This window comes from Plectropomus leopardus, chromosome 18, assembly GCF_008729295.1.
Source record: "Plectropomus leopardus isolate mb chromosome 18, YSFRI_Pleo_2.0, whole genome shotgun sequence".
NCBI classification, from domain to species: domain Eukaryota; kingdom Metazoa; phylum Chordata; class Actinopteri; order Perciformes; family Serranidae; genus Plectropomus; species Plectropomus leopardus.
In genome coordinates, this window is record NC_056480.1 from 1,235,267 (window position 1) to 1,379,445 (window position 144,179).

At 38.2% G+C, this 144,179-nt stretch overlaps 8 protein-coding genes across 11 annotated transcripts; 6 read left to right on the forward strand and 2 right to left on the reverse strand.

Annotated features, from left to right (window-relative positions):
* Positions 1 to 8,833: 8,833 nt before the first annotated feature.
* LOC121958129 (chitin synthase chs-2-like) lies at positions 8,834 to 19,662 on the forward strand. Its single transcript, XM_042506999.1, has 22 exons — positions 8,834 to 8,873; positions 9,714 to 9,849; positions 10,418 to 10,606; positions 10,709 to 11,585; positions 11,775 to 11,958; positions 12,146 to 12,241; positions 12,526 to 12,678; positions 12,772 to 12,946; positions 13,079 to 13,180; positions 13,301 to 13,442; positions 13,596 to 13,796; positions 14,472 to 14,587; positions 14,729 to 14,897; positions 15,021 to 15,200; positions 15,316 to 15,594; positions 15,709 to 15,880; positions 16,342 to 16,379; positions 16,496 to 16,560; positions 17,176 to 17,286; positions 17,373 to 17,587; positions 17,706 to 17,799; positions 18,406 to 19,662. The coding sequence occupies exons 1-22, from the start codon at positions 8,848 to 8,850 to the stop codon at positions 18,529 to 18,531; spliced, it is 3,846 nt and encodes a 1,281-aa protein (XP_042362933.1). The 5' UTR covers positions 8,834 to 8,847; the 3' UTR covers positions 18,532 to 19,662.
* Positions 19,663 to 26,993: 7,331 nt separating this feature from the next.
* LOC121958117 (chitin synthase chs-1-like) lies at positions 26,994 to 39,282 on the forward strand. The gene is given in 22 exon segments (XM_042506989.1): positions 26,994 to 27,019; positions 28,063 to 28,195; positions 28,878 to 29,066; positions 29,231 to 30,110; positions 31,063 to 31,246; positions 32,131 to 32,226; positions 32,478 to 32,639; positions 32,765 to 32,939; positions 33,098 to 33,235; positions 33,317 to 33,449; positions 33,926 to 34,126; positions 34,290 to 34,405; positions 35,254 to 35,422; positions 35,898 to 36,077; positions 36,161 to 36,436; positions 36,539 to 36,719; positions 36,938 to 36,972; positions 37,077 to 37,141; positions 37,525 to 37,635; positions 37,754 to 37,968; positions 38,073 to 38,157; positions 39,178 to 39,282. Coding segments are annotated over 22 exon segments (3,855 nt in total).
* A 2,463-nt stretch (positions 39,283 to 41,745) lies between these two features.
* LOC121957820 (C3a anaphylatoxin chemotactic receptor-like) lies at positions 41,746 to 51,815 on the reverse strand. Its single transcript, XM_042506607.1, has 3 exons — positions 51,764 to 51,815; positions 44,610 to 44,793; positions 41,746 to 44,145 (listed from the first exon to the last, which is right to left on the reverse strand). Exons 2-3 carry the CDS (start codon positions 44,784 to 44,786, stop codon positions 43,258 to 43,260), a joined length of 1,065 nt encoding a protein of 354 aa, XP_042362541.1. The 5' UTR covers positions 44,787 to 44,793; positions 51,764 to 51,815; the 3' UTR covers positions 41,746 to 43,257.
* Positions 51,816 to 54,473: 2,658 nt separating this feature from the next.
* Positions 54,474 to 65,180, forward strand: LOC121957964 (myelin-associated glycoprotein-like). 4 transcript variants are annotated; one of them, XM_042506797.1, is made up of 12 exons: positions 54,474 to 54,539; positions 55,308 to 55,361; positions 55,438 to 55,646; positions 55,906 to 56,059; positions 56,826 to 56,983; positions 57,316 to 57,454; positions 58,959 to 59,095; positions 60,095 to 60,233; positions 60,868 to 60,967; positions 61,176 to 61,194; positions 62,448 to 62,525; positions 64,086 to 65,180. In XM_042506797.1, the coding sequence occupies exons 2-12, from the start codon at positions 55,313 to 55,315 to the stop codon at positions 64,188 to 64,190; spliced, it is 1,287 nt and encodes a 428-aa protein (XP_042362731.1). In that variant the 5' UTR covers positions 54,474 to 54,539; positions 55,308 to 55,312; the 3' UTR covers positions 64,191 to 65,180. The 4 variants fall into 4 exon arrangements, with proteins under 4 accessions (XP_042362731.1, XP_042362732.1, XP_042362733.1 ...); XM_042506798.1 differs by having other exon boundaries at positions 62,451 to 62,525; XM_042506799.1 differs by having other exon boundaries at positions 61,185 to 61,194.
* Positions 65,181 to 88,537: 23,357 nt separating this feature from the next.
* Positions 88,538 to 96,172, forward strand: si:ch211-171h4.3 (serine/threonine-protein kinase SBK2). The gene is made up of 5 exons (XM_042507016.1): positions 88,538 to 88,861; positions 93,669 to 93,813; positions 93,896 to 94,098; positions 94,222 to 94,383; positions 95,469 to 96,172. The coding sequence occupies exons 1-5, from the start codon at positions 88,856 to 88,858 to the stop codon at positions 96,093 to 96,095; spliced, it is 1,143 nt and encodes a 380-aa protein (XP_042362950.1). The 5' UTR covers positions 88,538 to 88,855; the 3' UTR covers positions 96,096 to 96,172.
* Positions 96,173 to 111,068: 14,896 nt separating this feature from the next.
* On the reverse strand, positions 111,069 to 117,064 carry necap1 (NECAP endocytosis associated 1). Its single transcript, XM_042506835.1, has 8 exons — positions 116,970 to 117,064; positions 115,430 to 115,533; positions 114,686 to 114,790; positions 114,501 to 114,582; positions 113,582 to 113,690; positions 112,946 to 113,093; positions 112,557 to 112,650; positions 111,069 to 111,936 (listed from the first exon to the last, which is right to left on the reverse strand). The coding sequence occupies exons 1-8, from the start codon at positions 117,062 to 117,064 to the stop codon at positions 111,882 to 111,884; spliced, it is 792 nt and encodes a 263-aa protein (XP_042362769.1). The 3' UTR covers positions 111,069 to 111,881.
* Positions 117,065 to 118,234: 1,170 nt separating this feature from the next.
* LOC121958276 (epsin-2-like) lies at positions 118,235 to 128,950 on the forward strand. The gene is given in 12 exon segments (XM_042507164.1): positions 118,235 to 118,284; positions 118,863 to 118,999; positions 119,106 to 119,171; positions 119,174 to 119,215; positions 120,284 to 120,439; positions 121,504 to 121,632; positions 121,949 to 122,069; positions 122,210 to 122,385; positions 123,381 to 124,707; positions 125,985 to 126,119; positions 126,528 to 126,677; positions 127,211 to 128,950. Coding segments are annotated over 10 exon segments (2,775 nt in total). The 5' UTR covers positions 118,235 to 118,284; positions 118,863 to 118,999; positions 119,106 to 119,144; the 3' UTR covers positions 127,723 to 128,950.
* A 4,851-nt stretch (positions 128,951 to 133,801) lies between these two features.
* si:ch211-232m10.6 (uncharacterized protein LOC572203 homolog) lies at positions 133,802 to 140,528 on the forward strand. The gene is made up of 7 exons (XM_042507129.1): positions 133,802 to 133,997; positions 136,260 to 136,454; positions 137,008 to 137,067; positions 137,245 to 137,403; positions 138,790 to 138,901; positions 139,943 to 140,202; positions 140,380 to 140,528. The coding sequence occupies exons 1-7, from the start codon at positions 133,802 to 133,804 to the stop codon at positions 140,526 to 140,528; spliced, it is 1,131 nt and encodes a 376-aa protein (XP_042363063.1).
* The last annotated feature ends 3,651 nt before the right edge of the window (positions 140,529 to 144,179 follow it).

The window sequence follows — 144,179 nt, forward strand, 5'->3', positions numbered from 1 at the left end:
CTGTTTTAAGTCATGTTGCACTGCAGGTGGAGTGATCCCATCGAAAGATGTTCTCTAGTTTTTCATTTATTTACTCATGAGTTCTGTTGTATTTTTGGCAAATTTTAAAATTCTACCTCTACCGTCAAGATTAAACATTCTGATACTTTTAACAGCCATCGTAACTACACGGTTGACATTTTTTTGAGATCAAATTGCTTTTCTAAGAACAGCAAAACCAAATTCCAACTTATAGAGATGTTTTTATACGAGCCATTTTAGTATTTTATTTATACTGTAATTGAATTCTATGTTATCATGTTGAACTGACTGTATTTTTTTTTCTATCACACTTTGGCACAGTTTCTGATGCTTAGGTCACTGACCAAGCATCAGAAACGGTGAGCGGCATTTGATGAGTTCAGAAAAGGAGCGGGCTGAACCAGCTCCCAGATCTCCCTGCTCAAATTGTGTCACCCGGTGGAATTTTGAGATTGTAGAAGCGGATCAAGAGAGAGACCTGCTCCTGTCTCACTCAAACGATCAAATTGTAAAACTCAGCAGATTAAATGTGAACCAATATTCTGAAAATGCATTACTAATTTCTCGACTAAAATGTCTTCAGAAACTGCAGTGCACTGTTGAGATGTAAAATAAAAATGTGTGAACAGGAAGTTGGCACCAAAGAAAATACAAAAAAAAAAAAAAAACTCAGACAGGAACATTTTTTTGTCTCTCTCTGCATTTTGTTTTTTTCTAAATCAAACTGAGATGGTTCTGTTGCAGTGCACAACCTGTTTTTCTTTGTCAGATATCAAACAGCTGCAGAGAGGGCAGCATTTCTGTGCCAAAAGAGTGTCAGGAGACGTAGTTGTATGTATAAATCACATCATGAGCTACCTGTCCTGCTGCAATCCAGCTGTAAATGTTAATTAAGTTGTCAGTACATAGTTGGACGTGTAGAAGAGTTTGTGCTTTTGCTGCGTTTGTGAGCAACAAGAAGAAAGTGACTTCTGATCAGTCTTGACTGGCGATATTCAGACCACAGATGGACGCAGGTAGAGCCCCGTAGTGTTTCAGTGAGGTCATTATTGTAAACGTCTGTTTTTACGTCGCCTTGGCAACACGCAGGGACCGCACTTCAATGTGTATTTGTATAGACTCATTAAGACATCTGGAATGTGGGTTATGCCAGTCCCAACCCAGAGCAGAGGGAAGAAAAGAAAGACGTATGAGTATGTCCTCAGAGTCATAGGACGGGGAGGTAACAAGGAAAAAGAAGGCAGAAGGTGGTAAATTTTTGTGATGACACATCCAAAAGATTAGCATAATGTCCTGAAGCGAACTGTTTTTTTCTTCATAACAATCTGATATATTTTCCCCTCCTGCAAATTCTGCTTTCATTTCCTTGTACACGGTGCTTTTCTGATCTACCAAAACAAAACCTTCAGGATGGCAGTCATGCCAACCTTGGGACTGTCGCTGTGTGTTGCTGAAAATAAGTCCTACGAATGAAGTTGAAATAAAACTCAAATCTTGTCTTTGATATACATTTTAAATTGGCACCTCAGCTATTTAGTGGCAAACTTCCATTAAGTTTTAGAAGTAACAAGATAATAAAAACAAATCAATAATAATATTTATATAAACCAAAAAAAGAAAAAAAATAAATACAACAAATATTAGAACGTTGCAGGAAAACGTTGCAAGAAAAGTTGTTTATGTTTGTGCCGTTTTATCACTATTAGAAATGCAACTGAAACAAATGTCACTATTTCTATCCTCATTTATATTGAAAGACTTTACAAATTTTTGTTCAGCTACAAAATAAGCTTGAAAAGGTGGAAATCAGAATGAGCAGCTCATTCTTACATAAAAGTTGTAAAAGATGTCCGCCCTGTCAGTGCTTTCAGTGTACGAGCGCAACGACAAAAGCCACTTTCTGCATACGGCTGGACGGCACTGTCCACATGTAATGCACAGACGGTTTCACTTGAGACTGTGGCCAGACGGAACCAGATGTGCATGAAACAATGAAGGACAGCGTCAAGTACTAACACCTCCAGTGACATCGAACATAAAGTGTGCAAGTGCATTATAGGGTGGGCGGGTGGATAGGTGGATGGGTCCCACAAACAAGTGTCTTTTGTGCTTTTTTAACACCGTATCATGTGCCTCTTTTTCTTTTACTTTTGTAAGTTTTTGTGTCTCATTGTCGTCATCTTAGGTCTCTTTGTAGATGATGTAGATCTCTTTGTTGTCACTTTAGGTCCCTTTGTGGTTGTTTTCCCCCTTTTCGTAGTCTTTATGAGTCTTTGTCATCATTTTGCCCAGTTATGTTGGCATTTTGTGTCTAGTCTCTTTGTAGTTGTTCACATCTCTTTGTTGCCATTTTGTGTCCCTGGTGGTTGTTTTCACCCTTTTCTTAGTCTTTGCGAGTCTATTTGCAGCTTTTGTGCATCTCTTTGTTGTTGTTTGGTGTCACTGCACTTTGAATTGCCCTGTATATGAAATGTGCTATACAAATAAAGCTGCCTTGCCTTGCCTTGCCTTGCCTTGCCTTGCCTTGCCACTCTAAAGTCATTTTGCTTGATTTTATTTAGTTTTTTTGTGTCTTTTTTGTCTTCTTTGTGAGTCTCTTTGCAGCTTTTGTGCATCGCTTTGTTGTCGCTTTGTGTCTTTGTTGTCATTTTGAGTTTCTGCAAGTGACATTTTGCACATGCCCGCCTGATGGACTCCTTCAGTAATCCACCTATGCTTAAACTCACGTCTACGTCCTGTGAGCTGGACTCAGGACCCACATTAATGAGCTATTCTGCAGCCCTTTTGTCTCCAAGTTTTTTCTGACGAGGTCTTTGATTGGTCCTTTACCTTTGTGGTTACGTCATCTGGAAATTGACACACCTAATCTTTTTTTTCTATTCACTTTCACGTTATGTAATCTTTTACACCTGTTCCTTTTGTGTTTTACTGTAAATTGACGTGTGATTGAGAAAAGTTTGATGCTGACCTTCCTTATCACTCTCCCCCCAGTTGGTCTCTTGTTACACCCATCAATGGAATTCTCCTTTAAAATATCCTGGTTAGCGTCGATTTCTTCCAGAGGGCAAGTTTTCTGTTTCACTAATGGCAAGTGGTTGGTCAACCATGTTTGTTTGACAAAAAAATGGCATTCAATTCACATAAAACTCAGAAAATGGTTATTGTTAAAGAGAGTCACACACTAGAGAGCACTGTACAACTGATGTTCGTTAGATAAGTAAAGTTTATCTTTGTGAAATTACGTCTGACGGAAAGAAAGTCTGCAGGGCAGGATGCTTTACAGCAACATGTTTTTTCAGAATGATGTCCATGACAGGCAGCAATTTGTAGAGAAAGACATTTGATATGGGTGAAGCAGCTGCAGAGTCCCACATGGCTTCATTCCTCTTACTGATGTTAGATGCAGCTGAGCCGCAGAACACAAGGAAACAAATTCGTTCCTTTTGTTACATAACCCTGCAGCAAGAACAAATAAGGGCTTGCACTTCTTTAGAAAGCTTCTGTGTCAAAGACGATTAGTCCCAATTTCTTCATTATTCCACTGAGTTTGCATTATCCCATCCACTCAGATCTCAAGTATTACAAAATGTTTCATTTTATTTGTAATATTTATGAGCCAGCACACGTCTTTCATATGCTTCTATGCTGGTGATAGCCACAACCTGAAGTTTTATGTTTTCGAGTTGCTCATCCTTCTGTTCCATTCTCGTGAACTCAGTATCTTCAGAACGCCTTTAAGGACTTTTTTTCAAATTTAGAACAAACAAGAACTGATTATATTTTGGTGATCATAGGTCAGCGGTCACGGTCACATCTGTCTCATTCTTGTGAACACGATATCTCAAGAGCACGTTGGAGGAATTTCTTCAAATTTGGCACAAATGTCCACTCACTCTTAACAATGAAGTGCTTTGAATGGTTGTCGTCCCTCAGATTTGGCTAAAACGTTCACTTGGTCTCAAAATTAAACTGATTAGAATTTGGTGGTCATAGGTCTGACGAGGACCATCCTCCAAAAGCAGGAAAAAACTAAGCATCTCTATATGGATACACCTCTTTACAGAGCACATAACCATGGAGAAAATAACCACAAATCTAAATCATCAAATACACCAGCTCCAGAAAACTTGGCAGCCAATCATCATTGCATTTCTTCCAGGTTAACACAAGATACAGTTAACCACATCCCTGATATACACCCACATTTCTTGTTGCTGTTGTTAATTTTTTAATTTTATATTTATCTTGTCTTTGATTATTTGATTATCTTTGATTTTATATTTAAAACCTGTACATTTTTTCTTCTTCTTTGACACATGCCTATTTTTGCACTTTTGTATATTTTATATTTTGTATATATTGATATTTTATATATCTTTTCTGTACACACGGCTGCTGTGACAAGTTAATTTCCCACAAGTGGGATAAATAAACGTGTCTAAGTCTATTTTTTACATAGGTCGAGGACAGGGTCACTGTGACCTGACAAAACATGTTTTTGGCCATATTTCAGGAAGTTATTTGCTAAAATGTACATAACAATGAAGTGCTGACATTTCATTTTGAAGAGAAGATCAAATGTCGACTTCACTGTGACATAATGTTCAGCAAAATCTTGATCGGCGCACAAAGGTGCACAACTGCGTGCCTGCAATTCTAGTCTCCAGATATCTGAGCTGTCTGTCGACAAACAACGTCAGCTGTTTATGTTTTAAAAGAAGCCGAGCATAAAGGAGCAGAGAGACAGAGTGACGTGTCAACAAAACAAGCAAAAACATTCATTTCAGCTTCAGTTACCATGTAAGTCATTGGATCCATAGAGGTGAATGAAGCATTGACAGAGTGAGAAAAGTGAAGTGAAAACAAACAGAAATGATGCCAGAACTGTGATTTATATGAAAGTAGAGGAATGTTAAAACAAACATATGCTGTTTACAGTATATTGCAGACATGTAACAGTATTAAGTTACACCCATGTACAGAGAGCTTAGAAGTATATTTAAGTCCAGGTCATACTTCAAAGTTACAAGTCCTAAGAAATGTACCACTTTGGTTCCTGCCTTGAAAAAAATAAATTTTTTATGGTTAGTGTATGAGTAAAACAGACGTGTGTTAAAAATCATTAACTATACTACTAATGTTTCCATAAACCTTTATTTAGTCACTCGGGCAGAAAGTTAGTTTTAGTTTGAAAGGCAGGAAATATGTAAATTAATAAAACTAGTTTATTTCTGTTATCATTTTCAGTCTTAAGGTTGCAGATTGGAAACTTCTCACGTGTGGCGAGTGTGTCAGAGAGCTACAGTGGCTCATTCTATGATAAGGAAAACAGAATTATTCAGATTTTGGGATGATTATAAACTATTGAACATAGCTGATTGTCTAGTTATGACTATTATATACAGTTTCTGTAAATATATGTCACTATATCCATACACTAGACATTTTTCTTAGCATTTTTCTTTTGCAAGTTTTCTGGAAATTTGTTTAAATGTGCATTAAATCTGAATGGTAACTTGGCCAGTGCATCCCAACATTTTTACATCATGACCCAAAAAATGAAGCAAAGCGTATTACACATCAAACATTGTTTATGTCAATGAGTCGGGAGAAACTGAATAATTTTTTTTTCCTTCTCAAACTCATTTTTCTAATGAAAATGTTAACGTGTTTGTAGTTTACGAAATGCAAATATTAAAGACAGCTTTTTTTTCTTCATTCTTATCTTGTTAGTCGTGTCATGACCTTTCAGATTTATTATTATGGACCCTTGCAAAGGGAAAACAACAAATGCAAACCAGGATATCTTTTTAGACCACTTAAAAAGAAAATACAGAGGAAAGTAGTTTTTACTTTGCAACATCTAACAAGTGCTTAAAAATCTCTCCTGCTGGCTTGACTTTGTCGAAGTGAGACCAAAGACAAAACTAGGCCAAGAGATCATCAGGTCTAATTCAAAGCAGTCGAGGTTGTATCGTGATCAGATATGATCAAATTCCAAAGAATATTGTGTGTAATTTTTATAAATAGAATTCAATCCTCTGTCTGTTTTTAGTTTTTTTAAACTGCTTGATTTGTGTTGTCTGACAGTACTCAGTTCAACAGCTGTCACAAAAAAAAAAAAAAACATCTTGACAGGGGATTTGTTCAGCCAGTAGGTTTGAATGATGAAATCATTGACAGATCAGTGGAAGAATGTGAAACTCATGAACCACAAGGTGTTGTCTTTTTTTCCGAATCAGATAAATTATCTTACAGGATGATGATATTTCCTCTGAAAAGTGACACACAATTACTTTATTTCAAGCAGGAGCTTAACAACTGTTTAAATGTGGAGCTCTGAAGACCTCTGCTCCCGTCGACTGGATTAGTTTTACCGCGGAAAATTGCTGAAGAGTGACATGAATGAGTAAGCAGTGAATGATTTGTTTAGTGATGTGTATGTAAAAGATCCCTGTAGATATAAGATGAATCTCAAAAAGACAAACAACAAAATACCTTTATTAACTTTGTGATCATATATCTGTACACGTAACGATGGGGAATTAGTACTGGTGAGAGCTGAAAGATACATACAGGTTTTTGAGCAACATATGCTGCCATCCAGATTAGGTCTCTTTCAGAGAAGTCCCTGCACATTCCAATAAGAGAAGGAGCCACACTCTGAATGTGGTATTACGTCTGGGTTTCACAGTAACAGGGTGTGGGTACTTAACTGTCGTGCCTGCAGTCCAAACCTGTCTGCCAAACTATTCTGCCAGAGCCACTATTAAGCCAAATTCCCACTTTCAAACAACTTATATTACATAAACATAAACGTCTTACAAATGTGCAAAGTCATGCTCCCTGATGTATGAGGGTGTGAGCTTTGAACTCCATTGAACAACGTTTATATTTTAATTACGACAATTGAGACAACAACAAAATCACAGTGACTTTTTCCACCCATTACTATTATGTTGTGGAAAGTAACAAACGCTGCAGCCTATAGGAGAGGTCAGGCTCTAATTTTAAGAGGGTAATGAACAAAGGATGTTTCTATTGGTGTTCCCAGTTGGGTACGTTCCTTAACTAATGGTAAACGTCCTGATTACTTATGTTGGCGTAAGAAGCACAGGTACACATCCAACCAATTACTAAGCTATTTATATATGTTCAATGTGTGTTACGCAAGAATGCACATTAAGAATAATAATAAGAGGAAAAAGGGAATGTTACCTTAATTAGAACTGAACAGTCACTTCTTATTTGCTGACAATCCAACCTTTCAGTTGCCTCCTCACCCCAAACATCCCCTCCAAACTTAAGTTACATCCTTCGTAGTCCAAACAGCAACCTCTGAAAAATGAGGCCAAAAACTCAAACCTTAAAAGTGAATCAGTCCCCATAGATTCCTTGCCCATTTTTACATAGAAACAAACATGTGTACAAGTAAAACACAAAGATTTTGGTCCCTTTAGAGAAAAACTCTATGGAGGGTAAATTTCTTTATTATTCTCTCAGATTAATTTTATTAAGGCAAAAACATAATTGAGGGCTGACTGCTTTGAGTGACACTATCTGTAAGGCGGTCTATGAACCAGAACCACCACTCACTTCTCAGTAGCTCCACCCTCTTGTCCAAATATGGTTACTTCTGGCTCCAGACATCCAGGATGGCAAGGGCCAAAACGTGACTCCACAAACACAAATGGTTGATGCTACCTTGGCTCTATTTTCCACCTAGTTCGCTCCTATTATTTTTTTATTAGTCTATTATTAGTGGATGGTGACGGTCGTCCCAAATACTTGTTGAAAGCAGCTAAGTTTGTTTTACTCAAGTACTGTACTTAAGTATTGTAACTTTAACGTCACTACATTTGTTTGCTAATTACAGTTACTTTCCAAATTCAGATCAATACAAACAAATTAATCTTAATGCATTTTTATAGCTTTAGATAAGATTTTAACTAGCCAACTATCAGATAAAGTTGAAAAAATAATAATAAAAACTAATATGTTTATTCATGTAGCACCTTTAAAAACAGCGTTTACAAAGTAAAAGCAGAACTGGAGTACTTAGAAAGTAATAAAACAACAGAAAGTGAAACTGTCCTACTGAGCACAAGCGAGACAAAACTAGAGTTTTAAAACAAGTAAAATTAAAACAAGAGGCCCAACAATGCTAGACTCAGGGCACAAAAATGTCAGTATACAGGAAGAAAAATAGAAATACCAAAAATAATAAAAGCAACAAAACAACAAATACAGGAAATAAATTCAATAAAACATGGATAAAATACATAAAAAGATGACATTATTTGAAAGCAAGTCTTTGGGTTCTAAGAAGTGATTTAAAAGAAGTCACTGACTCTGCAAGTATATAACGTTGTTATAGTAAGCTCCATCTTTACCAGTTAAAGTGAATGGGTATAATCCAACAATATATTATAAAGGGCCATTCTTCATAGGGAGTATTTCTACTTTTAACAGAGTATTCCTACATTGTGGCAATGCCACTTTTACTTAAGGTTAAGATCTGAGTGCTTTTCCCAGGCACTGCTTCAAACAAACAACAAACACAGACACACATTCAATAGATTCACGTCAGTTCAGCTTAATTGCCTTTTCTATTGTAGTATTAATTGCTGGTCGCTGAAACTCTTATTTTAACCAACATCATCGTACTGGTACAGTCGATTCTCTCTGCTGGGCTCACCTGCTGCAGCTCCTGGGGGGGCGTGGCCTTAGTGACACTGCAACTGTTCAAGCCAACTTGGGCTTGGTGCTTAAATACCGGTGTTCAACCAGCCACCATCCATTTGCAGAAACAGTCAGGCAGGAAGGATGGCGGAGGACAGGAATGTGCCCAAGTAAGTGCCCACATTAACATCATTTATTCACTTTTATTTTAAAAAATATAAGTTATTTTGTGTATACATATTAAATATATATTTCAGTTGTAGAAGCTAATTTTCAGATTGTTATTTTTTAAATGTAATTAGAAATAATGTTAAATAATGGGATATCATCAAGCCCTTTAAGTTTTGTTGGTCTTTTTGTAGTTGCAGTTATTTTATACCTTCATTTGCCATGTTTATATTTATTGTCGTGTAATGTAAACAAGGTAAATTAGCTATGCACTTATATGTAAAAAGATTTTTTTAGGTCAGGTTATTCCGATTAATCAAGCCATATATACGTATATATGGTGTATATATACGTATATATACATATGAGAAACACATTATTAGGTACTGTGGTTAAAGGCAAATGATGATAACTACTTATTTAACAATTATCAATTATTAGTTCAAGTTGTTAGTTTATATCTAGTTACAACTACTTTATAGAGTGTTATTTAATGATTAATGGTGTGGAAAATAACATTTTTGTGGATTATAAATGATACAGGTCATCTAAAGAGTTTTAAAATTATGTTTTTAATTCAAAATTCCATTGTTAGTCTTTAATTTAACCAACATTTTTTATCTTAACATTATAATGAAATATTTTAAGAATTATTTCTTTTTTCTTTTTTTTCTATCTAACTATTAAATAATTTGTCATTTTTTCTCTAATTTGTGACATCATAACTACTTCAACATTTTTTCCTTTAAGCATACATGTATCATATCATTAAAAATTCTGCCCTCACTAGTTCTCCACCTGCCTTTCTACTTCAGACTTTGACATTTTGGCGTCTTTTTTAGGAGGCCGTGGGATACCTGTCGAGAGGTTCCCATCATAGACGATGAGCAGACGCCATGGAAGATGATCAAACTTCTAAAGATCATCACTCTGTGTATCGTCACTGTGTTCGTGTTTGGATTGGCGCTATGTAGCAAGGTTTGTAGTTATTTACACTTTTTTTGGAATTTGAATTTTGTTATGTTTTTGCAAAGAGAGGAGCATGTAGACAAAAAGAAAACAAAGAAAAAGACCTCTTACAAGTAAATTCTTATACCGTAATAAATGTTGGTCCCTGCCAGAATTGTGAGGATACAGATTAAATTTTGGTATAATTTAATTTAGGATTATATCAAATTAGATGTCTAGGCATTGTCCTTTTAATTAATCAACTGGTTAATTTATTAGTATTACTATTATTATGCTTTATTTATGTATTTTTGTTTATTTGTATTGGGACAAGAACAGAAACACAAACCGATGACTCAAACTGTAGCCTTTATAACCTTAGTTAGACGTACGTGTAAAACTACATAAACTTGAAGTTAAAATACAAAATAAACTCAACCTCAATAGAAACTGTCATTAACAATGCAAAACTCAGAACTCGAAAAGGAAAAAAAACAAAAAAAAAAAGCTCATGACTACAGTACTGACACCTCAGCTGTCCATTTATCTCTGTGTTAACTGACCAATGATTAATTAACATCACTTCATTCTATTCCAGGCTACATTACTCCTCCTCATTACCTTAGCCAACGAAGGTACAAAAACCCTGCCAGATGAAATGAGACCTGTCGCTCTGCTTTGCATCGGCTGCGCTATTATCATTTCCAGCGTCTTCCTGTTTATCAAAAGCTTGTGGAAAGCCTGCTACAAAACATCAAAACTGCCGAAAAAATCAACTATTGCCCTGGTGAGTCAAGAGTCGACATTTCCAAACTTCTTTTCATCTTTGATTGAGCATAAAAAAGGCATCCTGACTCTTGTTCAACGTGTTCTTCTGCATCTCCTTCAGGTTCTGTTCTTTGAGCTCCTGGTGGCAATGGGTGCGGCGATTCTCACCATTGTGGCAATGCCTCACTTGGACATTGTGACCAACGTGACGATACTAAACGGTGTAGCCGTCACTCCTGCGCTCCTACAGGTGATCTGTCAGTGCACCGCCAAAGAAAGAAACCGCTTCCTCGTGCCGTCCATCACTGCCTTCCTCCTGCTTTTGCTTGGTTACGTCCTGTTCCTCTTTCTGTACATCACAAAGGATCCTACTAATACCAAGATGGCCATTTGGGTGGGTCTGGCTGTTGGCGGGTGCTTCCTGGTGTCTCTCAACTGGTGGGAGAGCTACTTCAGACTGATCAGCGAGAACAGCGGCGCCGTCTTCCTCAAGAACCTGTGTAAGGACATGTCAAAGTGCCAGAACATGCTGCACATCCTCTCCAGCCTGCTCAGGATCCTGGTGACCGCAGGTGTGCTCGGAGCCTACGTCCCTTTGGACAAAATGGACTGGGACATTGTGACATCCATCCCAAGTCGTGAGACAAGAATCATAGCCATCACCATTGGGGTCCAGCTGATCTCCTCTGCACTCTGTCACTGGTTCTCTTTGATAGCGTGCAAGATGCATGCCCTGCGACGCTGCTTCATCCTGCCTCTGTACTTGGCCTCTTTAGCTGTCATGGTTCTGTACATTGTCCCCATCATTGTATACTATCAAGACTACAGATTAAGTCTGAACGGGACTTCAATCAACTTCACATACTATTGCAATGAAGTCGTAGACGGAAGAAACCGAAGCTTGGATGGCAGTGTGTTCCCTGAACTGGTTTTGGATGTCACACACACCCTGTGCTCCCTGGACATGTCAAGGATAACTGACATCGGCATACTGACAGGTAATAAACTAGAACCTGGTATTAATTATGATGTATTTTAAAACATATTACACTCAAATATAAGGTTACTGTAAGCCCTTAGAGCTGTGAAGTACTTGCATGGCTATTCTGTTATTTAGTGCTGCAATGTAGAGATTAAGGTACTTTGAATTATCTGAAGTTCATCTTAAATGTTTCTTAATCTTTCAGGCTCAGCAGTGTCCTGGTGGCTTGGTCTTGTGTTGGCCACCCTCCATCTGTGGTACCTCAATGTGTATCGAATCCAGAGGACCCAGGACTTGTTCATTAGAAGGTTGTATGAAGGCGCCTTCATCGAGCAGTCTCTGCTCCTCAACACCCGATTTGACATCCTGACCAGAAACAAAGCAAAGACGTAAGTGTGTGTCGGAGAAGTTCTCCATTTTTGGTCTTCACAAGAATCATCTAAAGAGGCTTTTTTAATTCCTGGATGTGTGTTTACACCTGGATTGAAATTTTAGGCTGATTAGTTAAGTCTGTCAAGTTAAAATGATATCTTCTCCAAACATGTTTCTAAAATTTGCAAATCCTGTCATGTTAAGTTTCAGGGCATTTCAGACAGCAATGATATATCTTTGTGCGACCATGTGGCACGAAACCCACGAAGAGATGATGAACATCATAATCTCAATTTTCAGGTGAGGTTTTGTTGCATTGATTACTGAAGTAGATACTTTTTGGGATCAAATGAAGTTGTGAATAAATTGCCTCCTAGAGATGACATGAATTCAGTTTTTTGATACTTCAAATTCAGCTGAAGAAACACAACCTCTTGTAGGACGAAGGACAAAGATTTTATTTTCCAAGAGTTTGTGTCCTCGTCCCAGAGAGTTTTGATAATGTACTCTAAACAATCACAGCACTTACTTTACTGCAGTCAGTTTCCTCACAGTTCCTCTTTATGTTTCTATGAACACTACAGACTGGACAAGTACAGGCCAAAGAATGGGAAGTTCACTGATTTCACCTTTGAAGCCCATATCTACTTCGATGACGCCTTCCAAGATGTCAGTGGGGGTCGTCAACTCAACCAGTACGCAGAGGACCTTGTGGGAATCCTTGCAGAAGTTTATGGGTAAGATTTGTGTTTATCGATATCTAAAGTTACTGTTCATTTTAGTGGTAAGCGTCAAGCACAAATGGCAATGTTCTCTAATTCTGTGGCCAGCATCTTCACAAACATCGATGAGAAGTTCTTTAGAAAGAAGCAGCAGATCCCTGATCAGAAGGTCATAAGGACACCGTACGGGGGTCGTCTGGTGCTTGAAATGCCTCATGGGAATCTCATCGTGGTTCACTTCAAGGACAAAGATCTCATCCGCCACAAGAAGAGATGGTCTCAGGTAGGAAAATAAAGATTTGTAGTCATTTACAGTACACTTACATGACTAGCAGTTCACATTTTTTCATGCTCAGCAATGCTTGAAGACTTGAAAAAATATTAGTTTTGTTCATTCCCGTCCCTTATCCTTCAGATCATGTACCTTTACTATCTTCTCGGCTACAAACTCATGACCAAGTATTACAATCGCTGGAAAAAGGGAGAGAGCGAGGCTGAGCTGAAAAGAGAGGTCCAGGTGGGTTCAGAGAAACATACCAAACTTCTTTTTTTAATGTTTTTTTTTCTCTTTTATAAGCTTGCATCCAAAGTATTTCTAAAACTTAAAAGTAAATCAAAACTATGCCCACTCCTACAGAGAGAGAAGCACAACACCTACCTCCTGGCTTTAGATGGGGACACAGACTTCCAACCGGCTGCTGTGATGCTGCTCATCGATCGTCTGAAAATGTACCCGCGTGTTGGGGCAGCATGTGGCAGGATTCACCCCACTGGATCAGGTTGGCATACTGTACAATTTGAATATACTATAAGAAAAATGAAAAAAAAAAAAAAGTAAATCAAATACACGTCACAACCAATCCTACCCCCTAATATCCAGTAGAAAAAACATATTTGTGTTTAGCTTTATAATAGCTTTATATCTTCTGCAGGTCCGGCGGTGTGGTTCCAGAAGTTTGAGTACGCGGTCAGCCATTGGCTCCAGAAAACAGCAGAGCACGTAATTGGCTGCGTGCTGTGCAGCCCTGGTTGCTTTAGTCTCTTCAGAGCAGAGGCACTGATGGACGACAATGTAATGAAGAGATACTCGACCAAGGCCATGGAGGCAAGCCACTACATCCAGTACGATCAAGGTAACAAGTTGTTTGAAATGACTTCTCATCTCTCGCTCAGTCACGTTGATATCTTTCACCATACAGACCCCAAAGAATGAGTCCTAATACCTAGAGAACCATAAGCATTTAAGCACCTCCAGTATCCTTGTCTCAAAGTTTTAATGGGTTGTTGGTTAGAAGCCTTTAATAAGGTCTATGGTTAACACAAGCTGAAGACATTTCACATTTTGTTTTATAATATAAAATATGTCTGTAAACTTGAAAGCCTTTATGTGTCTTTAAAAGGGCGGTTGCTAACAAGTGGCCAAAAGACACTACGGAACATCATCACTCCAAACCACGCCAAACACCACTTTTTGACCTCGTGACGGTGACGTCGTGACTGTAGTGTAGTTCGTTTATAGCCTAACATTAGATTTTGACTTCTGGCGATTGCATTTAGGCTTCAAAAATACAAAATGTTAAGATCCTAAGATTATCTTGCTGTGTAAGTATCATAAGTGTTTGATTGCCACACAGCTTATTTTCTGCAGTGATCCAGATTTAAATAGAAAGATCCCATTGGCTTTTTGTCGAGGGAACCAGGGTGATATTAGCATCTGGGTTTGCCTACAGAAAAACCTCATCCCCAGGGCAATCTATCGGCATCCCACTCCTTCTCTCACATATAAATATGTTGTCTGTTCCCTGCAGGGGAGGACCGCTGGCTGTGTACTCTGCTGCTGAAACAGGGATGGAGGGTCGAGTACAATGCGGCGTCCGATGCTTACACCAACGCACCTGAGGACTTCAAAGAACTCTACAACCAGGTGAGTGTTGCAGCTGATCAAAACCTTTCCAATAGTATCATGATGGTCATGAAATATTCTTGTTAGCAAACTGATGAGGATCTCTTTGGGCACAAGTTGAGCCAAAAATCATATCAATAATGCTACCATTTCTTTGTTCAGCGTCGCCGATGGGGACCGTCCACTATGGCCAACGTGGTGGATCTGCTCGGCTCCACCAATATAATTGCCAAGAGAAACCCATCCATGTCCAAACTGTTCATGTTCTATCAGCTCTTCGCCATCACCTCAGCCGTCCTGGCTCCTGCTACCATCTGCCTTTTGATCGCAGGTCGGTGTTTGAGGATGCAACCTTCTTTTTTGGTCACCCACTATGCATATGACTACCTCAAGAACGTTTTTAAATAATTGCAAAAAACTAAAATGTCTTTGTGCCTCTTTTTGTGGCCTCCAGGTAGTTTGACCTTCATCCTTCCCATCCCCTCTGCCGGAGCCCTGGTCCTGGCTGTGATACCTCCCGCCATCTACCTGGGTTTATGCTTCAAACTCAAGTCGGACACTCAGATCAAGATTGCAGCCATCATGAGTGTCATATATGCATTCCTCATGTTGGTGGTGACAATGACCATCATTGGTAAGTTATATTCAATCAGGTATAACTTGTAGACACGTGTGGCCTTATGTACAATACTTTATTTGGATTTCTTCAGAGGCCTCTCTAATTCTAAAACCTTTTTATCTTTCTTCAGGGGCAATGGTGAAGGACAGAACCATCCTGACACCCAGCAGCATCTTTGTCGTTGCCATGGCCATCATTTACATCATCACTGCAGTAATGCATCCTCAGGAAATGCACCTCTTGTTCTACGGCTTACTCTACATCCTATGCGTCCCCAGCGCCTACCTCCTGCTTACCATCTACTCCATGGTCAACATGAACAATGTGTCCTGGGGCACCCGAGAAGCAAAACCTGCCCCTGGAGCTGCCGCACCAGTGCCCACCACCCCGCAATCGAAAACACAGAAAGGTAGAGACCAGGTTAACATTAAAAAAGAGAGTTTATTTTGAAGCCACTGACAGTGTAACACTAGAACTATACAATTCATGCTGACTGAACTGAATCCAATTTTCACCCTTGCAGCCAAAAACTGGTTCCAACGTCTCTTCGAGTCGATGAATTGTTGTAAAAAATCCAACCAGAATTCTGGAGGTAGGCAGGTTGCTGTCAACCAGGAGAACCTGATCCCAGAGCCCACACAGCCTGAACCCCTGCCCCAAAATACTAATGTAGGAATCCCAGAGGAAGAACAGAGGTAAGTCCTCGAGGTGGAGCAGTCACTACATTTACATGTTAGAAAAAGTTACTCAGTTTACTGAGCAGCAGTTTACTCTTCATGTATACACCTGAACCAGATCTGAACTGGCCTAGACGTTCTTTACATGTTTCATAGAGGAAAGGAAGAAAACTAAACAAGAAAAAGGTTTAAAAACACTGGTTTGGCACTTGCTAACTTGTTTGGTGTGTGATAGGTCGACCAGAGGAGGGTCCAATAGCAACTAGCTGAAAGGGGGAATAGCTCCATGTACCATGGAGTTGGGCATGCTTTAGTCAATAAATCAATTCTTACCCGGTGCTTCTATACCGAGACAAGGATGGTTTCCCAAGTAAACTAACAAGTAAACTGTGCATGTAAACGTACCGAGTGATCAAAATGTAAGTGCCAGTATTACAAAGTGTGGGATGATACTGATATTTTCTCTGATTGTGTTTCAGGCAAATGGAGCCAGAGCCTTTCAACCCTCCTGCCCAAAGTAAGTCCAAATAAATATAAATAAAAAAAAAAAGACAGCATTTTTTTTTCTTTTTTGCAAAATCCATCTGAAATGCGATGTTATCTAATACACTTCTATCTTGCTCTTCTCTCCAGCTTGGGTCGCACAACTACAGGGTGTATCCAATGACATGCAGCTGCTGGAGGACTCACTGGACAAGGTGTGTATATATGTCTCATTTTTTTAGGTTGGTGTGATTAACAACCTCTCACAGAATTGCAAAACACTTGAGCGATATTTTCGAGATGAGATGACAGCATTTCCACTGAGTGATGTTATGCGACTTCTCCTCTCGCAATAACATTCTAAGAAACATGGTGATGGATGTTCAAAACATTAGCAGGTTATTTCTATTACAGCCACCACACTAGCCGTCATTATTTCCCATCCAAGGCAATGTAGGCGTGTTATGCGAGTGACAATTGAAAGACAAGCCGGTAGGAGTGGACACGTATGAGGGCATTCTGGGAGGTGATGTCCATGATTTCACAGAGGAATTGTGAATTCAAAACTTCCAGAAGATAACTCAACACCCCTTGTAGCACATGCTGCATCATGCCCAAAGGAGCTGCTTCCTACCAACAAGCACACATAGCATCCTGTGACTTATAAAAGTTGCAAAATATGGCTTTTTCAAATTGCCTGAAATACCACCTCATGCAAGCGTAAAAATGTCTGTGATAAATTGGAGTTTTTTTCAAAACTGACACGTTTCCATTAGTTCTGTGTCTAAGCATGCAAAAATAACTGAGTATTTAATTGTAAATTTGCGCAGGAGGAGGAGGAGTTCTGGATAGAGCTTCAGAAGAAGTACCTGGAGCCTCTGCCGAACGACAAAGAGAAACAGAAAAAGGTTGCCAATGACCTGCGGGAGCTGAGAAACAAGGTAGGTGTGGAGAGCTGAACTATATCTAACAGGAAACTTTTGTGCAAGTAATCTTATATTAATCCCATCTATCTTTTTACACACAGATAAATTTTGCATTCTTCATCATCAATGCCCTATGGCTGGTGGCGACATTTACCCTCCAGCTCTTCGAGGAAAACTTTGCCATCAAGATCCCCAAGGTCGACTTAAACCTTGAGCCAACGGGAGAAAACATTCAAATTGATCCCATTGCCTTCATGTTCATTCTGGGATTTGCAACATCAGTTATTATCCAGTTCCTCACCATGTTCTACCACAGGTGACCACTCACATCAAACTGCTTTGTTTCTTCTCAACACGGCTCAATGATGTTCATATAACAATTATGTTTTTTGTTTTTTTTTTAATATCATCTCTTTTTTGATGTTTCCATCCAGAATCTACACTCTGATCCATTATGTGGCTTTTCTGGACACGGAGCTCAAAGAGCAAAAACCTGAACCAGAGGAGACTTACATCTCTGGCAAAAAGGTATTTACAAGTATTTACGTAGTGTTTTATGTAAATTGTACATTTTGCCACAAAATAAAATAATATAAAATACTGAAACCAATTATAAAAAAACAATTAAAAGGAAAAAACAATAAGAAATAAACTGAAATTATCACACCCTTTCTGGAAACGAAACTGAAAAAGTAATGAAAAATGCAAAGCTATAACTCTGGCTTCTCTGCCTGCAAGTCAACAGTTATTAATGCAATGATATTAGAACTATTGGTAAGTCTTTATTCATTGTATAATGCAAATATACAAAGTAGTAAATGGCACAAAACCTAGGAAGGAAACGTTGTGAGGTTGTGCATGGTAACACATTACTGTAAACAACATTTTTTCACCATGATGCATCTAAACAACACATGCCTCCACAAATGGATTGTGCTTGGGGTTGCCACGTAAGATGATAATAACAGAAAATAAGACTTTATTACCCTGCAAATACTTTCCTTTAATTAATGTGAGACTGAATGTACTGACATGGGTTCAACCGCGCCCTGCTGCTGATGAATTAGTCACCTGCCAGAGGTGTTCCAGGTGTGGTGGCATTTAAGGTGATCCGCTGTCCTTTCTGTCTCCCAGATTGAAGCTGTCTCCAGCGCAGAGTCCAACTTACAGGAGGAGGAGGAGGAGGAGGAATCTGAGTATGAAGACATTGACGACATTGACTTATATGTCAGACAATACAACCAAGGGACCATGGTCTAAACCCGGACTCTGCGCTCAGCACGTTTTAGCACTTTTAAATATCCACTGTATGTGAGATTTTACTCCCCAAAATGTCATTATTATGTACAGTATACTATTTATGTTTACATCTAGTCAAGTGCAACATATTTATAAAGAAAATTGTTCTACTTGTTGATTGAGTTTGTCACAAAGTGGTTTGCAGAAAACAAATGATGTGTGGGGTCAAAAAAAATATATCAGGAACAGAACAAAAACAAAACAGCCTCCAAAAACCATTTGCATGTGTGAGTTTGTGTTGTGTGCAAGTGAAAGCACCGGGCAACATGAAGTGAGTAAATGTAACGTTTTTAATGTTATTATTATGAAGGATCTGAAGTTTTGAAAGTTTTATGTGTTTTCTGCCTCTGTGTTTGATGCAGTGTAATGTGAAGAGGAATGAATGAAGTTTAGACCCAATGTGAAGGAGAGCGACACCGTCTGTGTCCACTGTTACAAAATAATGAAGTGCTTTTGTCAAGAAAAATCATACCTTGAATCATGAAAATCAGGGAAGTCTTAGATCAGGGAATCTTTAACAGAAATGCCAAAGAGATTTAACTGTGTGATATCTTTTTGGAGCATGAAATACTGAGCTGTATGATCAGAACGACACATGGAGAGTAACATTGTCTGCAGTGGTCACCGGTTGTTGGCATTATTAGCATGTGGTCTGTGTGTTGTACACTGTGTTTAAAACATCTTGGATCCAAGATCTTTGCATAATGTAGAAATTGAGATTTTATTTTGTTTTATTTTTTTTGTGGAATTTTATCATAATTGCACTTAATATGATAAGCTTGTCAACCATCACACAGTCCTAAAGCGAAATGAAAAGAAATTCTGTGTATGTGATCTGTATTGCTGTTACTGCTGAAGATTTTTGGGAGCTGCTGGTGATTTAATGTGTATCCAAGGTGGCCAATTGGCCGCCAAAACTGTACCGAGCATTACCAAGTATCAGATTGTAATCTTTGTTTGTATTTATTTTTGAATGAAGTCGAAAAAAAAGTTGAACTAAAGAAAACGTATTTAATTTCATGTGTTAGAGGCTTTTTTAGTTTTAAGTTGCATTTTGTTCCTGTTCTTGAATAAAGCACTTTGTGATGAACATTTTTTGAATGACTCTCGATTTTTTTGTACTGTCTCTGCAACCCTACACTGTTGAAATAAACTATTCATTTTAACTTTAACTTCAGTTTTCTTGTGCTGCATTCAGACACCTTTCTCAAACATTTAAACCTCTGAAACCTGAGAAAAGTGGTTTGATTTAATTTAAAAAAAAACCATGAGAAATAACACAATTAGCATAATGGCAAGTCATGTTACAGAGCTACAGAGCTTCATTCTTTGGGGGACTTTATACAAAAAAATAAATAAATAAAGGTCATCGAAAACAGGTGGAGCTGCATTGCTGTGTGAATTTAGTTTCAACCCACACACCCATCTGTACTTGTCTGAACATGTCTGAAGCTACTAAATGTGAACCTATAATTTCATGCACAATTTAAAAAATGTAAATTATTTGCAAAAAACGGTCATGTAGTGGAAAAGCAGCAAAATATGTTATCTATTTGATTTATTTTTAGCAGTCAAATGTAAGATATAGTAAACTAGAAAGATGTCTAGACAAGAACAGCCCCACTAAAAACAGTAAGACTGCGTTCATAACATTAGTTCATAACAATAGTTAGTTCACATAACATTGTGAACTAACTAACTAACTGAAAATACAGTAGTGTGCATGCCAGGCCAGACGTTGATGGTGTAACTTTGTAATGACAAACCATAGAAGAACACCAAGTGTATGCACATACATGCGTCCTTCTACAGAGCAAGAAAATGATGGCGAACGCATGCACGAGGACTGACAGCTGATCACAACAACGGTGCGACAAATCTTCACTTTGCTGGAGGAGCAAACATTAGAGCTGCATGATTTCAGGTTGTCTTTATGTATAAAATGTGTGTTAATCCTTTGGTGTGTTGTTTTACACACCAATGGATTATTTTTAAAAAGATAAAACATCTCATTTTTAACTTTTGGTATCAGATAAAAAAAGACCTGTTATGCTTTTACTTAGTTCCTGTCATAATATATCGGATGCTTATATCAAATGTAGCTGAAGTTTCAAATAATGAGGTAAACGTCTGACAGTAATCTCTTTTAAAATTTAGACTTCAGATCGCTCTGAATACTTGTACTTTCAAAACAAGCCTACATTTGAGAAACTGGAACTTGAATTGAAAACTTTGTTTTACCTGCACGTGTAAGTAGTCTGCCTGCAATTAAGTGAGGAGGAACCCTGACCTTTAAGATTTGCATATGAGTGACTTCCCGAAATACCAGAAAACAGGTTTTGTGTGTTTGTTAATGTGATAAAAGGTCAAACCATTAATGATCACATGAACTTCAGTCTAAGATTGATCAGCTGATATTTCCTCTCAGGACTAAGGACTTGAAATAAAAACATATCCAATAAAAACAGTACACAGTGAGTTAATTTGGCACCTTAATCATTTGAATGTATCAGATTCACTTTGACTGCAAAAAAAAAAAAACAGCAACTTTTACTCAGTTGGTGTCCAAAACTCCAATAAAGTTTTACTTAAACTTGCAATAACTGATTTTCTTTAGCAACTTCACCTTTAAAGTTGATATGGTGAACTTATGAACAAACAGTTACTTATTTAACCCTTTGAAACCTTGGAAAACTGGCTTATTTCTTTAAAAATAAAACAAAACAAACAAACAAACAAAAAAACATGGGGGGGGTCAATGAGTAACAAAAAAAATAAATAGCACAAAAAATAGTCCTCAAAGTTAGAAATATTATACAGTTTGCCTCTTTTTACCAGGTTTTCTTGTATTTTTGCAATTAATGGGACATGTCTCGCCAAGTTGCCACTTCAGTTTATTTGCATGTTTTAGGAAGAAGGCAAACCAGTTTTGTCAGGTTTCAGAGGTTTAAAGTGTGAAAGGTCTCTGATTGCAGCACAAGAAAACTGAATTTGATCCAGGTCTTAACAGGTTAACCAATCACGTTTTGCATATACGTATGAACATTTTAAAATAAAATCACAGAGGCTCTGTAGTTTGTACTAAGATGGAAAACTTAATTATTCCATTCTGTCATTTCGAAGCCTTGATTTCGGCATTTGGACGAGTGTAACGCTGTAAATGAGCGAGTGGTGGATCTGACACGACGATCTGAAAGATCATGACTCCTCTTGACATTCTCACGCTACGTTCTGGCCTCTTTCCAGTCCGGTTAAAGTGACCTGAATCCAGAGCCAGCGTGCCGTTATTGTCATACATCTGTTGACAGTGATGAGTTAATGAAAGGATAAGAATGTGTGGAAAACAACAAGAATGCAAAACCCAAAATGCAGTAATGAACACCTACCGAAGGTCACAACAAAAGTACAGATAAATGTCAATAATCAAAGGTGCTGCATGTGACTCTGGAGAAAGAAAGTCAGCAATTAAATCTCATTCACAAGTTGTCAAATACAGACACTTTGGGTTGGTAGTCAAATGACTTTTGTCAGAAATTGGAGGACTGTTCTTTATACACGGCTGTAATCTGCCAGTAAATGTGTAGAAGTAAAGTTTGAGAACTGGAAACAAAATAAGAAAAAAGAAGAGGTCCTTTGAATTTTTTTTTCCAACTGGGCAAATTTTAATACTATTTCATTAATGAAAGTCCCTCTAGGTGGGTTTCCATTAACCCTCAAATTGAAAATGAGAATACAAAATACGCCTAATGGAAACACGTCAATTTTAAGAAAACGCCCATAAATCGCAAAAAAAGAAAAATCTTAGGCTTGCATTAGGTGGTATTTCAGGCTATTTGAAAAAGCTGTATTTTGCAATTGAAATAAACCTGCTAATTTTTGAACATCCATCACCATGCCTCTTAAAAGTTCTATCACAAGAAAAGGAATCACCGAACTTTCACTTTATAGAAACACAGTCATCGTGAGATTGCGTTTTATCGACATATAAAAAATTTCGCTTGAGTTTTGCGCATATCTGTAATGGGAACCTCTTAGTGACTCTAGAGAAAGAAAGTAAAAGTAAAATCTCAAGTCTCATGGCCAAGTCATTAAATACTGACACTTTGTGTTGGTACTTAAACAACGTTTGTTGGAAATAGGGTGTTCTTGAAATCGGCCAGTGAACAGAGCAGAGGAAGTGGACAGAAAACGAGTCGCCTTGGGGATCCAACACAGCTATGAAAAAAATGAAGAGGTTCTTTAATTTTTTTTCCAAAAAAGATTTTCCTTGTTTTTTAATGTATGACAGTCCCTATGCTTAGTTTTATTTGCTGTGTCTTTGCTTTCAAATTCTAGGGCTGCAGATCTTAATTGAGTGCAATCAGCATCATGGGACACACCTGGTGTGTCCCCACGCACATAAAAAGTGCAGCCAGTCTGTTGTGAGCAGACATCCTCACACGACCTCTTGGCTTTCTGGGCTTCGTTTTGTTTCTCATTGTTGTCACAGCCCAGCAATGCTGTGTAACCTGAAGTTACTTGCATACCAAAAACAGATCCGTAGTTCTGTAAATGATAGTTTATCTTACATGATGACACAGTTTCAAATGACCTTAATAAAGCAACATAATTACAATAATGACTGGAACAAATTAACACACCCTGGACAAGTATGCACGGATCCGCATTATGAGAGTGTTTGGTATCTGGTGCAGAGGGACATACTCTGCATTTAAAGCTCAACATAACAAGCTTTCAAATTTTGATGACTTTCTCTCAGTGGTAAAGCTGAGTTTTTTGAACTGAGGTGAAGTCAGGTAGATTTGGACATTAAACAACATTTTACAAAAAACAAACAAGACAGTTTATCTTTTTAATTTACTGGAACACGTCAACACAGTCAGGTAGGGTTTCATGATGTGTATGAAGGTCCAAAGTTTCTAAATTGGTTTACTTGAAAATTAAACTGAAAGTGAGCTGCGATTTTTTGGATGTTTCTAGGATATCATGATTTTGTAGGATTTGGGGAAATAAGTCGGGTTCAGGACATTCCTCAGATTTTAAGGGCATTTCTAGGATTTTAGGATGTTTGTTGGACTAAAAGACCTTTCCAGGATTTTAGCATGTTTCTAGGATTCCGTGACATTTGTAGGATTTTTGATACATTTCTCAGATTGTAGGACATTTATATGTATTTAGGACGTTCAGGGATTTTAACATGTTTCTTGGATTTTAGAAAGTGTCTAGGATTTTAGGCTATTCCTAAAAATTTTAGCATGTTTCTACGTCTAGGGTTTTAGGACATTAGAGAAGTTAGGACTTTTGTTAAAATCCGTTATGCTTTTAAAACTTTTATACCAATGATTAAAAATATATCTCTAAAACACATAAGTCACAGATTCACAGGCTACACGACATACTGTGATCGTCACCTGCTCCCTCTGTTCAGACTCTCAGTGCCCTTTGCAGGCAGTTTTAGGTTCATTGATGCCATCTTGTGGTTGCCACTAATTCAACACTCAAACAACAGCTGAGAGATTATAAAACACATTCATAGAGCTGTGACCTTCACTTGTTTAGTAGGTGGTGGAAAATCCTTAAAATCTCCAATAACCTTACACTTCTGTATTATGATGCAAATGCATACATATTTAATTATTTTATTTTTGAAATTTTTTTATATGTATTGTTGCAACTGAAAAAAACCCTACCACAATTTATTGCACTGAATTGATGGTAATTAAATCTGCATAATCTGCACCCTAACTGGACTCTGAAAGTCTGCGGAAAGTTTGAGACTCCTCGTGGACCAGATAAATTGTGGATTTGGATAGTCCTTAGCACGCCTAAACTTCCTGAGAACGCACCGCAAAGTCTGCGAGTCTGCAAGTCTGGTCATGTGGCTTCAGCCTCATAAGCTTCCTCCAGTGTTGTTTCTGTGTTTTGCAGGATACAGTCAGTTTGCAATCTTCCATCCATCCACTAGATGTCCTCAGACTTTCCCTCCTTTGCCTATCCCCCGACTGCCTCACTAATCTGCACACCTGTTCTCACTCTCCTCATCAGCCCTGCAGGCACCTGACCGCCTCCCCATTCACCTGCATCTCATTCCCTCATCAGTCTCTCCGTACAAAAAACCAGTTCCATTCACTTCCCTACTAGAACCAGTCTACAGCTTGACATTTTCTGTACTTTTGCTGACGTTTTCTCACATTTTATTAGTGCCCACGTTAAAGGAGCAACTCTTAAGTCCACAGGCTGCTATTTTTGTCATGATGCAGTGAAAAAAAATTGCAGTTTGAATGGGTTTCAATGGCAAATTTTTTGCACTTAACAATATGAATGTAACAGTTTTGGTTATGCAATGCATTTTAGACTTAGTGTGCCGAGCTGGAAATTCTAAGATTAAACAAATGATCACAACTTTGCCAAAATTCATGCACACACACAGCCAAAATTAAAAAAAAAAAAAAAAAAAAAAAAAAAAAAAAAAAAAAGAGGAAAGAAAGTTGCATAAAACAGTCATTGAAGGTTAAAGATAAACAACTGAAAAACTGAACCTCCAAAGATACACATTTGCAAATACGCTCACACACTAGAGAGCAGCACCTGCACATCAGAGAAATAATGTGTACCTCTCTGGTTTGATGCACTGAGCAACACATTCTCTATACAAACAAACTCGGGCCTCGGGTTTTGGTGGAAGCCAGAGGAGGGTTGTTTTTTGTCCGTATTTCTTCATCTTGTCACGACAAAGGAAAACTGTGGAATTGCACAAACACTGAACATCAATTTCATCAATTACCTAAAATTAACAACAAAAAAAGAAAGTCAAAGAACAAAAAAAATGCAGAATATTTCATGCTAAGTTGGTGATTTTCTTCTTTCCAATGTTTTTGAATCAATTCAAACTAGTTTTCTCTTAACTGTGTCACTGCGCAGAAAGTACTCAACAGAGTGTCTTTCTCTTAATACGTTTTTTGGTATCAGTAGTTGTATTTATATTGACTGCTATCTCTGTGATGTTTGAGTATTAAAATCCATCCATCCATCCATCCATCAAGGCTTGAAACTTCCCGTAGGTGTTATCAATTAGAGGACATTGGTGCATTGCAGTGTGTGAGCTATTTATTTAGTATTTTTTCAGCAAAGTGACAATAAAAAATAATTTAATTTAACCACTCTGTGCCTTATTCATACTAATGATTATCATTCATGCATTGAGCTGGAAGAAAAAGACCCAATTTATTCAAATTAATCTACACTTTTACTTGGACTGGACTGGAAACCGCTGCCTTTGTCAACAACATCACTGACAACGTCTCTTGATGCCTGAATTATGTAATAGTCTTTGCAGTCGCATCGTTCGTGTGGTTACAGAACAATACAATAGGATATAAGATAATAATAATAAGATACACCGTATAAAAATAAATTGGAATGTTCTGCCTTTGGACAACTGCAGGGTGTTTAACCGCAGAAGGTTTATTATCTGACACTGAAGAATGTTAAAATGACTGATGAGCAAGTTAAACTAAAGGAAACACATTTTTGTTTTTGCATATGTCACGAGGAGCCACGCCTCTCTGCATGAAGCTTACCGAGCACGGCGTTACATATCAGTTTACAAACATGGTTAACTAGATGTTCATAAAAATGTTTGGTATTTGTAGTTTCATAACAGTCAACTTGGGCAAGATATGGCATTTGAATAATATATGAACATAAATAAATGCATTACAAGCACCAACTCTTACCAAAATAAAAAAATGCTAATTCCAACATCAAGAAAGAAACTGTCTTTGACAAATTGAAAGAGAGTAATTATATGCAAGGCTATCAAAAAACAGCATTCATGAGGAAAAAAGGTAATGCCTGCACATTTACTCCATGCCACACAAGATTTAACAACTAAATTTATCAATGTTTTTACTGTTTATATTTTGTTTTTCATATGTTTGTTGGGTGTGGTTTTTAAATAAGGCAGTATAGGTTTCTACTGCACCTTCTCATGTAATGTGAAACAAATAAACATAAACTGTCAAAACAGACACGCTTTTTTATAGAAGGCAAAAAGAACGAGTAAAAATACGCCCCAAAAATGTGTTTCAAAGACCATTTTCAGTCACATTTGCTGATGAGATGCTTTTCTTGAGTTTTTATTTCTGTTGTTTTTGAAAAGAAAGCGATGCATTCTCCTTCACTTTTACGCAAACTTGAAATACTGCCCTCAGGTGTTCCCAAAAGGTCAGCCGGACTTCCTTGTACCTTATTTGGCTTTTCATCTGCAACAACCTACATGTTTGGGGTGTTACCGTTTACTGGAGTGATGTGATTTACATACGTGATTGTGCCTCCGTTGTCATGTTGATGATATCTGGATGTGGGGATGAAAAACGTGATATATTGATAGGAGCTGTCAAGTGTTCACATTATTCAGAGACATGGATGACGGCAGGGGCTTATCAAAGTGAGTAGAAACTTTAATTAAAAAATCTCTCTCTCTCTCTCTCTCTCTCTCTCTCTCTCTCTATATATATATATATATATATATATATATATATATATATATATATACTGATACTGATTATTTTATATAACTGTTACTTATATAAATTACTTATTAGTTAATAATCAAATTAGGAATCAGCCAAAATACCAACCATCCATTTGTTGATTTCTTTTTAAAGCATCATTTTTTGTGGTACTTCATTAAGCCACATTTTGATCTAACTTAATTGCCTTATTAAATATTTGACTTCTTTTTTTAGGGTTGATGAAGTAAAAAAAGGTAAATGAATTAGAAAAAACAACATTTATTTCATAAACTAACGTAGCAAACTTAACTTTGCTATGTTATAAAAGAACTGTTTTCTTAACAGAGCAGCTTTTTATCATCTTTATTATTATTCTTTTATATATATATATATATATATATATATCTATATATATTCTGTTTGGGGTTTTTTTGCTCTAAAAGCAAATCAGTTAAATAAGACTGAACACATTTATTTATTATGATAGTATTTGACCATAATATACATTCATAGTAAAAAATGCATCATAGTAACGATGCCAGTTATAATGATCCTTTATGAAAGTAATTGTGACTCAAGTAAAAGGGTAGATTTTAAAGCTTCAGTTTGTGATTTTGTTGTGTTGCCAGTGGTTGATGATATTGACTTCACTGAAGAAGTGTGCACTGAAAGTTTTCTGACTGATATTTTCAAACTCACAATTAACATAATTTAATAGCATAACAACTGCAGTTTTAGTTATCATTTAGCTACAAACAGAGCTGCATTAAATTAAAATTACAAAAAAAGATGTGGCGTGGTCTACTTTGATGACATCCATTTTTTTTTTTTAAAGTTATGTATTTATGAACATCATAAAGGCTATGGAGAGATATTTTTTGTCTCTGTATAACCATTTGTGAAATAAGTTAACTATGTGTGTTGTCTACCAACATGTTGAATTAACAAACGTCCTTCATACATTTTGTTTCTGTAGAACGTGGGATACCTGCCAAGAGGTCCCCATGATTGAAGATGAACAGACGCCATGGAAGATGATTAAACTGCTAAAATTTATTTGTGTCTGCCTGGTGGCTGTGATTGTGTTTGGGTTGGCTCTCTGCAGCAAGGTTTGTTCCATATTATTATATGTGCATATTTACTAACCTGCTGTACAGCTAAAACACACTTACAAATATCCCATGAGGGATTATAATCTTAATTTAATCAAGGTTTTTAGGGGGATTGTAATCAGCACTTTCAAATTTGGCAAATTTGTTCAGGGGAAAGATTGACTCTTGTTTTAATGGAATTTAATATTTGTGTAAAACTGAAATTCAGATGGCCCTTATCTCTCCGAAGTTTATTAAAGACTATCTAATCCCCCATGTTTGTCTTGAGGGCCTCCTCCCTGGACAGTGAAACAAGTCTCAAAAATATGCCTTGTCACCCAACCGTGCCGCCTCTTGATCCACAACACCTCTCTGTCCTCTGCACACACACAAAGTAGTCTGTTACTGATGAAAGCAGGCTCCTGATACCAGATTCAGCCAACAGCACACCTCAACACAATCAAAAACACTACTGACATATGTATTGCTGTTCAACAGAAGAAAAAAGTGTTAAGGGTTTAGTTACTCTCTAATCTGCTAATCTTGTGGATTTATAGTTCAAAAGTAGCAGTAAAAATTAAGATTATCTTAAATGAATGTCTTGTTTTTTGAATATTGAGGATAGAATTAATCTGCACTGACTCCCTTTCACATTCACTCACATCTTTCTGTCTTGCGTCAACTTTCTTCTCTGTTGCAGACGTCTTTTCTCCTCCTCATCACATTGTCCAATGAAGGCACCAGGATCGTCCCAGATGAGCAGAAACCTGTCGCTCTGCTGTGTGCCGGCTGCGCTCTAATCGCTTCCAGTGTGCTTCTCTTACTAAAGAGCCTCTGGAAGGCGTGCTACAAGTCCTCGAAGCTACCAGCCAAAAAAACTGTTGCATTGGTGAGAAAAAATTTGAAATAACTGTCCCTCAACTTCAAACCTGACGCACCATAAACACTTGTATTACACAGCTTAGCCTACATACATCACATGAAATGTCTTAATTCCACAGCAACTAGCAGTCCCTTTTCTTCAGTATTATCAGTGATCTGCATCTCCTTCAGGTTCTGTTCTTTGAGCTCCTGGTGGCAATGGGTGCAGCGATTCTCACCATTGTGGCAATGCCTCACTTGGACATTGTGACCAACGTGACGATACTAAACGGTGTAGCCGTCACTCCTGCGCTCCTACAGGTGATCTGTCAGTGCACTGCCAAAGAAAGAAACCGCTTCCTCGTGCCGTCCATCACTGCCTTCCTCCTGCTTTTGCTCGGTTACGTCCTGTTCCTCTTTCTGTACATCACAAAGGATCCTACTGATACCAAGATGGCCATTTGGGTGGGTCTGGCTGTTGGCGGGTGCTTCCTGGTGTCTTTCAACTGGTGGGAGAGCTACTTCAGACTGATCAGCGAGAACAGCGGCTCTGTTTTCCTCAAAAAGCTGTGTAAGGACATGTCAAAGTGCCAGAACGTGCTGCACATCCTCTCCAGCCTGCTCAGGATCCTGGTGACTGCAGGTGTGCTCGGAGCCTACGTCCCTTTGGACAAAATGGACTGGGACATTGTGACATCCATCCCAAGGCGTGAGACAAAAATTATAGCCATCATTATTGGGGTCCAGCTGATCTCCTCTGCATTTTGTCACTGGTTTGCACAGGCAGCCTGCAAGATGCACGTCCTGCGACATGGCTTCATCCTGCCTCTGTACTTGGCCTCTCTGGCTGTCATGGTTCTGTTCATCGTCCCTGTTATTGTTTACTATCAAGACTACAGAATAAGTCTGAACGGGACTGAAAGCACCAACTTCACAAGTTACTGCAGTGTAGTTGTAGATGGAAGAAACCCAAGCTTGGATGGCAGTGTGTTCCCTGAACTGGTTTTGGATGTCACACACACTCTGTGCTTCCTGGACATGTCAAGGATAACTGACATTGGCATACTGACAGGTAATAATCTTGCTGAGCATTTTTGGCTGCGTTGCTCAGGGTTTTGATTGATTGATTTCATTTCAAACATTTTTTTTCAAGACCATAAACTAACAAACCATCAAAAGAATAGTGCGTAAAAAAGAAAAAGAATAAAGACAATATAGAAAATAGGTTTAAACGTGCACATTTACTTTATGTATTTATATTTACTTTACATAAGATTTGCTTTCCTTAAAACCTGTGAAATCAAGTATCAATCACTTGTGATCAATTGTGGAGGGTTTGAATGTCCTTTTTTGGCATCAAAAATATTAAAGTAGTCAAGTCAAGTCAAGTCAGTTTTATTCATAGAGCCCATTATCACAAAACATGGTTTGCCTCAGAGGGCTTTACAGTGTACGACATCCCTCTGCCCTTAGACCCTCAGATCACCCGAGGAAAAACTCCCCAAAAAGAACCCCTGTAACGGGGGAAAAAAAAGGAAGAAACCTCAGGAAGAGTGGTAGAGGATAATGAGGGATCCCTCTTCCAGGACGGACAGACGAGCAATAGATGTCGTAAATAGCAAATGAAATACAATCATGGCAAAAAAGGAAAGAGAAAGAGAGAGGGGGAGAGAGGGGGAGAGAGGGGAAGAGAGGCACAGCAATAATAGAAACAGATGCATGTCATATTACAATAATGGTAGGTGTGAAATTAGTAATTGCACTCTATGATGATGTTGAGGGAGATGATAACAGTCTCATGCATATGTTGAAAGGGAGGTGGAAGTACCACTTTAACATTGCCAACCTTAAATATTTTATTCTTTCTGTTGTCACCGTATATATACTTGTAACTAAGAGAAACTAAGAGTTGGTGTGTAAAGCTTGAGGAGAGGGCGAAATAAAATTAAAAAAAAAAACAGTACTTTCTTGTGCTTTAAAAAACAACAACAACTGACTGAAATCTTCCGTCCATCTTTCCTCAGGCCAGGCCGTGTCGTGGTGGCTCGGTCTTGTGTTGGCCACGCTCCACCTCTGGAACCTCAGTCTGTATCGCATCCAGAGGACTCAAGACCTGTTCATCAGGAGGCTATATGAAGGAGGATTCATAGAGCAGTCACTGCTGCTGAACACTCGATTTGACATCCAGAGAACTGCAAAGCGAAAGCAGTAAGTATGGGATCTGTGTGTTTGTGTGTTTGTGTGCTGGAAAGATCAGCAAAACCCCACAAAGTGAGGTTCATGGGTGCTTGTTTTGAGTTTGGACTTAATAAATAGTTAATTAGTTTAGGTTTCTGGTTCTGGCTAGATTAAATCAGGGTTTAAATTGGAATACAGATGAACGTAATTAAAAAAAATCATCCAAAAGAGTAGAAAATACCGCTAAGCAGTGATATAGGAAGTGTTTGATGCACTCTCTTCTACACTCTTTTCAAACATTTTCTTTGCCTGCTTTGACGTTCTTATACACTTAAATGAACATCGTCTGTTTTGTTTTTTAAAAAAAAGGATATCTCTGTTTTTCATCAGTCTCAACTTTAAAAATCTGAAACAATCAGTTTAATGTTCATAATTGTACATACACAGCTATATATTTAACTATAAAATCTTAATCACACACCTGGTTAGCTCTGAGGGCATGCTGACATGTTACATAACACTTCTGATGACCACAAATTCAGAGGAACATAAGCCTTCAAAGGCTGGAAAATGGAAATACAAGGAAGTCAGCAGTTAATGCTCTGCCAAAATACTTCACGGTCCCCAGCCAACAAAATGAGATGATGCGGGTAAAATCTGTCTGGCATCAACATGTCTTAAATTAGAAGAAATCAGAAGACATTAATCAGGTGACAGTATGTCCAAAAAATCCCCAAATCCTTCACTCGATACATGTCATTGTGGTAGGTTTGGATAAGTGTAAGGGTTAGGATGTGTTGTAGGACAGTGGTTTGTGTGAAGTCAGGATGCCAGTGTGTGTATTTTGGATTATTTTCTGTTTTTTTATTCATTTTTTTTTATTTTGGCAAATTAGTTTTACTTGTCTCTTTCAGATTCAAACCACTAGACCCAGTGAGGGTGTTCCTTTGTGCCACCATGTGGCATGAAACCTACGAAGAGATGATGAAGATAATCATTTCAATATTTCGGTAAGTTAACAGAATCAATATAGATAGTCGTTTAACAATCATAAATAAACAATCATAACACCACAAACGGTTCCTTTCCAGCCGTGTTCGCAGGTTGCTTTTGTCATTGGGATCTTATGCTGAAATCATTGCAAAAGCAGACAAATTTGTTGACTTCAAAATGAGAATGGACTGGAAGAGTTTTGATTTTTCAGCCTCAGTTTAAAACAATTTCATCACAGTTGCTGAATGTGATTCTTGTAACTCTTCAGATTGGACAAGTACAGAACGAAGACAGAAGGGGAAACAAACGATGTGAACTTCGAAGCCCATATCTACTTTGATGACGCCTTCAGAGATGTTCCCCGTAGTGAGGGGCGCCACGTCAACGAATATGCAGAGATGCTTGTAGGAATCATCAGAGAAGTTTATGGGTAAAAACTGTGAAACTCAAGCTTGATTTTTTTTTTAAAATAACAGAATGAGACATCACAGTTTGACTGCCAGATGATCGCACAGACTCACTTTAAACGAAGTGTCTTTCATCCTTTGTTATCAGTATCTTTGTAAACATGGATAATGGCCTGTTCAAAAAGCAGCAGCAGATCCCAGATCAGACGATCATCAGGACGCCGTATGGAGGGCGTCTGGTGGTCACCATGCCTCTTGGAAACAGTTTGGTGGTTCACTTCAAGGACAAGCAACTCATTCGCCACAAGAAGAGATGGTCTCAGGTGGGGAAAAAATATGCAAAAGAGTTTAATTAATAATAATAATTTTGAAACATTTGAAATGTTAAGTCCTGCCTTTCCTTTACTTCCAGTGAGATTTAGTGGTGTATGAAGTCATTTTTGGAGAGACTACTCGCTGAATAGTATTTGATATTTTACAGGTCATGTACTTGTACTATCTCCTGGGCTGGAAAGTTGCGACCAAGTATTTCAAACGATGGGGGAAAGGAGTGGACGAGGTTGAGCTGAAAAGAGAGTTTCAGGTGAGATGAGAGAAAAAAAATGACAAAAAAGCCACAGTGCATATTACAATATTTTGATCGTGAAATTAGCTACATTTAAAACACAGCAAACTGTCCCTGCTTCTTCAGGACGAAAAGCACAACACCTACCTCCTGGCTTTAGATGGCGACACAGACTTCCAGCCTGCTGCTGTGATGCTGCTCGTCGATCGTCTGAAACTGTACCCACGTGTTGGGGCAGCGTGTGGCAGAATTCATCCCACCGGATCAGGTGGGTCAAATACAGAGAAGGACAGGAATTATCATTAAAGCCAAATTAGATGAACTGGGTGAACCTGGTAATTTCATCTCCTTAACCAGTGAGAAGCAATGCCTTGCTGTCACTAAGTACTCTCTGTCTCCTCCTAAGCAGCTAAAACACTGATCCAAATACATTTGCACCGAGTTTGAAAGACAGACTATATGAGATGTATATGAGATATATGATGAGATATATTAATAGACAAAACCAGTGAAAAGTTTTCAGAGACCTATGTCTCTGCTGCTGTCTGCTGTTTACCTGTTCTACTGCATGTTTGTGACGTTGCACAGACACACAAACAAAACAACATACACACACTCACACGCCAGCTGACAGAAAAGAAGATTCGCTCTCCAGCAGAATACAGGCTATTGCTTAGATTTATCTGCGTGCACTTGCCAATTTTAGCGAGAAAGGGGTATAACAGTTTTGTATTTCCTCTGCAGGTCCCATGGTGTGGTACCAGAAGTTTGAATACGCTGTGGGCCACTGGCTTCACAAGACAGCAGAGCATGTGTTTGGGTGTGTGCTGTGCAGCCCGGGCTGCTTTAGTCTGTTCAGAGCAGCGGCGCTGATGGACGACAACGTGATGAAAAAATACACCATCATGGCCTCAAAGGCTCAACACTACATCCAGTATGACCAAGGTAGCCTTCAGAAAATTATGGATAAGTAGACAAGTCTGATCAAAACTGGAGCTTGTTAATGCCAGAAAAACTGAAGGAGTGGGAATTTACAAATTCAAATAAAAGTTAATGGTGTGGTGTTTGAGGTGGATTTGACACTGATGATCTTGGATGGTCCCTGCAGGTGAGGACCGCTGGCTGTGTACTCTGCTGCTGAAGCAGGGATGGAGAGTGGAGTACAACGCGGCCTCTGACGCCTACACAAATGCCCCAGAGGAGTTCAAAGAATTTTACAACCAGGTAATACAATGAGCCTCTCAATCATTATGTAAATCACTGACAAGCACGTGTTGCCTACATGTGAACGATGTTATGAAATTCTTTGTGCAATGTTTTTTTTTTTTTTTTTTTAGATTCAATTGCCAAACCAGTTTTGGTCTCTGAAAATACTTTGTTCTATTGTGTCCAGTCACACAATTAATATTGTCTTGCTGATTATGTAGCTGTGAAATAGGATTTAAACTGAAATTTAAATTAACAATTGGTCATTACTTTGAAAATATGTTCTTAGATAAATTATGGGGGGGGGGGGTTCATCAAGATGCTTATATACGTTTTTGTCCTATCCATAGTTATTGCAGATATTTTTAAGATGAAAATGAATAATATAGATGTTTTTTTTTTTTACTGTGCAAAGAAAAAGGTAAGTCTGGAAACTTAATTAACTCATTACAATAAAGTATAACTTGACAAAGCAGCATAGGGCTGAAAAATGAAAGCAATGAAAAAGTGCCAAAAACTGAATGTTTTTGATCTGTCTTACTATAACAACATTATGGTTTATACTAGACTACTATACTATACTAGACTCTATTTATTGAGATCATTTTTTTAGCAATCATTTGTGAATATTTCCTTTTTGGTTCTTGCTTATGTTTCTTGAGTCAAACTGTAAATACTTTTAATTGCATTTTAATTGGTTTGAAAGGTGCAATAGAAATACAGTTTAATTGATTAGCTGATTAGTTGATACACAGGCTATGGACGGGATTATTCCAGTTAGTCTAATGCGATTATTTACTAGCATCTTTTACTTAACCAGAAACATGCTGGGTCTTCGACTGAATCATGTTTACTTCCATTTTCAGCGTCGGCGATGGGGACCGTCCACCATGGCCAACATTGCGGACTTGCTGGGGTCTACCAACCTTATTTCCAAAAGGAACCCATCCATGTCCAAACCCTACATGTTCTACCAGTTATTCAACTTGGGCTCGTCCATACTGGCACCTTCCACCGTCGTCCTTATGATTGCAGGTTAGCCTTGTATTTGGTAGCTTAAAGGACTAGATAGGCATGTCCTTTGAGTGTGCATTAATGTTAAAATTGTATTTAAATACAGAAAGCAAAACAATACATTAATCTCTTCCCTAATGACACCTAAAAGTAATGAAATACACAAAACTCGATGAGGCACAAATAAATTATGTTCATCGTTTCTTTGTTCACAGTACCTTGTTGGCCACTTGACTGGAGCTAAGCTTTCTAAAACTCTCCTCGTTCATACTTTTAATTTTATTTACTTTCATGTTAACAGGAAATAAATAAATACTCCTAAATAACAGTAAAAATGTAAATATAACACTTACTGCTGAACACTGATGTCATTACATTTATTATGCTACAGACAAATTGCAGCATTTACCACATATGTGATTCAAGGCTAATCTGAACATTCTCTTTAGCAGCATAGTTGTTAAACCGGCGCTTTTACTTTCTGTCACTCATTCAGGTAGTTTTACGATACTGCTTGACATTCACCCCAACAGCGCTCTCATCATGGCTGTAATACCTCCTGCTGTCTTCCTCGGCATCAGCTTCAAGACAAAGTCTGATACTCAGATTCGTATTGCAGAAATCATGAGCGTCTTCTACGCTTTCCTCATGATGATCGCAGCGCTTGTCATAATAGGTACACAAATACAACAGTCATCAATGCACGGTCATACTGAAAGGCTTCTGGGTCTCAATTTCCATCTGGGTCTCCTCCATTAGGGAACATGGTGAAGGACAAAACCATCCTGACTCCAAGCAGCATCTTCATCATCGCGCTTGCCGGGTTCTACCTCATCACTGCACTCATGCATCCTCAGGAGGTTGGCCTGGTGGTCTACGGTTTGCTTTACATTATCTGCATCCCCAGCGCCTACTTGCTTCTGGCAATTTACTCCATGGTTAACATGAACAACGTGTCCTGGGGAACCAGGGAGACGTCTGCCGCTGGGACCACAAAGCCTGCAGCTGCTATTCCACAAACCAAAGCCCAGAAAGGCAGATAGAAGTGGAGACTTGATACGATCAAATTTAAACTTTTACTAATGCTGCTCCATTGTATGTTTGAGATGAGCTGAAACTTGATGATTTCTCTTGCAGTCAAAAGCACCTTCACACAGTTCTTCTCGCAAGCCAAATGCTGCAGAAAACTCTGTCAGAGGGAAAGCCCAAATCAAGAGCTCATCATCAGCCGGGAGAACCTGAACGTGGAGGCAGCAGAGCATGAATCTCAACCCCAAAACACTATTGTGGAGGATGTGATCCCTGTGGAGGTAAAAAGGTAAGAAGAGTAAGAAAAGCAGCATGTTCTGGATACATTTAAACTGTGTTTTTGCAGTGTGCAAAATGTGGACTGTTTAATTAAATTGAAATGCAATGCTAGCTATTATAGTAACAGAGATAATACATAACGAGTTTTCAGTCCTGTAGTGACGGTTCAGTAGGTGAATACACTGAGTCTATGATGAATTAATTGGTTTATTTCTTAATTTGTCTTAGACGAGAGGAACCTGATTATACCCGTCCTCACCAGAGTAAGTCCTAATATGAGGCAATTTCACAAAAATAAGTTGCAGAAGTTGATGACTCACACTCATTCAAGATGTGTTATACTTTCCTGTTGTGCTCTTTTCTCCAGATTGGGTCGAACAACTGCAAAGTTTGTCGGATGACATGCGCCTGCAGGAGGATACACTCGACCAGGTGTGAATTTTACATTTTATGACTTGACGTACTTGTACAATTTTAAAATTCCTGTGTCCCTCTTTTACCACTGCTAAAAAATTGTGATTGCATCTTTTCAAACCTTTGATTGTGATGAAGATTTGTCATGAGGCAACAACCATATTGTCAAGAAATTTGTTGCACTTGTGCAAGAGTAAGAGGCCTACAAAAATGCACAAATGATGGTTAACATGATATCCTATGAATTAGCGCCCAACGTTATTATCCTTATTTGTGTTTTAGAATGCATAGATAATCAAACCTTATAAGGACTTTGGGATGCACCATTAAACACAGCAGGTTGCAGTGTGATAAACACATGAAGTTTAATTATCATTAAAAGACACTGTATTTCTCTGCAGGATGAGGAGCAGTTCTTTAGAGAGCTGACAGCTAGATACCTGGAGCCAATTCCTGTGGACAAAAAGAAACAGGAAATAATGGCTGATAACCTCAAAGAGTTAAGAAACAAGGTGAGTCAGAGTGGTGATTTCGACTACATGTCGGTGAAACGTTATGCTGATGATACTGTGCTGTGTTTTGTCAAATAAATGTAAAAAATAAAACCATGAAATCCTTTGTTTTTAATAGATTACCTTCGTCTACTTCATTTGCAACGCCCTCTGGCTCATAGCAACCTTCACTCTCCAGCATTCAGTCACGTCCGTCTTTATCCAGGTGCCAAAGGTCGACATCAACCTGGAGTTCACCGGAGAGTACATGCACATTGACCCCTTGGGTCTGATGTTCATCCTGGGCTTTGCTTTGCTGGTTGTAGTCCAGTTTGTAGCCATGCTGTACCACAGGTCAGCTCAAATCAAACTTCTTTTAGAGCAATGTTTGAATGTGATGACGAGGAAAGGTTGATTATTCCTTTCTAACTTTCTTTCTTCTGTTGTTTTCTATTCAGAATATACACCCTGATCCATTTTGTGGCCTTCCTGGATACAGATGCCCTGTCTGAAAAACAAAACCAGGAAAAGCCACTCAAACAGGTACATACAAGGCTATGCTACTATCTCTACTACTACCATAGTGCTGCTACTGCCAACTTAAAACCTGATATAAATGTAAACATCATACTCAAAAATTGCATTTAGGTATCCTGAAACTGACACTGAATGGTAAATCCAATCGAAATTAATGTTACTCCATGAATTTCTGTAATAAATACCAATAAACCAATCAATTTTAAAATCAGGGTACTATTGGCTGTAATATACCAGCAGTGTAAAACAGACTTCAGTAAATCAGGTATCATGTATATTTATATGTATATTTATATTTGTGTATATAATAAAATATATTTCATGGAGCAGACCCTGGAAATTATTGTGCCGCTGTTTGGTCACGATGAAAATTTGCTTCAAAGCAAGGTGCACGTTTTTGGGTGGCTCACCATACCACGCTAACCCACTAATCTTGCTTCATGGTACACGCCTCTTTTTTGGTCACAGTTTTATAAGCTACTGTGTAGTACTTTCTAGAGCACAAAACATCCCAAAAAAAGTATGTGAGAGTACAGATTTTACAGCATTCTCAACAGAAGATGAAAAGTCAGCATTGAGGGTAAATCTTTGAATTTTCAACCCCTTCTGACCCCTGCTTCTAATATTTATTATTTGGCTAATAAATGTAAAGTGCAATTAAACATACGAGCTCTCAGATAGCGTAAGCGATGTGATTCTGTTATGTTGTGTGAACAGCCTCACCTCGTATCTCCATGGTGACAAAGCCAATTTGTTGTTTACAGATCTATAAACTTGAGTTTTAATTAACATGTGAAGCACACAGTGAGTGGGAGTAAAGCCATTCGGGGTGAGTCAATGAATGTGTCAGCTAGTGAAACATACCTCCATCAAATTTAAGGTGACAGTTAAGATTGATGGCAGCATATTCTGTCATACCCCACCCTTTCTTGGTCAGACTAGGAAAATTGTTGGCATGTCATTGGTGCAATGTTCTTGATCTAGGTGTGGTACTATTGTTAAACTTAACGTCTGAATTCCCAGCAGGTCAAAGATAATGAAGATGATGAAGATGATGAAGACGATAGCAGCGATGACTTTATGTTCCCAAGTGTCTTCAGCACAAGCTACCACGGTGGAGCTCTAGTGTAAACAACGAGGAACCGAAATCTGTTTTTAGCACTTTTGAAAAACAACGTATTACACGTAGGAATCGAAAGAAGCTAACCACATCTTTTTTTAATTATTTTAGCTGTGCTGATCATGATATTTATTGAAACTTTTTCAGTATGTTATAATGCGCTTCATAAAAGCGATGGCATCTCATCTGCTGAAACTGTCAAATAAAATCATATGTAAATAATATGATAATGAATATGAATAATATGAATATGAAAATATGTAAAAATGTATGTAAATGACATTACTAGGCAACAACACAGCAGTTAATTAAATTCTGTTAATGACTGACAGCTAAGGCCCATTACTTTTAGTTTTTAATTGGTTGGTACTCAATTTGAATATTAAAAAAAAATAGACCACATGTGGATGAACTAGATGTAAAGTTCAAAAAACTGTGGCCTCTTGTTGAAAGAGTCAAAGAGTGAAACTGAAAAATAATGAGTCTTGCTGGTAACACAGTGTGTTTTAACACAGTGCATCACTGTCACTTTATGAAGGATCTGAACTTATTATTTTTGTCTTTAAATTTCTTTGCTGTCTGTTCAACACATATATGAGAGATTAAACCATACGTTTATGAAGGTCAACATGATGACAAGAAACTGAAGAAATATTTATACTCTATTTTATCACTTTCACTTTAATCCTAGGTTTGGGATGTACTGCTTTTGTTTGTTAAAAGGGTGCCTTTGAAAAAAAATCCACAATGAGGGATGCTGATCATTTTGATGAACTGCAACAAATGTTTTGATTCTGCTTCATTATCAGTATCGATGGTGTATAATGTTACAGTTAAAAACTGACTTTAGATTTTAAACTTGATCTGTCTATTTATCAATAAAGCAATTTGAGATTAATTTATCTGGTCTATTTTTTTCAGTCTGATGTTACTGATTATTTATTATGAATTGCTGGTCTTAAACACACTGGTGGTGTTGTTGGGGTTGACCTGATTCACTGCACACTCACTTCATTGATTGCACCTGAGACAATTATCTGATTGCCGTCAGCTGACGCCAGCCTTCGTATATCTGTGCGCTCCTGAGACATGCCCAGATGAAAACCATCAGCTGAAATGTGCAAGATTTAAGACTGTTTGTGAAGGGCTTTTTCACAAAGCAGTGTCTTATTCTTTTTGGTTATGACTTTTTAAACACAAAGCAAAGCAAAAATCTATCTCCTCTTTCCTTTTTTTCCATCATGTTGAGGTTTTTTTTGGTTTTAGCATTGCTGTGGTAAACATGATTAGGTTTGGCACAAAATCCACTTGGTTAGGAAAAGCTTAATTTTGGCTTAGCATACCCAGTTTTGTTGTCAAATTCCCAGCTGAAAAGGCAGCCATGTCTCAGTAAAATCACTTTTCATGACCCTATCCCCAGTGCAAACACAGCAATGATTTGCTAGTCATTGGTCATTGTTCATGGACAGTGGTCTGCAGTCTCAACTCATGTACCATGTCATTTTAAAAATGTTGATATTATACATAAGAAACATGCAAACATATTACTGGTTATCAGAAACATTTTTTTCTTGCTGTCTGGGCTGACACACCCACATGTTAACCACAGGGCTGTCAAAACAAAAAAATTAAAAATGTAAAGAATAGCAAACCAAGCGGCAAAACACTGAAGCTGAGAAATGAAGTCAATGCTGAAGTGCCAAAAACCGGCCACCTCAGGCTGGTTCCGAAAACAGAGTTAAACCTGGGCTGCACTGCGTGTGTGAGCGGGAAAATAGCATCATTAGTGTCGAGTCAGTTGGTTGCAGGTTCAGAGAGGTCAGCAAACAGACTTTAAACAGCTTTAAATATGAGACCTTCTTTAATAGTTTAATACATTATGACCTTGCAACTTATCAACATTTAAACTGCATATTTAACAGATAGCACTTTCAATTATCTTTGAACAACTACACTGCTGACTTTATTGCAGTTTTTGGATGTTGTCTTGTCACCTTTGCATGATTACTCTGTGAAACCTGGATTGACATCAGTTTTCTTGTGCTGTGTTCAAACACCTTTCACAACTAAAAACTTTTAGTTTTTTCTTTTAAAGGCATGAAAGAAAAGGCAATAAGCAATTGGGCATGACATGTCCTGCATATTGCAAGAAATTAGTAGATTTATAAAACATATTTCTTTAAGAAAATACCTAAGTAAAAATGCCTAGAAACTATTTTCATATTTAATATCATAATTACATATTTAAAAATATTTTACAGAATTATTATAATTTTTAAGCACTTTTTTTCTGTCCAGTTTCCTCTTTTCTTTGCTTTGTTTTTATTTTCTCTCTTTTTTCGTACATTGTTTTGTTAATTTTCAGATAATCCTCTTGTACGTTTTACATTAACATTTTACTAATTTATTGCAAATGTTTGGTTCATTTCCTCCAAGCTGCTTAATGCCCCTGTCTCATGATTTTAAAAGAAATAAAAACAGTTTGGCCAGATTTGAAAGGGCTAAACAGATTAAACACACAATTTCTGACAACTTGAAAAGCTTTTTTCACATTAAAGTTTCTCTATAATCTTATGGTAGTATTTACAAATCCATTTATCATGTGTTACAGAAATTTACAACAAAAAAAGTAGAACTGAGTTTATAATCCATCACTACTGTAAAATTTAAATCAAAGTGTAACAGTGTTTCAAAACATTAAACTTGATACTGCAGCTACTGTACACAGCAGAAAAGACATAATACCTGGAGAGTATTGTGCTCAAGATACAGAGAAATGTTTCTTAGTGATGTGTAAGTAATCTGCAGAGCAAGTGCAGCTGTGTTTTATGAGCCTGTTGCTAAGAAGTGATGTTTATTGTGTTGGCTGACCAGCTTTCAGGCTACATTTTTATTATCATCATCCACATGCACATGTTTCATAAAAGCCATAAATGCTCTGCTCACTCCTTTACTGAGCCACCCATGAAACCCTTTTTAGCAAATCTGGTAGCAGAAAACAAAAACAGTCATAGAAACGGGGTGACTTATTGTACAGTTTCAGTTCACCTACCTTTCAGTTTGACCCCTGAACACAGGACAGCGTCAAGTTATTTCTGGATTTCTTTTTAATAGGCTCACTTCCCTCCTCACATCTTTCGTATTCTTCCTCATTCACCACAGTTCCACTTTTCATCTGTGACTTTTATCACATGCATCAACACACGACTTCACAGGAAAATCTAAATCTGACCTGCATGTGTCCGTCCAGTCAGTCTCTTCACTGTAAGGGCTCAAAAGCCTTTAAGCTCCTCAGGTCATCGCTTATGTAGGTGCGATTTTTCGTATGCACCTTGAGAGGGAAATATCACAATGAACTGAAGGAGTGTACAAGTGGCTTCGTATGTATTTGTATTATGTACTTTACTTTACTGGCTCTTTTAGGCAGCTAAAATGTGTTTTTCTTGCTGCCCTCTGCATCAGTACGTTGCTTTGGTAGCAATGCTGTATCTTCAAATTGGGGGTGTGCCGATCTGAACTATCACTTTTGAGACATATTTACACCCTCTGCTGAAGCCCTTGTTAAAGACCATCAATTCAATTATTTTGTTTTTAGGTCCTAATCTTGTGTAAATGTTTTCTTATCACTTGTTCTTGCTATATGCCTCATTATATCTGAACATGTGTCATTTTTTAAATTTTAAAATCAAATTATATCTTTTCTCTGAATGTAAAATGTTAAAATATTTTTAGTAACTTATTTCGGTGACCAAATTATAAATGTATCCAGTCAAATATCATCTCTTTGAGGTCTAATTTATTAATTTTTTTGTCCTCCTGATATAACAACGCAGGTGAGGGAGGTGAAGGTGGAGGCCAACAGTCACTCTGTATGTGTTAAATCATGCCCACTCCTGAGCCGCCCAATCACAGCATTAAAAACACGAAAAAACAGCAGTATGACCCTTTAATGCTCAACCGCATGTTCAGGAAACTCCAGGAGAGACTTAAACTTTTGCTACGTCCACTGATGTCTGACTCCGTCCCACCACCACCACAGTGCTGGGTTTGGACCCGCTGCTGTCATCCAGAGAGCGTTCGTTGGACTGCGTCGTCTGTCCGTCCACGTCGTCCGCCAGAGCTCTCCTGTACACGCCCGCCAGACTCTGCCTGAACCGCCCCCTCACGTCCAGCCCCATGCAGAAGTACAAGAGCGGGTTCACACAGCTGTTAAAGTAGGCAACACCTTTTGCCACGGGGTGCCAGATCTTCACCACGGCGTTCTTACTGTCTCCCATCTTCACCAGCAGGAGGCAGTGGTACGGCGCCCAGCACAGGAAGAATGCCACCACTAATGAGGCGAGTATACGCAGGGGTCGTGACTTCCCCGACAGGCGGGTACGCCGGATGCCAATCCCCGCTAGGATGTAACAGATGAGGATGACCGTGAAAGGCAACATGAAACCACACAGGAAGCGGATGGAGTAGAGCGCCAGCTTGGCGCTGTTGTTTATTTCCTTCTCCTTCACGTCAAAAGAGCACTTGGTGAGGTTGTTCTTCAGGTAGACTTGGCGATAGTAGAAGTACGGAGTGCTGAAGATGATCGCAGTGCTCCAGACACACACGGCAACAATCCTGGCGGCCCACAAGGTGCGGCGCCGCTTGGTGAAGACGGGCTGCCAGACGCAGAGCGCCCGGTCCAGACTGATCACAGCCAGCAGGAAGACGGAGCAGAACATGTTGGCGTACTTGAAGAAGCCGTTGAATTTGCAGAGGAAGATGCCGTATGGCCAGTGGTCGAAGAAGAGCTTCTTAGTAAGCGAGAAGATTCGCGTGAAGCAGAAGATCAGGTCGGCTATCGCCAGATTCACCAGCCACACGTTCGTGACCTTTGGCTGAGGAGAAAACAGAAAACAAAAGAAAAGGTAGAGAGGAGAAATGCAGGGAAAAATGACTCTACTCTCATATGTACATGTAGATATGAATAATAAAATGTTAGCCCCAAAAAAGTCCTCAGTGTGCAGCTAAATAAAGAACTGTCTGTCAAAAAACAGAAGTGCAGCCATAATTTAATTTGTATATAAAAAGCCATTAGGGAGTAATATGTGGTAATAAGCGGCAATACCAGATGCACTTATTGTAATTCTAACTTATGTTACATAAGTTTTCCGAAAGAAGAACACTTTTAAAAATCTTTTTCTGTTCCTCTTCTTTTTTCTTACGGAGCTGTTGTCCAAGCAGCACACTTCCTTTTATTGATATAGTATTTTAAGGAGATTTCCACACACAAAATAGGAAAATGAGCTTCAGGGAATCATTTCTTTCTCCTGTGAAAGTATTTGTAATTTATTAAATCCACCTTGAGCTTGAATCCGGCCACCCAGATCACCACAGAGTTCCCCGTGATGCCGAGCACGACCGTCAGCGTGTAGAGGACAATGGTGACGTTGTCCATAATGGCGTCAATGTCCACGGTTGTCGTATCGTCTTTCTTGAGAGACTTTAGGACATGAGGCAGAGACGTATTGGAAAACATGGTGACACTGGAAAATAGAAAAAAAAATATAACCAACTTATAACTTTGATTTTTTTATTAGACAATGAGGAGGAAAACTAAAAAAGGTGACCTGAAATATCAACCTGTACTCATTCCCACGTCACCAAATATATATAAGATAATAAATATCAAAATTATTGGAAGAGGGCAATGAGCAACTTAAAAGAAATGACCGAAAAATTTGAAAAAAAAGTAAAAGTTACAAAAAATGATCCAAATATTTGCAAGGAAAGGTAGTTACAAGAAAATTACCTGAAAATTAGTAATAAAAATACACAAAAAAGAAAAAACTACTTCTGAAAGAAAGAAAAACGATGTTGCTCAATATTTCAAGTTAGAATATCACCGATTTTTTTAATTAATTTTCTGTTTCTCGTCTCTTTTTTCAAAAAATAATAATTTTCATATTTTTGTCATTTTCTTTTCACATTTTACCAATTTCTTGCTTGTTACTTTTTGTTCATGTTTTCAAAAGACATCAAATCGATCTGCTCAGGTTGTAAAAAGCATCTGAATGCAGCGCAAGAAAAACTGATGTTAATTCAAGTTTCAGGGGTTAATAACAGAGCAAGAGGGCATCCAATTGTGGGACTTTTATCAGCTGTTACCACAAAATTACAACTTCTTATATCGTACACACACACACACACACACACTCACACACAAAACATGTTTTTCCTTGTCACAATTGACCATGTTCATGTTAAGTGAAACACCAGGAGAACGATGCTCAGCTAGTTTTTCTCCATTAGACAGAATATCCTGTTTTTGTGGTTAAATATTGAACTTCTTCATTACGAAGAACGATCTCTGTGTTTCCTTCCTGTTTTCACTCATCATGCAGCACAGCGGGAAGTGAGGAGACTCTCCACGGTCAACCAAAGACAATCTCTATCTTATTTGCCGGTTTAAAAGTGAGTTTGGGTTACTTCCTCTTGAGCTTTCATGCTAAAAACTCTTCACCCAAGAAGTCTTACTGAAGCAAATGCATCTTATAAACGAGTAACCTTTTCTGATCACAAGCCTTTTTCTTCATATGATGTTATGAAAATAGACGGTATGAATGAAGTGTTTGCGGACGAGTCAGATGTACCCGGCTGAGTCACTGTGCTTCAGTGTCTGGGAATGTGCCAAAATGTCTGTATATGCGCGAGTCAGTGTGTGAGTGTGTGTGTGTGCAGGCTTAAAATACAATAATGGGTGTGGGAGAGAAATATCTATAACTGACTGTTCACTGCCACCTCGATTGCAGCTGAGACAACTCTTTGTTTTTTTTTTACTATTTTACTATTTTCCACCTGATTTATTTCTAATTTTTGTGGCTGCTCCATTTGTAGTTGCTCATTGCCTTCTTACCATGAGTTTGAAAGAAATTATAGCCAGTTTGCTTAATTCTCACATTCATGTTAAAGAAGCTCAATAATGAAACTGAATAACAGTCAGGTAAAGGTCAGCTGACATCTGCATTTGTGTCATCAGGTTTCAAAGTGGCCATGTTTCTGCAAGAAAGGAGTCTGCAAAGTGTGACCCTGAAAAATCCATGACCTTACACCTCACAGTTCACTATTTGATCTGTCGATCAGATCTCATTACAAAACCAGAAAATTCCCACAATGACGCGTGGCGCAGAGAATTGAGATGGCAGAGAAAGACAAATGAGAGATCCTGGACAATGATGAGAACAAGCAGGTGATGAGGAAATTCAAGACGACTTTACCAGTGGGAGCAAAATGATGTTGAGCTTTAAAGTAAGAGAAAACAGTCCAGCTGACCAACACAGAAGTCGTCTCTGCAGATTACAGAAGGAAGCTGTTGCCCTCAAAGGGAAAACCCAGAAGAAAGTTCACAGCTTCCCTCAAACCTCAGCGAAGATATGAAACAAAAACCCCATAAAAACCTTGTATCATCTGGTGGTGTTACTGAAAGCATTGTCAGATGGATTTCCATTAACCCTCAAATTGCACAAATTGAAACTGCAAATATAAAAAAATGCCTAATGGAAACATGTCGATTTCAGGAAGAAAAAAAAAATCCAATCTATCGCAAAAGGGTTTATATGCTTGCATGAGGTGGTATTTCAAATTAAAAGTAAAGTTTATTTGGAAACAAACTCTTTCCTTTCACACCTCGCACATGTGATGTGGTTTACCAGCAGGAAAGAAAAACACACAACCACAAACTCGACTTCTGAGAACTTGCAAAAGAAAAGAAGCTCTGTGACGCTCGCTGGGCCAAGATGACGTTTCCTTCAAGTTTGATTGGCCGCAGGTGTTTCCCATTTCACTGACTGTGTGAGAGACACTTCCAGTTTTACCACCTGTCCTCCTGAGACAGGCTGCAAACAAAACTCTTTGTCTGATCTACTGTCTAAAGTGAATCAAAGGAACATACCTCAAAATGTTAATTATAATAATCCATTATAATAACGTGTTTGTGCACAACTGCAATAAGTAGAGAGATTTCATTTGAAGAGGAATCGCTCTAATAATAATAATACATTTCTCATAGAAGGCTTTTCAAGGTACTGAAAGACTCTTAAAAACATTCAAAAGATTATGAAAAGAATAATAAGATGGTTGAGTTTGAGTCCAGTCTGTCTGACTTGATGCTTGAACTGGAGTCAAAGGTGTCAGCACTCTATTGTAGCAGCTGCAGCCCAAACCTGGTTTATGTGAAATTTCTAGTTCATCTATCTTTTAACCCCTTAAAATCTGAGTCAACATCTCGACACCTTTCATAAGGTTTAGTAAAGCACAGATTAAGTAAAGTAAATATATACAAACACATGAAGTAAATATAAGTAAACCTTTGAACCTTGAGCAACACGGCAAGAAATGTCCCACAAACTGCAAGAAATGTATAGATTTAAAAAGAAGAATGTTTCAAAGGTAGGGGAAAATGTATATTTATAATTATTATCATAATTATATATTTAAAGTTATTTTATAGAATTATAATAATTTGTAAGCAGGTAATTTCCTTGTTTTTATTTATTTATTTATTTTTTCTTTCCTATATTTTATTGTTTGTTTGAGGGGCTTAAATTTTTTTGTTTCAGGGGGGTTAATGTTTTGTTGTTGTGGTTGTGGAGTTTTTGTTCATTTCCAGGTAATTTTCTTGACCTTTTTTTTTTTACTAATTTCTTGCTAATATCTGGGTCATTATTTCTTATTTAACTTACTGCATTCTTCTGTTTTCTTCAAAAAAATCAAGCCAATTTGGCCAGGTTTCAAAGGCATTAACGTCATGATTTTTATATTTACAGCTTGATTCATACATGACATGAGGTCATTTACAGAAAGAGCCAAAACACTTGCACACTATTTGGCACCTCCATTTAACGAGGAAGAAGACTGCTTTCAGTTCAGCTTTCAAGTCTTTTGCACAACATATACAGGGAAGTGGTCCTTTGCAATACAAATTTTAGATCCCTGGTTCCTTTCAACAATCCTCATTAAATATTCTAACAAGTAAAAAAAGAGTCGAAGACACTAAATAACGCTGAAGTTAAATTAAAGGGATAAAAGGTATACAGAATCTATATTTTTAATGTTAGTTATAATGTATTTGTTCTCTGCATCACTTACGAATTTTTTAAAAATATTCTGCAATTTAACCCTTTGAAACTAGAGTGAAATCACTTTTCTTGTGCTATGCTCAGATACCTTTTACAAGTATTCAGCACCTAATATCCAAGCAAACGGGTGCCATTTCTTTCAAAATTGTGGGGAAAAAGACTGAGCAACTTGGCAAGACATGTTCCACAAATTACAAGAAATTAGTAGAATGAGATAATCTGTTTAAAAAATGTCTAGAGAAAAAAATATGTATTTATTTATTTACTAATCTTTTTTACTAGTAATGTTCAGGTAATTATCTTGCAATCTATACTTTTTTTTTACTAATTTCTGGGCCATTTCTTGGTTTGTTGCTCATGTAATAGTACCAACTGCTCCACTCATGTCCCTGTTCCCTTTCCATTTCATTTTTTTGAAAGTGAAAATTATATTGAGAATTATCATAGATACATGTTTAAAATATATTACAAAATTATTATAATTTTAAACAAACTTCAAGGAAATTTAAGCACATTGTGCTGATAATAGGCCAACCTCTCCTAAATGCAGGACTCTAACTTCAGTTTCTGTGAAACTGCTGTGCTATTAATCATTTTACTCAGGAATTAAAAACTTTTGCCAACTTTTCTTATAGCTGCCAACAGCCTGCCAACATCCCCAGTTAGAGGAAGCGGGATGTAGGACATGTCTGCACTGGGGACTGTCCGCATGTCCGCACGCTGGAGCGGGATGTCAGACTGTGCTGTGCTGCCTTTCCCTCCTCTGCTGTCACTCCTGCTCTTAATCAGCATCGTGTTTTACCAGTCAATCAGCTCTCTGCCTGCTCTCCTGCGGATCACCTTCATCTCTGAGCTTCTCTGCACGCGTCTTTTGTCCTTTCACAGCAGTTTGCTGGTTTTTCACTTGAGAAGTTTTCCCTTGATCGTACAACCATGACCCTTTAAAACCTGGACAAACTGGCTTGAATTCTTTCAAGAACATGGGAAGAAGTCAATGGGCAACTTAAGAAGAAAAAAGAAGCAAGAAATTAGTTTAAAAATTAATTAATGAAAGCACAATTAAATTACCTGAAAATTGGCACACACAAAAATGTATTTATTTCTTTTTTCCCATGTTTCAAAAAAAAAATCATACCAACTTACTCAGGGTTCAAAGGTCTGAATACTTGTTAAAGGCATTTGAAAGCAGCACAAGAAAACTTCTGCCACTCCAGGTTTCAAAGGGTTAATCATGGTTAAACTAGCCAAAATATATTTATGTCCCTGAACTTGCTACCACACAATATATTAACTTTGTGTTAGGAGTACATGGAGAAATTAAAACACAGATGAAAGAAAGCAGGAATAGTGTACATCCTATTTTAAAAAAAACAATCTGCCAAAAATGTTTGTCATCATTCTCACAGACTTTGACCCAGGGGAGCGGTGTTTGTGACAGCAAATGACAACATCTGTTGTTGTGTTTGTTTTTTTCTTACAGACATTTACAATCTTTTCCAAACCATTCTGTTGCATACGTTCTGTGAGATTAATTGCTAATTAATCATCGTTAATGCAAAACTTCCTGTCAGCTGGAGTATATTTTCCATAAAGAACACATTAATAACTTTAACCCTGCAGATGGGAAAGTTTCAGTGAACCGGACAGAGGAATTAGACTGAGTCAATGTTGTTGTTGTTGGCATCAGACTATGACAAAATGGACATTTGCTAATGTGAAGCAGATGTTTAAAGAAAAATGACTTAAAGACAAAGTGTAGTGTGTCTGTGAGCAGCACTGCTGTTGGCACAGGAAGTGCAGCAAAAAAACCACAGATTAAAACATTTATGAGCCTGCTGCTGCTGCTTAATAAACAACAGTTTACCGCGAGTACTGTTTCAATATGAGTCCTGCTCCATCTCAGAGAACCGCAAACCTCAAACCGCTGTGTGAGCTACATAAAACCCCTCATGTATAACTGCACTGCAGTGGGAACTTATCTCATTAAAATTCCCATCAGGCTGTCAGCCTGCAAGACTATTACGTAAAAGTAAACAAATTAGCAGACAAATGTTTCCCTAGTAAAATGGATGAAGGATGGTTAATGTCAGAATAATCAAATGAAATCTGAGATAATGCCTTAATGAAATTATCTTCAGGAAATAGCACTTCAACACAAAAGACAGCAGCTTCAGTCTCAATAGTGGTAGAAAGAAGAAATAACCCGAGCCCAAAAAAGATTTCCTGTTTTAACTTTTTCAAAGTAGGTGGGTTTCCATTAACCCTCAAATTGTGCAAATTGATATTACAAATATAAAATATGCCTAATGGAAATATGTCAAATTAAAAAAACAAAAAAAATACCCATTTATTGCAACATAGTTTTTAAGCTCACACGAGGGGGTATTTCAGACTATTTAAAAAAAAAAAAAAAGAAGCCATATTTCATAAAATGCAGTGGAAACACTTTTATTTATTTTATTTTTTCTTTCTGCCCGATGACAGCTGGGATTGGGTCAAACCCCCCCACGACCCTTGTGAGGACAAAGCAGTTACGGAAAATGAATGATAAATGATGATTTTTTTTCTTTAATATGTCACATTGTGCTATGGCTACTGTATGTGCTTGTCAGTAGGAACTGGCTCCCTCGCGATGCAGCAGGAGCTACAGGAGCTGTTATTGCATCACATAAATTAAAAAGTTGAGCAGATCATCCAGAAGTTTTGAATCCACAATTTTTCTGTAAAATCGCGGACTATCAAATCCCAGAAATCCCTCATACGCGGTCGCGCCCACGTTAAAGGGCCCGCCTTTCCATTATCTCCCCTAACACTTAGATGAAAATAGTGATAGCTCGTGCGGGGGCTGCAAAAGCAATAAACCTGCTAATGTTTTGCACATCCATCATCATGCTTCGTGGAATTTCATGACATGACTCATTGGAAACACTGTAATCTTTTAATTGTTTTTTTATCAATATCTTGAGAATATCACTTAAGTTTTGTGCAAATCTGTCATGGAAACTCGCCCTACGTGTATGCCACATAATATCATACCTAACATATCGATAGTTTCCAAAAACGTACAATGCCAACATTTTTTTTCTTTCAAGTGGGTTGCTCTCCTACATGCTTCTGTATATTCATCAGTTTCATTATCAGGGTGGTAAGTCAACTTCATTTTATCGTTGTTGTTGTTAAGATTCTGCCTTTGATGTCACACATGACCATTAACCTTTTCCCCCCTCAGATGACATACTATTAAAACATTGCCATGACACATTTGAGAAAAAGTGTGAAATGTCAAGCAATGAAAGTGTAAAATATTTCTGCTGAATGCGTCACAAATCTGATGTATGAAAACAGAAAACTGGACTCAGAAAATGTCCTGATTTCTTACCTGCAGATGTTTAATGATATCGCAGCGCTGAGGTCAGCTGCTTCAGTCTCAGTGGTCAGAGGCAGAAGTGAGGACGCAGCTTCATGAGCGTGTGTGTGTGTGTGTGTGTGTGTGTGTGTGCGTGTGTAGTTCCCCTGTGTTGCTTCAAGTGGTTTTATTGCCAAAAGTGGGACATGTGTTTGTATGTGTCCTCTCTTTCCCCCCTCTCTCTTTCACAAAAACAGACACACACACAAACAAACACGTATTTATATACTTGCGAGGACCATTGTTTTCATAATGCAGTACCAGGCCCCTAACCTTAATTAAACCTCAGCCTAATCTGAACCTTAAAACAGGTCTTTGAATCTCTGTCTGAACCCAAAATGCTCTATTTTTTTTTTAAAATCATCCTCTCAAGGTCTAAAATTGCAATTGGCTCGAACAAAGATAGATTTACAAGCACACACACGCACACACACACACACACACACAGAAATAGACTCTTCCTCTTTCTCTCTCTCATTTTAAGTCATGTGTGTCTGGCTGCGTCTTCCTGTCTTACTGCTTCTCTTTTTCTCACAGTCACACTCACTTTATCTGTCTTTCTATCACACATACATACAAACACACACACGCACACACACACACACACCCCATGCATGCATAAACACACAGTGGATGTGTGTGGATGACCGTCTTGTCTTAATGAGAGAGGAGCTTCATTCGTCTTCTGGGCCAATCAGATCCCTCTAAACAGGGACGATGACCTCGTGTTATTACAACACATAATTTGAGATAATCTTTATTATTCCACAAGGAAAACCACAAGGACTTTGGGTTATACATGCTTTTTTTTGTTACAAACAATTAATCTTCTCAGTTTGGGGGAGATTTACAGACACACAAAAGATACAAATATATACAAATCATTTTAATGTTGAAGGGATGTCAACTTGATTGTAATCTCGTTTTCCCACACATCATAAAATGATCATTGCTGTTTATGATAAACAGAGTCACAGCAGGCTTCCGGTAATAGAAAGTAAAGAGGGGGTAAAAAAGGAAGAAGAAGAAGAAGTAGAAAAAGAAGAAAGAAGCCACAAAAGAGCAGCTAAGCTGTCGAAGCAACTCTGGATTTATAATTTTTTTTTGTTTGTTGTTTTTTTTAAAAGACAAATACATGGTAATAGTTCATGTTTTTGCTTTATAAATATTACTTTCAAAGTAGATATTTGGCTATTTGTCACCCATTTATTCAGGATAAATGCAGATAAGATCCTGGATGTTTCTATGAAAAATGAGTGAATAACAAGCCCTTCTTTGCACAACGTGAAACCCAAACTACAACCACTTTGTATTTTTCGCCTCAGGAAAACAAAAGAGTCATTGCACCCATCAGTAAGGCGCTGGTTGTTCTCCTTCTGTGTTTTCATAACCATTTTGATGTTTTCTTACTTCTTACTTTACTCTGCCTCTGAGAAATGTGTGCAACCACTTCCTGTTTTTTGTGTCCCCCTGGGCCAATCAGGTTTCTGTAAACAGGGCTCACGACCTCCTGATGTGGCAAAGAGGTCGTGAAAGTAATGTCATCACTACATGAAAAGTCATTCAACAAAAAAACATTCAGATTTCCACAAACACCAATGAGATATTTGAATGCATTTAGTTATGTGTTTGTTTATTTGTTTGTGTATTTGTTTATTTATTCATTAACATTTTATGCCTTTTCAAAAAATATTTTTAGTGCACGTTTTACAATGATGCACTCTAAGGTCTTGAAATTTGACATGGACATACCTTGGACAAGTTTCTAACAGTGAAAGTTTAACATTTTTAGATTGCATGAAAAAATCACACTTTCATCAGTGATATTAAGGTCAGGATTTTTTTTTTTAAATTAGGCTATTTAGCTAAAATTGTATTTAATAAATGTTTCCCTTTTTTACACTTCATATGTGTGCATGTCTTTGATATTCAGCTTATGAGATCATGGATACCGAATACTTGATGTTCTCCTTAATCAAAAAATGTTGCAGTACAGACATGCAAGTGCCTCTTAGTCCATATAAACAAATGTTGCACAGAGCTGTAATCACTCAACAGTTTAAAACAAAACAAAACAAAACAACATCATTTTGGCCAGTGACCTTTTGTTTAGACCTGTGTGTAAAGTGTTTTTAACCCTATTTAGGAACAGACGTTAGCTTAGGGTTAGGTATGTGCATGCATGATTTCCAGCAGTCATTATGTCTCCAAGGCTGCACTCTGGTGGCTCAAACGTGTGTGTGTGTGTGTGTGTGTGTGTGTATGTGTGTGTATTCTCCTGTGCTGCTCTCTGGTGTCAGAAAGTAAAGTTGCTTTATTGTGATTCTTCCACACACATCAAGCCCTGCTGAATATTTTTTTTTAATGTGTGCACAAGAAAAGCAAAAAAGAAATTCAAAGAAAAATATACTTCTGTACGACAAGAGCAGTTAGGTTTGATTAAGTCAGTCAAGAAGACTTTCCGTATGGTGAGAATCCTGGAAAGGTAAATTAGAAAATATATCTTTTTGTAATTTGGGTAAACTTATGCTTTGAAATATATTTACTTTAATGCTGTGTGCTGTCTGATTATTGACTAATAAACGTATTATTTCTCTAACGTGACACACACACTGAAGATTTCACCACGGACGCATAAAAAACCCAAATAACATAATGACTAAGTTCCTGTTTTAGATATTCATTCCTCTTTCACTGCACAAACACATTCTGCAGAAGTTTGGATGAACAGCTCGTCATCTCTCGACAGGTAAAGATACAGATTATAAATGTGTTTTTTTCCTAAAATCGGTAATGTATTTACATGAGGAAAAAATGCTAATTTGTTTTGTGAAATCACTTGTGTAACTTTAGTCATTTCTAACTGTAACCTGTTTGAGTCAGTTCTTCTTCCTCTTTTTAAAATCTCAGTATGACTTCAATATCACATTTTGATGTTTGCATTGGCTTTATTTGAAGTATTTTGTTATATGTTACATTAACCCTTTGGGCCCTGAATGAAGAAATTACAAGAAAACAAGCAAGAAATTAGAAAAAAACAATAGAAAAAAAATCTAATTACCTGACAAAAAAATAAATATATTTTTGAAATTAAAAAGAAACTTTAAAAATCAAACAAACAAGGGAGTGGCTAACAAGTGATAACAATTCTGTTACATTTCAAATTTGCAATTATAATAATTATCAATATAGTTTTCTAATTTTCTTAATCCACAAATTCCTTGCTATTTTTGGAACATTTCTTACCAAGCTGCTCATTGCCTTTTTTAAATGTTTTTTGAAAGAAACTGCACCAATTTGCTCAGGGTTCAAAGGCTTAAATGCATGTAAAAGGTGTCTGCAAGCAGCTTCATGTTTCAAAGGGTTTAAAGGGTTTATGTCTGAGTATTTCTTTTTATCATAGAGCTATTTTTGTTGTTATTTGTTTGTTTGTTTGTTTTTGTTTATTTATTTAATTTTTTTTGGTAAAATGTTCGATTGTTCTTGTTGAATTTAGACTTTTTTTTATTTCATCCAGCTGTGATGGATGTTGTTCTGGCAGTTGTCACTTTGCTCATCACTCTGATGCAAGGTCAGTAGTTCCCTCATTGCAAATGTAACGTGAATTTCAAGAAGGTGAATTAAAGTCTCGCATTTTGCTCCTACAGGTGTATCTTGTAACACCTGGGGTGTGACGCTGCCCCGAAGCATCATGGGCATCGCTGACTCCTGCGTCACAATCCCTTGTCGTTTTGAGATCCCCAACAATGAGGAAGCAAACTTTGTAAACTGTTCGGATGGTGGTATTTGGAGGAGAGGAAGCATTGGCGGTCGTTATGTCCTCAATGCACGCAATCCTAGCTCTAACATGCTACAAGTAAGTCGTCTCTTTCAGTGACAAAACTCATGAACGCCACTGAAGTTGACTTTCACCTGTCAGGCTACAAATTGCTGGCATGAAAACAATTCATTTTCTAACAACAGAATCAAACATCAGTGCTGTTTTTGCACAGATTACATGTGTATGACAGCATCACTCACATTTTTAGTTCAGTTGTGTGCAACTGTTAATTATTGTTTAACAAATTGTTAAACAAAAAAAAAAAAACATGTTTAAAATAGTTTTGTACTTTTAGGGGCAAATAGTCGGAGACATACTGAAGAAGAACTGCACAGCATTGTTCCGTGTTTTCCCAAAGAACTTCAACGACATGTACTTCTTCAGGCTGGAGTGTTTAAACCACATTAAGTTCACTTTTTCTGATGGAGTCAACATTAGCGTCCAACCAGGTATGAATAAAGGTGATCAGAGACACTGGGAAACTGTGACTGAAAATGGTCGTTCTGTTATGAATTTAATGTGCAAATATTCAACCTTGTTATTTATCACTAAATCTTAGTCTTCTACTGTGAGTATTTAGGTGTTTGGTGACACAATTAAACAACATTTAACTGCACACAATTAAAAGTCACAAAAAGAGAAATTTAACTCTACATTTAATTACATGGTTTACTTACTTATTTACTCACTGGTGCAAATATCAAGGCAGATTCGCAAAATCTACACACTTGGTCAGCTTAAACACTCCTCTTCTGAAATGCTCCTGATGTGTCCTGTCCTGATGTGTCCCGACACAAAGGACGGAAAAAATCAAACTTTTCTACGGATAGACAGTCTTTTTTTCGAGCCTCAACAAAGGTGGAATCCAACAGACGCTTGCTATTTTCAGCTGAGCAGATTTCACAAATTTGAAGCCCCTATAAGTCAGTTAAGATGAGAGAGGAGGTTTTTCTTTAACAATTATGGATCACAGCAACTAGGAAGTGTCTTTGAGAACAGAGTCACACATGTGCACACAAAATGTGATGTTGATTGGTCCAGTATTTCAGTAGTTTGCAAGACATACCTATGCACACCCACGACCAAATGCACGATCACCTCCATATATATTTATTAGGATGGTTGATGACCAACCCAGAGCTATAATAGTGTGCATTTTGGACTCACATTCAGCAGTTGGACAGATCTTTGTTATCTTTGGTTCCTCCCGGACAGAGCTGCCTCCTCCCCGGCTGATTTCTAAGAGTCCGTTGTCAGAGGGAGACCGGGTGACCCTGCATTGTGTAGTCCCACTTCCCTGCTCCATCCTGCCCCCCTCCATCACCTGGTACCCCCGAGACGACTCCAGGCAAGAGCGTACTATCACAGATCAGGTAAGGACTCGATTATTCATTGATTTTTTGGTGGACACACTTTACTACAAACATTTAAGCAACTCAAGTATTGTATTTAAAGGTCAAGTATACAGAATTTAGGGGATATATTGGCAAAAATGGAATATAATATACTCATCTAGGGAAACTGGTTTGTCTTTATTGTCTTTTCACTGCTTTAAATCACCTGGTCTTTTTGTTTTGAAGAGGAGACATCTGCAGATAATTCAGCTCACCCTAAAAACCTGACGAAGAATAAACACCAAAGGAAATTTCAGCTGGTTGCAATTTTACAGCTTGATGCCACTAAACCCCTCTTGAATGTCTGACAGGTGACCATGATGTCCACTGTGCACTTCATCGCCTCAGCCGACCATAACAACCAGACCATCAGCTGTTCTGTCTCGTACCCGCTGACAGCAGGTGGCAGCAGCCTGCCGTCTGCAACCACTCAGAGGCTCAACATCCTGTGTGAGACAGTCGGTGTTTGTCTGGATCTGTTTCAGTGACTACAGTAGCGTACTTTAAATATCATAAAAAGTAAAAGAAGAGAAAGGATTTTTTTTTAAAAAAAACTCTCTCTCTAAAGTTTTCTTTTAAATTGAAATGAGACATGACCCCTAGTTTCACACGAATTTAGTAAAAAAAATTACAAGAAAATAAACACACACAAAAAAGTGTATTTTCGCTGTAACATAATTAAAATATATAATAATGGTAACAATAATAATAAGAGGTATTTCATTTTATTTCTCTATTTTTTTAAACAATTTTTCAGGTCATTTTTTCGTCACCTTCTGCTAACTTTCAATTTCCAGACATTTCTTATCAAGCTGCTCATTGCTTATCCCCACATGTTGTTGTTGAGGTTTCAGAGGGTTAAAAAAGGGGTTACACGTAGATTTCAACTTCTCGGAATAGTCAAAAAAGTTTGAGTCTTGGAGAAGATTACAAAAAGCTTTGAGGAGGAAACATTGTAACTCTAAAAAGTTCCTCATTTATCAACGGAAGTAAAAAAATCCAGAAACTCTCAGATATTGATGACTGATTGATTCTTTAATTCACTGACTCATTTGTTCTCCTTCTCCGCCTTTTTCTTCCCTCCTGCCTCCTCTATTATAAAGAAGCAACGCTGATTTATTGCCCATTAAGTTGAATGTATCAGACACAGTACAAAGTAGTTTAGGAATACAGTCGACTTGTTTCAACATGACTTCGACTCACATGTCCTGAAGGGTTTTTTTTTTTTTTTTTTTGCCAGATGGAAGTTTTCCTTTACCGAGACAGTGTTTAAGGTGCTGAACTTGTCTTTACTTGGTGTTAACGGAAGTAACAAACCACTGAAGTGGATCTGCAAGCATGACTCAACACGTCTTTGTTACTGTAACTGCAGGCAGAGGAACCTGTAAAGACGAGCTTTTACACAAATTATTTTTACTTCTTCCTGGTCTGGGAGTAAAACAACTCTCCAGCACTGAATTATAAGCAGCAACAAAAGCAGTAATACACCCCCTGCTAGACTAGAGGTCAGAGCTAAGCCCCTAATGTCCTGGTAACATCCTGAAATCTGACAAATGTCATAATTTCCCAAAGTCCTTAAAATGTCCTAAAATCCTTAAAATGTCCTAAAATCCTAGAAATGTCTTAAAACCCTAGAAATGTCCCAAAATCCTGGAAATATCCTAAATTCTGAAAAAATGTCCTAAAATCCTTAGAGCATCCTGAAATCGGAGAAACATCCTAAAATCCTAAAAATGTGCTACAATCCTATAAATGTTATAAAATCCTATAATCCTATAATGCTATAAAATCCGAACATGTATTGGGTTGCTGTGACCCTGTCCTCCTGTAATTTTGCAAAAGTGCCCCCCAGGCAAAGCAATTTTAGTATCCCTGATGTGGAGAATCCAGACAACCTGCCATTTATTTTGCCAATAAAGTTTTGACACAGATATCCATGTCTCCTTGCCAACAGATGCTCCCAGAGCCACCGTGGTAACACTCAACATGCCTGTTCCTGTTCCTGAGGGCCGCACGGTGATCTTTACATGCCAGAGTGATGCAAACCCACCTGTGAGCCTCTACATCTGGTTCAGATTCAACAATGGCAACGTAATAGAAAATCTTTATTCATTGGTTTGTCTTTGTTTACTGTTTATGCATGTGTGGTCTTTCAGGAAACATATTTATTTCACCCAGACCCAGACAGTAAAAAACACTCAAATGTACATCAGCATGATAACAGCTACCTTAAATCACAAAAGTTTTCTATGGGAAAATTCAAATCTGTTGTTTGAACTTTGTTATGGCTCGTGTCCTGGTCCTGTGGCACATGAACTGCAGCCAGCCACTAGGAGACGATAGAGATGTTTTAGATTCATTTCTGCCAGCCCGTTCTCATTCTGTAGTCATCAAATACTATCGCTTTTGCAGTAATTTTGGCGGAAGATCCTGACAACAAAAATCACCTTTTAAGGCTGTATGATACACCACTTTATTACATTCAGACTGGAAGCAAACACCAGACTTCCTCATGAAAGTCCGGGGTTTGTTGGACCAATCAGCCGCTTCTCCCACCCACCCTATAGGGATCTTTGTGCTCCTTTTATTATATCATTAGTGGCAGCGATTCAACCTGACACCCTCCAGTGGCATATCATGTAGACGTGACAGGTACCATCTGGCTATGTTATCAAGTGATGCTGACTATCGGCGTATCATACTGCCGTGGCAGGTGCCGTCCAGCAGTCCGGTGGCATTTAATAACATCATGAACGGTTCTGTCCAGTCACATTATCATGCTGCCGTGCAATGTGCCGCCTTGATTGTCCGGTGGTGTATAACAACAAAACGAACAGTTCTTCCCAGCCACACGTTCAACGACGTTCACCAGCGTATCGTGTAGTCACAAAGGTTGGCTGCACTGTAAAAGTGGTGGCATTGGATGACGTAAGAATGAGAACGGGCTAAAACTAAACAGCTGTCATGTGTCCTTGTAAACATATATCTCCTGTTGTGTTAATGCAAGTATGCAGTAATGTGTGTTTTCCTTAAAAAAATGGCCTGATTTTATCTTTTAACTGGAACATTGATCACTTCTCCTCATCACAGCTGACTAAGAAGGGGCAGGGAGAGATGCTGATCCTGCAGGCCCGTCCGGAGGACAGCGACTTGTACCTGTGTGAAGCTCAGAATGAGAAGGGCTCTCAGAGGTCCAGACCCGTGTTTCTGGAGGTCAACATCACTTCAGGTAAAGTAAGAGTCATAACATAAACCAAAACTGCAGTGCTTTAACATGCTAATACTGTTCATCCGGTCCTCTGTACACGTATTTCCATAGAATAGTGCTGCAGCTTGCGACTTATTAATTGGAACTAGTCAATGAATCAGTGAATCTTGTGATCACTGATTCATAAGTGACAGAAATTCGAATGTACTAGGTGGTGACTCTGCTGATGAAGGTTAACGTATTTGACACCAATGATATCTGCTGCCATTTCTTCTCTCTTAGCTAAGTCCATTATTTCAGTACAGTATATGGCAAATATGTATGCATGACCGCACCATCTATCAGAGCAAAAAAAACAGAGAAAGAGAGACTTCATCCTCTGCTCAGAATGCCATAACTCCACTATGTCTTTACATTAGTAGTTTACTGCCATATTAATGCTCTGTATATTGCATACAGCACATTTCAATAAGTTAAAGGAAAGTGAAAAAGAGGGCCTGATTGCAAAATAACTGAAGGGTTGAAGATAGATTTTGATTAACATTACAAAGTGGAAAAACACATACATGTTTATTATTATTCCTAAAATTACAACAGTTTTTTTCTTTAAATATTTTGATAATTGATTGTTGTTGTGTTAAACTATGTTTTTCAGGTGGTAGTGAATGTGTCGTGTTACTTCCCTACATTCTGTTTGGAGTCGTGTTGGTGCTGTATATCCTGACTGCTGTTGTGGTTGTGTGGAAATATCAGAGGTAAGAATATAATTATTTGGGGGTCATATCAGTCTTTTTTAATATGATCTTTAATCAAGATTTTGCAGTTTAATTATTAGGTGCTCCATGTTCTTCAAACTACACAAACGGGTGTTGAACAATAATTAGTTGCTCTGCCAAAAAGAAACTTTCCTCGTAGTTTTGGCATTCACATTCCTTTTGTGTTTGTTTTTCTTCTCTTCCCAAGTATCTCCAGGAGGCTGAAGGTAAGTGGATTTTTTTTTCAGTTTGACAGGCAGCCAGACGGGAGTGAAAAATGCTCCCTGTTCAACACTAATACTGTAGATCTGATAAGGCGTTTTGACATCCTCTGCATGTCACGGTCTACTCACAGTCTCGTCTCGCTGACATCCTTCTTCTCTCTTTTTGACTGAGGCAGGAAGCCGTTTGGTGACTAATCTTTAAACATGTCATCCGTCATTTTTCTTGCTAAAAAGTGAGTGTCTTCCCTGCAGCATTCACAAAATAAACAATCTAGGTCTAACTGATCCTCCAAATATGCAAGTTGAAAAGTGCAATGTCTGAAAAGGCAAATGATAAATGTGAAAAATAGTTTGTCTAGTGAGATCATGTGCAGGATTTGTTAGGAATAGGCACAATAAATCACACTCAAATTCAGCAGTTACTTAAGATGTTTTACATGTTGCGTCTTTTCTTGACTTACACATGGGGGTAAAAAGCTATTGTGCGCATGCTTATTCATTTGTGACCTATGCTCAAAGTTTTTTTTTTTTTTTTTTTCACCTTGCATATCAATGATTAAAAAAACAACTGTTTTTCCTTAACTTCAAAAACGTTAGTTTAATTTTAAGTTCAGTGAATTTTAGAAGACAAGTCGAGGAAATTGTGTAATGTTTCGAAACAAACTAAAATTCTTTCATTTATTGAAATTAATCTTAATTCTGTTGAACTTAAATCCTTAACTTTGAATAACTTGATCGTGATTCAGTATTACTTAATATTTTTAGCTTACATAATTTAATCTTTAGTCAATTGTACTTAAATTGTTTAGTTATACTGAACGATTTAGGTACAACTGAATTAAGTTTTGTTTTTTTTATCATGAAAAATTACCCATAACTTTCCTTCTCATAATACAGTCAACTTAAAATTTAAGGCATCATGGACACTAACTTCTTTTAAGTGGAAACAACTAGTTTTTTTTTACAGTTAAGAGTTTACTTTGCCTCAAGGTCACACTGTGAAGACCATGAGGTCAGTTTTACTCACTGCACATCCGTAAATCATTCATATGTTGTGACATTACCACAGTTTACTTTCCTTTTACTTCCTCTTTTTAAAGCCACTTTTTCATCACTGCAAAAAGTAGTAACATTTAGTCATGGTGTCTGCTATTGCTCTCACATCCTGTATCACAGAGAACATGCTTATTTGAAACATCTTATGATATATAGATATATCTGCATACCTTTTCTTTTCTTTATTTTATTTTATTTAGCAGATTGAGCTGAAGGGGGAGCACACCTATGCTGACCTGAAGACCTGCGGTGTCGCCTCTGACTATGACCAACTACAGGTACCTGCTAATCTTATAGAATTATTAAATGAAATATTATATTTGTTGTCCTGATGGGCACATAAATATATCAGGAGAAAACTGAATAGTAAAAGAATGAGTTTAATTTTACAGCAGGTTCTTATTCGGAAGTTTTCAAATATCCCTATTTGGTCAGTAATTTCAGTGTCAGACAGACCAAAAGTCACCTTCTGCATCGGTATAATACGCCTGCAGACAGCTTCAAATTATAATACTTTTCACTTTAGTATGCTACACCAACACGTCCTCACTCCAAACTCATCACATGGCGCCACTGTGTCAGGACCTTCAGCTGTTGCGGTGATGTCAACAAATGCACGTCACAAAAATGGACACTTGCGCGCGGAAATCACTGACAAAGTGGTGCTATTTGACAAGTTTGGAGTGAGAATGGGCTGGGATGGCATCAGTTTAATATAAAAATGCTGGAAAGTCCCTTGAGAGCGGATGGGAGGGGCTGTGAATAGGTCCAACAAACCCTGAATTTTCACCAGGGAACCCGCTGTTCTCTTCCCGTACAAATGTTGAGCCAAACCATGATGTTTGTTTTTAAACCTTAACCAACTTAACTTAACTTTTGTTGCCTAAAACCTAACCAATTGCTTTTGTTGCACAGAGAAACAAAACTGCAACTTAAGTGTATTCTAAAAAGACACAACAGTCATACATTAACAGGACGTCTCAGGACGTCAACAAAAAATAGTGCGTCATATGTAGATGTCAAAAGTCCACCGACAAGGTGGCTATGTGTGACGAGCTGGGAGTGAGAATATATTGAATAGAAACAGGAAGAAGGGGGCGATGTAGCAGGACAGTGTGTCTCGTGTTCAGACTTGTTGAGGCATGTTCTAACATGTGGGAACACGCTCCATTTACACAACTCTGCTTTAGCTTGCTTAACAGACAGAGTTCAAAACTCTCTGGAAAAGATCCAAAGGAGACAACAGCGTGTGGAAGTGTCCCAGTGGGTGTGTGTGTGTGTGTGTGTGTCACTGACCTGATGGGGAAGTGAAAACAGTGTCCACTGGTGCATTTCGTCATGCTATCGTGTTTCCTCGCTTCCTCGCATGTCTTACCTCCACCCGCGGGAGATGCCAGGAAATCCTCGATTCCATATAGTGTCTGAAGCAATGTTAGTTACTTATGACGTGCTGCACAGCACCTTTCAAACCGCTTCGGACCCATGTCAATAGAACCAGCTATTTAAGAAGAGTTTTAAAACCTTAAAACAGTATGTTTCGTAGACAGATAGGTTTTTAAAATAAAATCCTTGTATAAACAAAAGGCTCTTATTCATAATTTAGGTGAACTGCTTAACATAACTGATTACTATTAGTATTGTTAGTTGTTAATTTTAATCATCATTTAATAATAGTTTTATAATCCATTTAACCCTTTGAAACCTTTGATTTGGAGGGTTTTTTTGCCATTAAATGCATTTAAATAAGCACAGTGTATGTAGTTTATAGAAGTATCTGTGTGTTGCTCTGCCTATGCAATACTCATATTTTTTAATGTTTCTTTTTTAATCCCAATAAGTTTCGACAGCCTAAAACGATGCCCACTGCTGACGTTCCCAACTATGAGAATCCCATCGCCCTGCAGGCCAATTTAAGAAATCAGCCGCCATCGAAGTGGACCTGAAGGAAGGAGTGAAAGTTTGCATTAATGAGGTCTAGATGAATGTGTTGAATTTCAGTGTATAAGAAGATTTTGTGTGCAGAGAGTTCAAACGTGTTTATTTCATATTCTTTATCTACTTGCTATTTGTGAAGTATTGTCAAGATCTGTACGTGTGAATAAGGAGTTCTTGTTGCTGAGTTCAGTATAAACATCTAAATGAAAAATAAGGACGTTTAAGAGGATAAAGACTTCTTTAATTCCTCATAATTCTCAAATCTTTCTCTACTCTAAACAAAATATCCGCTCGGCTCTTTGGGGATGTTCTGAAGCTTGAGGTTTTACAGCCTGTGACTTTTTATGTCACAAAACAAAATCGAGACATGCAGTATCGTAAATGCTGGTAACACTGGTGGTTAGGAGGTTAAACCAGAGTGAGGATAGAGAGCTATGCTGACGATAACACCACAGCCTCATTTTCCACACAACTTCAGTCAAACTGCTTCAAAAGATCTTCTTGTACGACACACAAAAAGACGATGTCACTTCTGCTTCGTTCGTTTCCACTTTGATCTCTTTGTGACACATAATGTTTGGTCATTTACTGGTGCACAGACACACGCGAGCTCATGATACAAAATAGTTAGTGGTGGAAGAAATCCTCAGATCCTTTACTTAAGTGAAAGTTTTAGGACCGCACCATGAAAACACTCCACCCAAAGTAAAAGTCTTTATTTAAAGAAAATTATCAACAGTTTGATCACAAAACACAACGCCACAGATGGCATGCTGACTGCAAGAATATCCACTAAAGCTGTTTTCTGTAAAACTAAAAGTTCATCACTTTACCATAGGACATCTCCAATGTCATTTCTATGAATTTGGCAGTACATCCAACCAGCCTGACACCACTGAAGTCAATTTAAAATAGGCAGGTTTCCATTAACCCTCAAATTGCGCAAAGTGAAACTGCAAATGTAAAATATGCCTGATGGAAACACGTTCGCTCGCACATACACCCTTGATTTAATGAGGGCTAGTGCGGTGGCTGCAATAGAAATAAACCTGCTAATGTTTTTAACAACCATCATCATGCTTCTTGGAATGTTATAGCTAGAGCACTAGTTACATAACATCACTCAGTGGAAACGCAGTCATCTCGCAATTGTGTTTTATTGAGATTTCAGAAACATCACTTAAGTTTTGCACCAATCTGTAATGAAAACTTGCCTAATGACTATCTGTTATTAGGTCAAGACCAGATGTGCTACCTTGAGATTTGTGCAGAAATTCAGTTTTGCAAACGGTCTTTCAATAGGCTGCTGGTCTCCAACAGTCATGCAGGTGAAGATGCTGAACGTGGAGGTTCTGACCTTGGATGTACTGCCAAATTCTCAGAAACAACATTGAAGATTTTGAACTGATTAGCAGCTGGCACCTTGTATGGAAGCCTCTGCCATTAGTGTATTCATGTGCATGTGAATGGGTGAATGTGACTCATAGCACTTTGAGTGGTCAAAAGACTTGAAGAGCGCTAAACAAGTGCAGGTCCATTTACAATTTATCCATGAATGTTTCTTCTGTACTTTATTATGTATTTCAGTATACATTGTTATATACATTTTTTGAGCTCTCTTTTGAGTGACTTGTCAGGTGTGACAAAACAACTTTGCAGCAGCATCCAGCCACTGCAATATGTTGGCATCTGGGACAACAACTTTTTCATCCCCAGACATGTGTCCAAGACCATAAAAACCTGTCAAAAACCGCACAAAGACGACAGACGAGCCAAATCTGTAACTTTCTCATAACGTGGTAACAAGCAGACACAGACAGAGTGGAAACATGACATACTTTAGTCTTGATTGGAAAAAGTAACAGCTGCATAACATAAACTCTCCATACATGATGATATAAACCCCTTGGAGCCGAACTAAGCATGAGATCAGAGTCGTGTCGGGGTCTCAGACAGAACGGCAAACTCCCACATCTTCGAGAAATTCCACAGGAAGCACTGACACGCTGGTAACTTCAGCGTTTGCTTTGATTTCACGCTTCAGATATTGTCTATGGGGAGATCTGTTGTCTGGCTGCCACGCTGAATTCCTGCCTAATGTGGTTAAATTGGCGGCAGTTTGGCAGAATTTGATCCCTAAAAATAGAGTCATGGGCCGAATGCCAAAACGTGTCTTGTCTTGTCTTTGCTGAAGGTCATAGTTAAGGTGCTTGCTTGCATTTTTTCATGTGTGGATGACCTTTATTTTTTTCCTGTTGCCAGTGATAAATGTAATAATTAACACCTTCTGCAAGTTTTTTTTCAAACTTTCTGTGAGCTCATATAGATGAGCCAAAAAAACCTGCGTCCGTCAGTCATTTGCATGCTTCCTCCCCCGCTCGCCCATTCACGGCTGCATTCCTCACATTCCTCCATTCAACAGAGGTCAGAAAAAAGAGAGAGAGAAAAAAAGATTAAAAAAAAGTTAGATATCCGGAGCGTGGGTGGCTGGGGAAATGATTAGCGAGCCTGTGAAAACCACTATTGAGGACAAGCCCCCTCTAAACCCCTCCTGACACACACACACACTAAAACACACAGCCTCTCCATTACCCCATATGGCATTATGTTTGATGACAAAAGGAGGGCGAGCGAGTCAGCCCTTGCAGCCGTTATGACGTATGTTTCCGTGCATCACTTTCACTGGCACAAAGTTCACCAGTTCACGCCAAACACCATCTGTGACCTGGTGACAATCACAAATGTACATTTAGAAGAAAGCGGCGGTTGTTTTGAGGATTTTCAGGATGCAGCTCTCATGTATCAAGTGGGTGGAGATTTAACTATCACAAACATTTCATAAGAAGCAGGAAACTTAGTAGCTTCTTGGAAACTCTGCAACGTCATTCCTCAAATAAAATTTGAACCCACTGACGATGCAGCTTTGACTCAAACCAGAGCACCAGAAGTTCAGTGAACAAAGTGAGTAACGTAATGATGCTGCAATTTTGTTTTTTAATGACACTTTCACCGTGACTTAACATAGTGAGTAACCTATTTAACTGAAATTGAACCCACGCCTGAAAAATTTCCATTAAGGCAATAAATTTTCCAGTGATAAAAGTTGTGGTCAGGGAAAAACCACATGGATAATGTTTTTACTCAATATGAGAAGGACACGTTTGCACTGCCATTGCAAAATGGATTAGATTAGTTAGATCTTTATTTCAAACATGCCAAATAAAATAAGAGAACAAAACAACACCAGTATGTTTCCTCCTACACCAGTAGGAGGAGAGGGAAGTGAATACATATCAAATCCAACCTTTTTTTTCTAAATTTTATATAAAAGAAGTTAATTTTAGACATGATATATGATTATATTCCCAATTTCTGCCCCAGTATTCACCATATACACTCTGATCCTATCAAAGAATTAAGACACAAACAAGAACAGATTAATCTGAAAAAGCAAATACACACACACACACACACACACACACACACACACAAGTGTATGTGCGTAGGCATTAGCAGAAAGAATTAATAACGCTAAACCAAACCCACCCTGCAAAACTCTCACATGAAACACAACTAAACCCAAAAACTCAATGCTCTATTTGTTCATTTGTTTGTTTACACTGACTTTTGTTTGTTTTCTTGTTGTTTTTGTTTTATAAGTATCTTTATGTTCATTATTGTTGTTGCTTTCTTACTTTTATCCAATATCCAGTTCAATATCATTGCTTTGTTGACTTTGTTTTTTGTTATATTTTTGTGCTAAATGGTGAAAAAAATGCTTTAAAAATGGAAATTCCTCTCAAATCATGTAAACTTTCTTTCATTTGAAACAGCTTTGAGGTAGTAGATGAATTTTAGCACTGTACATGATTTGACCTGTTTTAAAATCAACCAGATCGCTGACTTCAAGTGCTTTTTAATTCAATAAAGAGTGGCTTTGTTGGTTCTCTGTAAGTGTTTTTTTTTGGGTTTTTTTTTACAGTTATTTTGGCTCTTTTTGGTAGTAGGAAAGTGTGTCAAGATTCTGGGTTTTTCTGGGCCAATCAGCTCTCTGCCTGCTCTCCTGCCTCATCATCACCTGACTGCCCTCACCTGAGCTTCTCTGCCCTTTTTCTCCAGCTGCACTTCATCCCCTCGTCAGTCTACTTTGTATTTAAGTCCTGCGTCTCACCTCAGTCTTTGTTGCTTCCTTGCGTTGGTTGTGTGTGATGCGATGTTCAGATGTTGAGTCCTTGAAGTAAAAAGTAATTTTCTTTTAGAGTTCCTGTTGCCTGAATCTCCTGATATTGTACGCCAATATTAACTATCAGCACACTTTTTTTTTTTTAGTTTTCCTTTTTCTACCCACAAAAAGTGATGCACTGTAATAGTGAGCCATGAGCAGTGGTGGGCAGTAACAAAGTACATTTACTTATACTTTATGTATTATTCTCTGGAAACCTGTTACTTTGACTCCACTACATTTGAAAAACAAATATTGTACTTGTGAATCAGCTACATTTTTATGAGGACTCCTATAGTCTTTGCATCTTTTTTTGTTTTTTAATTGGTGAACAAAACAAACACATGCATACAACATGGGGGACAAAACATGAAAATACATGGGAACAAAATGAGACAGCCGATAACATAAAATACCAGAACATTAAGTAAGAGTGCTGGAGTAGATGTTATTGAGAGTATGCAGGATATTTGTGAATTTAGTGAAAGGCAGTGACATGCATCAGTGTGAAGTAAGGAGTATCATGAAGTAACTACAATGCAAAAGTCCATTAACTGTGACCATGAACTTCTTTGTATGGTGTGTTTGTCACAGTGGTGTTTTGGTTCTTCTACCTCGCGCCTGTCCAACTCAGATCAATAGAGAGGAAAATCTACATGCGGCTGTATATATGTAATGTTTGTCCTGTTTACTGCACGCAAACATAATCACAGCACAAAAGAATTTGCCATACAACCTGAGACAGCAGATCAAGGTATTACTTTTTTTTACCTTTCAAAAAATGAAAATGAGGAAAAAATTGTGGTCCTTTTGTCAATTTGTGCTTCTATGGGCATTAATGCAGGCTCTGCAGCATTCAACAGGTTCTGCAAACAAGTTAGTGCATTCAGAGGGTTGTTTTGGAGTCTGTGTTAATGTATTGTGACTATATACAACATTGTACTGAGATTTAAAAAGGTACTTTTAACAGCAAGTATTCCAGTACTTTAATTTGGGTTGTAATTTGACTCAGCGACTTTTACTTGTATTGGAGTAATATTTGACTAGGAGTATCTATATTTTCATTGAAGTAACAGAACGGTGTTCTCTGTCTGCCACTGGCCATGAGGCTGTGATCAGGTGACCTATGCACTGCAGGGAACAAAACCAAGGAGGGTCAAAAGTAGAGAAATCAAAGTCTCACGTTAAGTCACAATCTTATGTTATGACAAGCACACAGTGAAATGTGGTCTACAGGTGCCGGATTTATTGCAATTTTTGAATATTTATGCTTTGTACGTATGTAAGTTGTGAATACTTATGGACTTTTATGGATTGTCCTGTTCTAGATTGTGTAAACTACTTGCTGTTTAGTGCTTTTTGTTTATGTGTTTAACAGCCCAGGGACAACAGATGCAAATTAGCTGCAAGCTAACTGTAATTACTTAATGGTGTGCTGTTTCCTTAAAAAAAAAAAAACCAAAAAAAACCCCAATGAATTAAATGAAACTAAGGTCCTCCACACATCAGGGGGCACTATGGAACCTGAGACCAACCAACTGCAGAACTTTGCATTTTTTGCCTGTTTTAGAGTTTTAAGTTGTTTTCTATACAAAAACAATAGGTCCCTGGCATGTTCATGCTCAGGCCCAGATAATGAGTGGATAACAACGTAAAAAAACAGACCCCCACAGACTCTCTCCAGTTTTTAAAATGATGTTTAGACCCCCCTGAGGGGATCACATTGGACGGCTTCAGTTCCCGCTGTAGCGTGTTCCAGATTAAAGGGTCTGAGTGAGTAGGAGGAGGCCTTTTTACCAAATTCTGTCCGGACTGAGTGGATGGAGAGAGTGACGCTCTGGGAGCTATGACAGCACTGTTTATGTGACAATAAAATAAACAAAATCTTCTGTAATCTTTTATTGGCACGCAGCTGGAGGATTAGCTCCAGCTGGATTAGCTCTGAATGTGTCCAACTAATGCGCACAAGACTTTTTGTGAAACTTTGCTTACCATGCGGATTAATCCACATCTGTGGAGTATACAAACAGTATCTGGGTTAAAAATGAAAATTGTTGACAGTTTGCAAAGTCTAGACAGTGCTTATTTTTCTTTCTAACTCTATCTGACAGATCGAGTCAGTAGCCAGTTTATTTTGCTCAATAATTGGTCTGTGTAAGCTGTCAAATGAGAAATTTTACGGACAGTGGGCGATATTTAGTTTTCAGATGGATTGTTTCCAACATGGTGTCCAGGAACAAACTTTCTCATTTTACAGCTAAATAGTACACTAAAATATATTTCCGAGATCATTTGAGGCGAGAATAGACATTTTGATTATGCTATACAACTATACTATTTAAACTGGAGCTGCCTAGTTTTACAGTTTGATGACCGAGACTCTGCTGCTCTATCTTCGTTCCTTTTATAGAGAATGGTCCAGTGTGTCCTACGCCACAGGAGAAAGGAAAAGACAACACGTTTTCATCCCAAGTCATCACATGTTGCCGCTTTGCAGTGAGCTTCTGTGGCTTCATATTACGCTCTAGGAATCCTTCTGCGTCTGCTTATGACATACCAGGGTGTCAACAAATGTGCATGGTGGGACGACACTGCACGTGTTTATGTTTAGACAACAAATGCACATGGCAACCACTCCAGGACATCAACAAAAGCTCATGTTAAAGTGTAGAAAAAAAAACATCACATCCATACGGAAAGTTAACACCAGTCTCCTGCATAAAAGTCCAGGTTTTTGTTTGATCCATTAACCACCCTTACAGCCCGCCAATAGGGACCTTTGTGTGCCAAAACTATATTTATAATTTCCATAGTTTTATATATATATATATATATATATATATATATAAAACTAAGACTTGGCTCCATTTTCAGTCCAGGAAGTTGCTGCTTGGTTCATTACTGCAAGCAACATAGTATTTAAAAAAAAAAAAAAAAAAATAGATAAATTATAGCTGCCACAGTAATTCAACTAAAACAGATAAATTATTGAAAAAGAAAGTTAACACTCATCATGTTACAGAGATGACTTTCACTGAAAGGAACTGACGCGATCCTAAATGCATCACCAAAAAAACTGCAGAATTTCACAAGTATAACCTCAATTTCCTGAAAGCAAGGATTAATAATTTATACAGTTTCTCAGTTCTGTCCTTGGTGGCAAAAAAATGTTCAGCCAGGAAGGAATGCATCTCTTAAAAATCCCTCTTATTTTGAAACTCCAGAAATTCCACACGAGCAAATACGCAGTAAGGAAAGGAGTAATGTTATTGAATGACCACATTTCCGTCTTGTTGAGTTTTAGTTCCTGTTATCCAGGTCATTTTTTTTTTTTTTTATTAATTTTATTACTGGCGGGAAGCCACACCACTGGGAGCTGCCCAGTGTGACCGGCTGAGTGTTTGTCCTGACTGTGACAGGAGGAAGGAGCTCGTTGTTTACTTTAGTTTATCATCTTTCCTACATTTATTATTAATGGACGATGCTGACGTTAATTCATCTGCACGCTTTGCTTTTCACTGTTTTTTTTTCTTTTGTCATCATTTGCTGTTTGCTTTCAAAACACACATACATTATGAGGACATTCAGAAATTACTTAAAGGAGATCTCAGCGTCCAAAACTCTATTTATCATATGAATAAATGATTTTTTTCTTGTCACTTTCTGCTTTAATTTTATTCACTTTTTTCTTTGATGCGTGAACAAAAGACAAAAAGAGGAAAAATGAGGCGATTACATCAGAGGGAGGGAGAAGAATTGCTCAATTTAGTATTTTCTGATTTTTTTTTCATTCAATTTTATGTGTGATTGACTTCATTCAAAATCACCTCAACAGACAAAGCAATTTGCTTTTCAGATGAGAGGGGTGAGGGGTGGGGTGGGGGGGGAGTCCAGCGTGGGCGTTGATGCTCGAATGGCGACGATGGCTGATGACTCAGGTGATGTGTCATGCTGCTATGCTATAAAAGGGAACTTTTACATTTTGTCCACACACACACAAACACACACAGTACAGTACACAACACTGGACTCAGGAGGAGGTTTGTTTACTACAGCAGCAGCAGAGAAGATGAAATGTAAGTTTGTTTATGGTTCTTTTAAAAGACTGAGTGGAGATGTGTGTGGTGTGTGTGTGTGTGTGTGTGTAGAAGTGTGTGTTTGTGTGGAGGAGGGGGGCTTTACTGCACGTGGTCTTGACTTTTACTTTTAGCCTGATTGAGAGAGAGTTTGTGAGTGAGACAATGAATGAAAGTTGGTGGCTGTGGGACATTTTGGGCTGAAACACAATGTTTAGCTGCAGTTTGAAGTGTTTTGAAGTGTGTGTTTTGAAGATGTGATTGAGTTTCATTTAAATTTCACAAATTGTCAGGTTGGGCTGTGATTGGCTGGTCCTGTGTGTGTGTATGTGTCTCTCTCTGCGTGTGTATTTGGGGGTTTTCCCGAGTAGTTTGAACTTGTCAACAGTATAATTATGTCCAGCTGCATCACACTATTAGTACTGAAACAGTAAAACAGCTTACCTTGAGTATTTACAGATACATTTTTTCAGCTTTGTTGTTGCAATATTGTCATCTAAAAAGATTAATAAACATGGAAATATGGAAACAAGTAGTGCCAACTCAGAAAATACCGGCATTTTATCAGTATATTTCGTCGTAAAACACAGACACAGAGACACTATTCATGGTGGTTTGATATTAACCGGGCAGCGACAGTTTGTGACAAAGTGACGCACGTGTCACTTTTGTCATTGGGCTTCAGCATCAGATACTGACGAAGCTCACAGCGGCAGTTTGTTAAGTATAAAAACTGAGAAAGGTTGCATAGGGCAGGTGGGTCCAACAAACTCTGAACTTTAATGCGAGAAAGTGCTGTTTGTGTCCTCTGTAAAACCAAACATAAGTAGATTTGTTTTAATGACAGTGTCGGGGGCTAATATGCTAATATGCATGCTATGCGAGGGACATTTGTGAGCCTGTATGAGCAGAATATGTCCATTTGACGTGTTGGTCCATTCACAAAGCGGTGGTATTTGATGGGTTGGTATGAGAATATGTTGGTCATACCAGGACCAGACTTAACAAAATTGATGATAGTGATTGTGTCAGATTAGGAGCTCATAGCATGATCTATTCTTGCTTTTACTTGTCTGTGACTCCAATCACTTTTTATGATTTGCATAATGTCTGGTTGGTGCCAGTACTGGTTGTAGGGTTTGTAAACACAGTTTTATGAATGAAAGTGAAGCTGGAATGATTTGTGGTCACTGGGCGGTGAAGGTGGTCTGACTCCGACATTGCACACCACTCTTACCCAGTGAAGAGTCTGTTACTAACTAATTACTTAAACCTGCTGACTTATAACAACAACAGAAGCCATTAAACACTCAGTGTGTGTGTGTGTGTGTGTGTGTGTGTGTGTGTGTGTGTCTGACATGGGTAAAATGCATGAGTCAGTCAGGCAGACGGTGATGTGATCATTGCACATCCTCAGGGAACTTTGTATAATGTAATTTGCACACTCACTGTATCAGGATGGATCATGGATTCATCACTGTGATGACAGTCTGGCCCGGTGGCCGCCTGCGGTACTGCAGCTGTGAAGATCCCCACTTCCTGGCTGATGTCAGACTGTCTGTGTCAACACTGATGATGTAGGAAGAAACTGCAACATGCGCAACTGCACGCAGCACATGACTTTGGAGGTCATAGGCCAGTGAACAGATGTTACATGTCTGATATTATTACTATTATTATTATTTTGAATTTATTTAAAACTTAACAAGACATTTAAGAAATTAGTAAAAAGTTACGAAAAAATTAAAGAAAATAAACTCCCCCCATCAGTGCTGAAAATTAAAACGTATCATTAAATATATCATTATACTAATTATATGTAATTTAAATTATGCAATGCATATATTTAAAAACTAATTTTCATGTCATTTGTTGTCACCTTTTTTTTTTTACTAATTTTGTGCAATTTGAGGGACATTTTTTTCCCAAGTTGTTCATTGCCTTTTTCCTGATGTATTTGAAAGAAATCAAAACATTTTGCTCACTTCTCTAAGGATTAAACAGCTTGTGAAAGGCGTCTGAATGCAGCATGAGAAAACTGACGTCCATCCAGATTTCAAAGGGTTAAATACTAGACAATAAAAACAAGTCAACTTGCAGAGTGTTAATTCCCTCAAAGCTCAGTTTTTACACACTATGGTGTCAGAAAATAACACCCAGGAACCAAAAAAATATCTTTAATAAAGAACAATGGTTTCTAAATTTCTTTCTCAACACTTTGGATTTTAAAGCATCACCAGCAGGGAGTCTTCAGTGTGTGCAGCGTCCTGCATGTCTATGGAAATGTGATTTAAAACTGGAGTTATATTAAATTATAGGCTGTAAAATCATTGTGCTTGCCAACGTGCCAAAACATAACAAACATGATCATCTTATATGAGGATTCACAGATGTCTCCTCTCATGTTACTGACAGGTGAAATAAAAAAATTAAACTTTTTCCTCTTGGGTGCAGCTTAAAGGCAACACTGACATAGTATCAGCTCATATCGCCTTAGCTAAGTGTTACTGGTAAACATGTTAGATCTAAAGTCATGTTTGCAACCCTTTGGCAAATATTCACTCATCTTTTAGCTCCATTTTTGGTCTCCACCAGCTCCTGAGGAAAATACTTGCTATTTAGCCACTAAATACCTCACAATGGTTACCAACTAGTCGCAAACTGTCTGCTGTGTGGTGCTTTTTGTTGTTGTTGCCTCCTGCTGCTGGAAACATCGCCGATGAGAGCAGTGAGAGTAAACCAATACCTCAAAGCTGCAAGCTGGACCAGCAAAATCTGCAAGACGCTAAAATGCTTTGTCGAGCTGACAGGAACTGCACATTATTCACAGAGCGTTTGTCAAAACAAGCAGTATCATTTACATTGCACCCATTGCTAATATTAAGAAAACTGATTAAGGCCGCTTAAAGTTTGCTGTTGTTACCTATCTGTGTTTTTGTTTTTTGAAAGTATTGCTTTAAATTTTGCACAAATCTGTTGTAGATAGTTGCCCTCTGACAGCGGGAATATCTCCCTATATATACTGTGGGGTCTGCACGTCTATTCGGCATGTCCTGTTTGGCCGGTTTATGCTTTTCTCAGTGTGCGAATGCGTACTCTAGACAAGAGGATTATTACCCAGAATTTGGGATTGTCAGAGCAATTGGCAGTCCCAAGTGAACAAACTCTTGAACTCGTTTGGTTCTTTTGATTCAAATAAAACACTTTGCACTAAAATGTGAAGATCTGGACCTGAACCCATCAACACCACTTCTAAATACCTGCATAATTCAGCTGAAAAAAGCGGTTTAAGGGTTGTGCCCTCACCACAATTTAGCTAAGACAGATACCCTTGTGGTTTGCCAGTTCCTTGAAAGTAAACAGTTGCTTTCTCGGTTGGTTTTGGAGGATGTCGATAGGCCACTTCCTTGCAGACGCCATTCACATCTGAACTCAGAAGTTCATGAGAAGTTCTCGAGAGTAAAAAGTGCCAAGCTGAGGAAATGAGGCGTTGACTGTGTCAGAGAGAGAAAAACACAGGAAACTCCAGTGTTTCTGCGATTGACACGAACTCTAACGGAAAGTGTGGAAGTGTGTGAGACGCTGCATGCGTGTGTTGATGTTTCGTGTGTGAGTGAGCGCGTGCTGACGAAATGACCCGCTAAACAGATCAAAAGACGGCAAATTCACTCTGCTTCTCAAGCAGTTCTGCGCTGAGCTGTAATGCTTTCACAGCTGTTTGCTCTGCCAAATACATGACTGTACGCTACACTGCCGGAGGATGTTTTCCTACTATGACAAGAGGGTTTTTGCTGATGTTTTCTTCAGTAAATTTCCAATAGCCTTATGAATCCGATCCAAATTTTCCTGTTTGTGCTGACTGAATATCACCTGACGCGACCTGTCAATTGTGCAATAACTGATACGTAATGAGGTGTTTTGGCAGAGAGCTGTAAGTGAACATCTGTTTGTCATTTAGGCTTTTAATGGGATCCTAAGTATACGTTTCCTCTTTTGCTCCACTTTGAAAGCAGAAATCTTAATGGTGCCGTTTTTGTTTTTTTTTACGTTAAGAGGCAGAATCCAGGTGAAGTAAAAGGTCTCACCTTCAGGTGCTACCTGAAATCATCATAACTGTCTGCCGTGAAAACACTGTCAAACTGACTAGACTGTAACATTTTTGGCTGGAGGTCAATGTCTGACTCACAGTGAGACACACATGATACAATATTTTATTTTTTTTTTCTGTCAAAGAGGCAAGACAGTGCCATCTCCCAGGTCTTGAAAAGGATCCAGACATGATTTTTTAACTTGTGTAAAACTAATTTGCAGCTGTTCATGTTTCCTGTTTCCCTGCTAAGTTTGTGCTGCAGCTGCAATGACTCTGAACAGGAATAAACAAGTTAAAAAACAACATATGATTGAGACAAAATACAACTTTGGCAACAGTATATTAAAAAGACCATGCACACATGTTGAAATCACAATCCTGAATATTTTCAAGAAATTGCACCAGGTTTTTAATACTCTTTACTGACAGCATTTTTGCAGCAATAGCTATTTTTGTATATTAGTTTTTATTGTTTGTGACGGGGTTCGCCATCCCTGCGCTGGATTCAAATTGCTTGTACACTCACAAGGGACTGACAGGATTTTTTTTTTTTTTTTTTGTGATGTTTAACAGGAAAGAGTGTCACTATACACAGTCATCCCCAGGCTGAAAGAACACTGCTACATGTAGCTAAATGCTAATCTTATGAAAACATGTAATCTTGGTTGCAAAGGTGTTAATTTGTCCCCAGTTTTGGATTAAGTTTCTTCTGGATCTTGTGCAGTTGTGAATATTTTGCTTTAGGAGCTTTTATTGTTAATTATCACAGTAAAAGTGCAGTCATTCATGACTACCATGGCAGAACAGATACAGTGAGATGCAGAAAATCTGGACACGCTGACATTTTTTTAATTTCATTTTAATTTGGGATGAGACAGGCACTGAAATTAAGTTTTTCAGGGTCAATACAGGTGTTCCAGCAAATACAGTATGCAAACAGTAGAACCCCAAAATACAAGCATGAACCTGAAAATGAACATAATAGATCTACTTTGAAAAACTGATGTTGTGTACTCTATGTGGATTGTTTTTAAGATAAAACTGCACAATTGCAACCTTTTAGAAACTGAAGATAATTAGATATTAATTATAACCTTTTATAGCTATTTTAAGACATAATTAGAAACTAGAAACTTGGATAATTAAAATACATAAAGTTAACAACTGCATCAAAAAAATATATATTTAAGCATCTGAAGGAGGTCAAAATAGAAACAACAAAGGGTTTTTACATTAAAAAAACATTTGGTTGACATTTGACCTCAAAGTTACTGCAGTTAGTGTCTGAGTGATAGTAAAAGTGTTTAAAGTGCACCGCGTCAGACTCATGACAAAGTGGATGTTTTCCCTCCAAAGAGTGCAGCCTGAGGCGTCTGTCCGGTGACATCACCTCATAGATTAATCTGAGTCAGACCGCCCCACCAGCTCCCCTCTCCTTTTCCAACAGGAGGCCCAGAGCAGGCTGGGAGAAAAAAACCCACAGCATACCTCTCATTCCTTCACCCTGATCTAACACTAATGCACTGTTCATTTCTTTGTTGCCCTGGGTTATGGGATTTCTGAAGTTGCATAAAGCAGCGGAGAGATTTACAGACATGAACTGTCTTGATTAATATTTTATTTCCTTGAACGGAGATCATCACTAGATAAGACAGCTGAAGAGACCGAGACATAACAAAGCACAGAGGATTTCTGGGAATTATTCATCCTCAGGTCGGCTGAGAGAGCCGACAGCTTGATGGGTCTTTGCCATGCATTTATTAAACGCAGGGTGAGGTATTCAAACAATGGAGGCTCATTCATTCTCGAGAGCTTAGAAAAAAAATGTGCTTCCACATTTACTTCCGCCTTTACTGCAAAAAGTCAGCTCTCAAAAATAAAAAAAATTATTAAACCAGTAAAAATGGCTTGATTTCTTTTAAAACACAGGAAGAAGACACCAAAATTAGCAAGAAATTAATTACAAGACAATTATCACATAAAAAGAAAGACACAAACCCAACTGGAATTGACCTGGAAAAACTGCAAAAAAATTATAATAAATCTCTAAAATAATTCCAAATGTATAATTATAAATGTAGTTCCCTGGATATTTTTTAAATAAAAAATAAGAATTATTAAGTCAATATGTAGGAAAAGGTTCTTAAATTTAGCAAATGTTTGTGCCATATCCATAAAACTCTCAAATTTCAGGACAATCAGGGAGCCTGTGTTGGGCAACAATAACACACCAAATCTACTCAACTTTAAAAAACTATTTAACTGAAGCTGCACTTATCAAAACATTTATAACAACAATGGGTCACGTGACTATTTAATGCCAAAGGTGTTGCTCTTGGTGATAACCCCATGGAGAGTTTTCAGTGAAATCTGACGTTCTCTGCAGCTTTATGGAGCGTTTTAAGCGTCATTCAGCTCATTGTTTTGGTTTTACGGCCCACAAATTCTGCTTCATTAACCCACAGACTGTAAAAAGTGATGGAGGCAGCTACTGTGACGTCAACCATTGATTTGTGGATTCTTGTTTTGAGGCATTGAGTATGGAATTTCGACCATCATTTTTTGAGTAAGAAATAACGATATTTGAACGAGGCGGTGGAGCTGTGGAGGAGCAATCTGACTTATAGACTTTAACGTGGCTTCACAGACAGTTTTCAAAAGAAATTTGCTCAGGGTTGATAAGCTTCTAATCACAGCACAAAAAAAGACATAGCAATACAAGTTTCAAAGGGTTATAAGATATTTGAGTTGGTGGAGACTTAAATCTAAGCTATAAACAGATTGAGTATTAGATTTATCAAGCGATAAACAGCATGACTGTATACCCCTCCATCCACTTTGGACTTTGTCAGCAAAGTTAATGTAAAACATTAGGCTACTTCTGTGGATAATTTTACATTGTTTGAATCAGCAACTAACCATTTTGTTATTGCTAATATGATTTTTTGCAAAACCACAAGGCATATAAAATGTTCCCCAGATATACATATGATCAGTTTGCAGAAATCTTTGAACACTCACACACATTTAGCCACTGAATATGTGGTAAATGTAAAACTGCATCTGACCTATTTTCAGCCTCAAAAGCTCCGATGTCACCGCAGACCTTTCATCTCAAAACTGCTGCTCTTATCGGGTTTTTGAATGTCTGGAAAAAGGAGTGCAAATAGAATACATTGAAAGTGACATGAAGCATAATTTATTTAGGGCAGGGGTTCATAGAGTTTTGATGACTGAGCGTCAGTTATGATTTAGGGCTGCTCAGTATCAGGACATACGATGTCAGCCACATTCACCAAGCAGTTACACAAACTCTACATTACTTAAGCTGACCACGCCTACAAGTTTCTGATCTATCATATACATGGCTTGCCTGTGTTAACTTCATTAGAAATAAGGGAAGAAGGCAAGCAGCAAACAAGCAAAGAAGTGACCCAAAAAAAAGCAAAGAATCATTCAAAAATACCAGAAAATTAGCTTAAAAACAGAAAAAGGGGGGGAAAATACTATAAGGAAATAAGGAAAAAATGCTGAAAACTATTCATTATTATGTAACATAATTTTTTAAGCTATCTATACTTTGTTCTTTTTTTTGGCTCGTTTTGTTTGTTTTTTAAATTCCGTTTTCTACATTTCTTGCCAAGTTGCTCATTGCCCTTTTTCATATTTTTGAAAAAATACCAAACTAATTTCCTTAGGTTTCAAAGGTTTAAATGCATGTGAAAATCTGCTGAACGCAGCAGAAGAAAACTGATGTCACTAAAGTATTAAAATGGTCCAGACAATAAAAATATGTCACATCTGAAGTCTGCCCAAAAGTTTTCTTAGGTTTCTCAAAACTGTTCACTTTTGTCCACATGGCGTATTTTAAGAAATTATATACCCTTCAAACAAATCAAGTTTAATATTTTGGTTTGATCTATCTGTTTTATTTGTTCTTCTCTCAGTGAATGATTATTCTTCTGCTGTGAAAACAGCCTCTGAAATAACCTTGTGCATGTCCTCAAGATTTTATTTGGAAATAAACACAAGTTTCCGTGCAGCTTTGTGGTTTTCTAATTGGCTGACACTCGCCAGGTCAGTGAGAGGGAGATATGTCAGCTGCTACACTCCCCGCTGCAAAGCAAACGCAGCTCAGTCGCCACCTGTTGTGACCGTGTGTGTAGTTGTGAGTGCAGCTGTAAACACAGTGAGCAACTACTGCTGAATGTTATTCTGCTGTCGGTCTCTTTGCAGTGATTTGGTGCTTCAAGTTGAAGGGCTGGCAAACTTTTTAATGCAGACTGATTACCAATGATGCAAAAAGACTCGTAAGCTATGGAGGCCAACAGAGGTCAAGAAAACAAACTCTATTTTAATGAAGACTGATTGCCATTAATGCAAAAAAAAAACCCAAAAACAACAACTTAGAACAACAGAGGCCGCAGAAGTCAAGAAAAATAACTAGTTTTAGTGCAGACTGATTACCAATGGTGCAAAAAAAAACCCACCCAACAACAACAACTTAGTACTACGCAGGCCAACAGAGGTCAAGAAAACAAACTTTTAAAATGCAGACTGATTACCAATGGTGCACAACAAAACAAACAAACAAAAACTTAGAACCATATAGGGCAACGGAGGTCAGGGAAAAAAAACTTATGCAGATTGATTACCAACGTTAAAAAAAACACTTTGTGTGGCAAACAAACTTTTCAAATGCAGACTGATGATGCAAAAAAACTTGGAACAACAGAGGCCATCAATGGTCAAGAAAACATAAAAAAAGACAAAACACAAGCAGGTAAAGAAAATATCTAGCCAATAAAGAAACATGTCACTAACAGTTATTTGTTTTTATCTTTTCTTGTCTTTTCAGTGATTCATGACTCCACCTCTTGTCTCCTCCACCTGCTGCTTTTGGCCGAGCTGTTTGTCCTTTCATCGTCTCATCCTCACAATTCTCCGCTCTGTGTCATGTTCAACTCTATGGTCCATCATGTGCATAAGCTAACGGGCTTATCCAAAAAACTCCATGACTTGGTAAGATTTCACTGCAGTTGTTTTTTTTTCTTATTGAGACAAAGCTGTATTTCTAGTTAGTGTAGTAACGCCAACAGTGTATATTTTAACCCAAATGTGATCTTTTCCTGACCATAACCAAGTGTTTGTGGTGCTTGAACTTAACCACACGATAACCACAGCATTGTTGAAGCGTAAAGATTCAAAATATCCTCTACATGATAACGCAAATGTAATGTTACAGAGGTTTGCAGACACTTGAATGCTTACATTTGGGTTGATTTATTTATCTGACTTACCAATTAAAGGTGCAACTTTTTCTCCTATTTGTTTCTCAAGGTGATTTCCAAATGTTCTGTTTCTAAATTTATTTTAATTTCTCGTCAACAGACAGATGATACACTCTTGGAGGGTGATGAAGACAGACTGGACAGTCTTCCTCATATCCCACACACTGCGGCTCATTTCAACTCATTACAGGTAACGCCTCTTTCTCTGACGCGACTGTGTGTGTTAGCAGGGGAACTTCAATAATAAGTAAATTTATATTTCCTCCTCTCTGTCTGTTTGATGTTTCTGCAGGTGAATGAATCTCTCTCGCAGCTGTACGTGTACACGCAGTCCTTCAGGCTGCACGTCGACTGGCTGAAAACAGCCAAAGAAAACATGAGTTTGCCCTCCCAGTCAGCAGAGGACGCCAGAGCCCCTCTCCTGCACCTGTCCAAACTCGTGAATGCATCTCTTCACCAGGTGAGGACGCCAGCATGGATCTGTTCATTTACAATAACACTTTGTTCACTGAGTTTAAAATTAATAAATAAACTGTTAATACATAACTTTATTCAAGTTCAGGAAATAACCAGTCACTTTAAAAAAAATAAATAAATAAAATAACATTAAAAAATGTTGAAAAAGGATGAAATACTTGCAAACTGTTTCACCAAACAGAAACAGAACAGAAAAGCATTGAAAATGATATGGAATAACCTAAAAAAAAATGCTCACAAGCAAAGTTGTGCATCAAAATTGGATGAAAAAAAAACTTACAGAACTACACTGCTACATTGTGAAAAAGCTTAAATATAAATGTAGTTTTAGGTACTTAAAGATTTCCATTTTCCAGTTGAGGTGGTTCAAATTTTGCAGTTAAAGGTAAATTATTCTGATTTAATTTGACTTCCAGGAGCTGCTGCCTAAACTTCTAAATCTTAATCATTCTGTTCGTCCCCAGATGGATGAAGCGGTTCCTCTGTCTCCGTCTCCTTCCCTCCCCGTCGTCTCCACGGCCTTCGATGTGCTCCAGTTCTCCATAGAGATCTCCACACGCTTACAGTTGTTTTGCGATTGGTCAAAAAGACTTTTGCTGAGACTCCAGAAACTGTCCTGTCCTCGGCATTAAGCCTCCGTCTTTATCACATATGCTGAGCAACTGCAAACGTCTTCCTACAAAACCACTTTTAACCCGGACGAATTTTAGGTTTGTCAGTCCACCGCTTTGGTTCAGACTGAAATATCTCAATAACTATTGAATGTATTGCCGTGAAGTTTGGTACAGATATTTATGTTGCCAAGTGGATGCATTTTGACATTTTTGGTGATCTCATAATTTTTAACATAGCACCACCGACAGGTCAAAGTTTTCATGAATATCCGGTGAAATATTCATTTATATTCATGAAATATTCATGAAATATTTATTCAATCATTTGGTGGAGTGCCATTAAAATTTGGCACAGACATCCCTATTCACTTCAGGATTATTTATAATAACTTTGGTGATCAAATGACTTTTCATCCAGAGCCACAACTTGGTTAAACTTTTAGACCGATACATTGTTTTACGACCATATAATGGCCTTTGCACACTGAGTCAATTTTTTCCATCAAAATCGCCATACATTTAAAAATAAACACAATCTCACATTGTGTCGATTATGTTTGCGCACAGAAAGTTTCAGACAAGTTTGATTTTCTGCGCTTTTTTACATCCTTTAAAATGTTGAGAGATTTTTTATTTTTTTAATTTTGTACTAAGGCCACGTTCAGACGAGAAAGTCAAAAATCTATCAGACAGTAATATTCATGTGGATTATAATGAAGAGGAGGATGTGAACTGCTCAAACACAGATAGAAAACGATAGTATCGAGACAGAGGGAGGTTAGCTGCGGTGCCAAAAGCAAATCACGAGCAAAGAGAAGCAAGAATGTCTTCTCAAAAAACAGCTCATATAATTTCCAACAAACATGCACACACAACAGTTCGTATGTTCGTATATCATAGGAATTGAATTAGCACAAGGACTTTATGATTGATTCCTTAAAGGCAACAATATGCAACTTTTTCCTTGATTGTTGAGTCTCATTCCCAAGTCGTCAAACACCGATGTTTTGGGTTGTTGCTTCGGTCTGACCAAAGTTGTATAATGTTGCTTTAACGTACAGTTATGTAATTAACGTGCAGTTTCCTCAGTTAGGTTGAGGTGAGTTAAGTTATTGCGGCTAGGTTTAGAAAAGACACATGGCGAGGATGAAGCTTAAAATGACTCAAAGTTCACTCCACTGAAAATGAGTTTTCAAGGGAACGTCCCGAGGGACAATCCACATTTTTGTGTACCAATTTGGGTGCATTACTTTTCGTAGAAAACATAGTTTGTGAGAACAGCGTGAACTTTCACAACAAATAGAACAGCAATACACACCGGACTCAGCGTGAAATTTTTTTGTGCCCAACTTTTTTTTTCTTGAGTGAGGGATTAATATATGCATACAGAAAAAAAACTGACTCAGTGTGCAAAGGCCTTTAGATTCGTGTTTTAGCCACTTAGCGATTTTTAACATGCCGACATGCTAAACCAGAATGGTGAACATCTGCTTAGTGTAATGCAAACTGACGTCAGCATCAAAAAAGTAAGAATTTCAGGAGTCGCAGCTGAAACTGTTTTGAGATTTCTAGACGCATCAATTCAGCAGCAAAACAGAACGTAAATTTATGGCATTTTCTTCTGTGTCTCATTTTATATGTAGCCTTTAAAACGTGCGTACTGATGCACTGTGCAGAGGCACCGCCACCTGTGACCTCTCCCCCCTCTGAGACTGTTTACATTCACAGTGCCTGCTAAAAGTGTGTCGATCTACTCAATGAGCTAAACGACGAGAAAATGTTGTGGAACAATTAATATTTTTCTACTGTTTTTTTTTTTTTTATTATTATTTTAACCTATTTAGGATTCTATTTATGAGCTTTTTATATTATAGTGTGAGATGCAGGCATCTCGTTTTTTTCTATGGGTTATCTATTATGTAATATTTTAATAATAATATTAATAATAAAGTATTGTCATTCTGTAGTGACTTTAACAGTGCTATTTATTCTTTTTGTATGTTTTGTTTTTGTAAGTTTTACATGAAGTCGTTAATAAAAATATTAGACTTGAAATTGAGATGTGACTGCTCCATGTTGATGATATACTGTTTTATTTTATTCATTTACACCTCACACTTCATCCTGCATCAGTGATCAGATTAGCAAAGTGATTAGCAAAAAGTACAAGAAAATTACATGAATATTAGTTTTTTAAAAAAAAATATTATAATAACAATAATAATAATTAAAAAATGAAAATAATAAATAATAAAACAAAGAGGACAACAAGACTTTGAAAAAGTGCTTTAAAAAGTGCTTCTTCACCAGCTTTTTTGTTTTGTCCCAATATTTTTCAAGATAATTTTCTAAATTACAAATTTGTTGAATTTATTGAACATTTTTTGCCCAGTTTTTCCGCATATTTTTATTTATTTAAAAAGCACCAATTTGGTGAGAGTTCAAAGGTTTTAAATACTTGTTAGAAACATCAGAAAACAGCAAAAACAATGTGTTGCAATATGCTCTGTACGATGTACAACAGATCTGTACAACATTTATCTAAACAGGAGAAATAGATTTCTTCCTCCAAAAAAGACCCATATAAGTGTTTTCTGAGGGCCTCTTCCACAGCAGACATTCAGACTTCTCATTAGCAGCAGCACAGGTGTTACTAATCACATTAACGACACCTCTGCTGTATTTAAGTGTCCCAGGAGGCTAAACCATGGCAGTAAAGATCAGCAGCACCACACTCCTGTAATAATGAGTTGAATTAAGCACCAATATGAAGAAAAGCCATCTGGGAATCAAAAACTGATTTTAACCAAACACACAAAGCTTACTTTGTCCCTGTTTCTTTTCTGCATGGTGCTTTAAGGAGATTATCTGGAAACAACCGAGCATTAAAGCTTTCCTGGTACTTTCTTCTTGTTCAGGAGCTCTGATTGGAATAAATGATGCAATTTTACCAAAACTCCACATCTGCTGCATCACTGCAAACACTCACAAAGCTCTGAGGTTTGAAGCTATACCACACAGAGCCGAGTGACGCACGCTGGGAATGCACAGACCTCCTCCTCCCTTCAGCTGCGATGAACTGTATATGAGTGACCCAGAGTAGCTCACGGTGACTTGCATAATGTCAGTGTGTTGACATGTGGCCACAGACAGATGAGCTCACACACAGACTTTGTGCTGTAACCAACGGCGGCCTCCAGGGAGAGTCTGAGCCATGCTGCAGTTGTATCTGCGGTCGCTGGTAGCAGCTGAGAGCTTGATCTGCAGCCCACAGGGGGTCTGGGTGTTAGAGGGACATTCTTTGACTGGAAATAGAGACAAAGGGGGGAGGGAGGGACAAAGAAAGACAGAAAGAGATGTGTTTTTTGATGCAGACAAAGACGGTGACAGGTGATAATTTGTTGACGGACAGATCAACAGTTAAATGTCATCTGGATGTTTCAACAGGACAAACAACACACACGTGCAAAACATGTTTTTCTTTCTTTCTTAACGCATATTCTACTAACAGAAAGAAGTGAATACAAGAAAGAGTTCTTCCAACTTTCACCCAGATTTTTGCAGAGGTGAAGGAAGTATTCAGGTACTTTACTTAAGTAAAAGTACTAATACCAAAAGTAAAAGTCCTGCGTCAAAAATGTTACTTCAGTAAGAGTAAAAATAGAGTAAAAAATCAAAAACCACAATTTAAAACTTAAAAAAAGGAAATTACATCAATGTTTATATTTTAAAATAATTGCCAAAGTGCCCAGCTCAGAAAAATCTCAATTTAAAACTTAAAAAAAGAAAAGAAGATTAAACCAAAGCCTGTTAGTTGCAGGGAAATGACTTTCACTCATCAGCCTCGTAAATCATCTTTCACTTCCTTTATTTGTTAATGTTCAAGTGAGTAATTATGATGAAAGCAAAGGGGAAAGTCAGGTTGTCACAATAGAGTAACAAAGTTCATGCAGGGAGGAAGTCAAGAAAGCAACAGACTTTAACCAGTCTGCTGTTCTATAAATTCTGTATTATTCTAACCTCATTCTTTGAAACATCTGGAGATTAACTACATGAATTAATCAGCCCGTTCTCATTCAAGAGTCATCAAATATTACAATATATATATTGTAATATAAATACAATGCTTTTGGCAAAAGATCCTGACAGCAAAAGTCACCATTTTCATCCACCTGATATGCCAGTGGATGGTGTCAGGTGAGTACACAGCCAGATATGGTGTTATTATTATAATGTGCAGCCAGACGTCACCTGCTGCATCCGTTTTCTGCGTGCAGCATCACTTGAGAACCAACCAACCAGGCTGAACCTGCACCACTGTCACAATTACTGCAGGACAGCGTGAGGTTGAAACACTGCTGGTAACAGCATCATATAAAACGAGCACAAAGGCGCCAACAGGGTGGGAGGGTTGGAAGATGGATCAACAAATCCCAGACTTTCATGCTGGAGTCAGGTGTTCACTTCCTGTCTGAATGTGATGTTTTCTTTCCACACCTTAGCAAATCTTCACCAGTTTCCCTAATCCTAACCATCCATGCCAACATGTGCACGAGTTAACGTTCTGGCGTCGGTTGCCGTGTGCTTGTGTTGCTAAATATAACAAAGTGCAGCATCATCCCACCATGTGCTTGTGTAGACATCATGGTTGCATCCTGGACGTCAATACCAGACGCAGAAAAGCACCTAGAGTGCAACACGTAGACACAGAAGTCCACTGCAAAGCGGCAACATGTGACCACTCGGGATGAGAATGAGTTGGAATTAATTGATGAATAGCTGAGAAGCGTCATGTTTATTCTCCCTTCTTCTCCTTTTGAAAATGTAAGATCTAATTGTTTTTGTTTATTAGAATCTGTTAAATGAGTTTGTTTGTTTTACATGTTGGAAATAAATACCTGTCAAAAATCTAATGTATGGCAGAAAACACGGAAAAGCATAATCTTGGAAACCCAAAAATTATGCCGCATAATTCTGGCAAAGATTATCATGCTGCTGAAATTTGAATTTTTTTTCACATTCCTGCACAATTCAGCTGTTATCATTACCACACATCGGTCCCATACATTTCCTCCTTTTTTTCACTCATGCAGTACATGCACACACACACACACACACACACACACACACACACAAACACACATACAAAGATACTTTTTTTCTGTATTTATACTTCTGAAGACCATTGTTTACATCATTTGTAGCCCTGCGAGCCTTACAAACTCTGACATATCTAAAAATGTCCTCACACTTTCGGCCTAAAATTCACACTGGTCTTCACAAAGACAGAAGTACAGCACTGGCCACACACATGCACACACACACACACACACACACACGCCACTGTGCACATGAACAGTCTCTCTCTACAGAGCACACAGAGGTGAAGCAGGGAGGAAGGAAGAAGTTCATGTACAAATGAGGGATGGAAAGTAGGAGGAACACACACTTTCTCTCATACACACACATACAGACACACACACACACACACACAGATGCATGACTCTCTAGGATCCAGAGGGAGGACAGGGAGGGGAGGAGTGGAGGTGAGCACAGACCGCTTTGAGATAAAAGTTGCAGCAGCAGCAGCAGACATGAAATCCTCCAACGAGCTGGACGGACAGTTTGAAGAGTTTCTCCACTGACTGAACTCTGTCTGCTGCAGACTGACGCTCACACACTGAACCTCACACACTGACGCTCACACACTGAACCTCACACACTGACGCTCACACACTGAACCTCACACACTGAACCTCACACACTGTTCATGCTCTGAAGGTGGAGAGCAGCAAATTTGTGGAGGATTTCCCCGACAGGTGCAAAATCTAAATGAAGAAAATTTATGTTGGACAGATTTTTTACTGAAGATCAACGGCGCTGAAGTGAACCACAGCTGCAGAATGACAGTAAGTGAAACCTGGAGCAGGGGTTCCCTCACCGCTCCGAAACCAACATAAGAGAGGGGTCATAGATTAAAGGACCAGTTCGTGGTTTTTGTGATTCAGATTTTGAGATATACAGATATACGGCAGTGCATTGAGAAACTCTTATTTTTCATGCGCTGTTCAGATTGTTTCTGTGGATCACTCACAGTAACAACAACAGTGATTCTAGAGAGATAAGTTATGTAAAAACCTAAAGAATAAAATATAGAGGGATACCTTCAGCATTTTTTTTAATATATTTTATTTATTTTTGTGGTGAACTGACCCTTTAAATCAGACGCCAGATAAGATGCAGAATATTGTAAATCTGGATGTTGCAGTATTGTAAATCATTTCATAAGCAGGTACAATAAAAACAATTATTATTTCTTTTATTTGCAAATTTAATGCATTTTAGAGGAATTATAATAAATGTCTGAAATGCACTTTCAGTCAAGTCCTACTGCATCAAAGCCAGTTTCAAACCCCTTTTAATGAATGAAAAATAATTGTAAAAAAAACTAAAAGCAAAACTACAAACAAAGACGTTATTTTTAAATAATAAAATGAAAAAATAAAACAAAGAGAACCTGAATTGAAAAAAAAAATCTTGCAGCATAATTTTGAAACAAAGAAAATTTGATTTGATAGTTTCTCATTCAGAATTCTGATTTATAATTTTGATATCATAAAATTGCTGACATTAATTATTTACATTATTATATGAAATTAAACTGAAAAATGCGAGTAACATAATTCCTCAAAAAGAAAAGAATAGAGATTTTTCGGTATTCAAAAGATGCTAAATCAGTGTTTTTAGTAGCTTTATTGTCTCTTTAAACACAGTGCATACTGCATGAACATATAAATTAGACATTTGGTATTTCATTAATGTAGAACAGCTAAATCTTGAATATATATGAACTCTTGAAGACTTAAATATTTTTAATTATAAACTGCAAAGGATTTCATTTTAAATATTTGATGTTATATAATTCTAAAACCTGGAAAATGGATTGTATTTTTTTATTTTTTTTAATGCCTAAACAGTGACTGAAAAGCAACCAAGTTACTGAACCTCAAGTATTGATTACTGCATAAAGCATTCTATACATTGTGTATTGTTACATTGCATGAATGTATATTTCTGTTTTTATTGCCAGTTTGGAAAAAAATCATTTTAGGTGGAAAATATCTTTTTTTAAACTGAGTTCTGGATGTTTGCCAGTTCTGCAGGAATGTGTACTACATCCCAGTGCACTCCTCTTTCACTGACACAAACACACACAGGCAGAAGATCTTGTCATTCATCACCCTGATGTTTGTGGTCCGCAGAGATCCGTTTCCATGTAGAGGACATCACCAGGACATTGATCGCCCACACACACACACACACACACACACACACACACACGTGTCTTATGTAACGTGGTGTCCCACAGTGAGGCTGTCAGAGTTGTTCTGTGCTGGCTGAGACTGGTGTCACCTCCTTTGACACGCGTCTAAACCCGACCAGCTCTGAGCTCGTCAGCTATGCTGCTCCCTGGACTCACTCCCAGCTCCTGATCGTCCACACTGTGCGGCTGTTAACTACAAATGAAACTGTCTTTATTTATTGTCACCATGACCAATGGGAAAAACAACTAAGATCCCAGAACGTACTTTGAGAATACTGTAATTCAAGTGATCTGACAGAAAACTAGTCTTCTGCACCTCTTCTTGGCTCTGTTTTTAGGCTTTAGAAAATCTTTTTAGAGACTGCGTTCCTATTTCCTTTTCTAGAAATGCAGATGTCATGCGTGTCCCTTTGGTGAAAGCCAGGATGTGAACATCCAACTCTCACATGAAAGTCCAGGTTTGTTTGATCCAACCACTGCCCCTCCTGCCTATAGAGATCTTAATTTTCTTTATATTACCCCATTACCAGCAGCGTTTCAACCCAATGTTGTCCAGCAGCGTATTATGCACACACAATAGGTTGCATCCAGTCGCGTTCTTCACTGACGCCAACTGTCCCTGCCAGCGACATTCGATAACGCCTGTACGGTTTTGTCCAGCCAGGTTCTTAACTGACAGCGTCCAACGATGTATCATGCAGACACAAAAGGTGGCCGTGGACGTTGGGACTTTACACCAAAAGATTTTCGAAAGTACACATAAACTTTTGAGAGCTGGATTGAAATCAGTTTTCTTGTACTGTGTTGAGATATGTTTTACTATTTCTTTTGAAACCGTGGGACAAAAGGCAGTGAGCAACTTGGAAAGAAATGTCCTAAAAATTGCAAGAAGTACAGGATTATAATAAAATGAGCCCTTTTTTAGAAAAAAAATCATGTTTATTATTGTGTTACAGAAAAAAAAATCCACAATTTTAACTTTTCTTATAGGTCATTTCTTGTTTTTTTTTTTATTGTCAGGTAATTTAACTTTCTTTAATACTAAATGTATGATCATATGTTCTTGTTAAGTTGCTTCGTGCCTTCTCATGTTTTTGCAAGAAAGCAAATCAATTTACTCAAATTTCAAAGCGTTAACTGCATGTCACTGTCTTACATACAAGAACCAAATAAAGTGCTACAAACAACGATACATAAACAACTTACAAATAAAATTTAGTTATTATTGAGTTATTCAAGACGTTGGCCATACGTGTTAAAACTTTTGTGTCAGACAGACCTGAATGTAATCAGAGTACGACACAAATACCGAGAGGGTCAAAGTTCAGTCTCCTCAGAGCACACACTCTAATAATGTATCCACAGATGGATTTGACATCGGCCGTATGGCATACCACAGCCGTTTATGTTACAGTTATATTCGTTAGCAATTATAAGTAATTTGAATCTTTTGTATTACGTCTGTAGAATGAGCAAATGTCTTGCAGCTGTTGCAGTGTAATGCTAATTTTAGGGATCCTTGTTAATTACATTTCAACAGGACACTTAAAGATCATACCTTGCATCTTAACCCTTTGAAACTTCAGCAAATCGATTTGATTGCTTTCAAAAACACGGGGGGAGGTAATGGTCAACTTAGCAACACATGCCCTAAGAAATTTTGTAAAAAAGTTACAAGAAAATGAACGGAAAAAGTGTAGAATTATTTTTTTAAAATATGTAATATGTAATTGTTTGTTTTTTTTCTGTTACATGATTTTACATTTTTTTTACAAGTACACAAAACGTAAAATGCAAAAATGAACAAGAAAATGACTGGAAAATTAAAACAAATATACGTGTATTTTTTTCTGTTACATAATTTTAAGTATATAATTCTAATGACTACAAATAGGCTGTAGTTTTCTGTTTTCTGGACATTTTTCCTTAGTTTTTTGATAACTGTATATTTGGGGTTTTTTTATAATAAATCTCATGTCTTCTAAAGGTTTCTGGATTACCTTTTACAATTTTTTTTGCAACTTGTTTTTTTTTTTGTTGAAACAATTCAAAACAACTTGTTCTGTCTAAACTTGTAAACTTTTGCATATTTTCAGCTCAAAAAGAATTTGCACACAATCACAAAATGAGTCTTTAAGTTTGTAAAATGTGGTCGGAGCCTCAGCGGAGTATTCGCAGTATCTGTGTACGCCAAATTCACAGCTCCGAGTTGTTCTCTAATGAGCTGTAATGAGCTGCCCCGTGTATGAATGTACGCTGACACCAAATCCCAGCTGGGCCCGAGGGGGCCAGCTGTGGTGGAAACATCAACGTACCACCAGACAAAACAAAGATCAGAGTGTGTGTGTGTGTGTGTGAGAGAGAGAGAGAGAGAGAGGATTTCATGAGGCTATTAACAGACATGTTTATACCCGTGGATCAGTGTTGCCAGCATCGCCATGACGACAATCATCATGGCGACGGTTGTGTTACATTCCTAAGAGCTGTATTGGACTCCGCTCTGAAACAAACCTTTAAAATAACGTTTAAATTCGTCTTAAATGAAGACCTTCTGCTTCATAAATGTAGCTTTTTCCTGTTTAATGCACATTATGACCTTATTAAACATCACATTTACAAGACAAGTGTCAGTAAGCAGTAAAAATGCTTTCGTCATGGTGGGATTTTTGGCATGTCACAGCAGGAGATGTCACAGGTGTTAATAATGACATTAATGATGGCTGTCTTACATTTAGCAGTAATAGTGCCGGGGTCCCGGGTGGTAGTGGAGGAATAGTTTTTTGGTTAAAAAGTTACACAAAAAGTTTGCAAACGTATACTCTTCCACACAAGTGATGGACAAAAAGCAGAGTCCGCACACTCAGCTTAAATGCAATAAGCAATGAAAGAAAAAAATAATCCAAAGAATTGCACATAATGTGTAAAGAAAACTATCTGGAAATTAGTACAAAAAAGTACAGTAAAAATTCAAGAAAGAAATGACCTGGAAAAATGTGCTGAAGAATTGTAATAATTCTGTAACATAATTTAAAATATATTAGTTATAATAATTATAAATATCGTGTTTTTCCCTATCTGTTTTTATCTTTTTTCCTTCTTCCTAGGTTTTGAAAAAAATTTTTTCTACATCTACTAGTTTCTTGCAAGTTTGGGAACTTTTCTTATCAAGCTGCTCATTGCCTTCGTTTTTGAAAGAAATGGGACCAATTTGCTCGAGGTTTAAATAATTGCAAAAGGCGTCTGAAAGCAGCATGAGAAAAGTGATGTCGCTCCAGGTTTTAAAGATAAATTACGAGTTGATGTTTCGCCTTTCACACTTTTCATCACACTAAGAAATTTGCTTACACACCAAATGTGGTCTTTTTTTCCCGTTTGTTTGTGTGTGTCTCCAGGCCGCCACAAAGCTTCTGGATGAGATGTGCCACCTGACGGCTCAGTCTCTGACGCCGATGGACACGTCGGAGCACTTCAAGGTCCTGAAGCTCCTCGGCGAAGGCTCGTACGGCAAAGTCATGCTGGCTGTTCACAGGACAAGAGGTGAAGAGGAAATAATGTTTGTAACAGCCTAACACACCAACAAAGAAGACCGTTATTTACATCGTTCTCTTGTTTCCTTCAGGGACTCCGATGGCTCTGAAGTTCTTCCCTCGTGCGTCCACATCTCTCCTCTCGTTCCTGAGAGAGTATAACCTCTCTCTGTCGTTCTGCACCCACCCGTCCCTGACCCGAGCCCTGGGAATCGCCTACTCCACCCCTTCACACTACATCTTCGCTCAGCAAGCAAGCCTCTATGGCGATCTCTTCGATGTCATCTTGCCTGAGGTACATGGTTATCTCAACAGAGCTTTTTGCTGTTTTAAGTTTTTTTGTGTCCAGATTGCAACAATATAGTGAATCTCACACATCCATCTTTTCCCGTTATCCCCCACTCCTCAACCTCCCAAGGTCGGTATGGAGGAGGACTGTGTTCAGCGGGTGGTGTCCCAGCTGTGTGGCGCTCTGACCCACCTGCACTCTCTTGGTTTTGTCCACCGAGACCTCAAACCGGAGAACGTCTTCCTGTGCGACTCCGCCTGCCACTGGGTCAAACTAGGAGACTTTGGCATGGTCAGAATAAAACATCTGAAGACTGAACAGCCTATTCTCACACCAAACTCGTCAAATATGACCGCTCTGCCAGTGCTTTCAGTGTACGAACTTGACACCAAATCCACCTTCAGCATCCAACCAGAACGTGGCTGAACAGAGTCAGATGAGAACGCGCTCGAACGTAACTGGTTGTTGTTATTAAAAAATAATGGTTTTGCTGACAACGCCTTTTTGCTGGTGATGCCTTTTTGCTGGTGATGCCTTTTTGGCAATGCATTTCCGATAACGTCAGTCAGTTCGTGTGGAGCCTAATAATGCTATTTCTGAGAAGCTTAACTTATTCTTAAATATGACAGCATAAGTTGTTTCAGTCAGTGCCCCAAATAGTTAGCTCGTAGTTATCCCTCTGTGCCTCTGTTTATACACTGGGATGCCGCTACCATGATGTTGATACAAGCACATGGAGGGATGATGATGTATGTGACTATGTTTAGGCAACAAAAGCACATGGCAACCAACACCGGTATGTCAACAAACTCACAAGCTGGCACACATGGTTAGGATTAGTGCGAGGATGCACACGGTGAGGTGCAGGGAAAAATCATAACATTCAGACAGGAAGCAAACCCTGGATTCCAGCATGTAAGTCCAGGGTTTGTTGGACCCATCCACTGCCACTTCCACTCCTTAAATTACAAAGTTACTGGCAGCTTTTTAATCTGACGCCATATTGACATGTATCATGCACACACGACAGGCTCCATCTCAAGTGCCGCCGCCTGTCTGCGTATAACTCTGCCATACTAAACACCACGCCACTGACGCCAACCAGCAGAATATCTTGTGGACAGTACAGGTGGATTTCGGTGTCAGGATCTTACACTGAAAGCAGTGACAAAACTGCAGGTTTTTTTTTTACCTTTTCAGTAAAAAACTTTTACTTTACCTTGAATTAATACCTTAATGAAGTAATTAAAAACATTCCAACTTTTGAGGATAAGTGTCAATGCAAAAGAGCCATTTTTTAATTGATATATGTGTTGTATTTTTACACACTTTTTTGCACAAATGTGTGTTATAAAAATTCTGAATATTCTCCACAGGTGAAGGCCAGGGGCACCAGGGTCCCAGAGGTCTGGTACAGCTCTCCTTACTGCACCCCTGAGGCCGAGATCGCTCGCGGAAACGAGGACAGCTGGAAGAGCATGAGTGACGGGGATGATAGCGTCGAAGAGGCAGAAGAGAGGAAAAAGAGGCCCAGAGTTTGGGTTTCTGTGGAGCCCAGCACAGACAGCTGGGCGCTGGGCATCCTGACCTACGCCATGCTCACTGGCAGCCATCCCTGGGCTGAAACGGCCAGCGACTGCCGCGCCTACCTAAAGTACGTGGAATGGTTTGAGACATCAGGGGGACCGGATGATGAACTGGACGTGTGGGCAGAGCCGCAGGGCGAGGTCATCGATTTGATTGGGGCTGAACTTGGAAAGAAAGACCGCCCTCCCGTAGCGCCCCAGTTTGCGTGTTTAACCCCGCTGGCCCGCTCCTTCTTCCAGACGTTCCTCGACCCGAGGCCTCGCGTCCGTGGACGACCGGAGGTTGCGTTGAATTACCTCGGAGGAGACTGGGTGATGGAGAAGGAGAGGGTGAGGCTGGAGGAGGAGAGGAAGAAGAGCAGAGGGAAAGGAGCAATCGGCAACGTGAAAGAGATGGAGGGGAGAGGAGAGAGATAAGAGACTGGGAAATATGAAGTAACTAACAATAGACTTTCATATTTATAACAGTTTTTTATTCACTAATGCTGGTTTTAGTTAATAGTCTAATGTTTTCTACGAACACTGTAGAGCGTACAGTAGATAAAAGCATAAACATTCTCTGGTTACGGCTTCTCAAATATGAGAATTTGACACTTTTTTTTTGTTTGTTTTGTTTTATTATATGACTGTTTTGGAACACTTTATTTTGAGCTCTCAGAATATTTTCTGGCCTTTTTTCACTGTTTTGAATCTAAAGTGATGATGAAAATGTGTTCTGATTTTTGTCACAACACAGAGAGATATGTTATTAAGCACCCAGCCACTCTGAACTTAAAAACAAAAAAAACAGAATCGGACTGTTACAGCTTGACTAGTTTGAGCCACCAGAAACCGGCAAAAGTGCAGACAGAACTAGACATTTTCACGTTGAAGGGAACCAGGGTGTGGACAAAACTATTTAAACTGGCCAAATATACATGCATCTGTTTATATTTTGCACTTGATTTGTTTCACTTTTGCAGTGATATACGTAGTTGATGAAGTAGACGTAAGGCTCCTGATTAAGTCCTTCACTAGAGTAAAGTAAATGAAAAAGAGGAAATGCAGGGAGAAAATGTAAAACATGATGGTTAACAAGCAAAAAAAAGGCAAAATAATAATAATTATATATATATATATATATATATATATATATATATATATACATATATATATATATATATATATGTAAGTTTTGAAACTTTCTCCATGAAAATGCGTGGGAACCCTGTGAACAAAAAACTGATGTCAAGTCTTTTTGGCCCCATTGCATCACGTGACAGACCCATATGTTGTATTTGCATGTTTGGCCACTATGTAAAATTGACTTTTTCTGTAGACTTAGGATGCACACACAGGGACTCATATGCACTAACATGCACATGCAAGCAGACAGCTGACAACAACAAAAAACAGAGAAGCTCAGATTGCATCACACATATAGAGAGTGTGACCTAATTCCCTGCTCATCTATATCTTTACATAGCAAAAAGTGGTTTGCTCCTACATTAATGCTCTGAATGTTGTATACAGAACCTTTCATTTAATTTTTTTTTTTTAAATTAATCAAGTATTTACTATTAATCTATCTTAAATATCAGATTGAAAATGACAGATGACAAAAAAAACAGCTGCAGTTCTGGGGATTATTTGTGTTTAGCAGTGCTGTAAAGCTATCATGTCCTTGTAAAAGATACCGTCTTAGCACGCTGCATTTATATTTGGGATTAGAATTTTAAGTGTGTATGCATCATGGTGGGCTATGAGCTGTATATAGACTGCTTTGGTGCCCAGTTTATGCAACACGTCAGCAGACCGAGAGGAGCAATGCAAAAACTGCAGCACTTTGACCCAGCAAAGGGGAAAACATTAAATATTAACCACACGTAGGCACTTTCTGGAAGTAAATATGATTTTGCTGCACAGTAAATCTAATGAGAGTTTTTTTGTTAGCACTTGTGTTTGCTGTTACTGTAGCACTTTGTTCAGAAAGATTATATTCTCATCCTTGTATGATAAATTAATGGAATTTAATGCATTATATTAGGACTGAAGGTGTTAAATTCAACTTAACATAAGGCAATAGCAAGTGTTGCTGACTTAATGTAAGTGTACAATGTAAAATACTTGTTTATTTACTACACTACAGACATTTGCAACCTAAAAAATGTAATCCAAATGCAATTAAATGATTGTTTTTTGTAAAAAGCTGTTTTTGTGAGTTACTTCTGACCATCCTGAAATTTTACTGCTCATCATAAAGACTCACATCTGCCAGTGTTCATGCAAAGTGTTTTTCTAACATGATTTTTAGTGTTGACCTTAACAAATGCTCATATCTTAATAATGTCCTTGTGAGATTATACACCAATGCAAATAGACTACACACACACGCACACACACACGCACACACACACACACACACACACACACACACACACACACACACACACACACACTGAAGGCCATCTGCAGAGCTTCCCCAGATGTTTTTAAAAATAGATCCGTTGTCGTAAATCTGACACTACAGCCTTTCAGCACTGTGTGTGTGACCCCTCACAGTGCAGCCAAGTCACACACTGATCACACTGTCTCTCATGCAAATACTATCAGCTGAACACTGTGCAGAGCTGGAGTTCAGCTCACAGACACAGTGAACCACATGACCACTGAAAGAAATTAGAGCTGTTGAACCATTTATTTTTTTAAATCACAATTAATAGCAGAAAATTGAGATTAATCACATTTTTTTAACACAGTAATAAAAATTCAGTGTCAAGGGGCTGCTCTAAGTTATGATCTGGTACTGTGCATAAATGATAACAGTTCATGTTAAATGAATAAGATTTTATTTTTATGTTAATATATGTATGATGAATGGTAATGCACTGAAGAGAAGTTCTTTGGGCGGGCTGATGTGCTACATAAGTGTCACCACCAAAGTAGCATCATATTTTGCAAAAAGTATCAAAACTTGGACAGTTTGATACATTTACATGTAGGAAACAGTGAAAAGAATCACTATCAAGGTCAAAATTAATGAAAAATATTCAATGTATTTCATTTATTTTTGTTTTATCCAAGTTTGTCACTTTGCAAACCAGCTCTTTGGCTCCTCTTCCTGCACACTTTGATTAGCCAATAATAATAAGCTGCTGACTTAACATTCACACATCTTATATTCAACTGCACACTATTTAGTTTGTTTATTCCCAATCATACTTATGGTCTCCGTTTCCCAGGATGCACCGGAGGTAGGCAGGGGTCGGCTACTGTATGATTTGTTTGCCAGAAAACATTTGATCTTTGACACTTGTGTGGAAAAGGGAGAGTCGGCAGCATTTGCAGAGTGAGAGGACGGTGAGGTCAGAGGGAGAGCTGAAGCAGTGTCAGACCGCAGAATGCTGAGTCGTAAATAACAAGCCGAGGTGAAAACACAAACAAAAAACTGCTGCAGGATGAATGCATTCGGCCTATGTAAGGACATAAAAAGTGCTCTCACATGCACAACTAATTAATAGATCGCAATATCACAGAGAAAGAACCAAATAGGTATTTATTTAGGTATTATTTATTTTCATCAGAACTTTGTTTGACCCTTAAAACCTTGAGTAAATTGGTTTGAATTTTTGATTTTTTGTTTTTTTGTAAACATGGGAAGAAGGCAATAAAAAAATCACCTGAAAATACACAAATATATAATTTTCTACTAATCCTCCCCTCTTTTTTAAAAACTACTTTTCACTTAATATTCTTGTCACTTTTTACTGTTTTTTTGCTATTTGTGGGACACTTTGTCTTGCCCAGTTGGTCATTGCGTTTTTATTGAGAGATCAAACCAATTTTCTTGGGTTTCAAGGGGTTAAAATAGCTTGTGTGTCTAAATGCAGCTCAAAAAAACCTGATGTCGATCCAGCTTTGACTGAATTAATTTGATGATTTCAGCACTAAGAAATGAGAGCTGCGATTTAAAGCCTCTCAGTCAGTTTAAAGGCCTTGTTTAGCTCTCAGGCCTCACTGACTCTTTATAACTCTTTATATCATCCACACATACGAATACATATCATGTTTTACCAAATCAGCCTCGTAAATGTATTTTTAGTCAGCACGATGTCATAAATTTCAATAAACTTTTGCTTGTGAAACCCTTTCCACATCAGCCAGATCAATTCAAACAGTCATAAGACTAAAAACAAGCTTGGTTACTTAAGTTCTTGGAAAGCAGACATTTCGGCGATCGAGGGTTTCCTCCCAGATGCAATAAACACCTCGATGAATGAAGGTATGCATATAAAAAACCACACTTGAGTTTAAGGGCGCTTGTACATATGTTGTCTTGGCTTAGTCAGTGAGGGCATGTCAGGACACCAGTGCAGGATTTGCACTGTCATGTGCTCAGCAGAGGTGAAAAAAAAATAATACAATAGAAAAATAGCAAACTTTATTTATTTCTGTGCTGGACAGAGTGTGAGGTATTAATGAAAATGAATAAAACTAATAATAGAATAAAAAAAGATAAATAGACCAATAAAAGATGATAACTCACAATAAAAAACAACCAAATAAGATAGAATAATGGATCAACTAATAAACCAGTAAAAACACACTGAAGTTCAAACAATAAAAATAAAATAAAATAAAATAAAATAAAATAAAATAAAATAAAATCAAAAAATCAAAAATCAAATTAAACCAATCATAGTTAAACCAGTCTTCTGAATACTATATGTCCATTTCATGCTCACAATTTCCCCCACAATTCAGAGGAAAAAAATTGTTTTTAATACTGTTTTTTAGATCTAATACATGGCGATGTATTATTATGGGTAAAGCATTTAAACAAAGTACTTCAAACTAACTTCTCCTTCACACTTCCACTTCATGTATTCATAATCATTATCCAATAATATGGTATATATGAAATTTAAATAGGATATTTTGCAAATATCATATTCTGTCAAGTTAATGTTTAATGTGTTTGAGTGCAGTTCCTGTTTTATTTTGAAATCTTTTCTCCTTGTGTTGTGTTTCCCTCACCTGTTTTCCCGCCTTTGTTGATTGGCTCGTGGGTTTCACCTGTTTCACTCACCTGTGTGCGGTCAGTAATCAGCTCTTGTGTATTTCAGGCTCAGTGTTTTCCTTCCTTCAGTTGGCATACTGCCCTTGTTGCTGTTGTGTGTTGATGCTCTCCAGCCTTTTTCTTGTGTTTGATTTTCTGGTTTTTGACTCTGAACTTTGTTTCTTGTGTAATTTCCTTGAATTGTTTTGGGTTTCTCCCTTTGCTAACTGCCTTCACTTGTATGACCCCTGATCTCCTACATAAGGTTTGGTGCTTTTTCTCTGCCAATGAGTCCCAGTTTTGAACTAAATCAGCATAATGAGTATTTTAGCTCTGGTAATTTAAGTATAAATTGCAAGCAGCAAGCTGAAAAATGAAGCCAATAAAGAAGCACCAAAAGCTGCAAATGGCCACTTGAGGCTTACTACAGTTTATGGGGGTAAATTTTTGTATAACTCGTCGGAAGACATTTTTAAGGCTTAAAGTTAAAGTTATGAGTGTGCAGACAACCTGAATCCGAATGTGAATACTCTCTAAATGTGAAGCTCCTTCTTTTAAACCAGTGTTTTTATTAGATTTCTTTATACTGCATGTAGTACAACAAATACAAAAACAGTAACCAAGTAAGGGTACAATACAGACATTCATAGCAAGGTATCGTCTTAATCAAACTGACAGGACATCACATTGGATGTTTTTAAGGGTCTAAAATAGATAATTAGGGAATGAAAATTCTTCCTGTTCAATTTTTGATGGTCTAGAAGATAGAAAAAAATAAAGAGAAACAGCAAATGAAAATTATATAATAACACTGACTTGTAACTTGTAACAATATTTTTACAGTGTGGTACTGCTACTTTCACTTCAGTAAAAGATCTGAAGACTAAAGTATTCACACTGACCCACTGCCCAGTAGACCCGTGAACACACACCAATGTGATCTCATGGGAGGGCATACCAGGCTGCACACACACACACACACACACACACACACACACACACATACCTCCACCTAAATCATTCTGTCTGAGTGTTGGTTTAGGTTTCTCCTCAAACTTCAAAGCAAAAAAAGTGACTTTGACCTTTGAACTCTCTCTTTGAAATCCCTCCTGAATCACTCCGACAGCAGATTCTTGATGTTAAATAAAGCAGAGTTGATATAAAGAAATCGTCTGCAAGCAGGAACAACTCAAAGTTATGTCGCAAACCGTCCGGAGCCAAAACTCATGAATTAGCAAGCTTGTTAGTGAGAGACAGTTTGATTATCATATAACACTCGAGGAGCAGGTCCGAGGGGCAGAAAGAGGGGTGCACGCTGGCCGGTGCCCTGTGAACTATTCCACTCCTGACATTTCACCTGATATGTTGCATTAACGCTATGTGTCTTCAGTTTGCCAGGGTTGTGTAACAGCGAGTGTGACTGTGTGTGTGTTTGTCTTGCCAAAGTGTCAGTGAGAAAGTGAGAAAAGATGGGCTCGAAGCTGACAAGGGCACAGAACGTAAATAAAAAAAATTTAACGTGGTAATAAATAAATGCAGACATCATGAAATGCCACGTTATATGGCATTTGTGGAACTGGCGAGTTTCTGCCAATTAAATGTTGTCAAATACCTGCAAAGCAGCTGCTATTTTAACTATTGTGCTGCATTCAAGTGCTACTGGAAATATGAAAACATACTATAAATATACTATGAAACGAAGTATTATGTAAGTCCGTGTTTGTTTGTTGTCATGAGGATGAGTGTGGCAGACCGTGGTTTTATTGTACTCATAAATTAGAATTATAAACGCCTTCTTCCAGGTCGTTCTGCTGGGTATATTTTCATAAGACTACGTGAACTGAAAGGAGACATTGAAGAAGCTGGTATGTGGCAGACATATTGATACCGAACGTTACTGAATACCTAATTTTAATTTTCAATTTAATGTTTGGACAACACTGTGGCTAATGTGTGGTTACGTTTAGACACAAAACGTACTTTGTTAGGGATGGCACAAGATAATGTCTTGGCTTAAATTAGTTTGGTTGACACAAACAAGGCTGGATTTGTTGTAGTTTTTTGCCCTAAAAACATGGCCAAATATGTCTTGACCTATCATTAACAAATACCAAATTTTGTTGCCACAAACACGGATGCAAATACAGAAACCCAACGTTAAAAAATACTACTTTTGTCACTACAAACGTAGCTGTCGTTTAAAAAAATACCCAAAAAAAAACAAAAACGTTAACACTAAAAAAGATACAACTAGGAAGGACCAAAAAAGATTCTGTGGCCTGAAATGTTCCTACCTGTTGTTTAAAAAACTATATATATCCTGTTCTGTTGCAACAAATATGACTCGTAATGTCCCAAACCATTGTTAAAAAATACCCGGTTTAGGTGCCACACACATAGCTGGAAATCTCCCAACTAATTCTTAAAAAATACACATAATTGTTGCAAACATGGCTTTAAATATCCTGTCCTGATGTTACAAATGACCAAGTGTAGTCACCACAAAAATGGCTGGAAATGCCTCAACCCATCACTAAAAATCTTCAATCAGTTTTTGTCATTACTTCACACACAGTTAGAAATGTCCCAAACATTTGTTAAAAAATTCTGGATTTGTCCCCACAAACATGACTGGAAAATTCCCAACCCATCTTGGCTTTAAGAAAAGGGTATTTCTTCAAATTTAAACATCCCGTCCTGATGGTACAAAATACTAGGTTTAGTAACCACAAAAAAAGGCGCAACCTATTGTTTAAAAGTAACCGTTTCTGTCACTAGAAACACAGCTGGAAATGTCCCAAACCTTGTTAAAAAATACCCCGTTTATTTACCAAAGACCCAGCTGGAAAGGTCGTACCCTGTTGTTAAAAAGTGCCTGGTTTGTCTCTTTGTCCCTCTCCAAATATGGTTGGAAATGTGTTCAGTCACCATAAAAATGTTGTTTTGACATAAAAAGAATCAGTATTTCAGTCATAAGGACATTTCTCAAGACATATTAATCATAAAGGGACACAGTACAGAAATGCAGCCCATAACTGCATGACAGTCCAAAGCTGTGTTAGAAGTGTGTCCATGATCACAAACTAAAACACAAGTTTCAGATAAATCAACCAGCATTGTGATACTCAGAGCACTATAACTACCGAGACGACTGACTACTTGTTTAGCAGTTGGCTTGAGAGGAGCTTGGACTTCTGCTGGTGCCGTTGCTTCAGAGCAGCACGGGAACACAGACTGGCACCTGATTTGGATCTGAAGGAGGCAAACAGATCTCCTCTAATGGATACACCTCGTTTTCCGACTGCGACACCATCTCTGGGCACCTGCTCCGGGTTCCTCACATCACAACCTGGAGCCAAATTAAAAATGTACTTGTCAATTTATTTTATGAAGTGCTGATGTAGCTTTGAAAGTGATGCGGAGCTAAGATTAGACTGAGTGACCTAAGTCCTCCTGGAGTGTTTTGGACATCCATCTGTCTATCTGAACCCAAGCAGACTAGACAGACTGACCACACGCTGGTGTTTGATGAAAAATCCAGTTGTAGCTAATGTGATGTACGGTTTGTATTTAAGTTACGGGTTGTTCCTTTAAATCTGACCCTTCATCGTGGGGGTGGTGATAGATGGGAACGTTCTCTGGAAAGGGAAACAAAATCGTCGGGTATGCAGGGAGATCGGGTGTATTAAAAGTCCCGAATTCTCTGTTATATATGTTTGGCTGCGACAACGATCCAAATGAATTCATCAAAATGACACATGTGATGGTGCTTTGGAGAGGTGTGCTGCCCGGTGTGGGTTACAGAGGAGGCGGTGACCCAGATCAAAAGAGGAGTGGGACACACACACACACACACACACACACGCACACACAGTGGTGGAAGAAGGACTCACATCTTTAAAAAAATAAAAAAATACTCAAGTAAAAGTCCTGCATTCAAGATCTGAAGTAAATAAAAGTACAAAGAAGCTAAATGTACTTCAAGTAATGAGTACTTGAAGTAAAAGTACTTGTTGGGAAGAGAGTTACATTATCATATATAACATATTTTTGGAGTAATATTACAAAGCAGCATTTTAATGTTTCAGCTGGTAGCAACCCAAACAGCAGAAAAGACACTGGCTATGTACATTTTTGCATTTTTTGTGGTCAACATGTTAGGCATAAAAATCCCACAGTTATGGTTAGTAAAATATCATGTTTGGGATTAAAAAAAATAGTTTTGGTGCCACAATCACGGCTGGAGAAACTGTTGTGGTCTCAGTTTTGAAGCACTATCCCACCTGGAAATGCAGGGATTTCCTGTTGGGTTTTTTTGTGTGTGTTTTTTTTTTTTAACATTTATCATGTCACTACCGCAGCTGGAAACACAGCGATTTTCTTGGTAAAATGCAACCGTTTCCTGTACCATTCTGGAAACACAGCACTTTCTTGGTAAAAGAGGAGACTGAAAATGCAATGATTTCTCAGTGAGCAACAGGCTGCTTTGGCACTATCCTTGGAAATGCAGGGATTTATAAGTCAGTAAACAAAAAACAAAAACAAAACACTTTTCATGCCTCTATCCTGGTTAGAAATTTAGCAATTTGGCTGGAAATGCAGGGATAAATAAATAAAATCATTTTTTGTGCCACTATCCTGGCTGGAAACACAGTGATGTCTCAATTAAAAACTAAACTAAACTAAAATAAAATAAAATAAATGCTGGAAATGCATTTTCACTACTTTTATATAAATATATATAGATAAAAAAATGTAAAGATGTAAAGTACAATTTAAAATATAAAGTCTAACACTAACTGCACACACTCTCACAGAGTGTGTTCAAGCCCGCAGACTTGTGATCAGACATGTTCAGACATGTTTTAGTTAAAACCCCAAAGACTGAGATGGCCCCAGAGTTGATGAAAGGTGATGATAAAATAAGCGGGAGATGAATGCAGTTCCAGAGGAAGCTGGTTTCCTCTTGTTGCCCTCGGTGTGTCCGTCCAGCCGTCTGTCTGCAGCTCTCTTTTTCAGTCTGTCAGCAGAGCTAAATACTCAGTGGGGTCACGTCCTGATCTTACGCAATATTTCTCACTTCCACTCTGTTCTGCTGTCTCTTACTTTATGAGCTCCGTGCAGAGTGTGTAACAGTGGTGGTGCAATAGCGAGGGCCGGTGGTAGAGGAAGTATTTAAAACCTTTATTTAAAACCTTTATTGTGTTTTTATCACAATGTGATAAATGACACAATAAAAGGTTCTTTAAAAGTCCTGCTTTCTAGATTTTAAGAATTAACAGCAAAGTCTGTTGAGGTAAAGTGAAAGCCAATGTTGTAATAAAAACGCTGTCAAACACTATTTTTAACTTCTTCATACAGGGCAGTAGTTTAACCCTTTAAATCTGGAGTGACATTGTTTTTCTTGAGCTGCTTGTAGACGCCTTTCAGAAAATATTTAAGCCATTTAACCTGTAAGAAATGTTTCACAAATCACAAGGAATAGTACATTAAAATATATATATTTTTTGAAAAGCTATGGAGAAAATGTCTCAGGGAAAAAGAAAAAAAGCCACGGGAAACCATATTTATAACAATCAAAATTACATATTTAAAATTATTTTACATAATTAGCATAATTATTATCATAATTTTTCAGCACTTTCTCCAGATCATTTCCTTGTTATTGTATTTTTTGTGTTTGTTTTGTTTTGTTTTGTTTTGTTTTGTTTTTCATTTTCTTGTACTTTTTACTTGCTCATTTTTGGGTCAGTTTTCTGTTTTTGTTTTTTTGTTTCGTTGCCTTCTTTACATGTTTTTGAAAGAAATCAAGCCAATTTGATAGGTTTCAAATGCTTCATCTAAATTAGTTTGATTAAAAAAATTACATTAATTATACTGATCACATGTTTGGGCTAAATATGTGCCAAACTGATGACAAGCAAAAAAATAAAATCTACAGGATTTCCCTTTAGAAGTAAAAATAAAAGTTGCATAAAATCAAAATATCTACAAAAAGTACAAGTACCTCAAAATTGTACCCCTCTTTTAAAAATTAACTAAAAATAGATACTTTAAGTCATGAGATTTCTGATCATATCAGAGTAAAAGGATTATTAGTTTATTAGAACTTGGATCTTATTTTCGCATATTTTCACATCCTTCCTTGATGATAAAAAAAGCATTATGACCCTCTGTGTCCCACACTTCCTGCAGTGTGTCAAAGATCAATACATCATTCTCCTCTACATTTCGACACTTCTCTGGTGGCCGGCGTTTCTCTCTGACCCTGTTATGTCACGCTGGTGTTTTGAACTTATCGTCTTCCTCCTGACCTTCAGTAAAGACACGGAGGGACTGTACATCTGCGTTGTGTTGAAAAGGCTCGCAGGTGCCTCGTAACTCAACAGTACAGCAGCAGTGTATCATTAAACGGCCCTCAAGCCTCATCCTCTTTGTGTTCGGAGGTTTCCAATTTACTGCAGGAGATGTGGGGCCAAAGATTATTTGGGTTTTAGGAGCTATTTCTATTTTTTACATCAAGGGCATTGAGTATGTACCTCAACTTTTTTTTTTTCATTTGAAAATATCATGACAAAAACCTGGCATTGCAAGGGTCAAAATTCAGAAAATTATTGGTAAAAAAGTATTGGATATTTAGGATAAGGACTGATGTTGCTTAAGAATTAATTATGTTTAATATTGTTTTATAGGTTGATTTTGAAAAGCTCATTTTGTGTGCAGAGGTGTATGAGTATTTGACACTGCAAAAAATAAAAAATAATAATGTATAAAAATCCATTCTGCTGCTAAACATTGACATATCCTGGGCTGTTATATTAAAAAAAATCTACTGAGCATGTAATATATTGAAAATAATGCATTTTTTTCATCTTAAAACATAGTGGCATCGAGACAAAAACCTGGCATTTGAAGGATTCTGAAAATTCATGAATATTTGATATTTATGATTAGGACTCATATTGGTTAAAAATTAAGTCACTGAAAGCAGAGAATAATAATAGCATATGTTTTTTTAAAGCTTGATTTCCCCTCGTGTTCCTGTGCTGCCTGTCTGTTGTTTACCGTCCACACAGCTGTGCTGCATCAGCCTCGTTAGTCCTTCTCTGCTCCTCATCACCTTATTTCCCTCACCTGAGCCTCTCTGCCCTTTTTCTCCAGCTGAGCTTCATCCCCTCGTCAGTTCACTTTGTATTTAACTTCTGCTTTTCAGTTCGGTTCTTGTTGGTTCTTTGATTTGAGCTCTTCAGTTTACTTTTTCCTCAATGCCTGAAACACAGAGTGATTTATTTGAGTTCTTGTTGCCTGCTGTCTTCTGCATTTACTTGACACCTCATAACACATGGCTGCACATAAACAGCAGTATTGTTTTATTTGAAATAACTGCAAAATTCAAAATCCTTTGTGCACGGAAACACAGATTTATCTTTGTGATAGTGTGCATGTTCGCTCAAAGTATTCAAAATAACAAGACATCAGACATCAGTCCTTTGAAAGGATTTATTGCCTCTTTCTCATTAAATTGGTCATAAATCAAAAGTGTTAGTCCAGTGATTTTACAGCCAGGGTGGAATGAGTGAGAAATGGGAGACATTTTTTTAATATATATATATTTCAGCCAGCAATATGAGCAATGTAAACACAACACACATCAAGGTATCATATCAATCAGCCCTGTATCTTAATGCCAGTTTAACACAGTTCATGTGATTTCATCACAGCAAACCTGAAAAAAAAGAACTATGCAAACAAAATGAATTCACAGTCAAGAAATGTTTGTGATAATTCACGTGTCAAAGTTGTGTAAACACCGTTTAAATTCACAGTCAGCCAAAAAAAACCTCTGCAGCAAAAAAATCTAACATTTCACTTGCTGCCATTAAGACATTCATCAGATGAAGTAAAACAATCATTTTGTTTTTCCCGCCTTCTGTCCTGAGACGGCTGTGTTCAGTTCTCCAACATTACTTTTTGTCAAATCCATAGATGTATAATAATAACTACATATGGGACCCCAAGAGGGCAGCTACTCACTCCAGTGAAACTGCTCACATGGTGCAAAAGCCAAAAGAAGTATCCAACTTCTAGCAGCTTTAAATCCACGGTATGCGGCCTAATCAGTATGCACAAGTTCACGCTCAGCTCACGTCACATTTTGATGAAATTACAACCTTTTTAAATCTCTTTTGCTCCACTGAAGCAAAGTTTTGCAAAAACAAAACCTCCATGGATCAAAAATCCAGAATAGAAAGAGCCTTAATTGACCTTTTTTGCAGTTTGAGGTGTCCTGTCAACAGTTTTAAAGACATCTCTTACAATGTTGGTCAATGGGGAAAATGGCTTTTAGGCTGCAGCAGATTTTTTTCATTGAAATACTGCGAGTGGCCACTGGGGGAAAATTGGAAGCCAGACTGAGCTGCTTCCCTTTAAACTGACATTGAACAACTTCTGCATCTGGAACTGTATTTACTTTCTGCACAGTTTATTAATATCTATGTTTCCATAAAACGTTCAGTATTTAGCACTGAAAGTCAGTTGGAGCTAAACTGCAGCTGCCTAAACATTTTGCCAGTAAAAAGTCTCATTTAAAAAACACGGAAATACGGTTAACTGATTGTATGTGCACTTGTGAAGCAGTCGCGGTGTGATTGTTACAGAAGAGGAGCATTTGAATGTAAATCTGGTGGACATAAATAGCCCACTACATATTTAATGCAAAAAGAGGAGCTGAGATTTTCTTTTTGCATGGTTATAGATATGAGTCTAGAGGAAAGTAACAGTTTTTTTTAAGCTGAGCAGGACTTTCTACTTCCTTCCTGCTTTTTTTTCTTTAAGTTAACTGGATTTTGGGAATGCAAATGTTAACTGGGAGAAGGCGAAAACTTGATTAGGTTGACGAAGGCCTCTAAATATTTAAGTACTTTTACTTGACTGCCAAAAGACAAACACACATTTTGCAAAATAGGTTTCATTCTTAGCTTTTTAAGTTCTTAAAAAAACACAGTAAAAGTATGTAAAATGTAAATTTGACAACAGCCCAGCTGGCGACCGACATCGTTAGACACTGACATACGGTCAAATTTAGGCTGTGATATCAGGGGCCCAAAATTCAATCAAATGTGATGTAGAATAGTGATGACAGATGCCACTGGTATTTTGTTGGTTTTGAGTTGTGTTGTTTAGTAACCAACGTCGTCCAAACATCTCATGCCGATGTTATCTTGACAAATAATGGCCACATTTAGACGTAAAATTACGGATACCAAGTTAACCATGTTAACATCCATACAACCTGCAATTATAATATTGCTAATTATTTTTAAATATCGTCAACCTGATTTTCATTCCAACCGAAATTTAACATGTCCGATTTCTGATATCATATCGACGTCCGGTCGCAGCTGGGAATTAATACATGTCTGGATTTGGCTGCTGATTTCAGCGATACAAACACAATAAGCCGCCCAGTAGTGAACACAGTATGATTTTTCAGTGTAAACATAATTTATAGATTTAATACAGGAATGTTAATGTGCCCTGTATATTTCTATGAACATATCTTAATTTTTTTTTGTGTGTGTGTGTGTCATTCCCACTTTAAGTGAGCTCAGTGATTCTGTGAACACACAATACTGTACATTAGTTCCTGGTTCCTGTGGCGATAAATACCAGCAGAAGGCATGATATAGGTGAATTAAGCATCTGCACTCATTAGATATCTTCACAATTTAACCCTAAAAAACCTGAGCAGATTGGCTTTTTTTAAAAAAATGGGAAAAAGGAAATTAGCAACACAATAAATGGCTTCAAAATGAACAAATTAAATAAAAAATTACAAAGTTTTCTGCAAAGGAAAAATTCTTTACATATTTCTGCAAGATGCTTTTAAATATATGAATGTTCCTATTTTTTTTTTTAAATAATAATATTCTAATAATTTTCTTCTTTTCACTTTTTTTTCAGTTTGCAGGACATTTCTTGCCAAGATGACTATTGCCTTTATATATTTATATATATATATATATATATAATATATAAAATTTAATTTATTACTGTAACACACTTTTAAATATATAATTATAAGAATTAAAAATATAATTTCAGAAATGTGTGCATATTTTTTTAATAATTATATTCTAATAATTTTCAAGCAATTTTCTTTTCACCTTTTACTTTTTCTTTTTTCAATTTGCAGGACATTTCTTGTTAAGTTGCTCATTGCCTTTTTTTCCCATGTTTTTAAAAGGAATAAAAACCAAATGTCTCAGGTTTAAATGCTTGTAAAAGGCATCTGAACACAGCACAACAAAGCTGATGTCCATCCAAAGGGTTAATTTTTCCATAAAGCAAAGCTAATCTAAACATTTTGCATCTTACATGATATCATTATGTAATGAATCCAAACTTTAGACTTATAGCTGATGTTTCAAATACAGAAATTGTTTGTTGTGTGGAAAATGTCGTTCTGCTCCTCAGTTCACAGTGTGAGGACGAGACGAGTCTTTTAATTCCACGTTCAGGCTAAAAATCCTACTTTTCTTTGTGAAAAACTCTAATCGGTCTCAACCTGTTTTTTCTTTAGGATTTGTATTGAAATAAATTAGAAACACTTTTGCTGTAAATGCAAAATCATTTCAGGACATATATGAAAAAGCCGATAATAATAAGGCTGATGCACAAAAAAAAAGATTTAAGTGCCAATTTTAGCGCAATAAAGAAACTGTCTGACTGAGTAAACTTCACAGCAGGTTACAGAAAGCTCAGGAGCCTTTTGTTGAGTTGCAGCTCTGTGCAGCGCCTGCGGGGGGAGCCGTCGCAGTGACAAAAACATTCCAGATCAGAGATAAAGCTCTGCTCAGAGAGCCATCTGCCGGGGAGGCGACGCAGACACGGAAAAGGAAAACACCTGCTACTCAGGACGTCACACATAGCCCTTGAATATACTTGGAAATGGCTCATATCATGTGATGGCTTAGACAGATTAATGCTTCATTTCCTGTCAAGAATATTTGAAAGATTCTCTCTGAATGAAGTGTTTCTACAGCTCTGTGGAGTTTCACGTCTCGGCTTTGGGATCAGTGTGTGGGAGTTACTGTGGGTGTGATGCACAGGAAGCTACAGACACAGATGCAGGTGAGATGGAGGCCGACGGGACGGCCGACGACTCAAAACTGGATCCAGTTTCCGGCGTTCTGTGGTCGAGATGGAGGAGGAACAGAGCTGGAAAACACACAAACTGGTGTTACTTTTTTTCTGTTTTCTGATGATATATTTTACAAAAATAACATACTTTACTTTAGACAAATGAATAATGTGCCATTTTAAACTCACATTATAACCTATACTAAGCACAAAATGTGAACATTTTTCCTAAATCATTATATGGCCAAAAGTAAATGGACAGTCATTTCTGCATACATTTTGCTGCTCACAAACTATGACACACTTTAACCCTTCACTGTCAGATCTTCCATTATTTAACAATCAATTCCCCTTACTTATTTTATTATTTTTTATCTATATGATCACCATTTTATCTGTAAAGCCCAGAACAGATCAAAGCTTTGCAACAAAACCACTTCAGAACATTTCAGAGAAAAGTTGCAGCAGAATGAAGCTAAGAACTAACTAAGAATCCCGACCCCCATCAGATCCCTTAAGATGAACTCGGCCTCATCACCCAGCGTCACGCTTGGACCTCATTAATGCTCCTCTGGATAAATTGGAACAAATCTGCGCAGCCACGTTGCAACACGGTGTACAAAGGCTTCTGGGAGTCACATGTGGGCGTCCACGTACTTTTAGCAGACATGTATATTAAAAGAAATGAAGTCGTTTACCTTGCAGGAGCGGAGAAGTCTCCCCAAAGATCTGAACTAGCGTTTGACTGAACCACCGTGTTAGAGTTACTACTGTCCAGCTCCAGCAGGCAGCCTGTCGGAGACACAGAGACACAGAGAGACAGACTCATTAAACGGCGCTTAAAAAACTGACACACATTTCATTTTCTGCAGCCTGGAGCTCTTAAATATAAGACTCATTTAACAAGCAACTAATTAATAAAGAATATAGGTCATTGCTGTAGGTTAAAGCTGCAAAGAGATTCTTAATGCAAAAAATCAGTCGGGTCCCCACGCACTGCAAAGATGTTAAGATGCTCTATTTGCTCAAATTAAACGAGCATGTTGATGACAGAAAGTGATTTACATTTACAATTTGTGCCATCTACCTGTTGCCATGTCTCCCGTCTGGGGGACGATGTTGTGATTGGACGAGCCTGATGAGGGGGGAGGGGCTATCTTGCCTCCAGGTGGCGGTGGGAGGAGTCCAAACCCACCTGAGCCTTGTGGGCGGGGTTTGTCCCTCTTTTTACCTTGCTAAACACAGAAAAGAAAAATGACGTCTGAGATGTTCGCGAAGGAATCTAGGGATGTTTACGCTTTTACCTGCCAGTTTGTTTACATAACATTTAGCTTATTTATTTGACTTCACTCGAAAATATGTGGAAAAAGACAGTGAGCCACTTAACAAGAGACGTCCCACAAATTTTAAGAAAGAAGTAAAATGTAACAATAAAAAGAGCTGATTAGTTATTTGTCCAGAAAAATGTCCATAAAACTATGTTCATAATTATTATAATTATACATTTAAAATAAAAATAATTAATTAGAATTATTAAAATTTTGTGTTTTATTTTTGATTTATAAAGTCCTTTCTAAAAAGCCAGTTACATAAATGTGTAATTTCTGATTTATTCTGACTACTTTCAGGGTAACTGAACTACTTTCTACACCCGCCAACAGATGAATTTTATTTAAAAACACTTTGAAAATGTTATAAAAGCTGGACATTTTTAAGTTCTTACCCCTATGTTGAGTGTGATGGTCTGTCCCTCTTTGAAGCCCAAGTCCAGTTTTGGTCCTGAATCACCGAGCTGGGCGCTTTTACTGAGTTCATTTTCCTGTTTCACCCATCTGAGAGACACACATATATACAAACCATCAGCGCAGATCCAGAAATAAACGATGCATCTCAGCAGCTTCCAGGAAAAAATACAGCATGCAGCTTTCCTCAAAATGCTGCTGCCTCTGTATATCTCAGAGGCAGCATTTTGGTTTGGCATGAGCTGGGGAAATGCAAGACAGGCTTACGATCTCATCTAAAGATAGCATGCATTATGACGTCCAGTCCTGGGTTTACTGCTGTAAATCAGTGATACTCAACTTACGGCCAGTGGACCAAATGTGGCCTCTCAGTCATTTTCTAATTCACAATAAAAAAATGACAAATAAACACTGGGAATTATTTTTGTACTTTTAGGATACATAAGGTGCCAGAGTGGATAAAACAGCATCAAAATAGAGCTTATTAACCACAAAAAATGCCTGTGGAGGATCCCCCGCACCCCCTCCTAGTTTAGCCCCTAATGTCCCAAAATCCTAGAAACATCCTAAAATCCTAAAGTTTCCTAAAATCCTGGAAACATAAAAAAAAACCTAGAAATGTCCTTGAATCCTTTGAACGTCCTGAAATCTGAGAATTGTCCTACAATTCCAGAAACATCCTAAAATCCTGGAAATGTCCTAAATTCTTTGAAACGTGTACGGGGCTGCTCTGACTGCCTCCTGTCATTTAATTAAAAAGTGTCCCCGAAGCAAGTTGAGTATCCCTGCTGTAAATGTACTTCTCCATGTGTTAAAAGTGTGACAGTGATGTCATTGCATTAATTTTACGTAGAAAAATGAATCACTATTTCACGCTGAAACCACGCGGTCAATGCTTACTTGAAATGGTCCTGCAGAGCCACATTGAAATCAAAAGCGTCCCCTCGGTCCCCGAAACCAACTCCTATGAAAGCACTGCGACCTGCAGACAGGACATGATGTTGAGGTTTTCAGATTCACAGTTTTAGAGGGGATTTAGGGCATTTTGGGGTAAAAAAGGCAAGTTTTACAGTGCACATCCTCACCGTTGTCGTCTTGTATCCGCAGAACAAAGTATCGGCTGGAGTCGCTGACCGTCTCCACCGCAACACCGGGATACTCCTTAATTGGTGCCTGGGCAAACAGCTCCCCTGCAGGATACAAGTATTTAAACCTTTGAACCTTGAAGTTATTTCTGTCATAAAAACATGAGGAAAAAGGCAATGAGCAACTACATAAGAAATGTTCCTCAAATTGCAAAAATAAAAAAAGGAGATTCAATAAATTTTTTCAAAGGCTATAGGGGAAATGCCAAAGGAAAAATCATGAATTTAAATATTTAAAATCATTTTCACAAAATTATAGAATTTTTGAGAGCACTTTTTTTTGCTAATTTCCAGGTATTTGTCTGTCATCCAGGTATTTTGTCTTGTACTTTTTATTAATCATTATTATTATTATTATTATTAATAACATTTTAAGCATTTTTTTTACAGCTCATTCCCTTGTTTTATTATTATTAGCCTATTTTGTACTCATTTAATTATTTACAAAAGGGTAATTTTCTTGTTTTTTTTTTTTTTTTATATAAATTTCTTTCTCATACTTGGTTCATTTCCTCTTTCGTTGCTCATTGCCTCCCTCTCAAGTTTTTGGAGAAACAGAAAAAGAAATCAAACCAGTTTTTCCAGGGTTCAGAGGGTTAATCAGTCTCTGGGGGTTACAGTATATTTGAGACATATAAACATTAGGCGATGCTGTAATGTCAGTGGATGTCACGATGAAGCAACACCTGAGACTTGTGTCCTCCAGTTTGACGAACGCCACCTTTCCCTTCGCTGTGATCCTCATTCGACCAGACCAGTCTGGAGAGTCCAGCTTCCAGTCAGCTGCCCTGCAGACGAACAGGAGGTCAGGCTGAAATTACACTCGTCAAAGTGTCAAAAATAACAGAACATTAATGTATTGTGTCAAAAAGAACATGTTTTTTTTCCCAAAACTAATTTTTAGAGGCTTGAAGAACTGAAAGTATCCGGTGGTGAAGTGTAAAAGAAGAGTTGCTACATGTTTTTATTTATTTATTTAAATCTCATTCATCCCTTTAATCATCGTGTGTCCCTTCAGATTTATCACAGATACTAATTTTACTATATATACAGTGTTGAAATGTAACTAAATACATGTACTCAAGCATTGCACTTAAGCATAAATTTGAAGTACTTGTACTTTACCTAAGTCTTTCCTTTTCGTTCTGCTTTATACTTTTATTCAACTACATTACAAAGGGAAATACTGAATTGTTCACTGCACTACATTTATCTGATCGATTAAGTTACTGGTTACAAAATAATTATTTGCATAACAAAACACAAGAGGACTTGATAAAATATAGTGTTTTGTGGAAAATTCATCTACCCAACAGCTTATACAAGTCCAGCTTGAAGCATTAGTCAAATAATCAATTAGACGATTGACAGAAAATTATTTGTCAGTTATTTTTGATAATGTTTAAGTCATCTTCTTTTTTCCTCTTTTATTTTTTTCCGTTTTTGTGCAGAAAAGAAGAAATGTTGAAATAAGAATTAAGTAAAACTATAAAATGAAATAAAGACATAAATGAAAATATAAAATAAAATATGTGCAAAAGTAAAAATATAAAATGAAAATATATGCATTAAGCTACAATTTCAGTATGTAAAACTTTAAAATATGGAAAATATGTACACTATGATGAGTATGTAAAGTGTGTAAAAGTCTATAATTGCTAAAAAAAAATAAAAAAAAAAAAAAAAAAAAATTATATACTAGGGGTTTAGTTTTGTTTTTTATGCTGCAATTTACACAACAATACAAAGGCCTACAAAAGTTAATAAATAAGACACAAAGTTTTAATTTATAATGAAAACCTCCTTTAAAAAAAATCTCTTCAGACACCTGAAACCCTGTAAAGGTTTTTTTCCTCTGTCTAATCTAACAGTGTCACTGTGTAAAGAGGACATCCAAGCTGTCACAGAAACGACTCAACTGTCCTGGCAAACCGCCCGCATCGACCCGGCATGATGACAAATCCCCGCCGTCACATCTGACAGCTCACCGGCTCCAACGACCGAGAACCAGACAACGATCCAGAGCGTTACCGCGCTCTCACAGCAGCGGACTTTCACCCTCGTAACAAACACACCGCGCAAAAAAGATCCGTATTCGTGACTGCAAAAAAGCGTGTTATACGGCAGCGAGCGGCGAAAGTGAAATGCCCCCACCGAGCGACACCAAACGCCGTAAACGCATGTTTAACGGCGCCGTTAAACCACCGGCGGCTGTTCGTTTTACCTGTACGCGCGGTTTGAAGCTCGCGGCGGGATGCGATAAACGTTGACATCGGGCTTCACGCACAGGATCGACTCGTACTCGCCCTCGGCCGCCATCTTGATTCAACTGTTATTGATGTGGGAGTCGCGGTTGTGACTCATTTATTCGTGTGTGTGTGTGTGTGTGTGTGTGTGTGTGTGTGTGTGTCGTGCAGCAGGACCCATTGAATGAAGCTCACTCGGTAACCCAAATACATCAGAAATGTTGCTTTAGGGACTGTTCGTTATTTATGAGAGGGAAGGAGGAGCTGCAAGTCAAATATTTTTTTAAGCACAGGGTAGGAATTTATATGTTTTTTTTGTGCAAAGGGAGAGACATACGACTATTTTACCATGTTGTTGTTTTCATTTTATTTATTTATTTATTTATTTGTTAATTTTTTTTTTTTAAGCTCACTGTAGGTTTTTTAATTAAAATGTTTGGTCATTTCCTTTTTTCCTTTAAAATGTTCGTTGGTTTCAAATATTTTCTTATTGTATTAAATACGAAACATATAAAATGTAATATTTCTGTAAATTTCTTTTTCGATTTCACAATGGAATGAATGTGTATTTTGCTGAAAATAAAATTAACAAATAAAATAAAAATATATAAAAACCAAAATTCTTTCTTATTTTATTTTATGTAAATAAAATGCTTATTTATTGTATTTTATACGAAAATAAATATTTCTTGTATTTTTTCAGTTTCATGATAAAAATAGACAGAACCGGTTGACAGAAATGAGTATGTAACTGAAACATAATATAAACAAATAGCATAAATAAATAAATAGCCTACCAAAACACTTTCTTGTTGCATTTTGTATGAAAAAAATATTACGGCTAGTTTATTTTTCAGTTTCACGATATAAAAGACAGAACTTAAAAGATAAACTTATTTTATGAAAATGCTTTCTTATGGTATTTTATAAGAAAAAAAATCTGGTAATTCATTTTTCACTGTAACAATAAAAGAGACAGAACAGGAAAAAATGAAAAAAAAAATAAAATTAAATTGTTAATATCCACATTATTTCAGGTAATTTTCATCTCTAGCAGGGAATAAAAACCCTTATTGTATGTTATATGGAAAGGTTTCTTCTGGTAATTTATTTTTCAATTTCACGACAAAAGAGTTATAACTGGTTGACAGAAATATGTATTAAGCTAAAAAATAAAAAAAATAAAAATAAATATAAATCGTGAGGGGGCGTGGACTTGCAGGTGCTGAAAACTGCGGAAGCGGAAACCGCCGTCGTGTCGTCTCCTCGAAGATTCCTGAAGATCCACTCAGGGTTAGTCTTTTTATTTTTGCTTCAAATACGCACATTTAATACAGAAAATGACGTTTGGCCAGTTGTTGTAATTATAAACTAATATCAGCGGGTGTTTCTTGGCATTTAACCCTTAATTTGCTCGCTAAAGTCTCGTGTTGACGCTGATCTCAGCAGCTTGGCAGCAGCGTCCGGCCGTTAGCCATATTGACGGCTGCTGCTGGCCGTCTTCAGTCGCTCTCCGAGGTCCTGAAAACACGAACTGTGAATCCTCACAGACACTTCAGTGCGAAGCACGTTTCCTTACAGCTGATAGTGCTCACAGTGATCACCCAGCTGTGCTGTAAATGAGGATTTAGCTGCTGTTTGCTCACATCAGCCCCAGGATGCTGGCAGCTAACTAGCTTGTAGCTTAGCAGCAAAGCTAACCTAGCAGAGGATCTGTGTTTGTCGCAGTGGTGATGACAAACTGACACATGCAGCAGGTGCAGGCACACCTCTAGTCTGTGTTTGCGGTGCATATGTGTCTGCTTGCCATTGTCACCCAGTCTGAACCAATGCCTCAGCTCTTTTTAATGTTGACTGGTTCCTCCCTGCAGCTGCGGGATCTGGTTTCTGACATCCTGAGACAAGTCAATGCAGTCAGGAGGAGGAGAGAGCAGCAGGATGTACGCTCACTGAGCCAGAACTCAGACAGCATAAACAAAAATCTCTCACAGCACAGACTTTATAATAGGTATGTCAGATTTTTGTGATGTTTCATTATGTGTATGCATGCGTGTAAATAGATCATTTTTCTCTGTAAACATGCAGCCTTGTTCAAAAGTTTTCTTTTGAATCAGATCCCGGTGGTTTGATTCCCCACCTCCCTCCCAGACACCATGACGTCCTCTATGCTCCGACGACAAAAGCTCAAAACCTGGTCCAGAACTACTCTGAGGCTGAGGTCAAGGTGAGGATCAGAGGACTGCAGTTCAATCAGTGACATCAGAAAAAAAAAAGAAAAAGTTTTAAGTTACAAAATAATAAATGAATTGTACAGTGCAAAATACATTTTACAAATCTACACTTTTAAAATAAAGATAAAGAGTTTGTTTTGTCATCTCCCATTCGTTCTCCAGATAACAAACTAATTCAAATGTTTTTATATGTAAATAACCTTAATCTTTGTGAATCATCCATATGAACAAAACTTATATCTGATTTTATTTTGCTAAACAAAAATGGGGACAGTTCCATATAAAAAGTGCAGTAGAAAACAAAATAAAACTTGTTTTCTGTGTCAGCCAAACAATACATGTAACAAATCTGCATTTCTTCTTCTAAATTCACATACCATCCAGTTTCTACTACTAAAAAAATATTTTTTTAATTATTTGAATACTGTCATTATTGTGATCTTAAATTGTCCTTTGTCTATTCTTTTATATGTATTACTCTAATTGGTTTAATTTGCCTCAGTGCAAACTTCAGGCTATACAGTTGCCAAAACTACTTTAATGTTAAATCTGTTGTATTGATCTTTATTGCAGGGGATCTTTTTTCTTTGTATGTCTTAACATTGCCTGATTTATTTGCATGAATTCTGCATTTTAAAAAAACAATATTGAGAATAATGTTGAGTAACATAACAATTAATGTATGGAGGTACATTATAAGTGTTTTATACAAAGAAAAAGGAGTTACAATGAAAAACATTTCAGCTGTACACATAGAGGAAATTAAAAAAAATAAGAATAAAACAAAATGGAACAAGTAGAGCAAAAATAAAAACCCCAAAAACAAACACATAAAACAAACGACCTGATGAAACATAATCAGTAAAAACCAGGCAGAACAGATTACTTAACATTTTTGTTAACACAACAAAATGTAATGATGGAAAGATGACTTGCTACACCTAAATCGGTGCTAAGATTCATAACTGTGAACCTGTTTGTCACAAGCTGGCATCTCTGATATTTGATCGACAGAATTGTATTTCTACACACTGACAGTTCATGTTTTGCTGCTTTTGCAGGTGAGAGAGGCGACGTCTAATGATCCATGGGGCCCATCCAGCACTCAGATGGCTGACCTCTCTGATCTGACCTACAACGTTGTGGCCTGCAATGAGATCATGACGATGCTCTGGAAGCGGCTGAAAGACGACAAGAACTGGAGACACATCCACAAGGTATCGATAACAAGAGTGTATTATGTAACAAGACTGTGGTAAAATTACATTTCAAACAGTCATTATTGTTTTGCTGTTATGACAACCTTAAGAGTTCAGTATAGACACAGGACATTTTCAAATACACCTATTATTTGAACAGACTGATGGGGAGCTGTAGCACCAGAGTCCTCTGTGGTATCTCAGATAGGTGGCGTATAGATTGTGATTATTAAGGCTAATAAGGTCACCCAAAGATTCATCAGTAGCTTTCCTTTGTACATAACATGTCACCAACATGATCTACATATTCCTGGTGTAAAACAATAAATCAATAGGACCCGAACACACCGAGATGCAGCTGCTTCAAAAACGCCTTGACAAAGCACAACAGTGCAGTGTGCCTGTGGAGTGGGGAATCGTGCACAACTGGGCAGCTCAAATGTGATTAATGGAAAAACATAAACAAACTAATCTTACCCCTTACATTGGGTCTTACTCGCTCTCAGTAGTAAAGCCCTTCAATTTCTTTATTTTATTGGCTACCCTGACTAAGTAGGGTATTGACAAATTTCTTCTAAAAAATACTAAAAAAAAAACAAAACACTCTGCCCGTTGCAAGAACAGAGCGCACGCTAGGTAAGCCGTACCATAGAAAAAAAAACTTTTTCTGGTGATGTTTCTAGAGAAGCGTCTGTTCCACCACAATATGATTTATTTATCTGGCCTTTAGTAAAGATGTAAACTGCACCACATATCTGCTATTAAGTTACTGGTATCACCAACAAGGTGACATAACAGACCATTGTGACTTTATATTGGCACATCAGTTACACTAGTGTCACTACAAGCCTTGCATGTTTTAAAGGTTTTGCATATTGTCGGTCCTTTCCTACCCAACCTTGGATTTTACACAAATTTTGTTTGTCTTTGTTGTCTTGTCCTGTGAATGCTGTAATTTTATGGAAAACAGACAAAAAAAATGCTGATTGAATTCTACGGATTGTCATTTCTCTTTTGTTTCATCCATGTACATCGTTGTATCACATAAATTTGTTAATTGTCATGCTTTTTTTTCATACCAGTCCCTCACACTGCTGGAGTACCTATTAAAAACCGGTGACGATCGCGTGCTTCTGAAAATGAAAGACAACATCTACATTGTCAAAGCCCTCACAGAGTATCGCTTTGTTGAAAAGGATGGCAAAGATCAGGTGATACTTTTAGTATCCATTTAAAGGTTGTGTGCTGTGCATCAAGGTTATGTATTATTGACGCAACAATAGCCATATCATCATACTGGTTTTAACCTCCAGGCCAAGTTCACAATTAAAGAATGAAAACAGATTCAGACTGAGTTTTGTGTCACAAAAAAATATAAGAGTTCTTTAATGTAAAAGCTTTGCAGGGCAACAATGCTTGACATTTTCAAACTGAACAGATTTGTACTATTTGGGGTTTGTCTCTAAGGCTTGGATGGGATTTTTCTCTAATGGTCAGAGTCAAATCAAAGTCTAATATTTGTTGCAGGGTGTAAATGTAAGAGAGAAGGCCAAGGTTGTCCTTGTTCTTATGGAGGACGATGAAAAACTAAAGGAGGAGAGAGACTTTGCCTTTAAGACCAGAGAGAAGACGTCAAAAGGTTCTGCTGGTGAGCCCTTATGGCATATATTTGTATTCGTGCTAAATACCTATTGTTTTAACTGTATCATTTGTATATAATTCTCTAAAATTGTCTATGTCCCTTGTACAAATCTCATTCAATCTCCTTTTTCCATCCCTTCTAACCAGCCTCATCCACAGACGCCATCAAGGATCCAAATTACAAGCCATGCTATGTTCCCGGGGCCTCTGGGCTTCCGTCCTTAGACAACATACCCTCAGTGGCCGACTTGACTGCTTCCTTCAATGCCCGCAAAGAAGAGCGTCTCAAACAGGAAGCAGAGAAGAAAGAAGTAGAGAGACGGGTAAGCGTAAACCAAGTACAGTGCTCAGTTACAGCAAGTGGACACAATAGCATGAAGACTACACCAATGTAATAACAATAAATGGTTAAATAAAAACATAAAAGTAATATGTTTAAAAACAACCATACAGTTATGTCAGCAACCCTTTGACAAAGTCTCAGCAACCTCTACATCGTTTTTCGATGCCAAAGTTTTAGTCAAATAATGGAGTTTGGAGTGCCTCAGGGATGACATTTTTCTTTAGGCCAACATGGAAGCTAATGTTGCCCTGGTTCCCTCATCAAGAAGCCTACGGGATTTTTCTATTGGATTTTGGATCATTGCAGAAAATAAGCTCTGTGGTAAATAAACATTAATGATACTTAGAAGTTTTGTTCAGCAAGATAATCTTAACAAACACAACTTTTAGGATTTTTTAAGCCTAAATGCAATCACCAGAAGTTGTCAAGCTGTCTTTGGAGCGGTTCGGGTTGATGGCAAGATGTAGTCTCACTTACCGACTTATTATCAACTGCCTTTTTTTAAGACACATAAAGGTCTCTGTAAGTTTTTAGTGCGCTCTCCCTTTGGGCCCCGTAATGCAGAAGATCCAGGTACTTTCATACTGTAAAAATACAGCAACTGAGCAGCTTTCATAGGAATGAACTGGGTTCCATGCTGTATCCAGGTTTTCTCACTACATTTATGCTTTACGTGGACTTTTGCTTATTATACTACTTCCTTCTTAATTGTCATTAGTGCATTAGTCACCTGATATCAGCCCTTCCAATTATGACGGTTATAGAAATTCTGGTGCATTACATTTTGTAGGTATACGTAAGAACAGTGCATGAGAACAGCTTGGAGTTGTTCACAACCTAATTGCAGTCTATCACTAAGCTTAAAAAAATAGTTTGATTTGGTGTGTCAACAGGATAGGTTTAGTTGCACCACTAATGAAAACAGTAGTAAGTGTTTGTGTTTCCTGAAATAATTTCACAATTGCACTGTCCTAGGCCAAGATGAGTGAAGATGAGCTGAAATGGGAGGATGCTGGCAAAGGTGGTGAAGTTAAAGGTGCTTGGGGACAAGAGAAAGAGAAAGAGGAAGAGGAGGAGGCAAAACCAGACCCATGGGGAGCTCCCAAAGAACCCAAAGAAGCCACAGATCCATGGGGCACACCCGCAAAACCCGATACCACTGAAAAAGCAGCCAGCAGTGATCCTTGGGGGGCTCCAACTAAAACTGATGAAGATCCATTTTCAGCACCGAAAACAGATGAAGATGCATTTGCTGAGAATGGAGAAGATCCTTTTGCAGCACCAAAAGATGAATCCGATCCATTTAGTGCGAAAAAAGATGACCCGTTCAACACGCCAAAAGACACTTCAGACCCCTTCAATGCACCCAAAGACAAGGAAGATCCATTTGCCGCACCAAAAGATAAACCAGATCCCTTCAGTTCGTCTAACAATGATCCGTTCAATACTCCAAAAGATGATCCGTTCAGTGCACCAAAAGATGATCCCTTCAATGCTCCAAAAGATGATCCCTTCAATGCTCCAAAAGATGATCCCTTCAATGCTCCAAAAGATGATCCCTTCAATGCTCCAAAAGATGATCCCTTCAGTGCTCCAAAAGATGATCCCTTCAATGCTCCAAAAGGTGACCCCTTCAGTGCTCCAAAAGATGATCCCTTCAGTGCTCCCAAAAATGATCCCTTCAATGCTCCAAAAGATGACCCTTTTAACACTCCAAAAGATGAGCCTTTTAATGCCCCAAAAGATGACCCATTCAGTACCCCAAAAGATGATCCCTTCACTGCACCAGCATCAACACCACCTAAAGAAGATCCATTTGCAGCACCAGCATCCTCTAAAGACGACCCCTTCACGGCTACCACAACACCACCTAAAGAAGATCCTTTCTCTGCGCCAACTAAACCTACGCAAGACGACCCTTTTACTGCACCAACATCACCACCCAAAGACGATCCCTTCGCTGCACCATCCAAAACCACTAAAGATGACCCTTTTGCTGCACCAGCAGTGGCCCCAAAAGAGGACCCATTTGCTGCGCCATCCAGTCCTCCGAAAGATGATGCCTCGGATCCCTTCAATGCCCCTCCGGTGAGCTCACCTCAAGGCGGTGCAGATGCATGGGGAGCCCCTGCTAGTTCTCCACCTGCCACCGGGTCAGATCCCTGGGGGGCACCTTCAACTCCAAAGGAAACAACGAGCGGAGATCCCTGGGGTGACGGGACAAGTGCCACCTCACCCGTTGATCCTTCTGATGGGTTTGGGGATTCATCCAAACCAGACGATGACCCATGGGGAGCCCCAGGTATGAAACTAAAAAATAAATGTTTCTTAACTAAAGGTTCATGAAGTAGTTTATCCCAGGACTTTCTTTAGCTAATGGAAGTTGCTCAGGTGTCATCAGAGCTTTGATTGTGATCATATATTGAAGGGAGGTAACCCTTGTCTCACCACGAATCATCCCAGTGGGACAGTATAGGGTAGTTGGGCTGTTGAAATATCTAGAGAGAGTATTGAAGGCACAAGTAGTTGACCTACTACAAACCGTCAAGCATCACTTACAACAACTGTGGTGATATTTCCTTGGTGACATGGCAAGGACTCTGAGTAAAGCCCCTTTCCCACTTGACAAAAAACACCAACATTTGGCTTTTGTACAAATAGGAAAGGTTACACTTGACATTCATGGGCTCAGATTGGCTCCAGTCAGCAGTAACAGAAACATAAGACCCTGACGGACATGCTAAAGTTAACCTCTTTTACTCCTTTCCAAAAAGTTGTTTGAAGAGACAGAATAAATAAGAAATATAAAAAGATGTAACCACCTTAGCATTTTCACTAGCTTTCATGGTGCTTTCTACTGTTCACTGCCCTGTTTTCTGTTTTATGTTTGTGACACTGAACGTGATAGAAAGGCATACTAATCTACTGTAGAGCCACGTATGGCTCTGGTCTGCTGGAGTCTGTTGCCTGTTTTAAGTGTGTTCCCACGTTTAAAGTGGGACACACACAACCCCCTCCTGCATCTGGTTATGTTGAAAAAATAAAGTGATATGTATATATGTATGATTCCTGTCAAATCCCAACAAATAGAACAATATGCAAATATGTAGAGTTTGCAACAAAGCTGTTGCTTGGGGACTGTTCTAAAGGCTGTGGTGCTTCCTGACATCTTAGTTCAACTACACCTCATATAGAATATTATTTTCAGTTTTGTTGTTGTAAAATTCAAAATCAACAAAAAATGTCAACATGAAAATGACTTTGCTCTCAAAAATGACTTTCTTGACAAAAATGCAATCTTCTCTGCTTTTTGTCCAAAATGATTTGGGTTTTTTCAATTAAAATGTATAAATTCAGGTATTCATAAAAACTGAATTGAATGGATGTGTGTTTAAAGGCAGCACCCATATTTCATGCCACTCCTGCATAAGCTAGTGCCCCGCTTGGACCACCCTAAAAAAAGTGTGTGTGATGAAACCTCTTTAAAAAGCTAATAAGCAAACCTCATTTTCAGAGTACTTCATCACATTTTTTGATTTTCATCCTGTCTGAGCCTTTCTGCTCTGTATCCCTGTTTAGCTGCAGCTCCGGTTAGCACAGATGATGCGTGGGGATCACCTGCGCCTCCCTCAGCCTCCTCCCCGTCTAGTGACCCCTTTGGAGATGGTGCATCTAAAAAAAGTGATCCTTGGGGTGCGCCGAGCAATGGGACAGGTAAATCACACTTCACACTCCTTCTGAATTGCATCCATTATTCATGGGAGTGAAAACCATATTGTCTGCTTTGTGCTCATAAATTAAAAAGGCCCCGCTCTGATTTAATCAACTAAATCTTTCCTCCGCTGCTAAAATGTATGCTTGTTTTTAATCAATAGAAGTCAATGCCAGCTGAGAAAAGCAACTCTAATAACTTGTTTGTGTTAATTTATTTGTGTCCATTTATGTTTCCGCATGTGTGACCGTTTTTTTCCATTTCGCCTCCATCCTCCCATCAGCCAGCAGCTAGCTAACAACCGTAACCAAACTAAACTTCTCTTCCGCTTTGCTCTCTCTTCCTCCCTTACCTGCCCCCTCAAAAGAAAACACCTTTTAGAGTAGATTTGGACCTTTATTGTATTGCAGGGAAGCGAGCGGCACAGGAAGAGAAGACTCGTTCATTTCTGGGCTCCGCGGGGGCGTCGCTCGTCGACTTGGACGATCTTTTTTCCTCTAACCCCAAACCCAAACAGCGCCCCCTCGTCAACGCGCCCGTCGCCCAGACACAAGCCATCGGTAAGGACAGAGAGAACGCCTCGCTCTGGGTGAAAAGCATCGTTTTTGACGACGTGTGGAAATATTTGTGGTGATTCGAAAGGCTGCATGATCAACCTCAAAGACTGGAAAATCACAAAGACATTAAAAAACCAGTAATTCCCTGTGATTACTCAAAGTATTCCACGACTATTCAGTCCAGAGGGAAAGGGGGGTGGTAACAGTGTGAGTGACAAATATTTATCAGTAGGTTTGTATGGAAAAGCTTCAATGTGTTTTACCCAAACCCCTCTCTCCTGTGGTCTCGTTGTACAGTGTGTAGATGTTGTGTGTGTGTGTGTGTGTGTGTGTGTGTGTGTGTGTGTCTGAGCATTAGTGATCTATTGAAGTTTTAGTATAGAGACTAGTGTATATTAACCAGCAGCTGTTTAACTCTTCTCACCCCTCTCTCTGCTTTGGTGCATTCTCTCTCTGCTGGAATACTTCAAACTTTACATCCCTCCCTCCTTACCCTCGTCCCTCCGTCCTCCTTGTTACTCCTCCTAATTTCCCAGGCACTTTCAGGGGCATGACATCTGGCCCAGGGGTCAGCTCAGGGGCTGTTGCAGGGGTGGCTCCTCCTGAAGCATCAACCCCTCACTATGGTCCTTTTGGCTCCACCTTCACTCCCTCCTTTGGTGCACCCTCTCCCAATTTTGGAGCCATTGGAGCGTGTCATTCAGGCTTAAATATGCTTCAGGCAGCTCAGGTGGCTCCCCCGGGTTCAGGAAATGGAATGGTAGAATCCATCTCTGTGGGAGGGAGTCCACAAATTGGATTTAACCCCCCATGTGGAGGATTGGTGCAGTCTGGATCTCTGGTGGGGAATCCTTTGGCAGATCCTATCTTTTTGGGAGCAAGGGTGGCTCAGTCCAGTTTCTTTGGAGGGAGTCACCAAGCAGGAGCGGCTCATTTGGGAGGTTCCACTCCACAGGCCGGAGGGGGAGTCCCCGTCCAGCCACAGGTGCTCCCAGGCAGCGTTTTGGGTGAGACCGTAAACAAAAACACCAATCCATTCCTGTTCTGATACCTTATTATGTAAACTTTCCTCTCAGATACATGTAGTATATTGAATGACCAAACTCGGTTAGTATTACATGTTTTAGCCGTTCGATTTAATGATCAACAATCCGGTATTACTGATGCAAAGTGAAAACATTCATGCATATCGTCATCACAAGATACAAAATTATTTAAATTCCAATCACAGATCCATATCACCACCGCATCCAAGCACGGCTTCTTCCTGAACCTTCAAATAATGCTCGCAGTCTGTCGTCAGGAAGATAATGGTAAACAATCAAGAAAATGTCAAAACGGTTATTTACTGATATCATCTGATATTGATCACAGGCCTCTGAAATAATCTTTTTATGGCAGACTTTGTGATATCTGCAAATACTGTATTATTATCCAAATATTCAGCTAACTCCCCAGCTAACATCGCAGCCTTTCACGATGTATTTATCGCACAAGTTGACTATAACAACTGTATCCTTATTGCGCGGCCCTGAGAAATACACACAAAACATGAAACAGTGTACAATACTGTATCAATACTGACGCAGCCGGTCTTATTCTTCTTCATGCACAAGTGTGAGAAACCAGAGCACCTAAGTGTTGATGATGTGAGTGTTGTATGATTTCTGTGACTGGACCTGTAAAACATTGACAGAAGTGATCTGGGAACGACGTCACTGTAGATTTCCTTTAGGTGTGTATGTGTTTGTACAAGGCGGAGTGTGTATGTGTGTGTGTGACCTGCATGTGCGATGTGTGTGTGCAGTATATATTGTGCTAATGTAAATAGTGGAAGTAATCACAGATAAACCTTGAAATATACTGTATATTAGAGTGTTACAATCATGAGTAACTATTTATTGATCTATTTATTGATTGATTTATCGCTTGATTATTTAATGATGCAGCAATGGCCTCCAACAACGTTCAGGTTGACTTTTATTACAGCATGCAGTGATACTCAACTTACAGCTCACGGGCAAAGATCTGGTCCCTGATAGGCTGTCAGGTGGCCCCGCAACCTTTTTCTAATTCACAAAAAAAAAAAAAAAATGAAGTGATTCCCACTGGTAACAGATTTTGCACTTTTTGTTTACATAAGGTGCCAGAGTGCATAAAACAGCATCACGATAGAGTTCGTTTATTAAAAATAGTGTCAGAGGTCTAAAATCCGAGAGACCTCCTAAAATCTTACAACTGCCCTAAAATCCTAGAAACATTTTAAACTCCGAGTAATATCCTAAAATCATAGAAACGTCCTTAAAGATGGAGATAAACAGATAAACATCCTAGTCCTGGAAATGTCCTAAAATCCTCGATGCATGCTAAATGTTTAGAAATGTCTTTAAATACTAGGAATGTCCTAAAATTCTAGTAATGTCCTAAATCTGAGAAATGTCAGGGAATCCTAGAAAGGACTAAAATCCAAGAAATTACATGAAATCCTAGAAATGTCCTAAAATCATAGATGAATCTTAAAATCCTGGATACATGATAACATTTTAGCAATGTCCTACAATCCTAGAAATGCCCTTAAATTCAAGAAATGTTCTAGAATCCTAGAAATGTCCTAAAATCTGAGAAAAGTCCTTAAACCAGAGAAATGTCTTCATATCCTAGAAATTTCCTTAAATCCTAGAAAATTGCATGGGGCTGCTGTGACTGGCCCCTGACCTCCTGTCTTTTTGCAAAAGTGGCCTCCAGGCAAAGCAAGTTGAGTATCTCGGCCTCATTATCAGACGGGTTGATCGGCTTCGGTCTGAATCGGCTGTTCGAACGCTGCAGTATCAATCGACTCAGTAACCAATGGTGGCTTTCTCTTCTCTGTTTGTTGTCGTTCTGGATTCATTGTGTAATCGAACGCGTCTCCCGGCATTAAAGAAGAAACAGAAATGTGTTGTTGTGCGACGTTTAGCCGCAGCGTCGGCTGAATAAAAACCGAATCATGAACATATCAACGTCTTTAATGTGCATGCGGTCTGAGCGGATCCTCCTCTGTAAGCGTGTGTGTATCTGCCCCTCGTCTTTTTGGTGTGTGAGTGGTTAAGGAAATATTTAACACACAGCTGCATCTCATTAAAAACATGACAGTCCAGTAAATCAAAGCCCCTGAGAGCAGACAGGACCAATGACTTTTGAATCGTTTGCGTTCTTTGTGTTTTGTGTGTTTATGACTTCTTTAAATGTGAACTTTGGTAAAAGACCTGACTGAGAGAGATTAGAGGAGCTGTTCTAGAGAAATGAGGATGAGAAACTAGTCCATGACACTGTATCGTTATTATTTCTCAAATTTAATTTTGTATGAAATGAATTTATTTTGCGGTGTATTTAAATTTAAAGCTGTGTTGTAAACTGTGACAGTATACAGTACATTTGAGAAATAAAATGATACAATAAGTTAGCCGCTCTTTGTTCCCACTTTTTCAATTTTTGTTGCAGATAAAAAAAAAAATAATTCAGAAATCTCTTAAAATTTGGTGGAGCTCAGTTTTGTCTTACAAACCATAAAAACTTGCTTACTGTCACCACAAGAGGGCCATGAATGCACAAATATTTAGACATATTACCCTGTATGAAATACTATACTGCAAGTTTCTGCCACTGTAATTTTACTAATTTATTAGTTAACATAAAAAAAATAAGGCCACAATTATAAAGTATATAGTGGAAGGCAAATAAATTTTGCTTTTTAGTTTTTAAAGAGATTTTAAACTGAAGTATGAAACATCTTTTGAAACTATAAAAATACTTGCATAATAGATTCAGTATTATTAAGGAAGGAGAAGGAGGAAATATGCTTTTATTATTATTATTGTTGTTGTTGTTGTTGTTGTTATTTAACAAGTTATTTAGCTTTTTAAGAAAAAAAAAATAATATTAGCCCTTTAATGTTCCCACTTAGACAAAAAGCAATGCAAACAGTTTCTCTCTGCATTTTTGATTTCCTTCAGGCTATAATAACACTAATCAATGCTTTCTTTTTTGTTTTGTTGTTTGTTTGTTGTGTTCTGTTTTGTTTCAAACAAGATCTGAAATTAATAATATCCTCCTGTACAGTTGTCATGAACAGGGAAATAAGCTTATTTCTGCTATAAAATTGGGCATTTTTTGAAGATCGTTGGGGATTGACTCACTTTTGGAGCCAGCCTCAAGTGGCCATTAGAGGAACTGCAGTTTTCGGCACTTTTGTACCTAATAATGGTTATATATACCCATTGTCGTTGTCACAGAGCCGAAAACAACTTCCGCAGACGCAAGAAAACCTGCAGAGTTTGAACAAACTGTTCCAAACACGCTGTTCTCACGCCTCATTTGATTTCCAATCAGAGAATCAAACCAACGATTTGCTCGTCACGGGATGATTGCCTTAAAGCCAGCAGCTGTATTCACTGTTGAGCTTTACTGGTTTGTGTTAAGAAGGCTGGAGTTCAAACAAACCACAATACTGACACTCTTATCCCAGTCCAAGCTGTTCCATACCATACTGGCAGATTAATCACTATAGGAGCCGAGGTCAGGAGGGTTAGGAGCGAGAGAGGAGGAGTGATGAAGAAGATAAGAGAGGGAGGAAGAGCTGTGGATGAAGAGAGACACTATAGGGAGCGAAAGGGGAGGGAAAGTAACAGATGGACTTGTGAGGATTAGAGAAATCTGGGTGGGTTTCTGATGGAAACTCACCCAAGACGGAGGAGGGAGTGACGAGGGAGCGCAGAGGAAAAGGTGGAGGAAACAGAATCCACAAAGAGGAAACACGAAGAGTCTCTCAGACGAGGTGAGCCGAGATTTTTTTAAATTATTATTTTATTTTGTCGCAAGATAGTAAGCTGATCAAAAGTTGAGCATGAACAGCAGCTGGATTTTTCCGTTCACATGAGGGGAATATTTCAGTTTATCTCGATGAGATGATGCCGACCATACAAATAGAATGACACTTATTCTATTGATATATGATACAGACTCAGAAAGCAATAAAAAACGCTCTTATTAACTGTGAATCTACAGTTCTTTTGCAGATATTTTCATCATTTTCATGTTTGTGCAGTGATGTTTATACCTGTCAGAACAGTATTTCCTCCTAAAATCTCTAAAAATGAATGCTCTGTCTCTGTGGGACAGTAGTTTGAGTTCATGTCTGGAAGCTTTTTGCCTGCATCGGTTAAACTATCAGCTATTGATAACATAAACAGGTGTGTGGAGACATCATGTCTATGCATGTACAGAGTACTGTATGGATTATAGTTTAACTCTTTGAAACCTGAGCAATTTTTTTTTATTTCTTTCGAAAAACATCGAGGCAAGGCAACAAGCTAGTTAACAAAATATGACCCAAAAACTAGTAAAAAAAATAGTAAAAAAAAAAAAAAAAGTTACAAGTAAATTACCAGAAAAGGACTTTAAAAAAATAAAAAATATTTATGGATTTAATTAAATTATATATTTTATTTTAGTTTTCTGTAACATCATCTTGAATATAAAGTTCGTAAAAAAAAATTGACATTTTTCCCTATTTTGTTGGGATTATTTTTTAAATAACCCTCCCCTCTTTTTTAAAACAGATCTTTCGATTAAATTTCTTGGAATTGTTGGGACATTTCTGGCGTCTGAATGCAGCAGGTTTCAATGGTGCATTTCTTTGCACATTTCTTTGTAAAAATTTTGTTAACACAAGGTGTTTTAGACTTATTGTAGGAGCTGAGCTGGAAATTAAACAAAAATACACAATTTGGCAAAATGTTTGCCATATACATGAACACAGTAAAAACTGTCAAAAAATGAAGAATGAAAAGAACATAAAATGCACCGAACAGCATTAAGATGCTAAAGGCTGCTTTTGGTGTCTATCACTTGTGAGGGGCGTTAAAAAGCATCAGTATTTAACAAGCTGTTTGCACATGTGCAGGATAAAGGACAGAAAAAGCACATAGATGAGATAACGCTGAGGCTTAGTGTTAAATTACTGGATCTAGTAATCTAGTAAGTACTTACATGTGCTAAAATACGCCCTATGCATTAACCAATTCACACTTAAGCTTAGATGCCATTCTCAGTTCAAAGATAAACTCACAATATGAAACAATAAATGAAATTAGCAAAGAACTTCTTCCAATATTCTGTGTCTCAAACCTAAAAAACAAACAGGAAGACTCTTTAGATTCAAGTTTTATTTACCTCCAGCCATGTTTTTTTTGAATAACAACACACAAAAACTGACTACTCTACTCTCACATCTCGTAATCCAGATGTTTGCCTCTGTCTCCCTCCTTTGCTCTTAGGTGGTCCAGACAAAGACAGATGACGAGAGTCGGTCGGCATTAATCTCATCCACCTAACCCTGCCAGATTAACACAGATTACCAGGCCCAGAGGTAGGCCTGAGATACCGGACTAATCGCTCCTTCGCGAGCTCAATCCCTTCTGCAGAGGTGGAGGAACAGGTTGAAGAACAGGATGTGCCCTGAGAGCGCCGCTGATTAGTCGCAAAATCCGCAGGATAAGATTTATCTTCATCCGAGAAGTCATAAAAAGAGAAAAGGGTCTGAGACGTGATGGCAGAGGAAACAGGAGGCAGAGCGGCGGCTCGGTGACAGAGAATGTGCGGAGTCAAACGTGTCGCCTGGCTCGTGCCGTGACAGAAAAAACGGAGAGATTTAAACTTCTTTTCTGAGGACGAGAAGCTGGAGTTCCTCCTGCAACCTCTGGCCCACACATCTGTCTCTTTCTCTTTCTCACTCTCTGGGGGTGATTAAATCCTCATCTTCGTCCACTCCACTGTCCTCTGACCTCCGCTAATCGACTGTCCTCCTTCCTCAAGCACCCACCCTCCCTCCACCTGACCTCTGACCTTTGTCCTGCTTCTCAAACATCCCTAATCCCCTCTCTCAACTTTCTCTCTCTTTCTACCATCCTCCATGAATCTACAACGCCTCATCTTGTCACGGAAACACCCTTGCTCCTCTCATCCTGATTGGTCGTCAGAGCCCGTCATGCTGCCGCAGCCACGTTTGAACCAGGATCGACCCTCACAGTGAAGCCGAACGACACTCTTTGGTCATTTCTCTCTGAGTTTCCTCAAACCGAGAAGCAACGATGTTGGAGAACATGTCCAGGCGCAACCGCTCCCTGCTGTCACTCTCCCTCACCTCGCTGGCCCTCACCCTGTCCGTCTCGGCTTTCTGCACCTCCTATTGGTGCGAGGGGACGCACAAGGTGGTGAAGCCGCTCTGCCTCTCACCGGTCAAGCTGAAAAACTGCGGCCAGAACAACAGCCAGCCGTACACCACAGGTGAGGCTGGGAAAAAACGCACATTATGATGTCAGTGTCTCTTTGTCCAAACACATGAAATAATGAACCAGAAATTGAGAAAACACAACCATTTATTTGTTGATTTGGCCCCTGAATTTTATCATTTGATTGAATGGGTGTTGTCAGTGTATGCGGTTTAGGTTAAGGCTGATTTATAGTTGTACACAGGGTCGACACACTGGTGCTGCTCTGTCAGCAGCTGGACGTCCATACAGATTTGTGCAAAACTTAAGCGATATTTTTGAAATTTCGATAAAACATTGCGAGATGACTGTGTTTTGACTGAGTGATCTTACACGACTTTCCTATTCCAATAACCATAGCAATGGATGCCACTCAATAAAGTCAATTGAATACCAGCAGAATTTATTTTTCTCGTATAAGAGTTGAGAAGATCTCGGTCTCTTCCTCCGTCCACACATACAGAGTCATGTGTTGTAGAATGTCATGTGACTTTGTTTTACTTTTTCTTCTTCTTTGGGTTTAGTCGCGATTGGCATCCAAAAAGTCGCATTACCGCCACTCGGTGTTACACGTCGTATGAGTTATAAAAGCAAAAAAAGTGTTTCCATTGCAAATATGGCACTTTCGTATCGCCTGAAATACCACCTCATGCAAGCGTAAAAACTTTGTTACGATAAACACGAGTTGACGAAAAAAACTGAGGTGTTTCCGTGAGGTGTATTTTGTATTTGCAATTTCAATTTGTGCATTTTGAGGGTTAATGAAAGCCCGCCTGGTGACCTTCTGCATCTACGTATGAAGTTTTAGGTATCCTACTGCGTCAGCTGTTTATGCTCCGGGATGACGTTACCGTGATGTCAACAAATGCACATGGTGGGATGACACAGGATGTCATTATGTTTGCACAGCAGCACATGGCAACCAGCACGACCGTCACAATGGTTATGATCGGGCAAAAAGTCACAGATGGTTAGATTTAGGCAAAAGAGACACATTATAAGGTGTAGAAAAAAAAACACACACATGCAGGAAGCGAACTCTGCACCCCCACATGATAGTAAGTTGTTTGTGGGACTTGTCCAAACTCGCCCGCTCACCTGTCCTCCCGTTTCTTATTTTAGGTTGTTAGCAGCAGCATTATTACCTGACGCTCTCCTTAAGTGTTTCATATGCATCTGAACTCCCTCCAGAAAAAAATTGCTTACGTCGGTAGCTGGTTTTGGTTGGTTTCAGCTGGTTGAAGATGGTCTTACATGGTCCTGACCCAGGTCTTGCAATTTTTTTTTGTTTCCAAAGATATCTGGGTGGGGAGGGGGGGGGCTTTGGCCCAGTCTTTGTACATGGGGCGCCCGCTCTACCAGGTGAGCTGCTGGGCACCACAGTTCTAACTGGTCTTTGATGGTTTAGCTGGGTGGGCCAGTAGCCAGACATGCTGGTTTGACCAGCCTTTCAAGCTGCGCACTTTTATCTTTATGCATATCCCAGGACAGAAGAAATAACTGATTTATGCCCTTTGCTTTCTCATGACACTGTCGCCTGTCCACACTCAAGGACATTATTTAGGTTTCAGTTTTACAGAAACTTTAATGGGTAATAATGGATAACTCCAGCCATCACAAACTGGTATGGTACTTTTAAAAATTATGCAAAAACACACCTCAAACAATCTGCTGAACCAGCTTAACCATCTTAAGGTGGTCAAGCTTTTTTTGGGTGGTTCGGTCCAGCCACATTTTCAAATGATACCACCTGTGTTGCATGTGCATTGCATATGTCCTCATCTCCTCCCAGTATGTGACACTTTTCTGTCACATGCACATCAAAAGTGTTGAGATTCCACTCCTAAGCGCATCAGCATGTTTACAATGTAACTATCGATGTTTCCAGAAATAGTAAACACTAATCTACAGTGGGATTTTATGGAAATATTTTCCTTGCACCTCATAATCAAGTATTTTACACTTGACTTTAGCGTCAGAGATTCACATAATCCCGGCTTTGTTGCTAATCTCAGAACTTTGTATCTGCAACTGCATGTTATCTGGATTCGCTGACCCTCTGTCCTCTCCCGCCTCTAAGCCTATTTGTTTCCATGTAGAATTCAATTTTCACTGTCACAGAAAATGACAGATTACCTAAAGAACAGTGTTTCAGGGCTGGATTGAGTTACACGCTGTGACCCTTTGTAGGATTTATGTCACAGTTTCTTGGATCTTTGATGTTTCCACCTCGTGCACGTCTGGATACATTTGACCCCCATTTCTTTTCTCCATCCAGAGGCCCCAACCCCGGACCCGAGGAACCCGCCCTCCAATGTGACGCTCTCACCGCTGCAGAGGGAGGAGCTGGCCAGGATCAAGAGGAAGCAGCTGGCCAACGCCGTCCACTACATCTGGGAGACGGGCGAGGACAAGTACATGCTGCGTTACTTCCACACCGGCTTCTGGCTCTCCTGTGAGAAGCACAATGAAGGTCAGTGACGGGAGCAGAAAACAGTTAAAAAGGAGCCCAGCAGGGTCAAACAACAAATGTTCACTGTTGGAAGCACCTGCATGGTACCAGTCCAGTTCGGTACTTGATGTATTTTTATTCATTTTGAGGTTTTTAGCAATAAAAGTTATGGGATTAGAGGAATAAAACTTGTTAGCAGCTACAGCAGCTACAAAAGCAGCAGCTTGCGATAGCAGCTACAAAAGAAATTATTCAAAAAATTAATAAAATATTAAAATTTAATCAAAAATTTAACAAGAAAAAGCCAGTTTTTTAAAATAAATTTTAGCCCTTTTTTAGGTCATTTGGGGTGGGGGGGGGTTCTGTTTACTTTTCTTTTTTGCTTATTTTCAAAAATTTTCTTGTAACTTTTTTACCAATTACAAATTTTTGACCATATCTTGTTATGTTGCTTATCGCCTTTTCCCCGTGTTTTTGAAAGAAGTCAAAACAGCTGCCCAGGTTTCAAAGGGTTAATGGCCTGATCACATCTCATGATGTTGACATATGAGCTCTGTTGTGTTTGCTCTTTCAGGTGATGATCAGGAGGAAAAGTGCCGCAGCTTCATTGAGCTGACGCCAGGAGAGACGCAAGGTCGGACACAAAAAACACAGAAAATATAACCTGTAATACATTTAAAATTTCCATCTTCACCACTGACATCTGATCAACAACACATATTTATTATGTGATTAAATTACTGAGCGGTAAATCCTCGCTCTTGTTGGTTTGTCACACAAACTCTGTTCTTCTCCTCGTGTTTGCCTCCAGGCGTCCTCTGGCTGTCGGTCATCAGTGAGTTCACGTACATCGGCCTCCTGGCCATGGGTTTCCTGCTGATGTGTGTTGAAGTGATTTGCCTCTGTGCCAAGAGGGAGATGAACGCCCTCAAAATCAACGCCTTCGCCGCTATGTGCACTGTCCTCTCAGGTGAATGGGAAGAGGGGGAGGGCACTCTCTGTGAAGGTGTTAAGAGAAAAGGCAGCGACTAGAGCCACCTGCTGTGTCGCCGTACGTCATTGTGTCTCGGCCAAAAAGGTGCATATAAACAAACTAAACCGACAGCCAACCAACACGTATGTTCTGCACCTGCATGAGAGGAATTAAGTCTCTGTACCAGCAGACGGCAGCCGTCTGTAATCGTCATTCAAAACAAACTGGAAGACTGTCTTAATATTAGTTAACCAGTTAGCACATAAATAACAAATTGAAATGTTGAAAGAACATATCTACCGTGCGCCAGACAACATAAACTATCAGGAAACGTTTCTGCTAAAGAACTCAATAGATAAAGAAAAAAAATCTCATTTTACTTAACAGGTTTGTTTCAATCTCACTCCCTCTTGACTTTAGTTGTTTACTTTCCTCACTTATGTTTTTCTTCTTGCACGCTGAGCTGAAATGCCAATCAGTGATTCAAATCACCTAGCGCAGACGAGAGCCAATGATGCGGGAAAAATCACAGCGACTAGGGCAGACGTTCTCCACGGCCTGACACTGACTAACGTCCATCCGTCGGCTTGGCGCGTCAGGACCTTTCAGCTGCAGGAACCCTGCTGTCACAGATGGTTCTAAATATAACCCTTTATGTTTCCTTAATGTTCTTTTCTGTAGGTAGGACTCTTTGAAAGGGTTCCAGTGGGAACCTTTATAAAAGTTTCTACCAGGAAACAAACAGGGTTTTTCTGTCACAGAGGAGTCCAAACTTTTTTGAATTGGGGACAGATTAGACAACGCATCACATTCTCATCCCAACTCGTCACATGGTGTCGCTCCATCAGTGACCTTCTGCGTCTGCTTATGACGTTTTAGGTATGCTTCTGCGTCAGCTGTTTTCACTACGGGACACCGTTACCGTGATGCCAACAAATGCACATGGTGGGATGACACAGCACAGTCCTCATTTTTACACAAAAAGACAAAAATATATTCTTTCCACTGCTCCTGAAAGCCGTGGCACTCGCTTTAGATGCTTCTTTTCTCGTTTCTTTGCTTGTTTATTTTCTCCTCATCATCTTATCGCCTGTATAGTTCCTGCTTAATGTATGTCTGCGAACTGTATGATAGTCCTGCCACGAGCAGAAAAAAAACACAGCAAATACAAAGTCTTGCTTAATTAACCAATATTGTGCGGTAGGTCACATGGAGTATATTTTTAAAGACAAACTGTGGGCCGTTTACAGTGTTTGGACATGCTTGTCCTATTAGGACAAGTCTAAGAATCCTACATGGTTCCAGTTAGCACCTTTATTTCTTAGAGTGTACCTGTGTCATTTTCTCTTTTTAACTCTGTATCTGTCTCTCCGTCCCCTGCAGGTATGATGGGGATGGTGGCACACATGATGTACACCACAGTGTTTCAGATGACCGTGAGCATCGGGCCCAAAGACTGGCGGCCACAGACCTGGGACTACGGGTGGTCTTTTGCGTAAGTAACACTTTTGACAACCAACGTTTAGAAGATTTCATAGTAAGAGCGACTTATTTTAAAGCTTTAGCTGCAAGTAGTGGATTTACGGGCCGTCTACTGACTAATTGTTTCAGCTTCTTGTTTATTTTCATATTTTTGGTTTGTGCACAAAAATCTTAATTTGTCATTAACTAATAAAAGTAGTGAAGTAAAAAGTATAGTATTTACCTCTGAAGTATAGTGGAATAGAAGTATAAAGTGACAAGATTAAAAACAATAGTAATGCAAAAGTTACCACAGATATGTACTTAAGTATAGTGCTTGAGTAAAAGTACTTAGTTACATTCCAGCTCTGGTCAGCAGAGAGACACACAGTAACTGGAGTTACAGTAACTGGGATCTGTGCACCGATCTAGTCATTATAATATACTCTAAAACATCATCGAAATTAAATGATATTCATTTTATTCATTCATTTTTGTGCTGTGCTACAATTTGTTGCCTGTGAAAATCTGTTTTTCACTTATCTTGGTAAGAGTGTTCTTGACCACTCGTAAAAATAATAATCATTTTTTAAAAAAACATTGGTGAATCCCAAAAATCAGTGGGTATTAACAAACTGAGAAGAAATTGTGGATATGTACAAAAATAAAAGAAAATTTGTTTGTGTATTGTTTCTTTCATGAGCGCCATTGTTTTGTTCATCAGGACATTTACATGATTTTCTCTGCTAGCAGAAGTTATGTTTGAACAGGGTTTGAATCTGATGTGTTTGAAAGTGGGAAAAAAACCAAAAACATAATCATGATTCCTTGAAAAGTAATATGAAAGTTTTAAAATGTTGTCAATTAAAATGTGCTGGCACACTGGATGATACAGCCACCAGCCCTCAGAGTAGTGACCAAACTTCTTGCACCAAAAGTTTTGCAGTGAAACGTGGATGAAATTTGCTGTGCCGCTCGTGGTGTGACGTGTCTTCAAACAGAAAGTGCATCACCCTTTGGTCTGACGAAAGAGCTCAATATATGTGTCCAAACTCTGTCCTCTCTCTCTCACCAGCATGGCGTGGCTGTCGTTCAGCTGCTGCATGGCGGCCGCCGTAGCCACGCTCAACTCCTACACCAAGACCATCATCGAGATGAAGCACCGCGCCCGGGTGAGGCTGGAGGAGGCTCGCGCTGCCGCCCGCGCCCCCTCCTATGAGGAGGTCGTTCGATCCGGCGGCGGAGGGGTTTACTCCGTCAGTCAGCTGATTCAGATCGGCCAGCAGGGGGCGCTCATGGACCCTCTGTGGCCCAGAGGAGTGGGACCAGCTGTGGGTCCTCTGGCGTGTGGCGCCGGGGGAGCGCTGCTTGTTGGTGGAGGAGGAATCGGAGTTGGAGGGATGGGAATGGGAGCAGTGGGAGGAGTTGGGGGAATGGGCATGGTTGGAGGGAATGGGGTTGGAATGGGAGCCGCAGCAGGAGTTGGGGGAATGGGTTTGGGAACAATGGGAGCGCTGGGCGGAGTGGGAGGATGTGGGGTGGACCCTCATGGTATGGTGGTGGTGGAGGGCTGTGGTGCTGAAGGATGTGAAGACTGTGAGCGGGAGATGGATGAGATAGATTACGCTCTGCAGGACGACAGAGAGGACTCACTCTGCTGAGACTTTTTTTGGGGGACGGAGTATTTTTACAAACATCATGTACACTTGAACTCGCTGTTTTTTTTTGTATATATGCAGTTTCAAATGATACTTGTAGAACTTCTACACTTTTCTGAACTTACACAAAGATCATTTCAAGCTGTGTCTTTTGATTTCTGGATCACAATGGGGCAAAAAGACTTCAAAACAAACGCACAGCTCCAGTGTTGGTTTATCATGTTGTTACAGCTAATGAGGAAGCAGAAAATCGCCAACATGCACATCCACAAGACAGAGCAACATTACCATCCCACTGCAGTCAGCTCGGCAAGACGCCTGCCAAACTGCAGACCACTGTTAGAGACCAACAAATAATAAAACTGGTTGGGATTTAGTGAGTCTTGGCAATTTCTTTAGCAACTGTTTCGGCAGTAAACAGAAGTGTTTTGTAGTGACACATTGCTGTTTTGTTTTACTTTCTACAAAACGCAGTTGGGTTTTTTTTTTGTATTTTTTTTACCAAGACGTGCTGGGATTATAAAGTGTCCAAAAAGTATATAAAATGTTAAAATTATTATTCCCATTTTTAAAAACAGTACATTGTAAACTATATTCAAATATATTAGACCAGATGGCAATAAAGCAGTAATGTGTGGCCATGCAAATAGAGGGCTATAAGTGTCTGCTATAATTTCATATTCTGTTGAAATCCTCTGAATACTTGTACATTTTGAGGTATATATTTTTTTGCGTCTTTGACTGGCTATTCTATGTTTCGTAAGAAATTTGCAAAGAACATCAAAAAAATAGAACCGAATTCGGTCTTGTGACCGCACATGCACCAACAATTAGCCTCCAGGGTTGTTGTACAATATCAGTTTTTGCTACACACCAATCAGTATTACCCAAAACAGAAAGACAAACCTCAGTCTTCTTTGCTCGTGTAAATGCAGCCTTACAGTGATTTCTTCAGGGATTGCATTTCATGAGACGTGTGAGAGGATGTGAGACTGATGTTATTTATATTTTGTTGTTGTTTGTTTGTCATAATTTATGTCTGCACGAATGGCTGAAAATCCCTTCCACTAAAAGATGAGCAATAAAAACAACCCACATTAACTAATTTACGGGACATTTCTTGCCAGGTTGCTTATTATGTCGTTATTTTTTCCAATGTTTTTGAAAGAAATCAAGTTTCAGAGGCTTAAATGCTCATTAATGGCGTCTAAATGCACAACAAGGCAACTGATATCGATTCCAGTGTTAAAGGGTTAAATATCTGTTCCTAACCATTTTAAGACTCTTTATGATGATCAATACAAAAAAATCAAACATGATTTGTTTAATCTGAATCCTAAATACCTGGTTTGCATAGGACCTGTGTTTTTTATGTTTCCTGATGTTTAAAGAAGAAAAGCGAGAATAAAAGATTACAGCAACAGAGAGGTTTGGACATTAAGACAGATGCTTTCAAATGCTGGACAGAAGATTATGTCAATAATCTCCCCAGTCAGGGGAATAAGACTGAGAGAGAGAGAGATTGACATAATGAAGGCAGTGAGTCAGAGATAAACTGGTGCGTCAGGTCACTGAGCAGTGTGTTGAAAGTAATTAAACATGTAAATTAAGTGTGAATTATACAACAGTTTATGTAAGATGAGCTTCTCACAATACTCATCACTGAGTTTATTTAGTACAAACAACACAACCCATGGAACAAGAAGGGGTTTCATTTATTTATGTAGTGTGCATCTATAACTGTGTTTGAATTTGCAAATAACACATCTATTCCCTCACTTTATTTTACAAAATTCTGAAGATGTTGCAGGCTCCATGTGCAAGAAAAATAAGCGTTATCTAATTTGTATAATTTTAAGTTATACATTTAAGTGGTTGGAGGATCTATTTGCTCAAAGCAAATCAAGAAATATGTATTTGTATCCTTGAAATGGGACTTATTATGCTTTTCTTTATTGTCTATATATAGGCTAATTCTACATTGTCCAATGTTCATATTAAATGTTTCAAATAATGACGTTAAAGTAAAGTTGACTTTGACTTTTGACTAAACGGATGTAAAAGCAATCCCCGTTGGTAAAAACCTAAGGCTTCAGATAGTTTTGAATATTATGTTTTGAACAATTTTTGCTACTTTTTCGACAAACTGATATCAGCTTGCGACAGATTTCTATGGTCATCTGCTTCATGCACGCTATCTCAAATATTTACATTACATAGCTTATACTGCTACATGATGCTACACACAGACATCAGGGGAACATGTTGCTGATTATCTTCAAATTTTAGATCAGATTCCTCATGTCCATTTAGCTTTTATTGGTGATTTTTAACAAGTGAAAGTGCCGGCATAGACAGTCATTCTTCGGCGCCAAGCACATTGCTACATGCTAACGTGCTGGAAATGTGACCTTGGTTGCCAATGTTTTACAATTCTCAACGATTTTGAGTTGATATTCCTGTTGGAGCATGTCCAGTCATGTGAAGAAGCTTTTGTTAGTGATTTTTCACTTAAGAAAGGGCTCTTACGCAATCATTTCCTGGCTGCAAGCACACTGCTACATGTAGCTACATGCTAACATTAGGGAAAGATGTTGGTAGTGGATGTCATTAAGTTCCTGATTTCTAATTATATTCCTAGTAGAACATGTCTGGTTGTGCCGGTTCATTCAGTATTTATCATACATTATAAAAAGAAAAACATATCCAATAACTTAACTGATTCATGCCCTTTGCTTCCCGTGCTTTAATACTACTTGATCATTCAGTACAGTGGATAAACCAGCTACAGTGACCATCACAAGCCGGTCAAACAAGTTGGTCAACCAGTTAAACCATCTTAAAATGATCAATCTGTTTTTTTCAGCAGGGTATAAAAGGTGCTTTGAAATTCATTTGGTGTCATAATAAAATAAGCGGCATGCGTGTTGTGTATTTTAAAAACCACAGCAGAAAGTGGAGCAAGAAAGTAATCTAGGTCTTCTCATTATGAAACAATATTAATCTTTATATAGGGACTATTTTCTGTGATTGTCTTGAATAAAACAGGCCAGCTGTGCACATCTGGAGAGTTTGGGAGGAGCCAAAGATTGAGCTCTTATTCCTAGAACCACAACACTAAAATATTTCAACGAAGTATATTTAGGAAAAAAAACAAGAAATAACACTTATTGCAGGGCATTTTCAGATCTTAGAGTACCATATTATGTTTGCAGCAACATTTATTTATAAAAAAGAGTGTCCTGGTTACTCTGGATAATCCACAGACTTCACTGTAAACAGGCAAAAATTGCTCCCAATCAGAGCTGTGGAGTATGTGGATTATCCGTTAGACAACAGTTTTTAAATGTAATTCCTCTGTTGTTAGAGATTAACCTGTGACAGACATCAATCTTTCGTTGTGTAAACAGGTCAGAAAGTGGGTTGAGCACATGTAGACCAACATCATTCACACCTGTGAGAGGTACTGGGATGTAAGGAGGGCAGAGTTTATAGACCACAGAAATGCTAAATGGTCTAGATTTAGCTCAGTGGCCAGAAGATAAAGTTGGCGTTTTATGTTTCTGTAAAGAACAAACATGTTACATTTTGTGAGTGTTTTGTAGTGACTCATCACTTTGTATTCATCAGCTTTTTAGGGCTCCAAAGGGGTTT

Excerpts from the sequence above, each read along its gene's own strand:
- si:ch211-232m10.6 (XM_042507129.1), top strand. The coding sequence starts at position 133,802 with ATGTTGGAGAACATGTCCAGGCGCAACCGCTCCCTGCTGTCACTCTCC. Across the intron at positions 133,998-136,259 it reads CAGCCAGCCGTACACCACAG|AGGCCCCAACCCCGGACCCG; the intron begins GTGAGGCTGGGA and ends TTCTCCATCCAG. Across the intron at positions 137,404-138,789 it reads TATGTGCACTGTCCTCTCAG|GTATGATGGGGATGGTGGCA; the intron begins GTGAATGGGAAG and ends CGTCCCCTGCAG.
- necap1 (XM_042506835.1), bottom strand. The coding sequence starts at position 117,064 with ATGGCGGCCGAGGGCGAGTACGAGTCGATCCTGTGCGTGAAGCCCGAT. Across the intron at positions 114,583-114,685 it reads GCGGATACAAGACGACAACG|GTCGCAGTGCTTTCATAGGA; the intron begins GTGAGGATGTGC and ends TCCTGTCTGCAG. Across the intron at positions 112,651-112,945 it reads GACGGGAGACATGGCAACAG|GCTGCCTGCTGGAGCTGGAC; the intron begins GTAGATGGCACA and ends TGTCTCCGACAG.
- si:ch211-171h4.3 (XM_042507016.1), top strand. Across the intron at positions 94,099-94,221 it reads TCGATGTCATCTTGCCTGAG|GTCGGTATGGAGGAGGACTG; the intron begins GTACATGGTTAT and ends CAACCTCCCAAG. Across the intron at positions 94,384-95,468 it reads AACTAGGAGACTTTGGCATG|GTGAAGGCCAGGGGCACCAG; the intron begins GTCAGAATAAAA and ends TATTCTCCACAG.
- LOC121958129 (XM_042506999.1), top strand. The coding sequence starts at position 8,848 with ATGGCGGAGGACAGGAATGTGCCCAA. Across the intron at positions 11,586-11,774 it reads TGACATCGGCATACTGACAG|GCTCAGCAGTGTCCTGGTGG; the intron begins GTAATAAACTAG and ends TTAATCTTTCAG. Across the intron at positions 13,797-14,471 it reads CTACATCCAGTACGATCAAG|GGGAGGACCGCTGGCTGTGT; the intron begins GTAACAAGTTGT and ends TGTTCCCTGCAG.
- LOC121957964 (XM_042506797.1), top strand. The coding sequence starts at position 55,313 with ATGGATGTTGTTCTGGCAGTTGTCACTTTGCTCATCACTCTGATGCAA. Across the intron at positions 55,362-55,437 it reads GCTCATCACTCTGATGCAAG|GTGTATCTTGTAACACCTGG; the intron begins GTCAGTAGTTCC and ends TTGCTCCTACAG. Across the intron at positions 60,234-60,867 it reads GGAGGTCAACATCACTTCAG|GTGGTAGTGAATGTGTCGTG; the intron begins GTAAAGTAAGAG and ends TATGTTTTTCAG.
- LOC121957820 (XM_042506607.1), bottom strand. The coding sequence starts at position 44,786 with ATGTTTTCCAATACGTCTCTGCCTCATGTCCTAAAGTCTCTCAAGAAA. Across the intron at positions 44,146-44,609 it reads TGGCCGGATTCAAGCTCAAG|CCAAAGGTCACGAACGTGTG; the intron begins GTGGATTTAATA and ends TTTTCTCCTCAG.